The 128309-nt window shown below is 38.8% G+C and overlaps 4 protein-coding genes across 4 annotated transcripts; all 4 read left to right on the top strand.

Moving 5' to 3' along the window:
- The first annotated feature begins 10545 nt into the window (after window positions 1–10545).
- LOC148189974 (uncharacterized) lies at window positions 10546–22021 on the top strand. The gene is made up of 8 exons (XM_088075123.1): window positions 10546–10893; window positions 13549–13680; window positions 13786–16441; window positions 17672–19903; window positions 20031–20150; window positions 20281–20598; window positions 21438–21635; window positions 21785–22021. The coding sequence occupies exons 3-8, from the start codon at window positions 13838–13840 to the stop codon at window positions 22019–22021; spliced, it is 5709 nt and encodes a 1902-aa protein (XP_087931249.1). The 5' UTR covers window positions 10546–10893; window positions 13549–13680; window positions 13786–13837.
- Window positions 22022–22878: 857 nt separating this feature from the next.
- Window positions 22879–79519, top strand: LOC121941739 (unconventional myosin-XV). Its single transcript, XM_088075826.1, has 67 exons — window positions 22879–23258; window positions 23577–23659; window positions 24183–24246; window positions 24376–24485; window positions 26422–26496; window positions 26705–26795; window positions 27010–27113; window positions 28768–28831; window positions 29145–29258; window positions 30507–30668; window positions 30829–30942; window positions 31033–31091; window positions 31400–31523; window positions 31626–31721; window positions 33689–33820; window positions 34387–34512; window positions 36560–36637; window positions 37039–37190; window positions 39475–39520; window positions 39637–39761; window positions 41781–41898; window positions 42040–42215; window positions 44547–44631; window positions 44730–44762; window positions 44889–44970; window positions 45267–45397; window positions 45589–45684; window positions 48194–48322; window positions 48425–48531; window positions 48696–48874; window positions 50212–50284; window positions 50421–50612; window positions 52197–52270; window positions 52359–52432; window positions 55991–56099; window positions 56541–56609; window positions 56718–56782; window positions 56857–57249; window positions 59192–59273; window positions 59401–59496; window positions 60170–60230; window positions 60558–60651; window positions 60775–60889; window positions 61660–61775; window positions 61860–61919; window positions 63008–63083; window positions 63193–63308; window positions 63413–63531; window positions 64835–64976; window positions 65453–65564; window positions 65657–65731; window positions 67074–67279; window positions 67374–67492; window positions 68688–68757; window positions 68885–68957; window positions 69934–70007; window positions 70137–70219; window positions 70334–70464; window positions 70548–70642; window positions 72207–72284; window positions 72437–72533; window positions 73807–73967; window positions 74046–74179; window positions 76004–76137; window positions 77462–77595; window positions 77721–77861; window positions 77973–79519. Exons 1-67 carry the CDS (start codon window positions 23133–23135, stop codon window positions 78072–78074), a joined length of 7326 nt encoding a protein of 2441 aa, XP_087931952.1. The 5' UTR covers window positions 22879–23132; the 3' UTR covers window positions 78075–79519.
- Window positions 79520–79600: 81 nt separating this feature from the next.
- On the top strand, window positions 79601–86530 carry alkbh5 (alkB homolog 5, RNA demethylase). The gene is made up of 4 exons (XM_042484600.2): window positions 79601–80958; window positions 82441–82521; window positions 82619–82741; window positions 85574–86530. Exons 1-4 carry the CDS (start codon window positions 80237–80239, stop codon window positions 85731–85733), a joined length of 1086 nt encoding a protein of 361 aa, XP_042340534.1. The 5' UTR covers window positions 79601–80236; the 3' UTR covers window positions 85734–86530.
- A 5310-nt stretch (window positions 86531–91840) lies between these two features.
- mief2 (mitochondrial elongation factor 2) lies at window positions 91841–105183 on the top strand. The gene is made up of 8 exons (XM_042484598.2): window positions 91841–92066; window positions 95924–96083; window positions 98126–98291; window positions 98449–98540; window positions 99565–99741; window positions 101325–101488; window positions 102646–102798; window positions 103289–105183. The coding sequence occupies exons 2-8, from the start codon at window positions 95946–95948 to the stop codon at window positions 103794–103796; spliced, it is 1398 nt and encodes a 465-aa protein (XP_042340532.2). The 5' UTR covers window positions 91841–92066; window positions 95924–95945; the 3' UTR covers window positions 103797–105183.
- The last annotated feature ends 23126 nt before the right edge of the window (window positions 105184–128309 follow it).

Raw genomic sequence — 128309 nt, 5'->3', positions numbered from 1 at the left:
TCAATAACCAGGAGGAACTGGAGGACATGGATGGAGTGACGGATGACTGGGCTATCTTGCTTAGCCTGCTGTCATCACAACCCGGAGCCAGATAAGCAGAGACTGAGAGGATGGATGCACGAATTCTGTAAGAATCTTATTACTTCCTTTGGCCTACAGAAAAATACAGCAATCACCAATAAAATATTTTAGTCAGTTTAGTATGTTTTCTGCAGATATGTCACACGTAATAACAACGTAAAATTCCAAACCAGACGTACCATATCTCTATGTTTAAAGGTGACTACGGCTGCAACATGTTCTCATCCCAAGTCGTCACATATCGTCACATACCTCTGGACTTTTGCGTCTACGTATAACGCTCTAGGTATCCACCTGCGTCTGCTGTTGACATTCTGCAAGGCCGCAACTAATGCCAGGATGTCAACAAAACCACATGGTTAGGTTAAGTCAACAAAAGCACATGGCAACCAACAACGGGACATCAACAAAAGCACATAGCAACCGTACGAGACATCAACAACAGTACATTGTTAGGTTTAGGGAAAAAAATCATGGTTTGGCTCTACATTTATATATGAATCAAAGGCCAAGCTCCCTGGTGAAAGTGCGGGATTTGTTAGTTAAATTTCTTGTGCAAACTTGTCTAACCTCTTGATAGTGCGCCAGTTGTTTGTGGTAGGAGGGCCACATGTGACCTAGGACAGAGGAGACAGACAGTTTTCTGGACTTCAAAATGTTTAATAAGTAAGTAATAGCACACATAAAAAAACAAACTGTATTAAGTTACAATATTGAAAACAAAATAAAACATCCCTTTATGCTTTAGCTGAAGTTACAGCACACTTCTTTATAAAGCTCAATGAACAGTACCAGCTCCACTGTAAAAGAGGATTTATGCTCTGTATACTCTTCTACTTTGTATTGTACTTTCTGAATTTCACATTGCAGTTACTGTATTCTGCATTTGTGATATTTTTGCAAACTGATCAACAAAGGAGTTAACATTCAAAGCCTTAATTCTCAATCTCAATTCTCACTACACAGAGATCGCTCAATCTCTCATCAATTTTGGTGGACCTGAGGTAAGTTTTCATCAGCTTCACAGTGGAAAAACTCCTGAGATTGCAACTACTATTTTGCAGAGTTTGAGAAGCTCAAAAAAACACTTTTTTATACAGCTCAATAAACATTACTAGCTCTACTGTACTAGAGGGTCTCTGCATCTCAGTCTGTATTTTCCTTTCTAAAATCCGGAGGTACTTATGTAGTTCATGTCCCAAATCATCAATATTTGAATCCTACAATCGAGCAAATGAAAACAGAGCTGTCTCTTTCAGAAATGCATCACTGTTGGGGTTTAGAAATTGGATGCTATTCATTATGTCACAGTATGTCTTTGAAAACCATCTGTTAAGCTCGTTGAGCATCTGATCAATGACGGGATAAAGAAGGTTGTACAAAACTTGTCTTTTATCTGGTTCTGGCTCTCTCTTACCAAGTGTAGTTGATATGCAGTGTTCATCAAGCTTAACCTTTTTTTGCAGCTGGTTGTGTTTTAGTATCACATTGCTCAAAAAAACTTTCAACACTACATCCCCCAACTTATCAAAAAATTACTCCTCCCTAAAGTCGTTCAATGCCGAACTAAAGCTTTAACTAAATCAACAGCTTTTGAAAAGTCAAGTGATGATAACTGTATATCAGAGGAGGTTTTGTCTCTTCAAACATGGAGTGTAACAAGACTCACAATTAATTTAAGATCTATCTGTGCAAACAGACCTCAAGCCTCAATAGATCTTCTATCAGTGCACTCTTGGGCTATCTATTGTTGTATTTGGACAGGCAATCTATCTGTAATGTAATCTGTAATATGTGGAGAGTGCTAACAACAAGGGTTCAATACAATAAATTCATGTTTTTGTGGCGGCCCGCCACAATTTCAACATCTTCTGCCACAAATAGATTTTCTAGTGCTATTGAAACATATGTATATATGTACACCATGCAGTTACTCATTACACCACACTCTTGCAGTGCAGAGTGTACTGTTGTACATACAGTTAAAGTGAAACCATTCATTGTGCTGCAAGGGTTAGAAGTTTGCATTCACTCACTCTGCACTCTGCTTCTCCTCTCATCCATTCATCTGATCTGCCCTGACCAGATCAACTAATAAACTATCCACCCCATGACTCAAATTGCTGCTGAGGGATAAAAATAACTTGTGGTGGGTTTTGTCAGACCGGCAAAAATGTCTACATTTTGAGATGGCGCACAGAATGTTTACTAAAAAGGACCCATGCACACAAGATTTTAAAAAAGGGGGGAAATTTATTTACACCTCCACTCTGTTGAATTCAACTGACAGTGATATTTTCAGCTGTGCCAACAAAATTGCAAATGTGACTGGCGAGCAGCTAGTGAAAGCGTGGTTGTTATAACTGTGTGTGGGGCCCTTTGACCTTCTAGTGTCAGTGTCATCGGCAATAACAAAGTCTTGACACAAGTGGTCAGGTGGAGAGGCATCACAGGCACAGGTGTGAACTGCAATGTATCTCAGCTGTCCACCTTTATTCAGATCACAGAAATGCATGTTAATACCAGGTATACACAGGCTCTCTTTGTATAGTTAGCCATTTGGGATGAACATATGAGACAGACGAGAACATCATATGGATTTTCTAGGAAGAAGAACAACTCCTCTGCCTCTGCAACAGCTTTGACTGTATTTACTAAAACAAAATATAGACAGTGGGCTTTGCAAAGAATGTAAAAAGCATATTTCGCTTGCTCTTTGATTCTAGCCTGGCCCCATATGCTTACCTCTCATGACGGGAGCACCGTCATATATTCAGCCTACTCAGCCTGCAAGGTTGTTTTTGTATTCTACACCATGACTTTCCAATATGTGTATTATTTTTTCAGTAAGCCCTGCTGCATCTTGCCTCTCAGCAGATTCAAAATGAATAAAGTTATCCTGGATTGCTCCACTGAAACAGTATCTCAGTACTAGAGAAATCTAGTCATTTGTTTCCTAAACATCTTTTGTTTCATCTGCCATGATTCTGATGACTTTATTGTTTTTCACTTATGTAATTTGGGCTCAAACCATGTCTGCCAAACAATCCAGAATCTCAATCTGAATAATTTAGCTAGTGTACTTTGCATCACGAATGGAAGTTTTCCTTTTTTAATAACTTTTTTCATGGTTAGCAATTGTCCCTTGAATTGTCATGAATTTCACTTTATTATTTTAGTCTGCAGACTCATTGCTCCCTCTTGAGCAATGCTTGTTTGTCACATAGGCTGAGCGGAGTGGGTTTTATTTTACCTGCTACCCAGAATCCATCTCGGTAGCATGTGTTTGCTGCTGGCTTCACTGTGTGCATAATGAGTTTTGCCAAGTGATGATACAGTAGGTTATGGAGGGTTTGTAAGCGTATAGGCTTTATTAACTTAATTAACTGGTCCGGTTTAACATTCAAGGTTGCTCTGCTGCTTCTTATTGTCTCTGGTTTCAATGTTTCAATCTTTTGAATCCATTTTTAAACAGACTGTACTTGTTTTATAAACAGTTCTATATCATTTTTACCTGTTGGAGAGCTGTGCAGCCACATGAGGAGAAGAAAAAAATCAACCAGCTTTGAAAAGTAGAAAATAGGCAAATATTTAGTCTGTGTCCCATGCTCGATTGTAGGATTCATGTATATTCCGGCCTTAAGTAACAACACTTCTGCTGTTGTGTTTATATATTCCAGATTTTTTTTAACCTTTTTGTTATGTTCCTTGTTCAGGACATTTGCCAGTGTTGCATAATTGTTGCAGCTCTCTGATATTCCCTCCATTTAATCATGGCTTCTTTGCCACTCAGACCTGGCATGGATTGTAAAACCCCCCGTAGGTTGCTTTCTTCCAGTTTCTGAATCCGGATAGTGAGTCAAATACTGTGTCTGTGCTATTAGGAGGTCTAAATGTCTGCTGGTGTAACAATACACAGACTGATATTTCAGAATACTTGGACCAGGGGTGAATGTTGTACCACCCTCTTGAGAGTCCACCTCCTGTCCCCCAACAAGGTCCTTGGAAACAATTTTTATGTGTGATTTCATCAGTGGGTCTTTACATATATCTATGGAGAAAGAAAAACAAAATATATAGGAGCAAATTTATCACAGCAATCAATCAGGAAACAGCAATGGGTTATCTATGTTGATAAATCAATGACATGAAGGAGAATTTGATTAATCTCAAACATAAGACTGCACATGTCCACATAGACACATCATCATAACTGTAGTTACACTGCTTTACAAGCAGAGAAATATGTTCTCAGCGTCACAAACCTGATGGTCCAGTGCTTGTGGATGCACATATATTCTTTGTGGGTCTCACACTGCTTGTATGTCACCCTCGGTCTCACTCTCCAGATCTTCATCTATCTCCCCTTCCTGCTCTATGCCCTCACTTTGAAAACCAGTCTCTCCAACAAACAAGTCCTCTGGCTTTCTCTCTGTGGCACTCTCCACTTCTTCCTGTGTCCCTTCACCCCTCTCAACACCTGGATTGTCTGGACCTCTCTCAATGGCTGCCTTTTTACTGCTGTCATTATTCTTGGTGGTGAAATAGGACATTCTGCCCTTTTTTACACTTCATTTTGATGATAGCTGTAGATAAAAAAGGAATTCAAAACACTTCAGCAACCCACAATATACTATTGCTGGCTTGCTTGAAATATTTTGTGTTGTGGAAGCCTTTGCGCTTACATTTCACAACTATACAGGAAAACAGATGGAGTCGAATGTAACATGCCATCAACTGAGGCTAACCATTAGGAGAAATATTCTAACAGACACTACTGCAAAATTTACAAGTATTAATGCAAGCAAACTGTTAGCTGTTTACATTGGCTACTATGAACTTAACTATTGAACAACACTTTCAGAAGTCTCACTTTAAAACAGCTTTATAAGTAAAATAGTTTGACTCACCTTCAGTTCTTCATGGAAGTCTTGCAAACTTAGTTTTGATTCCTGCTTCATGGTCAGAGCTGGCGGGTAGTCGGTAGTCTTTCAAATCACGCTTACATGTTTGTCAGCCAGCAGTGGCAATGTAGTGTTACCACTCTCATGGTACATGTCCCCTGGGGTCGCATCACTTCCTAGCATTGGGTGACTTTCTACTCCCACATTTCAAACCAGACCAACACGGTGGCTCATTTGGAAACTTTCTTTCATATAATAAAAACATTTAGAGAAATAGTCAAGCTGGACTCTCCTGATTTGTATAAAGTAGCTTAGGACCAGGAAATCCAGTTCTCAAAAATGCAACACTGCACTACTAGAATGCATTACATGGCTGCTTACGTAGACAGTGAATAAGAACCCTTAATATGATTAATGATTAAATTATTCATTTAATTTTCTATTTTGGAGGTAGACCATTTATTTAGGCCACCGTTGGAATATTCATGCCATTTGGTTATTAATTGCACCACGCTTTGGGGACGCAGAGCGTACTCTAGGCACTGATGGAGCAGCGGAGTGCTGAGGAAAACTAAACTCTAAAAGAGTCCTGCCTGTGTTGCGTTCCTCTGAATTTAGAGCGGGAACACAGAAACATAGCAGAATGATAGAAAGGGACACACAGTCACAAAACACCTGTTATGTTTGTTTGTTTGTTGTCAGAAACTTTTGACTCTGCCTTCTTGTGTTACCTATGTTATTATGTATTTCTGCCATCAGAAAGGATGCATGGAAGTTTTTTGGGCAGTGACACTTCCATTTAACATGAACATATGTACTTTTGTTCATAAATAGACATGTTTATTTACCCCTAAAACCACAACGGGCATTACCACAAAATAGTTTAATTCAGTGTTGTTTTTTTTTTTAAAGGTCAACTTATGGTGATTATTTTTCTTTTTTCATTTAGCAATGCATATAATATAAGTAGGTTTTGTTGTCTGTTGTTCAAATTTGGATTAATGTCCTCTGTTGCTGATAACGGCACTTTGTGCAGCTTTCCCTGAAACAAATATTTTACATTTCTGTGAGGCTCTTATGATTCATTGTGCAAGTGCATGAATACAGGCTGCTGCTATACTTTCCTCTGATGTTCTAATATTCCATAAATTCAGCTTATTATCCCCTTTGAGGCTATTTTTCATTGTCAACTAACCCACACCCTCACACACCCTCACACACACAGACACACACAGACAAACAAAAATATAACACACAACCTTACTGTATACAACTTGGCGTGGGTGCGAGAGTGGATCTGGTGACTGTGGATTCTGCAGAGCTGGATCCATACTTGTACGATTGCTGAGTTGTTTGGTTGGACTGTGGATAAAAGACAAGTGCACAAAAGTAGAAATTTTGTGAGTGACAGGAAAAAAATTCACTGTAGTTTGGAGTGCAACAGCAGTCAGGTGTCTCTCTGAACAGGAAGGGGTTCAAAATGTGACTCAAGGACACTTCAGCAGCAGCAGGGATTATTTTAAACTGATGGACACACAGCAGGGCTCTCGCTACTCCAGCAGCCTTACTATCCTTCGCTATCCCGACTATCCAGGTGGAGCCTCTGTTAAGTGGATGTGGATGAATGTACCCTGCTGATTTTCTGCCTTCCCAACACTCCCTCTCTCTCTCTGTCCATATATCTATATATCTATCTCTCTATGCATTTGTATTTTCTCTCATGCTCTCTTAAACAGACAAAGACACACATGCAAACATCTCTCTGTCCCGGTGGGAGCCTCCTTCAGTCACCCTCTGACCTGCAGCAGAGAGCGGGTGTCTCGGAGCAGCTGTTGCAGCTCCAGACTCACCTGACTCCTCCAGGTGAAAAACTAATGTTGGTCCGCTTACCAATCTGTTGCCCGCTGTCCGACCAGCGGAGCCTGTAAGTGGGAAAGCTCACGACTGCATCCGTGTAAAACTCAGAAGTAGCAAGCTGGGGCCCCTTTTTTTGTTGTTGTCACCTCACCAGTATTTGCATTTCTTTCAGATTTATTTACATTTTAACTCTTTGTTCAATTCATCCCTGAGATTTATCTTCAATTCTATTCTCAAATAACAATACAGATCTAGCTTGACACCCAGCAGTGAAATGTTACTAAGTACATTTACTTAAGTATTGCACTTAAAGAGATACATTGTCAGTTTTCAACCAGCTTTGCATCATAACCAGGGTTGGAAATTAGCACCAGCCAAATGCTAGTAAAATATGCAGGTGACTGCTAGATTTGCTTTACTCAGCAGCCAAAAAAAAACAACTGTTATCTACTGAATGGCTGGTCGATTTTGGAATCAACCAGCTGCAGTGGCAGGAGGAAAAAAAAATGTAATTTCTGACCTTGTCATATCAATGTGGGTAGTACCCTTTATGTAAATGAGCTGTGGTAAACTTTCCTCCATCTTAATAGCACCCAGATCTCACTCAACTAAGACGTTCAAATGGAACTCCTGAGCTCATGTTTATGACCTGGGAACTCAGCGCTCTCAGAAAATTTCCACTTACGAGGATGTGAATATCACAATATGGGGGCGATCATATGGATGCTTCTCATGAATGAAGTAAACCAAACCCCAGTTGAACACAGAAAAAGACTATAGAAGCAGGAGGGGGAGGGGGTCTTTTTGGGGAGACCAAAAACCAGACTGAACTTAGATCAGCCCTTTGAGACGAGCAGTGCTGATCAAATAAAAACCAAGATTCTGTTACTGTATTGGCCGCTCAAGAAAACAGAGCACCGGAAAGTAGCTGGCTCAAATGGCAGAAGTCTCTAGATTTTGATTAATACAAAATATAAATCAATTAATAAATTATGATATATTACAGTAAGGTATACTGTAATTAAAATGATCGACAACTTTATCAGCTGCAACATTAACATGATGAATGCATTAATGCCCAATAATTATTAATCAGTAGTCTATATTATTCTGAAATGAACCATTTTGCATAATAAATTCTTTCACTTTTTGTGCTTTTATTCTGTATTTATAGCTGAAATAAAATTGTGAATGCAAGACTTAACACAGTATCTCCACACAGTAGTATTGTGTCAACACCTGGTCCAACATTTTTCCTGCAGAAACATCACCACCTTGCTGAAACAAGGCTTGTGCTGTATATGATTTTTGAAAAAAGAAAAAGAAAAAAAAGTAGCTTGTGCCTGAAGGAAGAAGCCATTACTTTCCTTGAATGATTCACAGAGGCCAGGGCTGGACAGGGGCCACAGAACATGCCACGCATTACAGATATTTACTGTTTCAGTCCCCTAAGCAAGCTGTTGTCAGAGACACAATTTCCAGTAGCAACTCCTGGTCGCAACACTGCCGTCAAAAAATTCAAATAATTCAAGTAAGGCTTGCTTCCAGAGAGCTTAAAATAGCTACTACCCTGTAGCTCTGTAAAATCACAACACAACCACAGAGGAGGAGAGTGATGCCCTCAGCTATCATTCATCTTATCCAGTGGTTCTCAACCTTTTTGGCTTGTCGCCTTAAAATGAAGCCGTGTCTACTTGCAACTCCTTTTTACAGGTTGCACAGGCTACAGTTGTGACCAGTTTAACCATTAAAATTTGGTGTTTTTTGATTTCATTTAAATATTTTTTAGAGTGAATACATTAAATGATCTAGTAACGTACAAAAGAAAAACACACAAGGAGAATCTAGAGGAAAAAAGGTTTCTGGGTTTCTGCTCTCCTATCCTGTTTATCCTCTCACAACGCCTTAAGGGAGTTTTGACCCCCAGACTGGGAAACACTAATTCATTCTAATTTATGGTATGACTAAAAGAGAAAGGGGTCCTACACTTTTGGATTTTTTAATTGCACATCAGTAGCTGTATTTAAAGCAGCTGTTTAAGTAGCCTAGTAATTGATTATGTTGCTGTCAGTGGACAAAAAAAAAAAAAAAAAAGCAGTGACCTGGTTTTGGTAAGAAATCAAGCTGGTAGGCTGGAGAGCTGCCTGCACTGACCACGACTCTGGCTGCCAGCTGCAGTATATCAACAGTATATGAAGTGTGTTAACACTAAAACACCGCAAATTTGCCTATTGGTTGAAGTCTATGTAAATCACTGTTTCAGGAACAGCGCTAAAAATAGCTCAAACGTAGCCAAAGGCTTGTTTTTCTTATTTTAAAAAAAACAGCGAGGTCTTGCATCGTGGCTCTCCACAGTTGGTTCCATATCAAAGCCAAAACCTGTTTTGATACCGGCAGCCAGCCGGTCATGTGGGGGAGACGGCAAGGTCGTCTGGGTTATGGAGTGAATCCAGTGGAGATGCAGCAGTTTAATCTGCTGTTTGTTTGTTGTCGGGCGGGTCCATCTGGCGGGCGGCAGAAGGATTGCTCATGTGGAGACATACGGTAACTGTATGCCTACAGTGTCTTTTCTAGCTCTCACCTTCATCCGTTATGCGCCGTTATTTATCCCTTGAGCCGTCTCATGGCACACTTTACTCATCGTGTTCACTCCGGATGAGCGGAAATGTTACATATCCAAAGCCTAAGGGACTGTTCTTTATTTATCAGAGGAGGGGGTGGCTGGAGTTTGATTTCTTTTTTCTTTTTTTTTTTAATATTAACCCCTTACCCGAAGCTACAAATACTTTCCCTTGAGCCTCCCTAAGTAGTTGGTGGGAAATGCATGACCCATCCCTCCACCGTAACTTAGTTGTTGGATTTTAAAAACATACTGTTGATGTCTCAAAGTAAAAAGTTGAAGATGAAATCCTAGAGTTGCAAAAAAACGCTTTTTCACTCTTGACGTGCATGCAATTTATTTATTTATTTATTTATTTTGGACACTTTTTTAGTGAAGGCTTTTATCTTAAAACAAAAAAGACACACATGTCATTTAGTAGTCCTAATATGCGCAAGCACTGCAACAGTGAACATACTACTAAACAACAGATAAACTACCCCCTTACCCTCCACCTACCAACAAAAAAGAGAAAAAAAACAGTATGCAACAATATGTAAAAACTTTAAGAGACGTGATTCTGATTAAATAATCACAATTATTTTAAGCTCATATGTGGTTTTTTTTTTCCTGATGGAAGCGTTTGTAAATTTGAAAATCCAACAATAATTTATGTTTTTATGGGTTGTGGCTATGATAAGTGGTGTACTGTTAGCAATTTTTCAAAAAAGAACAAAACTTTTCTAGCTTTCCTAACTCTCGAAAACATGGCAGTGAAATAAAAACCCTACAAAACACAATCATTTTAAGTTGTATGCTCCCTCCCTAAGCGTAATTTTGAAAAAAAATAACGAGTTTCTCCCCTGACCTAAAGAGATTATTTGACAGGCCTCCCCCCAACACCCCCAACATACCGAACAGTCCCTAACTAGCGCGCTGAGTTAATGCTAATGATACCGAAGTAAGCTAGGCTATATCATTCGACCGGTAGGCAAAATGGGCCGTTTTGACACAAAAAAAAGTTGTTAAAATATGTATAAAACTACTCTAAGTTTTAATTAACGTAACAATTAATACAGTTTTATTAAGTTTACCCACCTTGTTTATTTACATCCGTGTGTACCACCGTGTATAGCCGACACTGCCTCCCGCGGTGCTCCTCATTTCTCACCGGAGTGTGTGGAGCTCAAGCCCCCGGCGGTCACCGAAGAATAGCGGTCGTTAAATATTCATCCTCCGATCCCGGTGGCACACTTTTCCTCTCCACTGATCGACCCCTGCCACTCTGAGCCCCGCCAGGGCAGCAGCAGAGGCGAGGACCTCTGTGAGTGGTTAAGATGAGAAAAATGTAAACGAAATTTACGGAGGTTTTGGTGTTTTATATTATTTTGGCCTAGAAGAGGATGGGGCAACGCGACCACGGAGCTCCAGTGTGGGTGTACCGGAGGAAAGGTAGGTTTTTTGGGCGTACTCACTCCTCCTCCTTCCCCTTTGGTCCACACACAAGCCTGCACACTTTGGTTAATTTACTTCTCTCATGCAAGATAAATGTTTATCCTGGAGTTAGACTACCAAATGTATCTCCTTTCCGCTCATTACAAGACTATATTAAATCGTGAAAAACAATGCAAGATGCTAATTGCTTTGTGTTGTGAAAGCCTAACAATTGCTGCAGGCCTGTAAACTTACCTGGTCCAACTAACTCCAGACTATTAGGGGTGCTGCAGGTGTAATGCTGGTCCACTAGATAGCAGCAGATTGCTGCGTGTTTGTGTGTGTGTAAAATGTGTGTGTAAAGTGACAAAGATGGTCTACTGCCCCCCCTCAGGACATGAATGCTTTTGATGAGCCTCATCAAGTCCACTTCTGTCATAAGTCAGCTTTTCTCTCCCGGGCATGTATCCCAGTTTCTCTGTGTTGTCTCTTCTCTACAAATTCTATCAAAAGATGGAGGACCACCTGCCAGCAGCGATTGCTTTGGGAAGAGGGAGACTGGCTGCTACTCAGAGGTTTTCACGTTTGATAGGGTCTTTTCATTCTGCTTCAAAGGCAGATGTACGGTTAGAGACAAACCGTGGGAAATCCAGGAAAAAATACTCTTTCATCACACTCTCCGTCTTTTTAATGCACATGTGCTCCCACTCAAAGATAACTGCATAAACACACTGTGTGCACACATGCACACACACTACTCGTGCTCTTTGCTGGTTGGCAATGATCAGATAGACTTACACACCAAGACCAAAAGATCAGGATCTGGCAACCCAACACCTATACCCTGTAACAGGACAGATCTGGCAATCCGACCCCTTCCCTGTGGAAGAGGAATAATTTGGTTGATGGCAGTAATAATCACAGCCCTGTTACTGATCCTTCACGGGCTCTGTGTGTGTGTGTGTTTGTGTGTGTGTCTGTGTGTGTTTGAGAGAGTCATTCTGTTATTGATACCCAGAGCGAAGACGTCATATATCTACAATACAAGTGGGTGTTTCTCCTGCCTCTGCTTCTTCTCCTGCTGTTACGTATGTGGAAGTAGGTTGGTGGCTGCCTGCATTGCTCATATTGATGCTGTTTAAATATAATATTTCTCAGAGTGATGCGTCACTTATCTTCGCTCATACACACTCCTGACAGTATGTGTTACTCTGAAAAAACAGAGTAGAGTAGATTCAAGGTCAGATAACCTAAAGGTGTGTATATGACTTATTTTATGTGCAATCGTTCATACAATGATACAGAAATTGGAGGTTATTTCTTGGATATTTGCGGATTTGATGACTTCCTACTGCCATTCATTCTTATCTTATGCATCCTATCTCTCTCCCCCTCCCTCCCTCTCTCTCTCTCTCTCTCTCTCACTCTCTCTCTCTCTCTACCTTTTGTATTATTTATGCCCCGCCCCCTCAGCCACCCAGAGCTCTCGAGTTTCACCTGTAGAGCCAGATGACAAATTAAGACTCCTTCTACGACTCGCCACAAGGAACTCCTCAATTGCACTCAAACACATACACATATATACGCACATGTAAACGCACACACATACACACTAACAGGCAACCCATCTACCCTTCTCTCTTTTCCCTTGCACACACACGCACACTTACTTACACACACCACACACACTAGCTGTCACACACTCTGAGGAGGGCAGTGGGAACAGAGTGCTGTGTTGAGTGAGGGAATGTGTTGTAGTGAGCAACAGAGGACGGAGTAGGTCAAAGGAAGAAGCTGAGTGTGACCTAAAGACTTTGTTTTGGAGTTTGTTTTTTGCTTCTGTTTTTTTTAAACTGCTGAAGAAAAGACCTGCTGCAAGGATGCAACTACTTTGAAGACTGCAGAGATTCTCGTGACCACCACTTTTGCTCCTCTGTACTGTTTGTCATTGAATGTGGAGGTGACTATGATGGAAAGCTGTCTTGAAGAATGATTGTGGTGAAACTGAGAAACAAAGTTTGTCTACAGCTCTGCAAGAGAAAGGCTGGACCATAGGGTAGAGCTCAAGCGAGAGTAACAGCTGCATGTTTTGTTTGTGTGCTTTTAATGTTTGTACCCATTTTTCACAGAAAGCAAATGCTCCAGGGATCATACTGTGTGGAAATTAGTAAAACCAACACAGTAAAACTCTTTTTTCACTTTCCACTTTTGTAAGAGTTCGCAGTGAGGTTAAGCTTTATAATATAGTTAATGCTATGCAGACACTGGAATAATTAGATTTATAAAAGGTGTTTAGAGCTGTGGCCAATTGAGCCATTTGACCTTGTAGGCTACAGTAGAGCTTGACCTCTCATGATGGGGGTTGCTTTGTAGGGGTCAGAGGGGACAGATCAGACATCTTGAGGTTGTATGCACAATGAGTGAGATAGGTCTTAAAGAGCTTACAGTTGAGGGGGTTGGAGATCCAGAGAAGGCTTTAGTTAGGAGCTTGAGATCCTTGGGTAGGGCTTATGATCATTTTGGTACAAGATGAGTGGCAGTTTTGGTCAACTTAACAAAACATTTTTGGTGCAGAGACATCAGCATTGATTTCATTGTGTGTATGTGTGTTTGTGTACGTGACTGTCTATATGTGTGTGGTTTGCTGACGTTAAGCTTTGTATGTCTGGACAGGAGCCTTCATGGGGTCCAGATTTGGGCATTGTAGAACTGCTTTGGCCAGGTGGACCTGTCCTCACACAAAACCTGCATGTAGTGCTGGTTCAAAGTCAACAAGGCATATCTAAACCAAAGAATCTTTTAAAGGTCAGCCTCCTGATCAAATTTTCTTAACATATCACATCTTCATTTTAAACTTCAATTACAATATTACTTACATATAGTGTTCATGTATTGTTTGTGTGTTTGAAGGTTTACAGCATCCTGAAGAGAGGGCATGGTGTGCTCCTAGAAACTTGTGAAAATGCCCAAAAAAGACGCCAAGAAAGACGCCAAGAAGGATGCAAAGAAGGGTGGAAAGCCTGAACCAGAGAAAAAGAAAGAGGAGGAAAAGAAAGGGAAGGATGACAAAAAGGGAGGAAAAGATGACAAGAAAGCCAGCAAGGATGATAAGAAAGGTGGAAAGGATGATAAGAAAGGTGGAAAGAAGGGAAAGGAGGAGCCACCCAAGGGGAAAGACGATGGAAAGAAAGGAAAAGACAAAGGGAAAGGCAAGAAAGTGGAGTCTGAGGAGGAAGAAGAGGAGCTTCTGAGTGATGAGGAAGAGGATGAGGAGTTAAGTGATGAAGAAGAAGATGAGGAGGAAGACTCAGAGGATGACAGAAGAAGGAAGGGGCGTGGAGGCAAGGATGCTAAGGGTAGGAAGGGCGGGAAGTCTAGACGTGGGGACTCAGAAGAGGATGAAGAGGAGGATGAAGATGAAGAAGAGGAGGATGAGGATTATGATGATGATTATGGCAAATCCAAAAAGAAATCTAAAGATGGCCGCCACCATAAAGGAGGGAAATCTGATGCAGATGCAAAGAAGAAGAAAGCCAAAAAGAAAGAGGAAGATCCTGAGCTTCCCAAGAAGGAGATCCCAAGAAAAGGTCTAAAGAACATGTCCAGGATGTTCATGAAGTTCTCTGGCTTCAAGAGGCGCAGGAACAGCAGGAAGAAGCTGAAAAGTACCTCACGTTTGTTCCTGGGGTTGGGGAAGAGAAAGTTCCGCCTTGCTAAGAAGAAACGCCGCAAATCTATGCTGAAGAACACCTCTCGATTCATGATGAGATTTAAGGCCAGTAAAAAGAAGAAAAAGGAGAAAGAGGCCAGAGAAAAGGCTGCGCAAAATGGTGGGAAGAAGCCAACCTACATGCTGCTTCGTCTGGGAGGAGGGAGCCAATCGAATGAAAAGAAGGGGGGTTTCTTTAAAAACTTATTTGGAAAAAAGAATGGTGATGGGCCTCCTGACGACTTCAAGAACAGAAGTATGTTGCTGGGTAAGGTTGCAGCAGCAACTAACTGGCTGACCAAGCGCTTCCTGTCCACTAAAATGCGAGGAAATGCAGGACACCATGGCTGGGGTGGGCGTAGAGCACATAGCCGACAAGCCAGCTCCAGAGGCCATCTTCATGGTTATTATAACAATGGTTATGAGCATGGGGAGGAGGCTTATGGATACGACCAGCAACATTCAGCCCGCCACAAAGGTTATGGAGGCTATGATGATGGTGATGGGGGTTATGGAAATGAGGCAGCATATGGAAGCCAGGGTCAGTTTGGGTACTATGACAATGGAGTAGGGGCAGCAGACTATCAGGACCTGGGTTACTATGAAGAAGAAGGACTCTATGATCCAAATGCAGAGTATTATGAAGGTGGTCTTTATGATGATGGCATGGGGGACTACTATAACCCTTATCCCTCTGCCCAAGGCCACTTTAATAATCAGGAGGCTGATTACTATGGTTACCAGCAACAGCAGGCAATGGCAATGTATGGTGACGAGGGTCTGGACTACTATGCATTAATGGGTGAAGACCATATGTATGGAGGAGAGGTAGATGGGTTCCTTCACCCTCAGGCTCAGGGTTATTATGATGACAATGGTCAAGGAGTTTACTACGGTGATGGACAAGGGGGTTACTTTAACAGTCCGGCAGGATATTATGAGGACCCTTATGCAGCAACCATGGGAATGCAAGGGGGATTTCCACCAGATTATCAACTTAGTTATAGTGATGCTGGCATGCCCTACCAAGATTACAGCTCGCAGCAGGCCACTGGATTCCCACCGGGAGGTCAGCAGGTCTTTGACTTAGGAGGGCAAGGGATGAATCAGGTACAGGGCATGTATGAGGACCAGTATGCAGACCAGTATGATCAATATGGGGATGATACCATTGGTGTTCAGGGAGGGGAGATGACATTTAGAGTTCCAAGACCTCAAGTACGCCTTTTTGGGAAAGAGCGTCTAGATGTGCCCATGCCCCCTCCACCTACTTTGCCACCTGATCCAGAATTTGAAGATATGTCAGAAATCCAGTATGAGGACCAGAATCCTCTTGTACCAGGTCAGTTTGGTGACATGATGTCAGTGCAGCAGCAAATGGGAATGTTCCCACAGCAACAAATGATGATGTCCCCTCAAGAACAAATGATGATGCCCCCACAGATAATGTCACCACAGCAACAGATGATGTCACCACAGCAACAGATGATGTCACCACAGCAACAAATGATGTCGCCACAGCAACAGATGATGTCACCACAGCAACAAATGATGTCACCACAGCAGCAGATGATGTTACAACAAGAACAGAGTATGTCTGCCCAAATAACAACGCACCAACAAATGATGATGCCCCCTCAGGAACAAATGACAATGCCCCCTCAAGAGCAAATGATAATGCCCCAACAGATAATGTCACCACAGCAACAGATAATGTCACAACAGCAACAACCGATGATGACCCAGCAAATGATGTCACCACAGCAACAGATGATGTCACAACAAATGATGTCACCTCAAGAGCAAATGATGTTACCACAGCAACAGATGATGGCTCCACAAATGATGCCACCTCAGGTAATTCTAGCTCTGTTGTGTCATTGACATTGTATAGCCATTCTAACAGTAGACAGCGACACTACCACTGCCTCTCCAAGCAACCAGATTGAGTTACACAAGATGTAGTTCCTTATTTTAAGTACTGCCAACCTATACAGAGATGAAATATTCACCAAAATTTGAAGAGAGATCAAGAATTATAGTGCAAGACAATGAGTCGGAGTAATACTGGAACCAGTTAAAGAAAACACACTTCTATTGCACTTATTTATGTAGGAATATCTGTTGCCATTCATCAGTCAATCAGTGGTTACTCTTGCAATTTAGTTGTGTTGAAAGAATGGACATCTCCCTATTACCTTGATTAAATTCTCACTATCAGCTGCTAAGATTAAACTTTCTTCTTTTTCCAATTGCCTACAACAAGTTACATGTGATTACATGGCTTCTTATAGACAAAATGCCTAAAACTGCAGGGGTAGTATAACACCTGTTGACATGGGATGTTTCTTTTGATTCATTTTTGACACAGGTCACTAACATCTAGCCCACTGCAGCGACCAACTGAGCCTCAGACGGCCTGCTCGGGCCAGTGCCAGTGGGAGCATGGTTGTTTGCCAATAGGGAGCCTGACATTTTTAGTCAGTTGCTTTAAACAGCTAGTTCTTAACTAGGGTAATCAACCACTAAATAAGTCTTTCTCTAACATTGTGCTGTTTGTTTATAACCAGCAATGTAATAAGTAATGTGACATTAGGTGCCAATGGGAACTAATATATATTTTATAAGTGACCTTTGCCAATGGTTCAACTTATTCTGAGGTTTTTGTCTGCTGTACTAGTATGCGTATTTTACACAAGTACAAACACATGGTCCAATTTTCAGAGTTCCCATGCAAATGTTAAGTAAAATATAAGCCACCCATCAAATTCCTCATGTGTTCATGGAGCTTTTGAAGCTGTAAGGCACCATGTTGAGGTGAATAATATTACATCATACTTCATAATAACAACATTGAAAAGAGTACTTGATCACCACAAAATCAATTATTGTTGGGCAGATAGGCCAGTTTGTAGAACTTGTATTCCACAAAATGAACAGTTGTATTCTACTTGGAATACTATACATTTTCAATACAACCTTAACACTTTGTTCAGCACTGCTCTCCCATTTTCACCAAATGTATTGCCCCTTAGCTTTCTTTTATTCTCAATTAATTCTACGCATATTTCTGTTGTGTTTTTCCAGCAGCAGATGGTGACAGACCCGATGATGATGTCACAGCAACAGGGATATGGCTCAGTAATCCCCACTCCAACTGCCATGATTATTAAGCAAGCAAGTATGTCCCCCCTGGCTGGGCGGCGCCTACAGCCCTCTCCTACTCCATCCCGCCGTTCTGTCATCATGCCCTCCCCAATGATGCAACGCCATCCCTCTGCCATGGCATCTCCAGTACCTTCTCCAATGCTTCCACAGAGACGCAGCCCCTCCCCACAACCATCCATGAGGAGTGGGTTCATTAATCCCCAGAGACCCCCTTCTGTTATGTCAAGACGAATCTCACCTCATACCTCTCCAATGGCCTCCCCCCACGCCCGTCGTAGAATGCAGCCTCAGAGATCACCATCTCCCCTAGCTCGAGGACCCTCACCTCCTCACTCTCCTCGTGCCTCCATGATCCGGCGAAGTCCTCCTCCCTCACCAAGAGCATCAATGAGACAGCGTTCTCCACCTTCCTCACCCCGTGCTTCCATGAGGAGGCGTAGTCCCCCAGCCTCACCTACTCTAGCACGCAGCCCTTTTGGAGGGAGGAAAATACGTGGTCCGCCCTCTCCTCCCATGTCCCCTGGTCATGCCTCTCCCCCTCACTCTCCGCAGCTGAGTAGAAGACCATCTCCCTCTCCTTCCTTGTCTCGTCGGAGTTTGTCCCCTGCGGGGCCTCGACCTGCATCTCCTACCCTCTCTCGTCGCTCAACTCGGCTGCTCAGGGATCCAACGCCATTGGCCCGGCCGAGGATGGGAGGAAATGTTCCCTTAGGTACTGTCAGACCCTCGCCTATGGGTCTCCGAGGGCGCCCAGTACCCCCGCCCACCCAGAATGTGCGTCCATTCCGTGCCTCCTCTATACGAAGCAATAGATCCTCTGTTCTCACAGTAGACTCCTCCCTCCTCTCATCCCCTTTTCACTCCCCTCACATGGTCCACCGTGCACCCCTGGGGAGGAGAGAATCTGGCCGATTTCCTCCTCGCCCTGTGGCTCGAGGACGCCCCCTGATGGCCCAGCAGTCCATAAGAAGGATGCCTCCAGTCTCTCCACAGCTCTCCCTTAAACACATGTCACATCCTGCATCCCCACGCCTCTCTCCCCGACTTTCTCATCAGTCTTCACCCTTGCCCCCTCGATCTGCCCATCCACCCACTTATGCACCAGAAACATATGTGCCTGGCCCCTATGCCGATCCTTATACTGAGCAGTTTGTTGCCCCCCCTTCCCCAATGTTATCTCGTGCTTTGCAGAACCAGTCTGTTCGACACGCCTCTTTCACTTCGCCCTTTGGCCCACAGCCAGCCCAGGTGGTAGACATGGGTGGGATGGTTACTGAATATATAGAACCTCATGTGCCTTCATCCCCTACACTTTCTGGTGCAATGCAAAACCAGGTGATTCGGGATGCATCCTATGTTTCCTCCATACCGGGACCAATGTCACCTTATGAGCAGCCAATGGCCCCCTCATCTCCCATGCTGTCTGGTGCTCTGCAAAATCAAGCTATACGAGATGCATCTTACACTTCTCCATTACCAAGGCCAGTTTCCCCTTATGAGCAGCCTATGCCCCGTTCTTCTCCAATGCTGTCTGGAGCTCTGCAAAACCAGGCAGTGAGAGAAGCCTCCTATGTGTCTCCTCTTCATAGACCTCAGTCCCCATATGCCCAATCTGTACCTTCAACTCCAATGCTCTCGGGAGCCATGAGACATGGTCAGGCTCTAAGAGGAGTGGCTTCTTATCAGACCCCACAACTACGTTCACCATATGGACCAACTGTTGTTACTCCATATGATTATATCTCTGAGCCTGGCCCATCACCGCTGCTTCATGATGCCCTACAGAACCGGTCTAATTTGCAAAATGTCTCAACTTTAAGATCCCCTATGATGTCACGACATAACCCTTATGCACCAGCTGGGCCTCAGCTCCACAGTGCTCTTCAGCAGAACCCAAACCTTCGTCAAGCATCTTATCAGACACCAATGCAACTGAGACGTTCCCCATATGGACCCCCACCACCCTCTTCACCAATGTTAGGAAGTGCCCTGCAAAACCCTCAGTTAATGCAAGCATCATACCGGCTGCCAGATGGAACCCTCGTGTCACCATATGCAAGTTCACCATCTTCCCCAATGCTCGGTCGTGCCTTGCAAAACCAACAAGTCCGTGGAGCTTCATACACCTTGCCTGATGGATCAATTATAAGGGTAACGATAAAAGGAACATGCCATGATAACTGCACAACCTGACATGTATGCTTTTCTACACATGCAACAACAACCTTTTTATTGAAGTTGTACTCTCCTGTTTTACTCTTCACCCCAACTCAAACAGGATCCACGTCTCCCTCAGAAGCCTTTGTCTCCTAACCTTTCCAGAGCTCTTCAGAACCAGGATCTCAAAACTGCTTCATATACTCTCCCTGATGGCACCATTATAGACCCAAGACAGCAAGTAACTCATGATCCCTTGCTTAAACTGAATTTACCTTGTCTTATTGTATTCCTTTCTTTGCTCTCCAAAATATCGTTAACCTGGAATGCTGATGATTGTTATTCTCACTCTGCTGTCTCTGCTCATTTAGCAACCTATGTCCCCAAACCTGGCTAAGGCCCTAAACAACCCAGCTCTACGTGAAGCCTCCTATTCTCTCCCTGATGGTACCATTGTGATTGACCCCAAGAAACCGAAGTCCCCGAACCTTGCAGCAGCACTTCAGAACCCTTACCTGAAAAGTGCGTCTTACACTTTGCCCGATGGTACTATCATCATCGATCCACGGAAACCTCTCCCTCCAGACCTCGCCACTGCTCTTCAAAACCCTGCCCTGCGGAATGCCTCCTTCACACTACCGGAGGGGGTTCAGGACCCCAATATACCCATTTCACCAAACCTGGCTAAGGTTAGCTATGGGTTCAGACTCTGTGGTTTTTTATGTTTATAAGTCTGTCACACTACCTGTAAATTTGTGTCTGCGTTGATCTATTAGCATTCCTTCCCATCTCATTTATACAGTTTGACTTATGTACAGGTATAGGGTTTTGAGATAATTTCTGGAAAATGATGTAGAATTTGGTTTGCTTGTATTAATTGGCAACCAAGTATACTATGCTGCTGTTTTAACCTCTTAAAACCTGAGCAAATTGGGGTTATCTCTTTTTTAAAACATAGGAGGAAGGCAATGAGCAAATTCAAAAGAAATTACTTAAAAAGTAGCAAGGAATTAGTAAAACGTTACAAGAAAATTACCTGAAAATTTGCACACAAGAAAATAAAATGAAAAAAAGTTAAATAGATGAAAATTAAACTGAGTCAAATAAAATAAAGATAAAACAAAAACAAGGAAATTGCTTTAAAAAAGTGTTATCCTGTAAATGTAATTACATTTAGATATATAATTATAATCAAATAATTTTTTTTCTCTCCTATTTTTCTCTCTCTGTCTGTTTTTTTACTATTTTTTCAGTTCATTTCCTTGTCAGCTTTTACTAATTTTTTTTGCAATTTCGGGACACATCTTGCCAAGTTACTCATTGCCTTTTTAGCCTTGTTTTCAAAAGAAACCAAACCAGTTTGCTACAGTTTCAAAGGTTTAAACACTTGTGAAAGGCATCCGAATGTAACACAAGAAAATGATGTTGATTCAGTTTAAATGGGTTAATTCTACTGACGATTTGTTCAAATAGCTGTTTTTAACCCTTCAAGCTTACCTTTACTGAAACCACCTGTTGTAATACTTAGGCCCTCAATAACCCAGCCTTGAAAGGAGCTTCGTACACCCTCCCAGATGGAACTATTATAGTGGACCCAAGGAAACCAAAGACCCCCAGTCTGGCAGCTGCCCTGCAGAATCCCTATCTCAAGGGTGTGTCCCTAACCCTGCCTGATGGAACCATCATCATTGACCCACGGAAACCAGTTGCCCCTAACCTGTCTAAAGTGCGTACATCAATTTAACTTTACTGCAGCACATTTGTTTTATTTGCTCACTTTTCAAATATAGCTTTCTAGCCTTTTGAATTCTACAATTTGATAACAATATTTAGAATTATGATCCTTGAATAACTACCTAGTGTCTTTCTCTGTAGGCTCTAATGAATGAGAACCTCCGTAATGCAACATACCAGCTCCCTGATGGTTCCCTGGTTATCCCTGGCCAGAAGCCAAACCTTTCATCTGCTCTGAGGCGAAACCCAGCTCTTCGGTCTGCAGGTCTCTATCATCTAACAGAAGACTCTATACTGTCAGGCGCCCCCAAACCCGTCCCTCCAAACCTCACCTCTGTGCTGCAGAAGGAGGAACTCCGTGGTGTCACTTACAGGTAGAAAACTCTATAAATGGAAACTAGGACAGAGAATGACCTGATAGGCTTGTTCGGGTGTTGCTCAGGATTACCTGTTGAGAAATCAAGTTTCAAGCAAGGCATGAACTTTAACTAGTGGAGAATAAAATATTCAACCTCTTGGATAAAAAAAAAAAAATCAGGCACTCTAGAATAAGAGGAACAAAACTCAGAAACTAAACTTGGAAGTATTCTTTTGCATTCCTGTTTTTACTGTATCTGAAGAACCCAGAAGAATAGACCAATAAGAGCAATGGTGAATTTTATTTACTTTGGTCCTTCATCTCCTCTCTCTCTCTCTTACCTTACTCAACTGCAGCTCCATTTGTCTCTCATTTGCTTCATTATGCCATTCGCACTTGCTTTTTGTCACTCTTTTTTTTGGGACAACTTTGGGCCAGCTAAGTCTAATGTTGTTTTTTACAGTAATAAACATCAAGAAATGTTCACGCCTCACCCTAAAATCAGTACTAGTCTTATCAGCCCTTGTTTTATGAATGAAAAGGTACACAAGTAACTGAGGGGTTTCTCTACGACAGTTTAGCACCTTTCGGTCCTGCGAATTACATCCAGAAAGCTTCTTAATCATCACTAAATTGTAAGTCCAAAGCGGAAACTGAACTAGGAACTAAATTTAGACCCTGATTTCTGCAGTCTTCAAAACATGACTTCCTCAAAGGGTTCTTGGTCCCGTAGGAAAGTTCATGTAGTGGAAATGCCCCATATCTGGAAAAGCTGTGTGAATTTCCATTCATATCTCACTGACAAATGTCATGTTTTTGTGTTAGACATTCTTAATTGAAGAGAACCATTCCTCGCTCCACAGGCTGCCGGATGGCTCTGTTCTCACACGTCGGTTCCAGATCCCAAGACTGTCTGAAGCCGTCCAAAACCAGCAGCTTCGCTATGCCTCATACAGGGTGCCAACAGGCCTGCAGGGTGAGGATAATTGCTATGCTGTGGTTCCACCCTATGGGCCGCGCTCAGGACACTGGGCCAGGAATGCCCAAGGAGGAGGGGAGGGAGGGGAAGACGTTTGGGCGGCTGAGAGGGTTTTACCACATGGGACGGTCCAGAATCTGTCAAAGTGGTCCATGTACAGAGAAGACGGGGTGTTGGAAGGATATTCACCGACATCTCGAGTTGTGGATGGAAAGATTCAGGACGCAGACTGGACTCCTGACAGAGAAAGAGTGCCTGGTCAAAGCTGGTATGACAAGGTAACTACATTTATGAATTCATGTGTTTTCTGAAAAGTCAGCATTTGCCCACTTTTAGGAGCATTTGTTTAATGACAGTTAATGGACAATAAATTGTGATAGGAATGAGCATGGTATCAACATTTTCAAGCAATTTCTGTCAAGTGTACAACACAGAAGCTGGATGGCCCACAAAATCATTACCAAAAAAAAGGAATATTTGAATTTCTGCATATTTTATATCAGCTCTGCATCAAGTGATAACAATATCCCTCAAGCTTTGGCAATGTTTTATGGCAGTGTTGGACTAATTGCATACCATTATGTGTGTGTGTCCAGATCTACTCTATCCTAAGCATGCCCACAACAGGCCACAGGGTGAAACGCTGGGCAGAGGGAATGGAGGACATGACACAGCTGCCGTAAGCAAAATCCAGCATTAACAAACAGCCTCACAGTCATTCATGTCACACACTTGCAAGCAGTTTGTTGCTCCAGCGTAGAGCAGCACAGCTCATTTCAATGCATATCCTCTCAGTTTCTTCAAGCAACTATTTACAGTGTATGTGTGTGTATTTGCGTGTGTGTGACACAGCCTGCCTGTAGGCTTTGAAAATCCTTGAAAATTTCAGAAAGAAATCCCTAGCATTAAGTATGTTAAGTATTTTATTAAAATGCAACACCCAAATAGATCTCTTCACATCCTGAGGAATCCCCTGCATTAGATGTTTGTGTCACTCCAACAGCAGTTTAAAGAGAAAGTATTTCACAGTTATTTCCTAACATGCTGCCAAGTTAAAACTCTCTCTGATGTCTGATTTTGACATTTTGAATGTCATTGAAAGGTAATTAATGTTGGATGTCAATGTGAGTGTGGAAGTCCTGCTGCAGTGTGACAATATGTCTGCTCTGTACATGTTTAATTTCATCTGTGTTTAATTTCAGTGAGCTGAATGAGCCCACAGTCCTGATGAACCTGAAGAAGCGCTACGACCAGGAATTTGTATATGTATGCTTAATTTCTAATATGCAAATGAGTCAATTAATAACATCAACCAATGTCGTGGAGGCCACCTGTTGCATCTACTCATCCTCTGTCCGTCTTATTCTTTTGTTAATCTATTTCTTTTCCACACAGACTTACATAGGCAGCATCCTCGTGTCTGTGAATCCCTACAAGTTGCTCAACATTTATGGCACAGACATGGTGCTTCAGTATGAGGGCCGCGGCCTGAGTGACAACCCTCCGTAAGACCTGGGAGTGTGTGTGTGTTTTTGTGTGTGTTTGACCTTGGCAATTAACCCCTGAACTTGCGAACTCCAGCAATTTGTTTTTCTATCAATGTGTTGGCATGTAGGAAGTCTCAGAATTTGTTTACACATTTCTGTTATGTCCAGTGGAAAGTTAGGTAATTGGCCCATGGATAATATAGAGACCTGGATACAGCATTCAAGGCGAGGTCCTGTTTATTTCTGTAAAAGTTGCTCAGTGGCCAAAAAATTCAACTACCATGTATAAAATTACTCAGATGACAGACACTGCTTCTGCACTGTTTGGCCCTTAGAGCAGGCCCACATTTGTCGACTGAAGCGGTTACCTCCAGTTTAGCACTCTGCTAACATGCAGCTCTTGTAGACTTTCCAAATGTTATCGGACCAAATTAATCAAATACTGATAGTAAAATGAATTATACATGGGAAGTTGTGAGCAGTGATGTAGTGGGGGATTATGAGGTGGGTTTACTATTAGTTAGATGAGTAGGTTACTGAGGACAAAGTGGAGATACTTTGCTATATATTCCAGTGGCTTTTTTGCTGATAGGTATAAAGTATGATCTGAAGCCAATGACCTGAAAAATAGGTGGGTATACCCAATATTCCTGCATGTACTCTCCTCTGGTTGTGAAGTTCAAACAAATGTAACCACTATTTTACAGATGTCTCTTTCACCATGTAAGCCAATGGGAAAAATGTTTTTGTGTCATGAGGCATCACCTGACAGTGAAATTTCACTGTTTGGCCACTATGAAAATTGAGTTCAAAGCCCGGCGCACTGCATGGGGACCTCGATTGCCCCATAAACCGTAAAAATAATGGACGTAGCTACAGTGACGTCACTCTCTGGTTTGTGGACCCCTGTATTGAAGCCCTGAGTTCAGAATTTTTGCCATTGCAATCTTGACTTCTTGAAACCAGAAGTGACCATATCTGGGCAAGAGGCTGGTGCTGTTAAGAAGCCAGGGGTGGATCTGACTGAAAAGCTGGGGACACTATCAGCAGACAGCCTGTCACACAAAGCATCTTGCCCTTAATTATGTGTAACTTAAAGCCTTAGTAAAATGTAGCATATGATTTATATAAAATCCCACTCCCTCTCTGTACAGATGTTATAAATGTAAAAAATTAGCTTTAGAGACCCATACCGATTCAGTACCTGGTTGTTAACATGTTTATTTCTGCTGTAGAGATTAGCATTTTAACATGGGGGTCTATGGGGATTTACTATGTTTTAGAACAAGCCTCAAGTGGCCATTAGAGGAACTGCAGTTATTGGCACTTGCCTGTTGTCTTCATTTTTCAGCCACGGAGGTTGCCACTTTGGCCCAAGATCAAGTGGTTAGTTTTTGATTCAGAGAAAGTCTACTTTTAGAAAATTTCAACATTGCGGTATAAGCCATTTTAAAAAAATATATTTTAGGGTTTTTTTCAGTTGAATAAAAACTACCCATATCTATCTCATAAATGCCGATCACTGTGTGTTTTAAAATAAAACATCTCTAGGTCCAAATGCATCCAAATAGATAATTGTGCATCCTTTGTGGAGGTGTACACCCTATGAGTGCTTTCTTGTTTTGAACAGAATACACTAACACATTTTAAACCGTAACCTTTCAGTCTGTCTGTCTCTGTGTGTGATCGTCCTGTTGTTCTACATCTGTCTACATGTGTAGTAAGCTGTGCTCTGAGATACAGTATGGTGGTAAATAGAGGTGTAAATGCCAGCACTCTCAGGTGTTAGTAAGAGGCTCCTATTTCACTGCTGTTGGTTGGTTGCCAAGGGAGAGTTCGGTTATGGATTTCACTGCCACTTCTCTCTCTCGCACACACGCACACACACACACACACACACATAACCAATGAGAGTACAATGTGTTTTTAACTAAAATGTTTTGTTGTGTTGCAGTCATCTTTTTGCCATTGCTAATCTTGCATATACCACCATGATGGATGCCAAAAAGGACCAGTGTATTGTGATCAGGTATGAGAGGCCGTTACTGTCACAGGCATTGTGAGTTTGCTTTTCATTTCAACTGAAACTTTAAAGCTCTCTTTTAAATGATGCAATACTACATGCTGTGATTGAACTGTTTTATCACTGTGTCCACAAGGTGTGATATCCTTTGTATGGGTAATAAAGAAAAAGAAGTGCCGAAAAAGATTCAGGTTAACTGTTTGTATTCTTACAGCGGAGAAAGCGGTTCGGGAAAGACTGAAGCTACTAAACTGATCCTGCGTTACTTGACAGCCATACATCACAAATGCAACGTCACACAACAGGTAGATAAACAGCATACTCATGCAGCTAACAAATACAGTCCACGCTGTGGTCATTTAAGCTAACGCTGCTATTGCTTTCCTTTCCTCTCACTTCTACTTGACCGTCTCACATCAGATAGAGGTAAAGTATTCTTCCCTTTTGTTTTTGCTCTCATAATACGACTATCCCTGTAGATGGTGATCAAAGTAACATCTTTTTGTGATGATTGGTCAGATCCTAGAGGCCACACCCCTGCTGGAGTCTTTTGGGAATGCCAAAACAGTGCGCAATGACAACTCTTCACGCTTTGGCAAATACACGCAGATCTACATGGAGGAGTGAGTAGTTACAACTTCTACACATGTAGTCAAGTACCAACAAATGTTTTGTGTTTTAAGGGCTTCTAAGTCCAGAAAAGTCAAGAAGCTAGATGATCTAGAAACAAGTATCAGATCAGATATATTTCTATACTTGTATCTTTAAAGAATACACTTCAAAACCAAGTCATGGTCACATCAGTTACAGTGCACTTCCATCAGATTTTGTGACAGAGTGTGTCTCAATGCTTTTTATTTGTTTCAAATGGAGAGCAGGAGAAGCAGTCCTACAGTGAATGTTGGGAGTCTTGCAGCAAGTTTGGAGGAGGGGTCCTATTTGCATAAAGTAGACTAGATTGCACTCTATGCAAATGTGTACGCCTGGCTTATAAATACAGTGTGGGTCACTGTGTCAAGTACAAATATCTATCAGAATGGACTACTAACTGTATAAATGTAGTTAAAGGTTGAGTAGGTCATTTGGTTAGAGACAAATATCTATCTGAATGGTCTTTTAGCCATATAAACATAGTTAAATGTGGAGTAGGCCATTCCGTCAGGTACAAATATCTGTCAGAATGGACAATTACCTGTATAAATGCTCATCGTAGTTTATTTTTTTATAGCAACCCCATCTGTACAGGATGTTTTTTTTTGTTTGTTTGTTTGTTTGTTTGTTTGTTTTAAATGACAGGATTCGCTTCCATTGTGTCAGTACCTTCCTGCATGACTTGCGTTGCAGCTTGAAGCAGCAAGCATCCCCCTTATTGCGGCTTCAAATCTATTATTGCTATCATTAAAATGGTGGATACATTTTTATGAGCGTCACAAAACCAATGTGAAATGACTCAGTTCACTATTGGAGTTTAATCTATGTGCTTTGGAAAATCTAGAGAGTTCTCACGATTATATTGTTTTATCCACAGTTAAGTTAGCCGAGCACTAACCGCGAGCTTCAACCGCAAAGGCAGTTTTTGTACCTCAAGGGTGAAAGTAACTTCGGGGTTAACTCCCTTCACTTTAACCAGCAGCTGGATAGCAACGCATGTGAGCTCCACTTGGTCTTGAGAAGCAGAAACATTTATTAACTGAAAACTGCTGAGCTGACCACTTTTATCGCTATGCAAAGACCCGTTTCTCCACTTTACTCCTTATACTTCGATGCATTCGCTGACACTCTTATCACCTGCTCGCACACTCTCACTTGACCACTCACACCATACACTAACACATTCACACACTGTCCTGTATCTGAAGGAACCACGCCTATCTTATGGCACAGTCTAACCAACCAATGCACAGAGTACTAGCCAATCAGAGGAGTGGAGTAGGGTAAGTAATGATTTCTCAAAATACAGTGTACTTTGCTGTCCTACGCAAACCTTGCAAATGTTAAGGCCTGGTGGGGGGTCTTGTTGGCCTGTAACATTGCAGGGGAAACACTGCACACATAGTGAGCTTAGTGAAAAATACTTTGACATGCCTCAGTAACACAGTTAGATAAGTAGTTGATCTTCTCCTAGGACTGTGACAGAAGATCTGAGCACATTACACATGCATGACCTGTTACTTAACTCTGACTTTTTGTGTGTGTGTGTGTGTTTGTGTTCGTGTGTGTGTGTGTTCGTGTGTGCATGCATGTGTGTCTGTCTACCTGTCATGTGTCATTTACAAGGGGTGTAATCAGCGGTGCCATAACGTCTCAGTACCTGCTGGAGAAGTCCCGCATTGTCTTTCAGGTGAAAAACACACACATAGACTCAAACAACAGGTCAGGTGGAGTCTTATTACAAGTGAGTCATTGTAAGAAAGAGGAGATTGTAGAGGAAGAGGTGTCAAACATGTTGCACTCTATCATTACACAGCCCAGTACATCAGTCATTCATCCATCCATTTGTCTTTTCTACAGCCTTATTTTCATTTTAGTAAAGCCATTATCACAGATTAAATTGTAGAGCTGTTCTGCACTATGTATGCAAATAAGTGTGTACGTGATGATTGATTTATGTCCATCATATGGCTGTGTGTGTGTGTGTGTGTGTTCATCCACAGGCCAAATCGGAGAGGAACTATCACATCTTCTATGAGATGTTGGCAGGTCTTCCTCCTCATGAGAAGAGCTCACTGTATCTGCAGGAAGCTGAGACGTACTACTATCTGAATCAGGTGCTCAGACAAATATGAAACACCCCCCACCCCACCCCACCCCACCCCCATCCACCACCCTCTCCACACACACACACATACACATACACAGAGCGCAGATAAGGAGTGGTCACTATAATCAATTCCACAGTCACATTAACAAATGAGATGTCAATTTTCTTAAAATGTCACATTTATTCCACAAAGTGATTAATGGCACAAACATAAAACTCATTGCAGTACCCGAGTACAGAGTGAGGGGCCTTTGCCATCTGGATTTTTTGTTTCTGAGTTATATGGAGTGATGAATGTAATGATCTATTTCCAAAATGGATATGTTACCATGTGTATCTTCTGGTCAGGCTTTAATGATTGATTTCATGGTTTGTGTATTGCTCTTTAGCAGCGGTTAAAACCCCTAAAACGAAGCAACGTCTACTTGTGACACTTTATTATTTGTTGCATGTGTATTTGAGTTGTGAGTCCACACCAGTCTTACTCACCATAAAGCACAGTCCTCCTCTCAGTCTCTCGCCAGAGTCCTCTGCTCTGTAAGATCGTCATATAGTGAAGGAGCTGCCTGGTTGATCGTGCTGTGCAGGAGTTAGCCAAGTTTTAGTGAATCAAGGGATATAATCAAAAAAAAGGTATCAAATAAAGCACTCTATTGGTATCAGTATCACTGTAAAGGTACTGGTAGTGGTATTGCTGCTGGTATCGTAACTTCTGAAATGATATGCAGCCCTACTAGAGTATCCCTGTTCCTGCAGACTTTGTTACCAACATTGAGCTGGGTTGCTCTCTTGGATTTCTTTGTACCACTTCATGAGATGTGATGAAACACAAAGCAACACGTTGCACATGCCGCTGCTGATTACGGATCCTTGACTAATCACACTGTAATTGGTGGTGGTTACTACAAGCACATGCAGCTCATCTTTTAAGTAGAAATGTAACACCAGGCTGAAACGTAGCGTATCACTGCCATCTGTGTGGTCATATGTGTGCACCATTGACGACACCCAACAGTGATGTCACAGACACACCCTGTCGTATATCACTGCATCAAGGTGAGAAGTTGAACAGCCTGGAGGTCTCCAAAAACCAGACTCTGAGCTGCTGATAACTTGCTCCTTAATTAGAGCTGTGATTAAGCAGGCTGAGGGTAAGAGTGTTGTTGTTGATAACGGTGTGTGTGTGTGTGTGTGTGTGTGTGTGTGTGTGTGCGCACACGTGCACGCATGCGTGCGTGCATGTACATGTGTGCAGGGAGGGGATTGCACCATAGATGGGAAGGATGATGGGGAGGACTTCAGGCGTCTGCTGAATGCCCTGGACATCCTGTGTTTCACCCCAGAGGAGCAAAATGGCATCTACAGACTGCTGTCCTCCGTCCTTCATCTGGGGAATGTCTACTTCCAGCCACACCAGGTCTCTCTGTCACACACACACACACACACACACACACACACACACACACACACATACAGGCTACATTAAGTTTCACGGCTGAATGATAATGATGATGTTGATAGATGACTGCAATAATTAATGTGCATGCCTCCGTACGTGTGGGTGTGCGTCCCCGCAGGCTGAGGGTCAGGAGGTCGCGTCGGTGGTGAGCGCGCAGGAGATCAGGGTGGTAGCTGAGCTGCTGCAGGTCTCACCTGACGGCCTGCAGAAGGCTGTCACCTTCAAACTGACGGTAAGCAGAACACACACAAACACATATAGGTATTTTTTTTATAACAGTTAGAGAGATGTTGTCAGATAACAGATGTGTTTGATCCCGTAGGATACAGTAAGAGAGAAGATCTTCACTCCACTCACAGTGGAAAGTGCTGTGGATGCCAGGTCAGTGAGTCTGAATATAGTATCTGTTAAATTAAATACTATGCACCCACTTCTGCATGGAGTAACCTGGAATAAAAGCCTGGTCTTGTTTGAGGCTTTTTAATGTCCTCATTTTTTAAAAATTTTTTTCATACCAGGAGACTACTGAGAGGAAGCGAAGTGTCTTTGATATTCTCTCCCAATCTTTGGTAGAGGCATGTGAGGACAAAGGACGTCAGGGCTGGGGGAGAGATTTTTCAGATGTCCTCTGTTTCCATAGGAACCGGGTTTTCTGTTTCCATAGAAACCTTATTGTGTGTTTTTCATAGAGATGCCGTTGCCAAGATCCTGTACTCGCTGCTGTTTAGTTGGCTGACAGAGCGCATCAACGGACGGGTCTACCCTCGCAACGAAGCGCTCTCCATCTCCATTTTGGACATATATGGATTTGAGGTTAACTCAAAAAAATGATCTCGCTCAATAATGTTACAGTGCTGATGAGGCTGAGCAGACAAGTGTTAACTCCAACAAATGTCTCCTCTGTTTCCCCTCCAGGAGCTACAGGTGAACAGTTTTGAGCAGCTGTGCATCAACTACGCCAATGAAACTTTGCAGTTCTTCTTTAACAGGGTCATCTTCCAGGAGGAGCAGGTCAGGGAAACTAAACTTAATATTTTCATTCACATAACTGTGTTTTGTCACAAGACATGTAAGTTAAGCCTTTGAAAACTTGAGCAATTTGGCTTGATTTCTTTCACAAACATGGGAAGAAGGCAAAGAGCAAAGAAAAAAGAAAAATTAGCAAGAAATTAGTACAAAATACAACAATTTCTGAGATCTGTTAAAAAAACAACTGAAAAAGTGCTCTTAAAAATATAATAATTTTGTAACATAATTTTATAATATTGAATTGTAAATATAGTTTTTCCTTAGCTTTTTTTTTTCTTTTTCACCATGACATTTTTCCTTAGCTTAGCCTTTTTTGTATGTTTTTGAAAGAAATACCACTAATGTGCTCAGGGTTCAAAAGTTTAAATACTTGTGAAAAGGATCTAACAGCACCACAAGAAAAGTAATGTCACTCCAGGTTTCAAAGGGTTAAAACCAGAATAAATATGGTTAAAAAAGTAAAAGGAAAAAAAAGGATGGAAAACACCTCAGTATAATCATGAAACAGGTCCTAGCTGCAAATTGCAATCCAGTCATTCAGTGTGTTCACATGCAGTGAGGTAATTGGGTGACAATCAGTTTTTCTACTGTAACCTGATTTCTTAAACTCTACGTATACGAGAATGCAAGAGGTAGAGGATTATAGAAACCTGATTTCCCTAGAGAGATTTCTCCTGTGGAAAGCCAGCTTCTTGGCCATATACATGCACGTAATCATTTTTTTGACACAGGATGAAAGGAAAGACACTCATAGGGATGCATCCTCACCTTCAAAACTAATTTCATTTAAAATCTGACAAAAATTGAAACTGTTAAAGCAACTGCTACATGTAACACCAAGTAAAAACATCAAATGGATGCTTACTGGGTTAGTTATAGTGTTGTAGTGCTCAAGACCCGTCTTGGTGTCAAGACCACTTTTTGAAGGTCTTGGTCTCATCTCAGAATCAACCATATTTTTAATCGGTCTTGTCTGGGTCTCACACAAAAAGTTTTATTTCAGGACCAGTCAAGATCACAACCGCATGGAGACCCTTTTTTTAATATAATTGTTTTTTTGTTTTTTTTTATTGAGCGTCTATGGTTATGAATACATACATTTTTTGCATGTTACATAATCATCTTTTCTTCAAAAAATCAAATTTCCTGACTTAAACCTGTTTGAGTTACTCATCCGCAGATACAATGCAGACATATACAGTTGTCTTCACATGTGATAACTGCAGGGATATCACTTAAGTGTTAAGAAGTCTTGATTAAAGATGGTTAAGTTAGTTTCAGTTCCTTAATACTTGCTGAAAATTCTCATACATAAAACCCACCTCTGCAATGACTTCTGATGATTTTTTTCTCATGGTACACTTATACATACGTGATGTACAGTATAGCAGTAAAAGAGGTGAATGAAGAGGAATGTTTTTTTTGGTGGGTGTTTCATGGGAATGTGGATCTTTCAGATGAATTTGAGAAGTGCATGTATGGTCCACATTTTATTATGAGTGTATCATACAATGTGGGACTCACAGTGCTCTGGCCTTGGTCTCGACTTGGTCCCAACCGCTCAAAGTCTTGGTGTTGTCTTGGTCTCAATACATTCTGGTCTTGGCCATGACTTTGTCTCGGTTTAGTTGGTCTTGACTACAACACTGGTTAGTACATGTAAGTTTGTAGCCTTAAATCTGAGAGATCTGAACTCAGTGTCACCTTTTTTTTATTTAGGAGGCAAGAAAACATTCAGGAACATCAGAAAGTGTAAATGTGGAGTTAAAAGATGCACAGTCTTGTTTGTAATGTGACTCATTTCATAGAAGCTCTCATAAATCCAGGTTATTCAATCTCACAAACTATAGTGGACATAGCAACACTGGAGCTGCAGTGAAAACAACCAACAGTGCAGTTAGAAGAGTTTACACACATCAACCTAATAAACTTTTGTGCTGTGTGTGTAGGAGGAGTACATGCGGGAGCAGATTGAGTGGCAGCAGCAGCCCTTCAGCCACAACCAGGCCTGTCTTGACCTCATCGCTGCTAAACCTCATGGGATACTGCGCATACTGGACGACCAATGCGGTTTCCCTCAGGTACATCCACACACGTATTGACCTCTTTTTTTCAAAAGTTATGGGAAATTGCTATAGTTTAATTATAAACAGCTGGTATTGATGAAGGTAAAGTCAAAATAAAACAGCATGTGTACTTCAGTGAAGTTAGATTAGATTGCAGGACACTTTTAAATATTTATTTATTATTTATTTTTATATTTTTGCAAAAAAAAAGCTGACAATAACTCATATAGAGATTTCATACATCAGTTTTAAAAGGAAATTGAGTTAAACATCTCACTTATTGGATTTCTCATGAAGCGGGAGACTGTATTGTAGCCAGATCAATATGAAACTATCCCACATGCTCACTTAATTGCCTACCTGCTGTTATCATTATTCCCGGGGCTCCTAATGTAAGAGGCTGTTCTTGAGATAAACGTATTACGAAGTGTCTCCGATGATCAGAGTGAAATATGAACACGGTGTTACACGAGTAACTGACTGAGGCAATCTGCCGAACACACACAGGCAACATGTTTTTGTGCTATAGAGATTTAGTTTCCATGGCTCAGCGACCATTAACCGTCTCCAATCATCGCTAGGCAACAGACCACACCTTCCTTCAGAAGTGCCACTATCACCATGGAAACAACCCGCTATATGCCAGGCCAAAGATGCCACTGCCAGAGTTCACCCTGAAACACTACGCTGGGAAGGTCACATACCAGGTACATTTTACTTTTCTTTTTTTGTAGCATTTTAAGGAAAGTAAAGATAAACATCAACATGGCATTAAAACAAAGTGGGCTTTACATTTCCTACTCTATTGTCTTAAAGTCCCAGTTAACCCTTTGAAACCTGGAGTGACATCACGTGCTGCTTTCAGATGCCTTTTACAAGTATTTAAATCTTTGAACCCAAGCAAATTGGTGCAGTTTCTTTAAAAACCATGGAGAAAAGGCAAACAGCAACTTGGTTCCACAAATTGCAAGAAATTTGTAGATTTAGAAAATTATTTACAAAAAGCTAAGGAAAAATATCAAGGAAAAAAACAAAAAGAAACGCTAGGGAAAAACTGTAATAATTAACATAATTACATATTTTCTTGTACTAGTTTGCTCATTTCTTTATATATAATTTCTTTTTCCGTTGCTCAATGTCTTCTTTCCATGTTTTTGAAAGAAATAAAGCAAAGGCTCAAAGGGTTAAGCAAGAAGCCAGAGCATCCTTAGCTATACTTAGTTATTTCCCAGTAAAACATAGTAAGGAAGAATCACAGCACTCTGGGCATGCAACTCATTTAAATAAATACTTTCCGGTCACAAATATATAATGAATATATATTATTCAAATATGTATTTGTGTCATCATTTTATCCTAATTTTTATCTTTTGACCATCCTGGAAGCATCTAATTCATTCATTTCGGAGAAATCAGGATGAGTTTCCATTGTGCACCTGTGGCTTCATGAATGCTGCAGGGAGGAGGATTTTGTGAATGGAAGCTCTGGTGTGGGGAGAGCCTGTGTCATTAAGATACTATTTTCAGGGTTATTCTACATTGTGATGACGTCACTGGTTTTTAAATCGCTTTTCTTGGCTCCAGGAAAGTTTTACAAATATAAAACCACCATGGTCCAAAAATTCAGAATAGAAAGAGTCATAGTTGACCTTGTTTGCAGTTCGAGGTTTCCCGTCAACAGTTTTACAGACGTGTCTTTTACATTGGTGGTCTAATGGGAAAATGCTGTCTGGGCCGTGGGGGATTTTTTCGCTGCAATACTGCGACTAGCCACTGGGAAAAATTTGCTGCAAGGGGGAACAGCTTTTTCCTGGAGGCCTGTCCAGCATACAGTAAACATTCACTGTAATCCAGACACTGTGTCTCTTGTTAGTGTTTTCATGATTTCTCTTTAAGCATTAGTCAAAGTTGTTTTGACTTGTAAGATCCTTTTCCAGAGACAAGGCCAGCAATGAAGCTTCTATGTGCATGTATTAAGGCAACAAGCAAATTTACCCCAGCAAGTGCCTGAAATACAATGAGTCTACGGCATTTAAGTGCTGAACAGTTGCAAGAGGGATTTAAATCAAATTCTTCACATTTGATTTGATCACTGAAGAGTGGGTGGGCTTAGCGAGATACTGAGCTACAGCAGCTTGTTGGCGCCACACAAGATAATCATTAGATCTTGTTGTGAGCAGTTTCATGTAAGAAGGAAGCATGCATCAACTCATGGATGAGAGACTTGTGCTGGTGACAGTGCAAGTCTTAACATTAATGGCATCCTCCTCAACTGAGCTGTAACATTACCTAACTCAGTGGTTTTACGTGAACTAGCTGTAGATGTACGCCTCTTTCTGTGCAGTGATACTGTTGTACAGTAGTTTGTCAGAGAGAAAATAGTTCCCACGTGAAATTACTCACAGCAAGGTCTGTTGATTATCTTAAGTGACCATTCCTGATTTCTGCAAAATGGCACTGTAGCTGAGTTTTTAAAATGGATTTTTTGGGTGCTCTGAGTACCACAAGCCGAGTGCTATCTAGTTCCACTTTATTCAAGAGAAGGCAGACATCTCTCGGGGCCCATATCTCCAACACTATCTTAGTAACAGCACCGTAGGTAAAAGAAAAAAATATGCACTTTTGATTTTGAGGTGAACTGTCCCTTTAAATCTTCATACTTGTATCAATGTGCATATGGCTGTTATACTTCTGTTTGTGAACTTCTGAATTCCTGGTTTGAACCGAACACCTTTCTAATGATTTGCCGTGCAGGTGCACAAATTCCTGGATAAGAACTTCGACACGGTCCGCCAAGATGTTCTAGACCTCTTCATCCAGAGCAAGAACAAAGTGAGAAATTCAAATACACTGACTGATGACATAGTCTCTCTTATTGTTCCAACATTTACAGTATTTTCTGTTCTTTATTCCTCTCTCATTGTGATGATGTGGAGCAAAGAGTGTTTTGACTTCTTCTTTTAACTTTTCTGTTGAGACCCATGTAGTAATTATTGTTTTCAGTTTGGAATACGTTTTTAGTTGACATTAAGTTGAACTATTGCTTTACTCATTCAGCTGTTTGAAACTCATTGTGTACTTAACACAAATACCTACTGCACTAAAAAGAAATATGACTCACCAGGATTGACTGTTCATGCTTTGGCTTACCTGTTCCTCCTGTTTGTGTGTGTGTGTATGTGTGTGTGTGTGTGTGTGTGTGTGCTTGTGTGCGCATGCGTGTGTGCACATAGATGGTATCCAGCCTCTTCTTGAAGCACTCAGAGTCTGGGTCTCAGCAGAGGTCTAACGTGCGGCGCAGCAGCACGGCTCGTCGTTATCAGGCCAACACAGTCAGCGCAAAGTTCCAGAGCAGCCTGCAGGAGCTGGTGGAGAAGATGGAAAGGTTTGAGTGAAACATTTAGCATTAAGAACATTATGGAAACCTGAAAAAACATGTTTCTAACATCAGTTTTTAAATCGTTTTTCTTGGCTTCAGGAAAGTTTTACAAATATAAAACCTCCATGGTCCAAAAATTCAGAATAGCTTTCTGGGCCGTGGGGGATTTTTTCGCTGCAATACTGCGACTAGCCACTGGGAAAATTTTCTAACGTCAGTGGAAACTGGCGAAATTGTGTCCAAAACTGCTCCCTATTTGCTGCTGAATAGTATTAGAATTTGCTCTTCCCCATCTAATTTAAATATCAAATATCTATGCACGATCTAGTGCCCTCACAGCTGAAATACAAGGTGCACTGACATGACACATCACATGGTTTTTTTACCTGCGACCCAGACCCAGTCTTTGTAGTGTGTGGTTGCTGCCAGCTGCACTGTGTGCATATTGAGTTTTGCCAAATGATAATGCAGTTAGTTATGCAGGGTTTGGAAGCGTGAATAATATTAACTGGTACTGAATTAATTAACTTGATCGTTTTAATAACAAGATGCATTGATTTGATTGATTTATTTTAATGTGAAATGTAAAAACACACAAGGTTGCTCTGCTGCATCAAATTGCCTCTGTCCTCGTTTTCTTACACAGTTCTGTGTAGTTTTTACCTGTTGTGAGAGCCAGGAAAGAGAGCATCAGTGTAAAAACAAATAGAGAGCAGTAATCAGTGTAGCAGCTTCAGCTGATTATAATGGAGGCACTTTGCCACAGGCATGCTGCGGCAGACATGTTGTGCCACATCCCATATATTTCAGCCATTATACATTTCCACATTAACATTTATTCATGTATACTTGCTATGTAAAGTAAATAAGAATCCCACTCCAGTCCAGACAGTCTGCAATTTACACATAATGAACCAGACCAAATGTTCTCTCAAAGTAGAATAACATTTTTTGGGTTTATATTGCCTACCAACATATGAGTGGGATGCTGAATCAATGCATTGAAAAAAAAGATTTCATTTTTATTAATGTAAACTTATACATGAAGAGTGAGAGTGTCTCAGAGAAACTAGGGTTGGGTACTGTTCGCATTTGAAAAAATACCGATACTGGTTGTTGTACTTCAAGTTAATTACCAGTACCCAATGACACTTTTTGCAGTACTTTACTCTCTCTTTAATAATAACAATGTCATTTTTTGACAAGCTTCAATCAACAAGTGATTCTCATCCTTTTCAAATCACACATAGCACACCTGTCTGTCTTTCTGCTTGTTTGTGTGTGTGTATATGTTTTTGTGCGTGTGTGCGCGCGTGTGCGTGTGCCTATAGTCTTGCTCACTCTCTGTTAAGACACAACTGACAAATATGTGGAGTAAATACTTAATTTAAAAAACATGATCACAAACAGCAATGATACAAGGCTATTGATAAATACAACTGAAACGATAATAGACTTGTTAGAATGAAATGATCCGCACTGCAGTGAAAGTTTCAGCTCACTGGAAAGCAGATGGAGCATCTTGGCTGGCTTTCTGGGTTTGGGGCATTTTGCAGCGCCTCACCTCCTTTCTGAACCCGGCGACTCCGCAGAGCCTCGTTGTCTCTGCTACAAAGCGCCCCGAAGCCAGCCAAGGAGTTCTGCGAGCGGCTTTCTGGCTTCGGGGTGCTTTGTGATGCTTACGCCTCCTGTCTGAGCCCGGTGTTTTCACCCAGGTGTGCTCTTAGCAAGTGAAATTTGACCCAACGTGAATGAGTACCCAACTCTAGGAAAAACTGACACATATTTTGCAAAAAGTATCAAAGCTCGAGAGGTTCTGATACATTTACATGTATCAACTCCAAGAAACCGTGAAAAGAACTGGTACGACCTTCCCTAGTAGGGAGTCAGGAATAGGTAAACGAATAGTAAACAGTGTGTTGTGCCTTGGTGTACCAATAGATTAAAATTATTAGAGATTTGTTCTGAGACTCTTATAAGCTGCCAGTGTCAGTTTATAGGGGCTATTTATCTTGTGAAGATTCATTTCATTTGCTTAATTTGAGCTCAGTCACGTCTCTTACAGATAAAAACAGAGTGGAGGCCTCTGGAGGTCTTTTAGTCTTAAACTGATAATCTGTTTCTTGAACTGTAAAAGCATGTCTTGCTCTACCGATTTCTTACCAAGTTGATTTCCCTTAGTTTCCTCTCAGGTGTAAAGGTGACCTCCTTGCAAAGAATTAATGTAATAAACTTTCATCAAATCATACATTCATTCATCCATCCGTTCGTTCTCATCTATCTGTGACAGGTGTAACCCTTATTTTGTGCGATGCATCAAGCCAAATCATCATAAGGTATATTTGCAAGTTGGATGATGTGTGCAGGTTTGCAGTGTTTATTTCTTTTTTTTTTTACATTTGAATTTATCTGTAGCATGCAGCTTATGTGTATTATGTGTATGATTGTATAGGAGCCAGGAGTGTTTGACATGGAGCTGGTCAACATTCAGCTACATTACTCTGGCATCATGGAGACCATCCACATCAGGAAGGACGGTTACCCAATAAGACTGCCCTTTCACAGCTTCCTATCAAGGTCGGTTACCTAACAATCTTCACTTTTAGCCTGTTTAGGGAGAGATGTAATGTCTAATTGAGCCATGTAAGATCAAATATGGTTCAGCTTCCTTTTCTAAAAATAATTATATCTGCTCCTCTTACAACTCACGACCTTCAGATTGTAATAAAGAAGAAAGAAAAAAAAGAGATTGCTTGAATGATTGGCTTTTTCTGGCAGGAGTACAATTCACACACCAATTTCTCCATGCTGAAATAGCCATCTGGCACTTGCCAGCTCCTGCAGAAGGAAAGCAGCAGAAACCAATTGATCTCGCAGCACCCCTGACCACCGGCTGCCAAAGTAGTCTGACTTACAGTGTTACAGAAAAACAGTTTTGAGAGTCAAACATTCACAGTCAATTAGATTCACATAATAACTGCACTGCTCCCTCAGTTAGATTCACATTATAAATACAAACTAATATATAACTACCAAAACCCAGAATACCAGTAAGCCTCAACCTAGGTCTCCATGTTTTACATGCACACTGAGTTAAACGGTCAGTTCACCCTAAAATCAAAAATGCATAGTTTTCCACTTGCTTGCAGTAATATTTATCAGCCTAGATTGTTTTGGGTTTAAGCTGCCAAGTGTTGTCTGCCTTCCCTCAAATAAAATAAAGCTAGATGGCACTTGGCTCGTGGTGCTCAAACCACCAAAAACATGTGTATATATATATATATATATATATATATATATATATATATATATATATATATATATATATATATATATATATATTAGTGCTGGGCATAGATTAATTTTTTTAATCTAGATTAATCTCACTGCAATTCTGTAGTTAATCTAGATTAATCTAGATTAAAATTATAGATTTGAATTTTGCCAAAGACATTCAAAATAATATCTATCTATCTAAATGATGAAAATGCATCACAAACTGCTTGAGAAAGCTATTCTACTATAATATTTGGTAAAGAAAAATAATGTTCCATAAGATTTACTTTGGTGTTTAACTTTTTTTTATTTTGTTAAACACAGACATTTAGGAACACAGGTTCTGTCTCCATGTGGAAAAAGCTTTTTCCTGCTAACTGGAATGAACAGCAGAGGGCGCAGCCTCTGATAACATGACCCTAACTGAACTGTGGGCCTACATTAGAGGTCATGAAGAAGACCATTAACAGTCAGCAGCTTTGTGACACGGCTTGAGCCAATCACTCCAGTCACTCAGGCAGACCAGCTTCCGCCTTGTTCACGCCCCCTCCGCGTGAACAAGGCGGAAGGTAGGTATACATCCGCGCTTAAACAACAAAGTGAAATTGGTGCCTTGCTCACTGTATAGACCCAACTTAGTGAATAGTTTATCGCGCGATAAGGAAATTATCGCGCGATAAGAATCCCGCGTTAACGCAGCACGTTAACGCCGTTAGCGGCCCAGCACTAATATATATATATATTTTTTTTTTTTCTTTTTACTGAACTATACCCACCAACCACATCACTGCACAGAAGGAAGCATGCATCTACTGATAGTTCACCTAATACCACTGAGTTAAATAACGTTACAGCTCAGCCACCATTAGTGTTTAGCCTCATGTCCATGCGTAGATGCACGTTTCCTTCTGCACTATGATACAGTAGTAGTGTAGTAGAAGGAAAATAGTTCCTACATTAAACTGCTTACAACATAGTCTGTGGATTTTGTTGAGTAACCAGGTCATAATTTCTGTAAAGAGGCATTGCTGTTTTTTTTTTAGCCACTTTGAACATCACAATGCAAACTAGCCCCATTGCATTAGAGAGAAGGCGCACATCTCTACAGTAGCACCTTTAACACTCAGCATTTCACACCAAAAAAATCTGGACTTATAAATAGCACCACAGGTAAGCGGAAAAAATATGTATTTTTCGATTTTGGGGTTAACTATCTTTTTAAGACAAATGTTGCAGCTTTGGATTTCACTGATCCTCGTTTACATTTACTCCCGAATTCTTGGACTGACATTTAAAATGTTTGTGTGGGGGAATGCGCAGGTATAAGGCCCTGCTCTGCCTGAAGGATACTCCTCCAGCTGACGGAGAAAACTGTGTCGTCATGCTCCACAAGCTCGCTCCGGTCCAGAATGGCTCGTATCAGCTGGGAGTCAGCAAGGTGAGCTCTCTCAGTTACATACACGTATACAAAATACAAACTTAGGTCAAAGTAATCACACATAAGAAGTAAATATTGTAATACAGAGATGTGTGTGTGTGTGTGTGTGTGTGTGTGTGTGTGTGTGTGTGTGTGTGTTAGATTTTTCTGAAAGAGGAGCTCTATCAGCTGTTGGAGGGGAAGCGTGACCGTGTTCTAAACATCGCTGCCATGACGCTGCAGAGATACACCCGCGCGTGTATGATCCAAAAGAAATTTGCCAAGTTGAGACGGCGCGTGATCCTGCTCGAAACTTGCTGCAGAGGCTACCTGGCCAGGTAATAATCAAATTCAACTCAGATTCGAAGGTTTTGTGTCTACGATTTAGGTCCATCTATTGACAGAAATGGAATAGAATATTTATAAATACATTTTCATCAATTTATAAACACCTGAACATAAGAGTCTTTGGTAATTTTCATTTCCTTAGAAAGAGAAGTTTCTATGTACATAGGGAGCAGGTATCTTCCATGGAGTTTGCCATGTTGTTTCTACAGTAGCCCAGAGCAGTCAAACCAAACACTGGGTCTAGATAGGAACATCTGTGTTTCACTTTATTGTACCAGCCAGTGTAGTTCTCCTAAACACTTGCCATACAGAAGAAGCTTCTGTTCTGCAGCCTCACCGCTAGATGCCACTAATCCTACACAACGGACCTTTAATGGCTGATTAGTAAAATAAAGGGGTGCCCCTTCAAACTATATGTACAGACTGTACAGAGTGGTGTACAGCTTCACCAAAGAAGGATTTTTCTCATTAGGTTGTTTTATTTGATAATTTTTGCATTTTACAAACTGAATTATTCTGTTTCCCCCAATGAATACAGAAAGTAAAAGAAGAAAAGAAAAAACGGGGGAAAAAAGAAATGAATTAATTTTAAAATCAGAAGGCACTCCAAGAGCTCAGACTTCTGCCAAGACCAAATACCCTTTCTCACAATGTTAATGTAGGTAAAAAAAAATAATTCTTGTATCCACATTGTGATTCTGATCCCCTCCAAAAAAGTTAAAGTTTCTATACGTGACATTCATAGAGTTAGTATAGCAGCAAACATGCATGTGCGTATTTCATTGGCTGGCTCATTGCAGGGGATTTGCACTGCGCTCATACATCGCTTACCACTGATATTGGGAAAGGGTTGCCGTGGAAGCGTAGCATCCATCCTCCAGTTCCCCCCTTGTTAACACCATCAGTTCTGTCAGCATTGTCACTTGCGCTGTTTATGGCATTAGCACCGTTAGCTACTAACTAGGTTCATGTTTCTAGATAGCTCAAAGTCCTCTGAATTTAGATAATAGAGCCTCTTTAACCCTTTGGAACCTGAGCAAAATAGCTTGATTTCCTTCAAAAACATGGGAAGAAAGCAATGAACAACGAAACAAGAAATGACCCAAAAATTAGCAAGACATTTGTTAAAAAAAAAAAAACAAGGAACAAGAAAATGACCCAAAAATTAGTAACAGAAAACCCCCCAAACAAAAAAAATGAAAAAACGAAATCTAAATTATAAAAATACCCCACAACAAACAAGACCTGGAAAAAATGCTTAAAAATTATAATTCTACAATATGATTTAAAATATGTAATTATGATGATTATAAATGTAGCTTGGCTAATTTAAGAAAATTTCCCGTGCTTTTTAAAAAAAATAAAAATAAAATCCAATTTTGCAATATGTGGAACATTTCTTGCTCATTGCCTTTTTTCCAATGTTCTTTAAAAAGAAATTGCATCAATTTTCAAAAGTTTAAATACTTGTGAAAGTAGCACAAGAAAACTCATCTCACTCCAGGTTTCAAAGGGTTAATGGGTCCTTGCCCCATGCTACACCCTTTCACCAATTTTAATGAAAATCGAGCCAGTAGATTTTCTCTAATTCTGCTGATAAACAGACAAACACACAAACGGATAAATGCACAAACAGATGAATGCACAACGGTATGGAAATTATGACCACTTCCTTGCTGGGGGTAGTCATCCTGGTTCCCAGTGCTCAGTTTGAATACCACTTTCATCATCAGCCTCTTACTGGCAGTTGACTCTTCAGAGCTTTAGCTTTCGTTAATGGGCAGCACCCTGACCTGCGTGAGTCTGGAGTTTCAGTCTTGAGCTGGGCAATTTAGGCTTTAGTGTTTGGTTTCCAAAAGCCAAATAGGTCAAAGCTTATCACAGTCGGCCTGCTTCTTTTGTCCTTTATGTGAGAAGACAGGGTCAGAGGAATCAGGTGGTGCTCATCCATCACTCACTGCCGGTCTGACCAATCCTGGAGACGTGATGCAAATTTGAATTTTATTTGAATGTGTAATCATTCACTTTCTTGCTTAATGATGACACTAAAATGGCAATAAACGCAAGGTCAAACCTTTTAGATCTGTAATGATACTTCAGAGATCGTCGGTCACAACTTAATGAATATAGGTAAATTACATATCATATCAACTCTACGAGAGTGATTAACACAAATCTCAGGACACCAATTGTGCTGTCTGTTCCAATTACAGTGATTGATGTCATAGTAAAACGTCAAAATGTTTCAATTCATTTGACATCTTGCTCTTTCCCTCTACTCTGTCTGTATCTGCATAAATTACCCATCTTTTCCTGCACAGAAAAAAGTTCGCTCTGAGGAGGAAGTACCTCATCCGGCTTCGCTCCACTGTGCTGCTCATTGTCAACCGCCAGCGTTACATGAGGGTATGCACACTGTGTCATTTACAGTATTTGTGTTTGAAAGATGAATAAAAAAAAATAAACAAATGTGTGAAGTGAGATGCTGTTTTCTTTTCTGTCAGACAGTGGTGGAGCCTGCAAGGAAGGCAGAGGAGGTGAGTGAGGGTGTGAAATAAAGTGCGTGAGAGGGAGAGGAGACACATTTTGAAGAAAAAGATGGAGATGCAGCATCGGTGTGTAATGTAAGTGTTTGCATATGTGTGTGTTTGCGATGTGTGTAGGATCGCATCAACAGAGAAGTGGTGAATGTAACGACGCTGCCTATCCCTGCTGAGCTGGCAGTTCTGCTGCAGGCGGCCTCAGGTGCACACACATACACACACACACACACACACACACACACACACACACACAGAGTATATATACAGCACACTGATCTGCAGTCCGTCCGTGCTATAAATAAACTTCCATCAACAGATGTGTTCCACCTTGTTTGCAGGTGGGTTTAACAATATTTACCGTAGTATTTCTGTGATGACACCTGGCCTGCTGTCTGTGTGTGTGTGTGTGTGTGTGTGTGTGTGTGTGTGTGTGTGTGTGTGTGTGTGTGTGTGTGTGTGTGTGTGTGTGTGTGTGTGTGTGTGTGTGTGTATTTGCAGGTGGTGAGGAGCTGCACTCTGACTGCTTGGCGGTGGTCCAGGCTCCAAAGGTTCAGGTTGACCCTCAGCTGACCCTGCCCCTGGATATCAACAACTACCTCATGACACACTACATCCGGGCCATATTTAGGGTAAACACACACACGCACACACATGCAGAAAATCGACATGTAAAAACCCACGGATAAAACATAATTTGACCTTGTTGACCTTGACTGGACCCAGGACAGGGTTGTTGCACTGCTCCATCCATGTAACTGCGTTAACAATCACTGTGTAAAATCAACTGTAAACACTGCATGATTGTGTGTGTGTGTTTTAGGAGCCGTTGTTTGGGATGCTGACAGCCCCACTGGAGAGTTCACTGATTCGAATGGATGAGGAGCTAAAACACGGAGCCCTGAACGTTTTCATTCTGGTATGTGTTGCATTCACATGTTGCGGGGAAACTCCAGCATCCATGACCTTTAACCCTCTATGACACGCATTATGATGCCAGTTGGTAAAAAAAAAATTGTAATATTTTTAGCCATAAAATACACTACACAAACATAATTTAAAGAAATTTTCAAAATGTATATTTTTCTTTCGGGTTACACTTTTGGGTATGGTACCTTAAAGCAACAGTGTACCATAACTGTTGGAGCTGAACCATGCCAGAAAGGCCCCCAAAAAAGTACTTATATGGCCTCCAGAAAGTCTTAATACAATATAAACAGTGCTATTGGTTTTCTTAGTGTCCTGGCTCTTTTTAAAAGTATTACAATATAACTGAGAATTATTGCGTGAGTGTAAACAGCCATAAATAGGTATGTTGCCCATAGGCAACACTGTGCCATAGTGGTTTAAGTCCATTGCTAAACAGCATCAGGAAATAAAATAAACAAGTCCTGTAGTTTAAGCTGATTAAAAGACTTCATTAAAAAATGAAAGACATAGCCATTTGGGATAGTATGTCTATCTACAAATGTAATAAAACAACATGTTTTTACCTTTTGAACTTGATTTCACTGTTGTTTTGTTACTCTGATATTAGAAGTTCAGAACAAAACATTAAAGCCGCTGAAGTCTTGTCACAATGCAATGCTCTGCTGGGAAACCTTGAGTCCTGGCATTCATGTGGATGCCACTTGACACGCACCTCCCACTGCACACTGTCACAGACAAACTGCACCCCATCATGGCATCGTCACTCCCTGATGACAATGGCCTCCCAGCAGGCCAGTGCAGCATGCTGCACTACAGAAATTGTTCAGGAAATGACCCCTGGAATGTGACAAAGAGCTCAAGGCATCGATGTAGCCTCAAGATAAACCAGATCCGAATCTGGTCTAGCAGCCATGGGACTTTTGTATACTCCATCTCAACAAACAGGAGCCAAAGATCTGCTGTCAGTACCTTGATGTCAGACACCACAGGACACCTCCAGAGGCCCTGTGTCCATGTCGCAACAGACCAGATGACCCACCATTGATCGGACTTGGCTCTCTAGTACTGGTACATCCTACACATGCTCGATCAGATTGGGGTCTGGGAAATTTGGATGCCATGTTGAGACCTTGAGATCGTTGTTCTAAGGGGGATTTCCTGAGCAGTTATTGGCACATTGTCCTGATTGGGGTCCATTGCCATCAGGGAGGGCCGTTGCCATGAAGGGGTGTATTTGGGTGAGTGGTGCATGGCAAGTGGCATCCACATGAATACCAGGATCAGAAGTTTCCCAGCAGAACATTGAATTGTCACAAAATGATTGTTGTGGCTTATCGATGTACATCATATACATGCACACAAAAAGTCAGTGATTTATAGTGTTTTCACAGTAGGATATTTCAACATATTTTCAAGCAGGCCTTATGTCATGGCTGTAGTGTGACTTTAAAATTTAAAATTTGATAAAATCTGGTAAAATCTATTGGAGAGTTAGGCTGACTCAAAACAGCATGTAGACAGTGGGTATGTTTTACAACAAATTGATTTATTACTGATAAAAAGAGAAAAGTAAAAGCAAGTTAAAACTAATTAAAATGAGTCCACATAAAATATTCCAGTATTAAAAGTCTAGTGTTCCCCAAGCACAGAGCAGTCCTTTCAGCCTTGTAGTTGTAGCGCACAGATGGTCCTAAGTCCCCCAAGCAAGTGACGTCTTCAGATAAAAAAAAGGCCAGTTTCTTATTTAGTAAATTGTTTTGTTTTTGTCACTCTCTGATGTAGTCGGTATCACTGTCGTGACTCTGGGCCAACTCCTAACGCTTAAACATTTCTGACCATCAAAACATAAAAGAGGGATTTATATGGTGGAGGGATGAATGGTGCATTCACCCCTCCGCTTTCCCAGGAGGCATGTCCCTCTCTTTGCAGCGGTCTGCTGTGGTGGCGTGCACGTGCGTCGAGCCTGCGTTCCTGTCTGCCTCCGTCATGGCTCCTGCGAGCTGTCCACCGTCCTCCCGGTTCTGCAGTCCTGTAACCTCGACCGGGCTGTAGGCTGGCGATTTTCTCTTTCTCCTCTCACTGCCGTCTGTACAGACCAAGTCTGTGCTACTCTGCTCTACTATGGCGTCTCTACTCTCTTCTCAGCGCGCATACACGCCACACACCTGTGCTGCAACTCCCAATTAGCTGTGAGGAGGGAGGTAGAAAAACATTGCTGTGAAGCCCAGTGCACCAATCAGCACCACCTGCACCCAGGTGTCCTTTCAGTTTAAATCACAAACCCCACGAAAACACACAGGATCCCCACAACCAGACAGCGCCGCCACCAGGACCAGGCACACACACCCCCACATCCCCAACACACACACATACCCCATTACCATGTGACACGTGAAAAGCTAAGACAAATGATTCCTAGGAGAACTTTACAATCTTCAGTGTTGTAATTGGTTTTGTAAGGTTACAGTATGTGTTATAAATGCCTTTGCGTTTGACAGATACTAAGATTTATGGGTGATCCGAACTTGAATGGGGCTCAGGAGAACCTGTTTGGGAACTACATCATCCAGAGAGGACTTGCCAATCCCAGCCTGCGAGATGAGATCCTGGCTCAGGTAGCCAATCAGGTGAGGCACAGCTTGTTTTTTTGGCCGGTGGGATGGAAATGAAAGACCAACAGGACAGAATCTGTCACTAATATTGCACATTATCTCTTTATTTTCTCCTAGGTGTGGAGGAATCCTAATATTTTGAATTCAGAGCGTGGCTGGCTCCTCCTGTCCTCCTGTCTCTCTGCCTTCCTGCCCTCTCAGAGGCTGGCCAAGTACTTGCTGAAGTAAGAAACTTGTCAAAAAGTCAAATAAATTCATATTAATGTAAATCACCATGGCCAGGTAATAATTATACAGTATAGTTATCACCCGCTTTTCCCGGCTTACAGGTTTTAATAATTTTCGGTGCCTTTGTTTGTGTCTCTCTTTGTGCACGTTGTTGTTGTAGGTTTGTATCTGATTACGGGCCAGAGGGCTACGATTGTGTGTGTCAGCACCGGCTCCTTCAAGCTCTGCAGAGGTTGAATGTCGGGCCAGAGTATGTTCGCACGTACCCACCCTGTCTGCTTGAGTGGACTGCCAATCGCAAGAGAGCTCACACTGTTCTGCACATACACTGCTTCGATGGTGAGAGCACACAGACACAGCACGTGTAGCAAAGTGGTGAAACTGGGGATTTTAACATTTTGTACTTGGTTGCAAAATTTTGGATGGACTTAAATGAGAGTGCAAGGGCATCTCTATGCAATTAATGACCCTTGAGCCATCTGCATATTGTCTTTTTTAGAGGGATATTTATGGGGTGACAGACAGTTAATGGTATATAGAAGTGGTATACATCATCTGAAAACTGAGAACCTGAAGATTAATTAGAGATGCAGTTCAGCACAAGTTTTCCAGTCACAAAAGTCACAAAATCAAAAAAAGTACAAATCGGACTTGTAAATATATTGATTTTAAGTCATGAAATCCTTGCTGTTTTTTAATTTGTTTTCTTAATATTGTCATGTTTTGTGGTATTATGGTCACTTCAGAAAATGTTATTGATACACTCTGAAAAACAGAAAAAAAGAAAAATGGTGATGATAATTACTCATGTGATTCGTGTATTTATCACACCTGTGGATAATCATGAAATTTCACTGAGCAAACCTGAAGAAATTGCAGGCAAAACATGCTGCTCGCTTTGAATAAAGTCACAGGAAAGTTCTTCATTGTGTGGTAGTCGACTTTGTTTTTTACTTTAAATGCTGCAAATGTGCTGATAACGGTGAAACTAAAAACTTGCGTGTCACTTTTTGCCCTCCTGCAACAGAAGGAGAACTAGTTTTTTCTGTCTAAAAAGAATAGTGTTTTTTCCATGAGTAAATTTGTGATAGTGATTTGTCTTAATCACAGGCTGCAACACTGCACAAGGCTCAGATATGCAGATAACATTACAAACACAGACCAGCAGTACCTTTCAGTGTCAACATAATGTGCATCGTGAATTTGAGGCCCATTTATTTTGACTCCCTTCGGCTTTGACTCCCTCTTGTTGACCCAACTTCACCTTTCTGTTTTTGTGTTGGTTTTTTCAACCTGAGCTCAGTCAGTGTGTGCTTTATCCAGCACGCAAGAGTTATCTGTCTCTCATTTCCTCCTCTCATCCAGCTAATCTGTCCTCTGGCCTTTTGGCAAGTCTACTGAGGATTAGACAACACCTGATAGTCTCTCTACTTCACTGGCTTTGTTGTCTGTTTGTTGATGCTGGTGTCTGTGTAAATCTTCATAGACAGACAGGGGAGAGTGCTACAGACTGTGTCTTAGTGATACAGAAGAGAAACTATTTCATAAGCTGATTGAAATGGCTCTTAGTGCATTATGAGATGAAAAACATCATTTAAAAGTGGTATGTTTTATTGAGTAACTACTGTATGTCAGAGGCCATTTGTCTTTCTAAAGTGTTGTCTTTTCTCCGGCAGGCGTGTCCTTCCTTTGTCCTCTACACTCCTGGACAACAGGAGAAGAAATGGCCAAAGACATCTTACAACACAGGTATCATCTTACTGTAAAACATGAGCACTAAGTACATGGATGAGATTACAGAAAAAAAGATGAACGTAGGAAACCAGAGAGATGTCTTGCTGGAGAAGAGCTTATTCATGTGCATTGTTGTATTTTGTGTGTGTAGAGGTGTGTTGGAGGGCCGTCGAGGCTGGTCGGTGCTTCTGAAGGAGACGGCTCAGTGGGTGGAGCTGGAGGGCTCCGACTACGTTCTGGACTTGATGTCGGATCTGGAGCTTCCTGCCGACTTCCCCAAACACAGCAGCTACTTCATCATCTCTGCACAGGAACCAACCAGAGTGCGGCCCAATGCCAGCATGTGAGACACACATTTACGCAGTCCATATAATTAACCCTATGAGCAAATTGGCTTGGTTTCTTTCAAAAAGGTGGGAAGAAGGCAATGAGCAGCTTAACAAGAAATTACTCTAACATTTGCGAGAACATGGTATAAAGTACAGGAAAATTACCTGAAAATTCACCAAAAAAAAGAATGTTTAGAAAATTACCTTATAAAATGTGCTTCAAAATTGTAATCATTCTGTAACTTTTTAAAAAATATGTAATTATGATGATTATGATAATTTTTTCCCTACACATTTTTTGCTAGCATTATTAAAAAAAAACATTATTTTCTAAATCTTTTAAATTCTTGCAATTTATGAAATATTTATTACCAGAGCGCTCATTGCCTTTTCCCATGTGTGTTTTTTTTTAAGAAATTGAACCACTTTGCACAGGGTTCAAAAGGTTTAAATACGTGCAAAAAGGTGTCTGAACGCAGCACAAGAAAAGTGATGTCAATCCAGGTTTCAAAGGGTTAATATTTAATGTGTTATACTTAGGTACAATTTTTGATACTTCTTCTTTACTCGAGTATTTCCATTTTATGCTCCTTTATAATGTTGTACTTTTCACTGCACTACATTCCTCAGACAGCTGTTGTTACTAATTAATTAAAAAGTTACATTAAAAAATGTTTAATAGGCTTATAAATTACAAGACTCAACTTCTTACAAAAACGGCAGTTAGCAGTTCCTCAAGGAGACGTTTCCCATTAAGACGTCTCAGATGGTTTCATTTCAACAAGGCCCAAGGAAAAACAATTATCAAGTCAAGTTGTTCAAAGTTTGATTTTCTTCTTCCTCTCCCTTTAATCATCTCACAAACCCACAGATTCATCTTGTGGCCTTTGAAAAAAAAAGACAAAAGTCCTACTTAGGTAGGACTTAGGTGTAGAAGGTTTAGGTTTAGGAGCATATTTTGACAGAAATTATATAAAAAATTAAAAACTATGTTTTTTTTGTTTATAATTACCCGAAAATAAGAATTGCCGTGTTTTCATTACCACAGAAAAAGCCATTTATATCTACATACGGAGCAGGTCCTCTTCCATTGAGTCCTACATGTTGTTCTACAGTAGTCCAACATGGAGGAACCAAACATTGGCTCTCGAGAGGGTCATTTGCATTTTTGTGTTTTTACATCGGCTGCCGCAGTTCTCCTGCATGCAAGTTGCAACCTCACACCTTTCACATACATTTAAACCTTTGTAACCTGAGAAATTAGTGTGACTTCTTTTGAAAGCATGGATAAAAAGGCAAAGAGCAACTTGGCAAGAGATGTCACACAAATTGAAATTCAGAAAGGTTAAAGAAAATGCCCTGAAAATTAGTATTAAAAGAGAGAGATATATGGAAAATGTTGAGAAAACTAAATTCAAAATAATTCTTATTAATTTTTTAACTATAACTATATATTTAGCATTATTTGTGTGTTAGTTTTTTTTTTAATTATTTTTCATTTTTAGCTATTTAGCAGTTTCATAACTTGTAACTTCTTCCCATGTTTTTGACGTGAATCAAGCCAATTTGTAAATATTTTTTCTCTTACTATCTTACAGAAGCCTGTTGGGTGGTGGGTTTGACGTGAAGGATGATGTCATGTCCTCAGTCTTACCCGGGTCTGATGGACGAGGTACACATTTCACCATGAACATATAGCCGCTCACACACATTGATTTTAATGACAGTAGACGATGAAGCGCTCTCCTCTGCCCTCACAGACTTGGAGCCTCAGAGAGGGATGGATCGTTATCTCGACAGCCTGTTTGACCCTGTACTGTCTGAGGGAACCGGAGTAAGTTACATAACTCACTCAGTGACACACTTGACCGCCTGAGAGGAGATTCCTCTGTCAACCATTTACTGTTGCTCACTGTACAGGTCATGTAGAGCTCTGTCTTGTGTGTTTTATTTTTGCAAAACATGAAGAGGAAAATTAGTAAACAGATACAGATATTACAAAAAAACAATATTTATGACAAAGTTGTCTCTAAACATATGAACAGCACAGATAGAGTGATTTCCACAGATCTGAGTTTTTGCTCATCCCTTAACCTGGAAATCAGCCTAAGTTATAAATGCCGGCATCGTTTAACTATTGGTCCCAGATCTTATGAAATAAGAAATGTGTCCTTCAGAGCTGAGAGGAAAGCCTCAAATTGAATCATAGTTGTTATAGTTATTTCAAACCCGGTGTTTTAACTGTAATCCAGAGACTTAATGCAGACCTCCTGCCACAGTTCAATAAAATATGCATTAAGAGTGCGTGCGGTCACTTGTTTTTGCGTTAGTACAGTGGAAAATGCTTATATGTTTCAATTAGCTTGAGACAGAATCATTCTGTGCAAACGCTGTTCATATAATTTGTTTATAGCAATCAAGTTGTATGTTTACAGTGTTCATTTTGGGCCTTTTTATTTAAAACTATGTTTTTTCTTTTTTTCTTTTCCTAAACTCCCATAATACTTTGCCTTGACAAAAAAGCCATTTTCTCTCAATGAAAAACGTAGGCTCCTCAAAGCTCATGACAAACTGCCAAGAACGAGCCAATTAGATGCAGCAGCGACACTTGGTGTTCCTCAGGCTAAGTTGTTTAGTCGTCTCAAAAAACAAGAGCCAGTCTTCCCTGCTTGTGACGGAGACAGAAAATGAATACACACAAGGATGGCATCCTTGGATGAAACTGTCCTCGGCTGGAGAATTGATAATGCCTTGTCACATAATGCCCCCTTGTGACGTCCCCGTTACTTTATACTCACGGAATAAATATACTGATGTAAATATGTTATAGTGATCAGGTTGAGCTGGACAGATGTGAGCTTCCAGACCACAAGCAGTATAAACACAGCGTTCCCACACAGTTTTACCAATGGATTTTCAGAGCCTTTCCATAATTTTCATAACATTTTACCCCATTTCCATAACTTTATTTAAGAAGTTTAAAATGGGCAGACCAATAAACATGCGCCTCCAGACATTTGCTAATACAAAAACTGCAAGCTCTTGCTATCTGTAATTGCAAGTTAGACATTCCTTCCAGCGACTCGCTGCATATACCAGGAGACCACACTGGGACATACGAATCCTTTGCAAAACATCAGTGCTGCACCTCTTTTTGGAGGATGGAAAACCAAAGATCCAATCAGCAGTTGTGCAACTATGAAATAGATTTTAAATACAATGTATTTAGTGTAATGTTAAATATGTTTAGGGAATTTTATAATAATTTTATAAACATAATTAAACAATAGGCATAACGATTTGAAACTTATCCAAATCATTCACTTCATTCCAAAGCGTTTCCAGGCCTGGAAAATAGTTTTTGTAATTTCATAACTTTTTCCAGGAATTTCATGACCATGGGAACCCTGTAAATAATGTGACATGAAATGTCATGTTAGATCACTGCTCGCTGCTCGGTTGAGGCAGCAATAAAACACCTGTGTCAGCTCATTTTTTTAAAGCATCGCCTCCAGCAGAAATGTCGTATTTGACACCTGATGTCAAAACTACATTTGTAGATTATACTATGATTGTTGATTGAGTTAAATCCGTACGTGTCTTGTCAGGGCAATGATGCAGTGAATGCTCACCATGTTGGATCTATCAGTCCTCAGCTGGGACAGCGATGTGGTGAATGTTAGCCGTGCTATCGGATGTGGCTGACAGGAATTAGCATGTATCAGATGTGTTGTACAGACCTCTCCCGCCCAGCAACCTATTACGTTACCCAGTTACCGTAACTGTCACAGCGACTAGATCGCCACGGTGATTTCCCACCCAGGCAACGCAGGGATCTACTTACGAGGAACTGACACTCTGGCAAATGAAGGGCTTACTATTTAATGAGACATGGCCCACAAACACACACACTCCTTTGGATTTATGGGTCAGTGGCTGATTTCTGATGGAACGGCTGTACACATAAGAGGATGATTCCTCTGATCCGACAGTCAAAAAGTGCTCTGATTACACAAGTAGTTCTGTTTTTGTATCTCTCTGTATGTCTCTCCAGCACCCCTGCTGATATTCACACTCACAAATGATTATTGAAATTTGTTATATTAGGATAAATCCTTTGTTTTTAAAACGGGACAGCACAGGACACAGTGCTACAAGACAGTACAGCTAAAAAAAACAAACTGCAATCAAATAAACAACAAACTAACGAAAGTGCAAAATTATTATTATTATCTACTTCGTTAAACACCGAGGGCACTATATAAAAAGGATCTGATTCTTAGTGAATAATTTATTAAATGCTGCGATTAAAGGAATACTCCACCAAAAATATATCTTAGTATCAAATACTTCACCTGTTGGCTTAAAAGGCATCTCTGAGAGGTTTGTACTTTGCTCCTTCACAGAGGACAGCGGTTACAGTCAGCTTGGTTTCCCACCAGTTACAGTGGAGTTTCACGGGGAGTCAGAGTATTTCTCAGTACACCACCTCCATGTTATGTTATCAGCTCCTCATAGTGCCGAGACTCCACTGAATGAAGTAATTTCTGTGACTGGTTAGTGAAGTGACAGCTCTTTAAACCTCACTCAACTCACTGATCAGCTGTGGAGGAAGAATCCTGCTGCTGGAGTCGTTTGGTTTTGACACTTTTTTGTCAATCTTCTGGGTTTCCATTAGAATCTGTAATAAGTGCAGTAGATCCAGGCTGAAAAGAGCAGCCGTCCCCTGTGATAAAGCAACTATACACCCATCAGAGGTACAGTAGAGCTGGGTGTCATATGAAAAGTTTCAGCACTGATATTAAATTAATACTTTTTACTTTTTATTAATACTTTCTAGTGCCTTACTTAAAGCTATAGTTGGTAACTTTAATTAAAAAAAATGCCAGAATTGCTGAAACTGTCATTATATTCACACAGTTTTACATTAGGGAGGTATTCTGTGAAAAAAAAAAATCTTCTGCCTACTCTATTGCTTCCCGATGCATTTAATGGCCTTAACACATGTGAATGAAAACATCCAGTCACAGCAGAGAAGTCTCTAACGCAGCTGTTAATCATGTCAATCACTGCTGGTAAACTGCGGTCAAACTGCAGCGCTGATTAAATATGAATCAAGACTCTGTAACTGCATTGCGTATTTCTAACCTCAAATGTTTGCAGAAAGATATTTTAGTGTACTGTTTAGCTGTTAAAGGAAAACTTTTGCTCTGTGTCAATTGGACTGTCTTGGTAAAAACTATATATATATATACTTTTCCAGGTAATTTCTTTTACTTATTTATTTATTTAGTCATTTTTCAGGCAATTTTTTTACTATTTTCTTGACAGTTTTCTCAGGTTTCAAAGGGTTAATCTGATGTTCAGTTTCAAAGTCTGTCTGTCCTCACAGGAAGTGGAATCAGCTGCAGGACTGTCCAGCAGGATGAAAGGGGCTGGAGGAGTTGGAGGGGGGTGGCAACACCAAGGACAGTCAACTGGCCCCCAGCCTCCACCTGGAGGTCAGTCAAAAACGCAGACTCTGTCCGAAATCACTCCCTTATTCACTCATTCAGTAGTTCCTGTTTGCATCAGCACTGACAGGTGTACTATCACACAACTTTAATTTTATTTTTCTATCTGTAAAGTCCAACACACCGTACTGTGGGCCTGTTGGCAGGTTGAAGTTCACATGCTGTGGACTTTTTTCATTCCATTTGATTTTTTCGGGCTTTCTGCGTAGCATAAATTTACACACTATTCAGGCACTCAGCTGAAATAGCGGACAGAAGACAAAGTGTACTTTCTAGTAAATATGCAGCTATTTAGGACAGAGTCTCACACACTGGAAGGGACCTCAATATCTCCAGAAATCATTAGCAAGTGCAATAAAACAAAGACACTCAAAATCTGCAATTAGATATGTGTGTGTGTGTGTGTGTGTGTGTGTTTTGTGTTCACAGCTGTGAGAGTGCTTCCTGTGGGAGGCGTGATGTCGCCTCCTGTTGCTGCGGTGGCACCTGTAACACCTGGTTCGTATCAAGTGTGAAGAGAAATATGAGGGAGAAAAAAAATCTCATCAAATATATTTTTTTATCCCTTCTTCCTGTTTACTGTGTTTCTCCTCCTCTCCTCTCCAGATGCCCAGCAGGCTGTTTTGGACCAGCAGCAGCAGGCGATCGTGAACCAACAGGCCATCATCATGGTAAACCCTCCGTCTGCATCTGCGTCTGTTTATTTGTTCCTCTGGAGTTAATGCGTCATCGTCTTGTTTCTCAGGCTCAGCAGATGACCATGCAGGCCATGGCCATGGTCGGCAGCCCGGTGACCAGCCCCCCCACCTCCCCGATCACAAGCCCTCCTATGAGCCCTCTGCTGCCTCATCCTCCCAGCCCGTACGCCCCCGCCAGCCCCTATGCTGTCATACCCCCGAGTCCATATGCTAACATCCCGCCCAGCCCCTATGCCAACTTCACTCCCACTCCCTACGCTGCAGCAGACATCCCGCCCAGGCATCCCTATCCTCCCCCTGCTCGACCGGAACAAACTTCATCGCACCTTCAAGATCAGCCTCCTGCGGACCCTCAGACTCGGCCCGGAGCTCAGCCGAAGCCTCAGGCCCAAACTAACAGAGCTGAGCCAGCACAGCCGAAAGCTAACGCTGCTACCCGGGTCAGTAACTCAGAGACATGTGAGGTAACAGCCCAAACTGACATATTACATAATGATTCAGCACTATTTAATTTTATAATTTAATTAGTGTTGTAGTTAACAACAACATCAAGCAACACTTCCTCAGGAAATATCATATGACCCAAAACTAGATGCAGTTCCTTCTTTTGGAAAGAGTAAGTGGTTTGTTTGAAATAAGAATAAGAGCTGTGCAGTCAGCATGATGAGCCAAAGCTGGTTGAAAAGCGGAAAGCAAATGTATATTAAAGTGAAATTAATATGTGTAACCTTTATGTAATCTTTTGCCGGAGAGACCTAAAAAAACAAGGCCATACAAAACAAAGAACAAACATAACCAGACAAACAAAAGCCGATCAGTGACAATCAATAAACAGAAGTTTCAGAATCCAGCTTCATGCCAAGAAGTTTTTCATATACAAGGATTTTGCTTTCATTAATAATTAAAAAACATAGTAAGCAATTATTCGAAAAAATTAAGAAACATGAATATAGAATAGAGATAACTACAATCAAAATATTAAACAATACTAAAAAACATGTGCAATATATTTGAACTAAAATGTAAGAGCTGTATTCATTTTAGAAGCGGTAGATTTGTGCAAAGGTTCACAGTATGAAGTACAAACAGAATATGTAGCAGAGTACAGAGGAGAGCTGTAGTCTCATAATTTCCAAAACTGTCCTGTGAGATGGAAGAAATTCTCCCAAAATCTCGAGACAAAAGTGGAAGAGGACTGGGGCTGATGCAGCTGCTGCTGAGTCTGGTCATTATTTTCTTTTGCTCTGATATAGTTTATGTTGAGAAGTTTGGTCAGTATCTGTGGTAATAAAGATCTGAAGGATGAGAGCCATTAATTCATTATCCAGAATCGCTTATCCTGGTTGCGGTTTCAGGGGGCTTGAGTCTATCCCAGCTGACTGAGCGAGAGGCAATGTGGAGCTCCCTCTGCCTGACACACATAGAGCAACCATTAATATTCACATTCACACCTACGAGCAATTTAGAGACACCAGTTAAGCTGCATGTCTTTGGACTGTGGGAAGAAGCCAGAGAACCCGTAGAAACCCCACACTGGCGTGCAAACGCTACACAGGACTTTCTGCAGGTTTGAAACCCAGAACTGTGTAGGTGTGAGGCAGCCGTGCTAACCACTGCACCACTGGTGAGAGCCAGCGCGGCGTGAGTCACATCACATTTGACCAACTTTACAGGACAGTCAAAACAAAGAAACGACTGTACTTTGTCCCAACTTTAATATTTAATATTAAAACTATGTAAAAATGTGTATGGTAATATACTTAAAACATTTTTGTTAAACAAATGTCAAAATTACTCTGGGTTGGTTTAGAGTTCATCCTTTTTATAGTAGAAGGAGCTCAGTGAAACCTTTATTTTCACATATATATATATATATATATATATATATATATAAAAACTCATTTTTGCCCAAAATGTCACTTATGCTCCTCTGGTTCTCACAGTGCTTTTATTCAAAGAATCATTATATGATGTTTTGATTGGCAATCCAGATTTTGACAAAGTTACTTATTAAATAGTTATTTTTTAGTTTAACCATTTTAATGATTTCAGTGTTGACCATAACTGAACAAAAGGGTCTAGTTCAATGTAAGTTAATGTGTCCACTGAATCACAGATATGCACCACAACAACCCTTACGCCAAGTTTGCTAACAAAAAAAAGGTTGTTTTTTTTAAAAGTAAAAAAGTAAAAATAACCAAAAAAAATCTGCTTAATCACAGATTCTTACTTCTGCAGGTTTCTACTTCTCTCTGTAATGACTAAATTTGCATTCACACCATCACGTATAATGTCCCTTTTCTTCTCTTTTCTGTCAAAAGACAGTATGTTCATGTCCTGCAGAGCCTTGAGTGCAAACTCTCTGTCCTCTCTGTGTTTCAGGTGCAGTCAGGTAAGGACAGCGTGTCTCGGAGGAAGGCTCCAGGCATACCCATAAACAAGGACACTCCAGCCAGGAAGTTTGGTAAGAGAGAGAAAACAAGAGTGAGCAAACAAGAAACGCAGAGAGTCCCTTTAACTAAACCAGAGAAACTCTTATTAAGAAGGCTTTACACACGAGAGCATCACTCCATTTTTTGTGTGTGTTTTAGCTCCAGTGGTGACGTCTCCTCCGCCCCCTGCTGGAGAGGTGGTGAAGTACTCAGCTAAGACCATTGATCATGTCGTCCCCAGCCAAGATGTCCAAGGTATCTGGCCTTAAAAGCTGAACCATGTTGATGTCACAGGTTAAAGTTATGAACCCTTTAAAACCTGGAAAGAAATCAGTTTTCTGTGTTCAGATGCCTGCTACATGCATTTAAACCTCTGAAACCTGAGCAAATTGGGTTTTGTTTTGTTTTTTGATTTGAAAACATGAGTAAAAGGGCAATGGAGCAACTTTCCAAGAAATGTCACACAAGTCCAAGACATTAGGAAAAGAAAATGACCTGAAAATCAATCTTTAAAGAAGAGAGAAAGAGAGATAAATTATTAGAAGATAATAATTTAATAGGGGAAAATGTCCAGAAAACTGAAAAACTGAAAAATGTATCGTTATATTAGATTAAAATAATTATTACATACTTTCTGTTTTTTTAATGTCTTTTTTTTTACATTTTGTCTCCTCTTTTTTTCCTCTTTTCTTTCTTTCTTTCTTTTTTTTTTTTTTACTAATTTCTGGTAATTTTCTTGTTACTCGTAACTTGAAATGTCGGCCCATGTTTTTGAAAGAAATCAAGCCAATTTTCTCAGGTTTCAAAGGGTTACATTATTTCTTGAATTCAAACAGACACATTGGTTGGTAATAAGGATTTGAAACAATGCATTAAAATACATAGTTTAATTGACAACATTTTTAATCGGTTTATATTGTTTTTAAAGAAATCATCAAAAGGTACAACTCCCCACCTCCACCGCCTGAGCTGCTACCACCTGAAAAGAGGTGAGGTCTCACAAACACATAGACTGATAGCAGTTGAAGTGAGCACAATAATCATAGTTTTAAATAGACGGATGTTTGCTTGTAAATACGGCACAGCAGTTGATGCTATCTTCAGCCACAGAATTAAGCGTGCATACTGTAAAGCCCAACAAACCACTAACAGATACGGACTGTGCTGTTATTGCTCACAGTGAGCACACGACAACAGAATGATTGTATTTGCACACAATGAGCACAAACACACAGATTATGCAGTGCGCTACATTTGTAGTTGAAAAACCCTGCAAACTGTAATGTGGGACACTGACACTGTGTGGACGTATTTAGGAGACCAGAAGGGAAGTTTAGGAAGAAGCAAACCCCTCGAGATGAAGCTTTACAGATCCTCAAACCACAGATGGACAACCCTCCTGCTCCACAGGTACACACACACACACACACACACACACACACACACACACACACACAGAAGAATATACAGTAAAAGCGGTACATACAAGGATGTTAGACAAATCAGCCATGGAGCATTTTTGTGTCCATCCAGCCCAAACGTCCCATTGCTCCCTCACCATCTGCATCTGCACTGAAGGAGGCGGGATTACCACCCAAGAGTACAAAGACAAGAGCACCTGATCGCCCTCCCCCTCTCCCTCCTCCAGGTACTCACCCTAACTCTACCTTTACACCCATCCACATATTCCAGTGCAGAAAAGGCGTCGTCACTGTGCAGAGTTTAAAAAAAATCCCCTGGAGCTTTCTGCTTTTGTCTAGATTTCATGTCTCTCACTAAGGAAGAACTGATTTGTTAGCTCACCTGCACATGATCAGCCAGAGAACAAAAACCCAAACAAACCAGAACGGAGACTCGCCACCCACATGGCTGTGAGAGCGTCAGCAGTGTCCTCCTCTGAAATGTGCCAGTTGTTCTTACATTCGCCCACCAGACTTCATTGTGTCAGAGGGTATTTGACAATTTTCAGTGTAAATTTCTGCTTGATATTGAGTGGAGTGACTATTTATCTCAGTCACTTGCACAAAATCACCACTGGAGAGCCTGTTTGCTTACAATTAGTTCCATTATGTTCCAGACAAGGTCGGGAGTACAGGAGGGCAGTTCAACGGGAACACGTTTACTCTCAGCAGGCAGGTGACAGGGCACCATGTGATCCTACTGATATGCAGATTCATTTTTTCATTTTTCCTGTTGTCTTGTGGACACTTGACCTTAAGCATTTGAATATCTGTAAACAAGATTACAATAATGTTAGGACAATACTATGCGTTTCCATTCTCTGGAGTAACAGTGGAGCAAAGGCAATCAGACTGTCCCAAAGCAACACATCATTTCCACGCTCGCTTAATACAGTTTTTTCAAAATGAGGACGTTGAAAAGGAGAAACTAAAATGTAACATGACTGATCTGATGCAGTTTCTCGGGAGCTTCCTGTAGAGACTGAGACCATCCAGACACAGCTTCATCAGAGAACCAACGAGGAGCACTACACCTACACCAACGTTCCCTGGAGACTGTACCTCAGGAAGGAGGTGTGCACTCACACAGACATCATGATCCACTGTCAAAATGTTTGTTTTCTGTTTTGTTGTGAGTTATTTTTCTTTCTTTTACAGGTCTTTTATCCCAAAGACAGCTTCAACAACCCCCTGGTGCTAGATCTGATTTTCAAACAGGTAACATAACAGATGAATGCAGGATGAATGGATGCAGCATCAGTAGATAAATGCATTTATTTTTATTTAAGACATGGTCAATTCAAGGAATACTTCACCCACTAAATGATCACGTGTATATCAGTTACTCACCCCGTGTGGATTTTATGGAGATATTGGTTTTCTTGCATGCCTCCATGGTGAGACATTGATATATGGTTGAATGAAGGTTGTGATGTCAGGTGACCAAAATCCAGCGACTTCCAAACATCTCATGCCAACGTTATCGAAACCTAGCATCTGCAAAAAGTCACAACCTGAACGTCCACACAACATGAAATTCAAACATCACTGGGCTTTTAAAATATCGTCAACTCAATATTTATTCCATCCGAAATTTAATGTGTCTGTCTGGTGTGAGAGTCCCAACGTCTTTCTGACTTCATAATAACGTCCGGTGCCAGCAGAGAACAACAGCAGAACTATTTACAAAAAAAAATTTACAAACTCTCACACAACTGGTGCGATATGATCAAAGTTTCATTTAACCAGACGAATGCTCAGTGGTTTCCAGACACCATAACCTTACTATTTAGAACATTTTTTTGTAAAAAGTCTCACCCACAGACGAATAACATGCCTCAGTGTAAATGTACAAGCCTGCCCATGCTCGTTATTTGTATGCAGAAGAGTTTTAGATAGTAATCTGTTATTAAAAGTACGTGAGTTTCGGAAGTAGTGAGCATACGACTGCATAAATGAGGCTTGGATTATACTGCATGAGCTTTGTGAGAGTTTGTAAACGGGTGTTTTAATAAATAGGTTTGCTGTTGCTGGATGTGGAGAATTTTTTAATTCTTCATTCACCCTGAAGGCATGCGACAAAAACAAACCTTTTTTTCATGAATTCAGGGTAACACAAGGAGGACTATTGATATACAAATGGTCTTTTTGTGGGAGAGGCACTCCTTTCAATGCTTCTGTTAATTCATTCACCTTTTCTCTCACCAATTATTCTCCAGATTTTTATTTGACGACATAAAATCAGGGAAAGATCAAACTAAATTATTTCTAACATCACCTTTCCTGTCCTCTGTTGTCTCCTGCAGATAGTGAACGACACTCTGTCAGAGGCGTGTGTTCGCATCACCCGCGATGAAAGGCAGAAAATGAAGGCCCTTTTCGGTAGTCTGTCTGTTCCTCCTGCAGACATTTCTTTAGGTCTTATGCTCTAATCCAAATGCATCTCTTTGACATTCACGAGTCTTCATGTGTCTGTTTGTGTGAATGACAGCCAAACACGGGGTTGAACAGAATATGGATCCGGTGGAGGAACATGTGAAGAAAACTATCGTGACGGCTGCCAGAGAGACCTGGGAAATATACTTCTCCCGTCTGTTCCCTGCATCGGTTAGGGCGTTAAACTCCTAGAAGATAATAATTACTCAGTGTGTTATTTTATTTTTTATTAAACCTCTGTGTGTGTGTGTGTGTGTGTGTGTGTGTGTGTGCAGGGTAGCGTAGGAACAGGTGTGCAGGTGTTATCAGTGTCCCACAGCGGTATAAAGCTGTTAAAGACCGTAAAAAGCAGCGCTGCAGCTCCAGACTACTTCAGAGTCCTGCGGCCCTACACGTATGTTCTGTTTTTATATCTTTGTTTGCTAATTCTGATCAGCTTTTCTTTCAGTTTTGTTTGGAGATCCAGATATGTGTGTTTTAAAATTCAGAGTCAGGGGAGTTGTACACCACAGACAAATACAACAAATTTTCTATTCAGGAAACGACTCCTTCGTGTGTTTAGCCTGACTTGTACTGGATTTTTGAGGCGATATAAAAGCCATAAAAGCAATATCTTGTTACTTATTGGCTGACGCTTACATTAACAACACTATATCTCCAAATTTATTGGTCAAAGAGCAGATTTTGTTCAAACCATAACACAAAAGAACTGCAACTTCATAAAGCATTCCTACAGGACCATTATATTGAAATACTGCTTTTAAGGTGAAATTAAGACAAACCTATCAGTATCAGTGGATTGTGAGTTACAGAATCAGGGTTATCACAATCTTTAAAAAGTCTTAAAAAGCACTGAAATTATTTATTTAAACATAAGGCCCTAATTGTTAATATAAATGTCTTATATATGTCTCTTAAAAATGATAATTTCTAATTATCTTTTTTCTCCTGATATTAAATTGTAAATCTAAAATGCAAATTATGATTGTGTGACCAAGAACATTCATATTTTATTTCTGTTTGATAGCGAGCTGTTGCTGTTCCCCGGACAGTGTGGGGAGGAGCAAATTAAACAAAAATGACCAATTTAACCAATAATTTTCTCCATGGCTGAAGCCTGTACAAGGTAATGTGTACAGGCACAATGTATTTTATGCAAAAAGTTTTTAGAAGTCAGCATTAGGGGAACTGAAGCAGGGGAATCTCATATGTGAGTGAGAGACATAAAAATAGCAACAAAAAAAATAAAAATGTAACAATACTTACCACGCATCTCCCAGTTCTGCTCTCTACCACAAGACAATGAAGTCATGTTTTATGTTACAATAAAAACATTTTTGTAAAATTGACCCTAACCTGAAGGTTGTTCATGTTTTTCTCCCCTAAGCTTTGGTTATTGTAAAATTGGTCTTTAATTTCATTCCTAGTGGCATTAAAAAGTTTTAAAAAGTCTTACATCTAATTCTCCTTAAGCTGCAGGAGAAAGCCAGAGAAAGCACTGGTTTTGTTTCATGACAGTTTGCTCTATCAGAAACTGAATACATTTAACAAGCAGATAGTATTGTATTTGTATTCTCCAATATTACATTTATTTACTAGTTTATTTCATCATTAGTAATCTTTTATAACTACCTTAATCTACTGTTTCTGTGTATTTAATTCATATACTACAAATTGCACTGTTTATGTTGTTTCAGTTATGCAGACATCCTGTTTGTAACCATCCCCTCTGAGAACATGCTGGAGTTCAATCTGACCAACGAGAAACTGATCCTGTTCTCAGCCAAGGCACCACAAGTCAAACATCTCATAGACACCTTCATTAATGAGATTAAAAAGGTACATTGCCTGCACACACACACACACACACACACACACACACACACACACACACACACACACTTGTTCTGCTCAGCATTGGACAAATTCAGTATTTTAATGGCGCCCAATGGTTACATGCAGAACTTTTTGACAGCTCTGCAGAAACAGCAGTTTATATCACATCAGGGCTTCAGTGTTGTTAAATACATTTAAAAATCATTTCATTTAATTTCTTAGAATTTTTTGTTTTCAGCCCCTAAAAAACTGTTGGAGGTAGGGACAGCAGTAATCCTAGTGCTGTTGAAGTGGTGATTTCTACTCAGTGACGATTTCTCTTATTCATCTTCACACACTGAATGTAACAAACTCACCTCTTTTGGGAGGTTTATGAGAGAAAACAGCAACTGAAGCAAAAGTAGTCGAGATTAAACATCAGTCCAAATGCTGAAAATCCAAATAACAATGTGAGTATCCATCATCTTTCCTCCTTGCAGGACTCAGATTATGTGATTGCAGAACGAAACTTTGTGACAGACGACCGTTCGATGCTCAATTTTCACAAAGGTGACATCATCAGGCTGCAGGTCATGGACAGCCTGGAGAAAGGTGAGACACTTTGTACATGTAGTCCTGTTAACTTCTGATTAAATCTATAATCAAGCATGTATGTGTGTGTTGTGTGTGTTTGTCTCCTCCAGGTCACAGTTACGGCTGTGTGGTGAGGAAGAAGGTGGTGTTTTTGGAGGAGCTAAAAAGAGAAACTCAAGACTTTGGTGAGTTTTCAAGAAATCTCTTAATTTACATCCAAAACAAAATCGGCTCCATGAACTTCACATTTTTGCACGTGGCAAACAGATGATAGCGTCACGGCCGAGGCTAAAAAATAAACAAAGCAACAATTCAAACTGACAGCTTTGAGAGATTTACTAACCTGCAGTGTGTCCGTGTCCCCTGGAGGTATGATGGTATCTGGAACCAAGGACAAATAGGTGCAGTGATGTCGATGGCGCCGACAGCACTCTTTAAATACAATATTGTATCAGAAAATTATTTTTCAGATGGAAAATGGTGATGCAATTTGAAAAATATTGATTCATTGATTCATTTCTTGAGGACACAAAAGATGGAATAAGATCACAGATGAGGAGACGTCACTTCATTCCTTTGCTCAACAGATCCTGGATACGACAAACTCAGAGTGTGCCTCCACTCACATTTTTGTAATTTACTGTGACTGCTCATTTATTTTTTCTTTGTACCATGACATGGACTCTGAAATTGTCCTCGAATGAACTTCACATTGTCCAAATCAACAGTGGTGCATTGTTTCGGCTTGACGGTTTTAAACATGACAGCCGAGTCACAAACTTTCTCGTTTTACAGCTAAAAAGTTTGCTTAAATAAGTTTCTGAAAACATGTGAGGTGAGAAAGAGGCAATGCAGTAACAGAATCTTGATTCATGTTCGATCAGCGTTGCCTAGTTTGACAGTTTGACTGCAGTTCACGAGCAGAGACTGACATGATTGACAGCAGCGTGGGAGACTCCTGTGCTCTGATTGGTTGTTTTCATTCACCTGCGGTAAAGCCATTAGAGGCACTACAAGGAGGAGGATGAACATGTTTTTTTTTTTTTTGTTTGTTTTTTACAGACTATCTGTCCTATGTAGTACTATGTAGATATAGTGACGGTTTCAGGTCAGAGCAAGGGTTGGGATCAGGCATGCAGTGGTCATGACTAAGGTCAGGGTAACTCTGCAGAGAATTAATGTCAGTCAGTACGATGTTCTCACATGTGACAGAAAAACCCATGTGTATAGTATCTATAATGAGACCAAAGGCTGTGTAAATGTACCAGGTTATCAGCGTAGCCTCGGGGGAGAGTTAAGTCTTGTAAATGAGAGAGAAAAGCATGCAGATAAAGATCTGACTTGTGTAAATGAAAAGCTGACCCGCTGTTAGAGGAAAGGCAGATAGTGATCAGGACTTACAGCAGAGAGGCAGTTTGTTGCAGGTGTGTGGGTGCTGCCGAATACTGGGCTGTAATCCCTCTGCTCTCTCTCTCTCTCTCTCTCTCTCTGTGTGTGTGTGTGTGTGTGTGTGTGTGTGTGTTTTAGGTTGGAAGTTTGGTGCTGTGTTCGGCCGCTCCGGTGCGTTCCCGGCTGAATGCGTACACCCCGTCGCTCCTCCTGATTTCCTGTCGCTGCCACTGGACCGCAAGGCCGAGCCTCGAGGGGGAGCGGGACAGTTCGCTGTGTCATCAGCCGTCGCTGTTGCCGTGGCGTCCACCATGGCTGCACATGAGATAGATCAAACAATTGAGGTACACACACACACACTCATATGTTGTTTTTCTGCCTGTCAAAATGATCTGAGTGTCAGGTTGTTTTTTTACTGTCAATCTTTCTTTTTTTCAGAAGGTTTCCCTTGACGGCTTTGCTGAAGGAGATCTGGATGAGAGGGCCCTGCAGGACAGTAAATATGACATGTTGGAGTTCGCCAAGAAGTACTTCAGACAGGGAAACAACATGAAGGGGTGAGACACAGAGAAAAAGAAGTGCAGTCACACAGAAATTTTCACACACACACAAAAACACAAACCTCAAACAACCTTGACCCTTACAAATCCACTGGTAGGAAGTACATTAACTCAAGTACTGCACTTAAGTACAATTTTAACTTGTATTTTATTGCATGATACGTTCTACTTCTATACCACTACAATTTTAAATTAGATATTGTACTCTTTGTTCCACTACATTTATTACTCACTTAAAAGCTACAGTAGGTAAATTTTATAAATCAACTTTTTTTTTCCTGCTGTTGAAGGGTTTTTTTTGTAACATGAGGGTCCAAGGACAGAGGGAGGTCGTTTGCTGTAGAGCCCTCTGAAGCAAATTGTGATTTGTGATAATGGGCTTTATAAATAAAACTGACTTGACTTGAGGACATCCTGATGAAAGTACATGAGATATCTAATCTGTGAAAAAGATCAGGTACCCTCGAACACCTTCTAGTGCTCCTAATGGTATTTGAAACAACTGACTGTGGCTGACTTCTCCTGGCTCTGATCGGTGATTCTCGTTCAGGCACGGTGGATTTTTGCAAATGCCATAAGGAGCACAGGGAGGAGCCAGAAGAACATGTTTTTTTTGTTTTTTTTTTTACAGATTATCTGTCTGTTTTTCTCCTGTCAGGATATAGTGACAGTTTCACCAATTATAACAAAATGTTGTAATTGATTTAATCTAATATTTTATTGAATTATCTACTGTAGCTTTAACTGCAACAGCTGCGTGTCATAACAACGTTGACTCATTGCTGATCGATGTTCTTTTGTGTATTCTGTTTTTCAGTGTTGATTTCATTGGTGTTTTTTTGTTGGTGCCTTGTTGCTTATTGTGCATTGTATTTCTGATTTTATGTGTTGCAAAGTGACCTTGACCTTGACCTTGACCTTATGATTGTTATTATTATCATTTCTACAAGCTGCAACATGAAAGTGTTGTTTGTATTAATAATAATGATTTAATAACAAAATTATAAAAGACTGACAGACACTAATTCACATAATGAGCATTTTCAATTCTATTTTGTACCTTTTATAATTTTGTCAAATTGAATTTTGAAAGCAGGACTTTTTTTTATAATAGAGTTTTGTAAATGATCAGAGTACTTCTTCCAGCACTGTTTGAATTTAAAGGCTGCACTTGAACTGATTTCATTCCCAGAGATTCCTTGAAGAGCAAAAGCAAGAACAGAGACTCCAGAGAGCCGACTGAAATGATCAAATTCTCCAAGGTACTTTTCTTCTCACTCTAACTTAAAGGATCTTAGCACGCTGTCTCTTCATAACTCTAATGTGGTTTTTGGTTTAATTGAGTTGTTTTTCATTAACGCTTTTGTTGTATGATTGTCTCCTTTGCAGACTCCTCTGACGGAGTCCCTGATAGAGTTCACGGACCCGGCCATGAGCAGAGTGGCAGCTGATCTCTTCCTGTGTAAGTACTCACCTTGTCTCATCTCTCCTCTAATGACATCCTCTTATTACATTGCTCTTGTTACACCCGGGCTCCCATTCATCCGCTGTCCAAATGAGATCAGATTTGAAAGTACTTAAGTTTGGATTTCTCCACGAAATCTCCTATTCAATACTAATAGAAAAAAAACTATCAGAAGCAGAACAGCCAGGTTTTCTAACATTACTTACCCAGGGGCCACTTGTGCCTTTTACTCTCTATCAATAATATGCTGCTATTATTCCTGTCTGTAAGACTATGTATGTATTGCACTGTTTAATCTGCATCATAGCTGTTGTTGCACTGAGAGGAACTGCTTGTTTTATTGATTTATTATTATAACCTTAAAATATTTCTGTGACCTAAGGTTGTCACTGTTTCAAGCTAAAACTAAAGACATATTCTGTATATATTTCAGTTAGTTTTGTGAATACACAGTATCAATTAGTTTAGTTTTTAGTTTTTTCAGACCTAGTTTGAAGTTTTAGTTTACTTTTAATGAACTATAAAAACCTTTGTGTGACCACCAAACCAAGTGTTGAAAAGGCAGTAAAATACTGAATCTTGAGTCTTAAATATTGTCGACCTGCGTGTGTTACTGTGTGGGTTCAAGCTCTTTAATTATCAAATGCATGACTATTACAGAGAAGCAGTTGTTGGCCATGAAAATCCTATGCTCCCTAATTTAATATGCATATTTAAGAAAAAGAAGGTCACAAGTAAAAAAAAAAAAAACAGAGAATCTAAACATAAGTTTAGATAAGCAAGTTACAACAAAGATTCAACATAAATAAAATATGAAATATATTAATATAAATTAGACAGTAGTTGAAATGGCTGTGCTGAACAGAGGTAATAACAGTTATGAAGAATTTTAAAGTATATATATGTATAAGTTTAAGTGACAATATAATGGTACTGTGTGTGTGTTTGTGTCCTGGTTATATAATTTGTGTAGCGGTGATGCGTTTCATGGGTGACGCTCCGTCAAGGGGATCAACAGAACAGGAAGTGGTCAGCAATTTCCTCAAGGTAAATACACTGGGATTTTTTTTTTTTAATCTTAGGCTACTATTTTGTCTTTGACAGTTTACTAATCTGTGTGTGTGTGTGTGTGTGTGTGTGCGTGCGTGCGTATGTGTGTGTGCGTCCTCCCCTCAGCTCATCGGAGAGTTCACCTTGATGAGGGATGAGGCTTACTGCCAACTCCTCAAACAGCTTACAGCTAACACCAGCTCCAAACCGTGAGTCTGCTTTCCCACATAAACAACATAAGGCAGCACGAACCAACCCACACTCCTCTTTTCTTCCCCGAGACTGTAATCCTGAGTGTGTCTGTGCACTCTTGTGTCGTACAGGGATAGTTGCCAACGAGGCTGGAGGCTGCTGTACATCCTGACCGCCTTCCATCGCTGCTCTGAAGTCCTCAAGCCCTTCCTGCTCAAGAGCCTGCAGCAGGCGTCTCGCAGCGCCGGGGCTCAGTATCAGGGTAAAAAACACACACTATCACCAAAATGTGCTGTACACATTACCAGCGCCACCAGCACATGATATTTTCTTTGAATGTGTTAGGCATCGCTAAAGCATGTGAGCAGAACCTGAAGAAGACGTTCCAGTATGGCGGCCGCACTGTTCCACCTAACAGCATGGAGCTGAAGGCTATGATGGTCAGTGCCTCTTTTTATTTATCTACAGTGGTGGAGGAAGTGCTCATTTATGATACTAAAATAAAATATACCTGATAGAGTGGGCGCCTCATGTACAGAGGCTGTGTTCTTGCCACTGCCACCATAGGTTTGAATTCAGCCTGCGACCCTTTGTTGCATGTTATCTCCTCTCTCTCATCCTTCCACATTTAAGCTGTCCTTTTATAATCCCCCCAAAAAATCTTTAAAAAAATGTACATTAAAAAAAAGTCCTGCCTTGAACGAAATAAAACAGCACCAACAGCAGTGGCAGCAAAAAGTAAAGGTACTCATCTATGATATTGTATAGGTTATTTTATAGAATTATTAGCGATATTTGCGGCAAATCAATGTGGTAGCTCGTAAGGATGAAACAGCAGTAAACGTTAAACGGTAAACATTACCATTTTAAAGATAAATTGTTCTTAAAACTGTGTTTGACTTTGGAAAACTTATGGTAAATTCAGGGTTCCTACAGTCATGGAAAACTTGGAAAAGTCATGGAATTTCATAATCACATTTTCCAGGCCTGGAAAAGTAATGAAATTGGTAAAAATTGCTGAAAGTTTAGTTACGGCATTGTTACTTTTTACTTTGTTACTTTACTACCTTAATTTTCCATGGATAAAATGTAAAGAAACTCATCAGCTACATTTATTTTTTTTGTAGCTGTTGACATAATGTAGCTCTCTCAGAGCAAATCTGGTTTGTTTAAAAAGACGGCAGGCAAATTTGAAAAGAAAAATTATGTAAAATAATATAATAATATGTTTATATTCCTAGAAAAGTTCTGAAAACTTGTCTATGAAAATGTGTGGGAACCCTATAAATACTGTCCAGCATCGACCAACCACTGGGCGTCTTTTTCCCTCCTAAAAATGAACATGATAGCCTAAAAATAGCCCCCAGCAATTGTAGTATTTAGGTTGTTCTTAAAGATTTATTAAGGACCCGTGGGCTTTGGGCCTGAGTATCACAGAGAGGATTGGGAAGAAGTCAACATGTAATAAGCGACAAACACATTTTTTGTTATTTTTGTAGGATTTGTTGACAAGGAAACTATAGGACTTGTCACTATCCTTTATCTACTAACTACTACGTTCATTGTTTAATCCATTTTTATTTACTTTGGCGTCATGCATTTGGCTCATCCCACATGGGATTAAAAAACATCATCTTTTTCCTTCCTTCCTTCCTCCAGTCATAAGCAAAACCATGTGGAAAAATAAAATAAAATAAATGCAAACAAACTAAAAATAAAAACAGCAAAACCAAACAAAAACAATACTCTGAATGAACTGCTCACACAAGAAACTACCTGACCTTTGTGTTGTTTAATCTATACAATAAATAATAGTTTGTACACAATTCTGTGCTGTCACATTTTAAGATAACACAAAAAAAATCTCAAAGTAAGTTACCCTTCTTCACTTGAGACCATATTGAGATTTATGTGTGTTGTGGTGCTCATAGAATCTGCCATAGTCCGACATATTCAGTGTATGTACAGTAAATAGTATATGAGTGTGTGTTTGTACTTCCACAGGCGGGTCGTAGTTCAAAACGTCAGCTATTTCTCTTTCCTGGAGGCATCGAACGTCACGTGAAAATCAAAACATGTTCTGTAAGTGTTCGGAAACTTCTGGCAGTTCAGCAAAACTGGTGTCTATGAGGAGACGGCTGTGATATACTCGTGTGTGTGTGTGTGTGTGTGTGTGTGTGTGTGTGTGTGTGTGTGTGTGTGTGTGTGTGTTGTTGATGTGTTGTGTTTTTCAGGTTGCCCTGGAGGTGATCGAGGAGCTGTGTTATGAGATGGGTTTACACAAACTTGAGGCCATGGAAGAATATGCCATATTTTTAGTCACCAACAGAGGTGTGCTCACAGACGTCTGCTTCTCTCTCTCTCACACACACACACACACACACACACAAAATTGTACTAGTGCATCTTGTCCCTGTCAGTGAAGCAGATCCACTCACAGATCATGTATCAGACTGTTCTCTGGTTTCTATCAGTGAAAGAAAGTCACTCATGTTCACGAGTCCTGATCGGGCCTTCATGGCAAAATAACGAGTGATGGCTCCATATCACCTTTTCATTTCCGATACTGATATCACAACACAGAGTGTCTGCCAATAACAGTCCAATAAGCATTTGTCCTCTTTATTATCTATGAAGATGTTGATACACCACTCACTCGCTTGCTGTGTATCTGTCTATTTAGAAACACAATGTCCAAATTGTCCCATTGAAAAATAAAAATACTTACCTTCTATATACTTTTCCTTCAAGTTCTTACCTTGACATAATTTATGAAAACTCCAGCGCTTCGTCCCTTGAAGCCCTCACACAGGACTCTTTGCATTCTCTGTCTTTCCTCTTTTAGCATTTAATATCTCCAGATGATATCTGCTGGCAGCTGCTGTAGCTCATTCAAAAGCACAGCAGCTTATTTAACATGTCGCTACATAACAATGACATGACTGTTCAAGGTATTTATGTGAGTAGTTTGTTTTGGATTTTAACTAGTGTTTGCCAGTATTGAATAAACCAATCAGGATTGTTGTTTCCTGTATATTAACACACTCACCACTAAGGTGACAGCTGACCCCCGATTCACTCTGGTTTGGCATTTCACCTCAATATGTTCAGGTTTTTTTTGTGCTATGTCCACGGTTTTCAATTCTTTCTCATTGATGTGTGATTCTTAGTATCTGGTTTTTGGTCCCTTCCTTTTTCTAAAGTCCCTATATAGTACCTCACCTCAGCATTGTGCCTGTAAACACCCTAACTACAGAAAAAATACAAGAAAAGAAGAAATCCAGGCAGAGGGCAGAGTTTTTGCAGAAAAACACACCATCACACACTTCTATTAGGGCATAAATGATGCCTGAGAGGGATTACTTCTGTAGGAGCCTGTACATCTTTTTGTTTTGTTTTGTTTTTTAGGAAGAACCTGCATATATTATATATTTTATATCTATTATATCTTTAACAAATGTGAATTGAGTGGTTTAAGTTAATCTTCAGGTAAATATGCATATCTCTTTTTAATAAATGTTTACATTTGTGTGTGTGTGTGTGTGTGTGTGTGTGTGTGTGTGTGTGTGTGTGTGTGTGTGTGTGTGTGTGTGTGTGTGTTCAGGTCAGAGTGTGCGTCCTCTGAATAAGCACGAGTACATCCTAGATATTGCTACAGAGGCCGAGTTAGTCGACACCAACTACAGCTTCTGGTTCAGACGAGTTGTCTGGACACAATCGCTCAAATTTGACAATGAGCTCTGCGTCGCCATGCACTATAACCAGGTACGACAGGTGATTCACAAGCATGCAGCATATGTTCCCGACATGTTTGTATGTAACTGTGTTTGTGTGTTTATTCAGATCCTGCCAGACTACCGTAAAGGCCTGCTGAATGTTCTTCCTCATGGAAAAGTGAGCGATCAACAGTTTCACCAGATCTCCAAACTGGCGGCTTTGCAGCACAGAGCCAAAGACATCGTCTTCATCCCCAGCATGTGAGAGCAAACAGCCTCTGGTTTCAGTGATCACATGATCAAACAGTCTGTAACTGAGTACATTTACTCTTTACTTGAGTATTTCCTTTTTTTGCATCTTGATACTTCTACTCTTTTACATCTCAGAGGGAAATATTGTACTTTTTACTGCACTACAGTTGTCTGACAGCTATAGATACTTTTCAGATTACTGATAGTTGGACCGAACCACCATCTCAAAGTACAGGTATTTGATGATCTGGGAATGAGAGTCAATAATCAACTATCTTTCGCCAGATTTAGATACAGCATTTAAATAAAAATCCTCTTCAATCAGATGGAAAATGCATCAAGCTGAAAACAGGGCTGTTTTTAATGACACCATGAAAAGTTTTACAGATACATCACGTGGTTCTCACAGGACAGCGAAAACTTAAAATGATCTTTTAGAATATGATGCATCATTGTAAATTAACACTTTATAAATAAGTTAAAATTAGCATAACCTTAAACATCTAAAATAAAACAGTAAAATACAACATACACATTAATGCAGCAGTATATTAACACAGAAACATCATATTGTTATTGTACAATTAAAACTTTAAATAAATGTTTGTGAAAATACTTACATACTTTTACTGAAGTACAGTTTTGAATGCAGTGGAGTATTTTCACAGCGTGGTTTGACTACTTTTAAATTAAGGATATGAATACTTCTTCCACCACTACTTAAGGAGAATCTAAAAACTATTTTTATTCTTTATTATTATCCATTTTAATTCATCAGTCATATCATTGCTGCGTTCATAACCCATACTTCATAGTATTTTTACAGTTAAGGATAAAGCAGAATATACACTAATCATAAAAAGAGGAATAAAGCTTAGAGGAATTAATAAAGAGAACAGATACATTTGCATAAATATATCAAGAAAAATAAAATACACTAACTTAACGACTTTTCATACACTGCAGTATATGAAACCCACCTACATGTAAAAGTACATCTATACAAACACCAAATTTCATTTGTTCCCCCCAAGGTTTTGATTCTCACCACACAGCCATTTAACCCGTCTTGTTTTAATACAGACAACATTATTGCTCCAGTAGTTCAGCTGTCTTTACCCTTCAGATTCTTTTAATGACAACAAAAGCAATTATTCTCACTTTTCTCAGTTAATACTCTTAGTTTTTACCCATCATTTTTACCCATTATTCCAGGATGCATTTGACCTTCATAATTAACACCAATTTAATCAGTCTTTAACATTTAACATGACCAAAATATAAAAGTGAAATTAGCATAAAATTCTCCACAAGAATCCCTTTTACCTGCAGGTTAATGATTTTAGGAAAGTCAACCTCTAACAGTTCCTCTGTTTTAGCACATTTACAGGAGATGCTCATTAGATTTATGGGCATGTTGTTGTTTAATGTTTTATATTGTTATTTATTTGTCATTTATATGTGTAATGCAGGCAGCCTGACAACGCTTATATAGTTACAGTGCAGCAGAAGTGTTTCTACATTTTCAATTAAGTGCTCATGTTGAATAGCCATGCAGGAGAAAACTCGTTGTTGGAGAGAGACTGCAGCGTGCAGTGAATAGTTTTTGTGTTTGAAGTGTGTTTTACTTTTTTTCAACTGTAAAAACTTGTGTCCTTTCGTGCTCTTACTGTTTTTATCACTGTCTCTCTCTCCACCCACACACACACACACACACACACACAGAGCCAACAGCAGAACAGAAACAGCTCACTGAGCAAAATCATCATCCTGAAAAATGTTGAGAAATCACTGAGCGAAGCAAACCCCTGTTTATCTTCTCCTCTCCTCCAGACATGAGTTATCGGAGTACATCGCCACACCTCTGTTCAAAAAGCAGCCACCCCAGCAGTGGGTTACCATGGTGACGCAGCACATGCAGCAAGTGCAGACCCTGAACCCGCACCAAGCCAGAGCACAGTTTCTGGGTAAGATCCCTGTTCACACATTCAAATTTAACGCACAGTATGTAATTTCTGCCACTAGGGGTGTCTTGATCAAAATTAGGAAGTGTGCTGGTCTGTGTGGGCAATTTTTATAGTGGCCAGGCAGTGAAATTATGTTAATCACGTGTTGCCATGTGGCCCGAAAAAAATTTTCCAATAGACTTAATGTCAAAAGAGACGTCTCTAAATCAGTAAAAACTCCCACAAAATGACTCGTTTCACTATCAGAATTTGATCCATTCGGTCCCATAACTGATTAGCTTAAAAGTGCCGCACAGTTTAGTAATTTCATCCCCATTCAGGTTAACAGAGTGCTAAACCTGAAGTAGCCTGCTCAGCCTGCATAAATCTGTAGTGCATCCGAGTCATTTTATGCACAAAAGCCACAACTTCTTCAAGACTCTCAGTTATAAGGCAACAACACAACAGGTTTATCTTAACGCTGCAGGAACATTAATCTATATTTAGAGGTGTTTTATTCACTAGAATAAATTATGAAGCTTATGTGTAAATCTGAACTTCTTAAGGATATTTTCCAGATACTTGTACACAGTATTTGTGTCTCAATGAGGTACTCCAGTCATTTAGTGTTGTTCTACCATAATATTGACAGACAGATTTAACAAACAGCAGAGGAGTTTTAGTCTACAGCATTATTTTAACCTCAAAAACTACATCCTACATTTCCCATAATGCAACTCAGATAGATAGATAGACAGAAGGATAGATACTTTATTAATCTTTCACAGGAAATTACATTTGTTATGGCAGTTCATTCTCAGCGAACCACACACAAAATAAAAAATCTTAAAAAATAAATATTAAATAATAAATACTAAATAATACTCACAAATAAAAAATGTCCAATACTAATAAAGACTATGTAGTGTATAAAATTTCAGTTTGCAAAAGTGTGGTTATTAAAAACAATGGTTGTTTAAGAGCATTCATGTCTAATGGCAGCTGGCAGAAAAGTCTTTCTGCAGCGTTCATTCCTGCATTTTAATGTTAAAATTTGTGGTTTCCAAGCCCAAGCCGAGATATCCCTGACAACATCACCGGGGTAATTCTGTTCAGATTTTAAAAAAGCTCCTCCAGAGCCACAGAAGAAGTGATATAACTTTTTTTCTCAGGCTGAGTCAGACTTCTCGTGATTAATAAAGTGAATTTTATTGTTTAAAATCTTTAAAGTGCCCCTTTCAATTTTTTTTTTTCTTGTCCAGTTCATCGGGTATGTCCTTAGAGGATAATAACGTGACAATCCCCTTTCTCTCTCCTCTTAAATTCTGTGTCTCTGTGTGTGCAGGGCTGATCAGTGCGTTCCCAATGTTCGGCTCCTCGTTCTTCTACATCCACAGCAGCAGCTCCACCACCTTCTACGCCCCCTGTATTGTTGCTGTCAATCAACATGGCCTCCACTTCCTGCACAAAAATACACATGTAAGGAACCATACATTCACCATCGTCGAGCACTCGTGTGACTCAGCTCATCGTGACTGAGACACGAGCCCAGCAGTGGACTCACATAGTTTCAGTAGACATAATGTCTGGTGTCTGTGGTGCAGGAGCTGATGTCAGTGGTCCCCCTGGTGGAGGTGCAGTCCAGCCGCACCCAGAGGCCCACTGCTGGAACGAGTTACCCATATGTGGACCTGACCCTGGGGGACATGAACACCCAGCGGGTCATTCAGCTGCAGCTGGAGCAGGTATTACGCAAACACAGCCAAGGACACTCTTCAGAGGACACACACGATCATTTTCAGTGACGTCGCTATGTCTCCGTCTCTGTGCTCATGTGTGGCGGTGTTTGTCCACAGGGCTTGGAGTTGTGTCGAGTCATCGCCATGCAGGTGGAAAACATGATGTCTGTTCGGGAGAGGAGACTCACCCTGCCACCCAGCGAAATCACCATGTTATAACACATACTCACGCTACATTATACGCACACACACGTAGACAAAACCCTTATAAATAGCCTACCTCCTCTCGCCTTCAGGTGTTCTCATACTATATGTGAATGTGTAAATAACCTGGAGGTCAGTCTCACTTTTACTTGATAATTATTCTGCATTAACTGAAGAAAGTGCATCTTGAAGACAGTGAAAAGTCAACATTAGTTAATGTTTCTTACAGGCTGACACTTTTATAATTGCACTGACCACTGTAGTTTTAATTAATCAAATATTAAAGATGTTTTAAAATGTACAGAAACGTATAATGAACAGTGAGGGAGATTCACAGGCTTGTGCCTTGTCATTACAGAATTTTATAACTGATATGTAACATGTTTTCTTATTTTTTTATTGATACTGTTGACTGTAAAACTTGACATAATGTAAACAACATTATTGCATCAACTTTCTTGTTTTGTAAAGAATATTTTATCAGAAATAAAACACGCTATTTTAAAGAGAGGTAACTTTTTTCACTATTTTTTTTTCACTTAAAAACTAATTTAAAAAAAATAATCTTCAAGTTTTGCTTTTTTCCTAATCAGTTAATTGTTTTGTTTTGTTTTGAGCAAAAGTGGAAAACATTCTCATTTCAGCTTGTCAGACCTTCATATTACCTGATTTTGTTTGTCTTTAATTATCTTTAAGGGAAAATATTTGGGTGTTAGACTGTTGGTTGGACCAAACAAGAAATTTTACTATGTTGGTTCTGGTTTTGGTAAATTTTGATGAACATTTTTTATTGCTATTGAGTAATGTGTTAATTATTTGTCTTGATTTAGGGATTCATTAGTTTGAAAATATTAATAGGCCTAAAATAGCTTTAAGAAGTCCAGATAGCTCAAGGCAGCATCCCCATAATGTTTATTTGTTTTAATAACAGTCAAAATTAAAATGGTATTTAATTTAATATCATAAAAAAGGATTAATTTTGATTAAAACATAATAAATTATTAAAATTGTTGCTGATTAATTTTTGGTCATTTGACTTGTTGATTCATTTTAGTTCAAAATTTAAAAGTAGATATATATACAAAACAAAAGATATGTACTTAAAATAAGAGTTTTGTACTTAATATATCCAGAAGTGAATCTGAACACACAAATGTGTTTTTGTTTGAGTTGTGCACATATTCAGATATTTGAAAGTTAGTTTATTTAAAATAAACGATGGTTCTTGATATTAGTTACTTACTTGCTTAATAATAATAACAATAATCTTTAGTATTAGCATTAGTATTGGTATTGTTGTTGTTGTTGTTGTTGTTGTTGTTGTTGTTGTTGTGGTTAGATAGGCATCAATCAATAACATTTTCATAAAAACCAAGATGACCCCTGACCCCATAATTAACATGGTGAACTTTATGGACGTAAATAAAAGGTTAGAGGGACAAATTTAGCAGCAGTCTGGCGCGTGCTCTCCCAAAATGGATTTATGTGTCTTCCGTTCGAGTCACGTGACAGTCTCTCCCCAAACTGTCATCACTGAGCATGCGCAGATCTTGAGCAGGTTACACGAGTTTATTTTCAGCCTTTCTCTTGGAGACGGGATACGATGGTGTAAACTGGCCGTGGCCGAGCCGTGTGCGACTACAACAATGTTTACCCTGGACTCATAGGAGCTAAAACCTGCGAAGAAACTCCGGAGCACCGAGGTTTGGAATTTAGCGGCGACATGTGAAATGTTGCTGCGCGGTTTGTCGGTATTTCCAGGCGGCAACGGACAGACCAAGCCTGGCTAGTTGAAGCTAGCTAGCTTGTAGCCGAGCAGCTCGGATAGCTATCGTTAACCTGCGCGCGTTGTTGTGCCAACGCGGCGTTTGTCGTAGTTTGCACGTTAATCGTCCGGTAATATAATCTAGAGTTTGCACAGTTTTTCACCAGACTGTTGTTTCAATGTACAGAGAGGACGGCGCAGCGACGTAGCTAATGTTAGCTACCTCTGCGTGCTAGTAAGTGATAGTGAGTGCTTTCAGCTCGCGACATTCATCACTAAAGACTCCCTTTGACATCCGGTCAGTACACATTAACCAGCGAGTCAAAACTGTGCTGAAATGCGCCGCTAATACATGCTAACTGTTAGCTAGGAGCTCACGTCGCACTACAGCAGTCATATTGTTTTGGCTGACATGGCAGCCAGCGGATACTCTGACCTGAGGGAGAAGCTCAAGTCCATGACTCCTCACAGAGACGACTACAAGAACAAGTACGCGGACGGGACGAGCAACGGGAGCGGCGGAAAAGGACGGAAGCGCAAGTTCCGGGAGTCCGACGATGATGAGTTTGAGCACAGCGACGACAGCGCGGATCACCGGGAGCAGGAGGCCAGCCGGGTGAGGAGCAGCATCCAGCAGAAGAACATCTTCACCCCGGAGGAGTGCGCCCTCATCGAGGAGAAGATCGACGACGTGGTGGCCAAAGGAGAGGCTGGACGTTACCGTGAGCACACCGTGGACAGAGCACCCCTCCGCAACAAGTACTTCTTCGGGGAGGGCTACACGTATGGATCCCAGCTGGAGAAGCGTGGACCGGGCCAGGAGAGGCTGTACCGCAAGGGAGAGGTGGATGAGATCCCCAGCTGGGTGCACGAGCTGGTGATCAAGCGCTTGGTGTCCAGCGGAGTGGTCCCGGAAGGGTTTGTCAACAGTGCAGTCATCAATGATTATCAACCAGGAGGCTGCATTGTGTCACATGTAGACCCCCTGCACATCTTTGCACGTCCCATCGTCTCAGTGTCCTTCTTCAGTGACAGCGCGCTCTGCTTCGGCTGCCGCTTCCAGTTCAAGCCGATCCGGGTGTCTGAGCCGGTGTTTGTGCTGCCTGTGAGGAGGGGGAGTGTCACAGTGCTCAGGTGACTATGGCTATATTTGCTGTCATGCACTGATTGCATTCAAGGGATGCACGATATTGTTTTTTGTCGATATCCAACATGGCAACTCATTTGGCTGATAACCCATACTGATATATCCACTTTTTCCCCTCCTAATATTGTGAATTAACATCACAATATACAACAGATGGAGACTTAAAATACAATGCATTTCAATGTATGTAATACTCGTTCATTATGCAAAATAAGAAAAAAAATCAACTTAGGGTTGATGCGTTCACTTAGTAAATAGAAAAAAAAATTGTGAGATCTGCAAAAATCAGCACGTCAGCTGATTCTGACATTTCATTTTTAAGCCAACATCTGCCTATACCAATGATATGCCAATATCATCGTGCATCCCTGGGTTTTTGAGGGGGTTTTTGCAGCTGTCATGGGTGTAGAGCATTTTTTCAGGGTTCCCACGGTCATGGAAAACCTGGAAAAGTCATGCCATTTCACAATCACTACTCCTAGGCCCAGTGGTTGAAAAAGTACACAACTCTGGAGTCAAAGTATAGATACTCCTGGTAAAATATTACTTAAATATAAGTGAAGTTGCAGAGTCAAATTACTTGAGTTAAAGTACATGGATACTTGCTGTTAATACACGTAAGTATCTCAGCATGTTGTTGTATATTGTCACAATACATGTACAGATCCTAAGGACTCTGAAACAACCCGCTGAATGCACTGAGCTGCCTGTAGAGCAGGTAGAATGACAAGGTTGATTAAAATGCTGCAAAGCCTAAGAAACACAAAATAACAAATGGACCACCGTTTACATTTTCATACTTTGACATTTCCTGTCACAGTTTCTGGGAACAAAGATAATGTCTTATATTTACTGTGAATCTAATCCTATGGATTATATTTCCACATGTATTGTACTGTGACCTAATTCTGAAAACCAGGCAGTCAGGTCTGTCCTGGGACAAAAAATGCTTTCTAATAAGTGATTAGAGAAAACGTCGAAGAAAGTATTGCATTGTTTTGGAAAATTCATGTAAATATGTTGTGTGTAATTAATTAAGTTACATTAGTGTAACATAATGTTGCATTTATATTCTATAGTTGTTGATTTAGCTTCCATATGTGTTGTCATGTGACAATATTTTGGTTATATCATAGGACATCACTTTTTTTTTGTTGTTTTTTTTTTAGCATGTTTGGTTTTAGGAAGTTTTAGGCAGACAACTTCAGATGACTGTATTTTGTATTTATTTTACTGCTTATTTTTAAAGAAAATATGTCCTCCAAACCCGCAGCATGTTGATCTCTTTTTTAAATTTTTTTCAGCATTTTTTATAGAAAACTTTTTTTAAAAATTGGGGCAAATTGTTTTTCTTTATATCTTAATGTTTTGCATTTTTGAAAGGCATGTTTTCTTTAAAAGTCACCAACAATGATTTTTCACATCTGTAAACTGTAAAAACCAAATGGAACCCTGTTTTTCTCTTTCAGTGGCTACGCTGCTGATGACATTACACACTGCATCCGGCCCCAAGACATCAAGGAGCGGCGTGCAGTCATCATCCTCAGAAAGTGAGTCAACTTGCTGTCATCTTAAAAGCAATTATATTGTATAAAATCTTGCTCTAATCCTTGTGTTTCTTCTTGCTCTCCCTGCTCTGTTTGCCAGGACCAGACCTGATGCTCCTCGACTGGACTCTAACAGCCCTTTAAGCTCTTCTCCTGTAGAGAGACCCACTCCTCTGAAAGCCAAACGCTCTCATCGGAAAGCAGACCCAGATGCTGCTCACAGGTATACAGACACACTGAGAGGTCCTCATGAAAAAGAGCTATGAAAAAAAACCTTCCAAGCCTAAATAAAGTCAAGAAATAGACCCAGTCTGAAAGGTGCTGCAGTAAAACAGGCCTAAGGGAAGTCCCACCTGATATTAAGAGCCACTTTGCTAACATCAGAAGGTATTGTTACTTTTGTTTTTGATACTATATTAGCCGTATTACGCCACAGAGGAACCTGGAAATAAAATACATAACACTAACAATGACAACAACATGATGCACAACTGCTTTACAGGCAGCCACGGTTGAAAAGATTGTCAATACATTGATTTTTCCCCTGCAAACCACAGTTCAGCCGCTCCATTTCACCTCGAAAAACACATTTGTCTTTTGTAATGATTATGACAGATTACATGATTAGGTCCACTTGGATGTTCGCCTGCATTAAAAAATGGAGCCCTCTTACTCATTTGATCGTGATCATTAAGTTGACGTAGCAGAGCTGATGACTCAGCGGTCTACAGCAAAAATGACCATGTTTGTCCAGCGAACAGGTTGTATCAGGGATTTGCAGGAATGCAATGCAACCTCACCCAAAAAGGCGCTGTATTTGCCAGTCAAATATGTTCAGGCACATATTCCTTGTAGATTACTTCAAAATATGTATTTCTGCTGTTTATCTCGAGATTCTTGAAACAAAAGTTAAGCAGATAAATGTAAATCATAGTCTTTGTGCAGTGTTTTGGCATCTGATAAGCCTTCAAACTCATGGATCTGTTACTCGAGTCGTATTTCCTTGATTATATTTCATCCTTTCAACAGGACCTGAAATTTTCACGCCCACACCATCGCAGCCCTGTGCATTTATTTAATGTAGGGCTTTTTAAAGTCTGAACACTCAGATATGTTGACATAATGTCTCAGACCCCCAATACACTGAGACCTCGACACAAACTAAATATAATGTTGACAATCGGATCGCAGATTTGGTCGTGCTAAATAGAAACCAAGTGGAGCAGTTATGATCTTTAGGTCACTTTTCAGGCCAGCGTACATTTATGTTAATATGACAGCAATTTAACATGTTGATCTTTTGTCTGAATAAGCACCCTGCTCACTTTTTATGTAGAAGTAACAACAGCAGTCTTACTTGCTTGGACAAAGCAACATCCTGCATCACCCTCAACACGGCACTGAAAGCAATGCAGTCAGATTAATGTAAAGGCTGCAGTGCAGCAGCACGAGGTAAAACACGCACACAGAGAAAAATGCATCTTTTACCGCCCTCCGAGATCACTGTAACAGATATATCTCAATAGTCATATATTATGCACACTCAGTTTAATATATAATGAAACACTAAAAGAACCCGTTTTAAGTTGTTGAGGAGATCGATTTTCTCAGATCGATCTGTCCAACTACAGTAATAGCCAGACCAGAATTCTCTTATATTTTCAATGTCCATTCATACTGTGTGTATGAATATCCAGCAAAATGTTTTACAGACAGCAAAACTCCCAAAAAGACTTTAAAAAAGAGTCCCACCTTATAGATATACGATACAGGATTTTCCCGTTAAACAGTCATCGCTTGTGACCCACTAGAAGTGTGTGTCTGTGTGTTGCTCTGCAGAGGCTCTGCCCTCTGCCTGTATTTTCTTAATTTCCGTGTTTGGGACATTTGTGGATGTGTACCCCCACAGCACTCAGGTGAGGTTAGGGCTTTAGAAAAAGGTAACAGCCAAACGTCGGGTCGTTAGCAGCACCCAAAAAATATGCAAATACAACAAGATGAAAGGCCAAACGAGAGTGAATCTGGGGTCGGCTTTTACTTTCACTGACGAGTAACTGATGATTCTGCCTCGTATACTTTTAACGTCCTTCCATCAATGCTTGTGCACTGCCGCAATTTAGAAAACAGACAGCAGAATATGCTCTAATAACGCTCAATTATGAGATTGATGCAGGAATGTAACAGTGGATTCACTGTGAGAAGTGGGGGCACGCGTCCCTCACGCCCACAATGCTCATTAATTAAGGCTTCAAAGGCAAAATAAAATAAAGTCCATCAGTGATGCAGCCTGTGAAAGAACAGACAACTTTCGTCTTTCTCGCTATCATAACGTTTTTAACTCACTGCTCTCTGTGCTCCCTCTCAAGCACCAGTAAAAGTGCATGAGGAACTTTAAAGTTACCTGTCTCTGAATGACAAAAAGCCACTGTAATGCCCGCGATGTCCCATTGTTTGAATCCTGTTGTGTCGGTCACTCTTGGGCTGACTGAGAGTTTGTGGTTACTTGACAAAAAAATGAGACGTCCAGAAACGATTCAGAAGGAGAAATGATTGCATATTTCCCACTTGTTTTGTGTTGATTCCTAAATAAAACCAAAAGAACTGGCTTATTTTGGCTGGCACAAACAATTACATGAAAATAACAGGAAAACGAGGAGAAGACGTCAGGCTGCACAAGGTCTAAAGACCGTGTGCTTTCCCAGCCAGCCACGTCACCAGCCAGCCACACCTTCCATATATCTCCCTTTTCCTGCCGGGTCAACACAGATTCAGAAGCTATGAATGCACACCACACAGAATAAATCAAACGGAGGAATTGGCTCCTGCAGCCACCACTTTAACAAACGATGAAGCCAGTGATGCTGCGTTAGGCATGTCTGAAAATGGCTTTAGACACATTTGTGCAACGGAAATACTGTAGCTGGGACATTGTTCCTTTGATTCCCTGTTTGAGCAGGTTTCATGTAAAATAGAATTCAGAAACGGTGTACGGTCAACTGGTATGTGATAAACGAGGATCCAAATCTGACTTGGCATCTTAATCTTCCTCCACCAGGCCGAGGGTACTGGAGATGGATAAAGAGGAGAACAGACATCCGTCACACTCCCGTCACCGGCGTCACAGCATCAGCTCAGAGAACTACTGGAGACGCGGCCAAGACTCCGACAAACACCGGGAGAGTTCGGGACGCAAAGTCAAAATGAGACGCCACTGAAGCATTTCTCTGTCACACAAGTACACATATAAATATACCCATTCTTTTATGTACTTCAATATTGTAACATTCTTTGATCAGTCGTCATTTTCTGGCTCCAGTTTTAGTCTGGCACAAGGAGCACAGCCGTCATGTCGTCTGCCTTTTGATTTGAGTCTGGATCAGTTTGAGTGCATTATTTGTTTCTGGCAGACGAAGCTGGCGTCTCTGCTGCACAGTGCTGAACCTCAAGTTACTTAACTACAGTTAGGCTCTGTCGTCTAATTACCTTTAACTGAACATTTCTTGTTTCTATGTCCATAGATACTTCAAGATGGCATGTATTTTTTTGTAACCAAGATGTACAGACGGCAAAAGCTAAAAGAAAGACGTATGTATGGACTTGTACAGAAGAAAACCCGAGCTGTAATCTAACTTGTTATAATGTACAATAAGTTTGTATAGTCTTTGATTGGGGCAACTTTTATGCAGAAAGAAATCTTTGTTTATTTCGCACCTACATTTCTGATCCTGTGCCATCCCACGTCTTTGTTCCCTTCGGCCTCCCTGTCGCAGCTTAAGTTGAAACAACTGGCAGATGTGCAGCCATGCTTTCTGTGTTATGATTTGATTCAGCTGTATTGCTCATGTTGGTGGAGATCACAAGATGGTGCATCAACTAAACTGATGATTTATGGAGTGATGAAAAACTCAGGCCTTGTTTTATACTCCTGTTTCAGTTTGAAGTTGCTTTACCTTATATAGCGACACAGGCCATGTTATTGCTGTTCTCTATTAAATCTAATTTTTTCCCCTCATTTAATTCGGGTGATATTTGGGTCAAACAAAACAAAACCAACACTGTTATGTCTAGGTTAACTTGTGTCTAAACACGTGACTGAGAAGAAACTCAATTTCCAGATGTATTTTTCCTTGTGATTTGCTCTGTAAACAAAGATAAATTTGTTTCTTGCTTCCCGTCAGACATTTGGCCGAGGTGCTTATTAGCTGACTGCTAAGTTAGTCTGGAGTTACACATGAACAAAAATAACCTCCGTTCAGAGGAGAAATGGCTTTCTAAAAACCGGGTGAGTTGTGCTCATGATTTTCTGAAGCTCTGCTCCAGCTGTGAACATGATCGTGTTAGCAAAAACATTAAAAGTAAAGGTTTGTCGAAGCAAAGAATGGGACACTAACTTTGTGGACGCAGCGGTGTCACACACAGTGACTATGGGTTTCAGTGGTCACATTTTTGGGAGATAAAAAGTTGCTGACTGACTGAAATAAAGCTGAGATTGTCTCCACAGAGCTGGTCTGCCATTCACTGCAGCAGAGTCCCTCAATCAAGCGGGCTGTCTAACCCTTTGAATCCTGTATTGACAACAGTTTTCTTGGGCTGCATTCAGACACCTTTCAAAAGCATTTAAACCTCTGAAAGGTGAGCAAATTGGTTTAACCTCGTTAAAAAAAACACATTGAGGAAAAGGTAATCAGCATTTTGGCAAGAAATGTCCCGCAAAATGCAAGAAATTAGTAAAAGGTGAAAAATGAGAAAGAGGAAGAGAGAATTATTAGTTTTTTTTTAAATAGGTGGAAATGTATCATTATTATACATGTAACATTTTGTTAGAGGAAAAAAATGTGGAAAACATTATTTTATATTATTTTAGATTTTTTCACTTCTTTCCTCGGCCATTTCCTTTCCTTTTTGTGTTTTTTTTTTCTAGGTTATTTTCTTGTAACTTCTTACCAATGTCTTACTCGTTTTGGGGTCATTTCTTGTTAAGTTGCACATTGCCAGTTTTCTCAGGTTTTAGAGGGTTAAGCATCAGGTGTGTGTGTCTTTGTTCTTGTTATTAGCTGGGTCCCCACGGTCATGGAAAACCTGGAGAAGTCATGTCATTTTTACAATCATGTTTTTCAGGCCTGGAAAAAGTCATGGGATTAGTAAAAATCATTGAAAATTTTGGAAAAGTCAGAATTTGCCGAGTGTAATGAAATTGTTACAGCAGTTTTTCGTGAATAATATTCCACGTAATGTAACATAGAGGCATATTTAGTTCTTTATTTTTTTAAAAGATTTTTTTAGAGCTTTTTTGCCTTTAAGTGATAGGAGAGCACAACTGTGAAAAGGTGAGAGGGGTGCCATGCAACAAAGGGCCCAGGCCGGAATCGAACCCGAATCCGCTGCGCCGAGGACGTAGCCTACGTACATTGGGCGCCCGCTCTAACCACTGAGCCCCCAGGCGCCCCAGAGGCATAGTTATTTTCTGACAGTTGACATAACGTAGTGAAAATATATGCCCATGTGTAATGTTTCGTTTCTCATGAATTTTTCTCAGTTTTTTTTCCACGTTCCATCTCTCCCTTCATGTATGCCAGCTCGCTGAAATCTTGTTTGAATAGAGTTTGAGATTGACATTTCTGAAAAATGCCAGACAAGTAAGACAAGGTTGAGTGACATTTTCAGCACAAAAAAGAACAGGCTGGGGTATTCTGCTGAGTAGCAGGGGAGTAGTACTGCTTTAATCCTTTGAAACCTGAGATAATTGGCTTGATTTCTTTCAAAATTATGGGAAGGCAATGGTCGACTTAACAAGAAATGGCCCCAAAAAAAAAAGCAAGCAAATTCTCTTAAGATGAGCAACAAAAAAGTAATTAAAAAAAACAACAACAAAACAAACAAGAAAATGAAGTGCTAAAAATATAGTATGTATTTTTTTCTGTAACATAATGTTAAATATATAATCAGAAGAATTAAAAATATAGGTCTCTGGACATTTTTGGCTGGACCGCAACATGCTAACACATGAGCCTACATTTATTTAAACGTTATTAACTGATACGTGTCGCTTTGTCTGAACGGGTGGCGCTGCCGTTATGAAGAGGAGAACAGACACTGGTTGAAAATGAGTTGAATATTACGTGTAACAGTGTTGGACTGAGTGCCGCCACAAAGACAGAATTCTCTGTTTGTTAATCGGTGGCAAGAGGACGATTCATAAACTATCAGCGGGGCTTGGCTCAGATAGCGGCTGCAGGCAGCACAGCCTCCGCTGGTCACACGGGACGTTAATCCCCTGGTCCGACCGGAGCTGCAGAGGGAGGATGTGTTTATTTTCCACCTGTAGCTCCAGAGAAAGCAGCACCCCTCCGCTGTGTGACTGTGTTTAACATTGAGTGTATTGTTCTGCATTTTAACATATATTTCAGGGTTGCCAACTCGTTTCTAGCGTGACACGCTTTCACCATCAGTCTCACACTCTCATGACACCAAAGCAAATCTCACGACAAAACACTGCAACAGCAGAAGTGTTGACCAGTTATGTGATGCAGTGAATGTGAATGAACCAACAGCCAAATATTCAGCGGCGGAAAGTGATAGACTTCTACAGACTACTTTGTTTAAGTCTCAGATTTAGTCAAACTTTGGATGGAGCTAGTTAGAAACACCAGGACACATTGCTCTGTGTGTCATCCTGCAGCTAGTGCTCAGCCCTCATTACTACCAGGCCCAGATTTGGGCTTGTGATTTGGCCTGGGGCCACAGGCACATTGCCTTATCTTAAACCTTTCCCTTAATTTGTTACTAAAATATCCCTAAAATATGTCTTCAGTTTGCTCCATGATAGAAAAGAAGTCCCTGAAGGAAAAAGGTTTGGAACCACTGTAAATGGTCTTGTTTTTATAATATCTAATAATCCTCTAGTACATTTTCAGATTTTCATCATCTTGTCACCATTTGCTAATTTTTTTGCAATTGCGGGACGTTTCTTATGAAATTGCTCATTTTCTCAGTTTTCAGAAGTTTAAATACTTGTGAAAAGTGCCTGAAAGCAGCACAAGAAAACTGATGCTGATCCAGGTGATTAAGGGTTAAAATAAACTATGTTTGTTTTAGTTCTGGATTGGGAAATAATTCTCTTAAAGTGGAAACAGACAACCTTTTGGTTCAAATTTGAAATTTGTGACCCAGTGACATGGCTTAACAGTCTGTATCCGGTGAGTGAAATTTAGCATAGTATACTGTGCGTTATTCTGGGCATGTTCCTGGTTTTTTGTCCACTTTGGGTCTCCGTCTCTAAATCTTTCAGTCTTCACTCGCTGTAACCAGACAGGAACACCCAGGTTACTGCAGATCCTTAAAAAGTCATAAAAGGCATTAAATTAATTTATCTAAAAAATAAGGCGTCCATTGGTATTAAATATCTTGAATTATTCTTTTGAAAGTTTTAAAAATGCTAAGACATTAGGAGAAAGATTTTATAAATCTTTTTTTTTCTGACAATGTATTGTGACATATCAAAATAATTTGTAATATCTATTTTAAAAACACATTTCCAAATTTAATGTCAGGCAGATCAGAAAGAGGAACAAGCAACACTCATATTTACCACATCCAATTGAATAAAAAATAAACAAACTTTTTTCAGGGCAAACCAAACGGATAGTTAAATAATAATATATGTTCACTGTTTTCCACGTGTCTAGAAAGTTTTCAAGTTTTTCAGTATTTGACATTGATCATTAACTTTTTAACTTGATGACTTTTTGACTTAATGTTTTTTGTTGAACTTAACATTTGGGCAAAATCCTCCCTAATGTGTAATTGATGTTGTTTATGGTTATTTCTCTTAGTTTTGGTTATTGTAAAATTGGTGTTAAATTTTACTTTGAGTGGCAAGGACCCTGAACACATCGTGAGTGGATTTTACAAACCACCGTCCTCAGCTTTGACCCCTTCACTGTTAGCAGAGCAGTCAGTCTGTCATCTCGCAGAAAACTAACATTTTACATCTCTGGAATAGTTGTTTTAATGCTTATTTAATTTCCTAGGATCGTATCAATAAAGTGATTTTCACTCAGCCAAAAGACAAAGAAAAAAACAATTTGGACCCTTGGAATTATGTTTCTGTATTCCCCTAATATTCCCTAAGATGATAAATAAAATTTCATATTTTGCATCCTTGATATTTCCATAAAGTTATTTATAATTGAAAAAAGAGTAAAAAAAAGTATCTTCTTTTCAAAACATCAGTTATATGGTTAAAAAAACAAAACAATTACAAATTATGACAATTGACAGAGGAGACAGTTTCACATTAATTCACAAATGCAGAGATAGATTTGGTTTCAGCTATGGGGCTTTCATAATTTGGGTTTTGACTAAAAAGGAAGAAAGACGAGATTGGACAGACTGTCAGCATGATTGATCTGCGGTATGATAAGAGAAGAGTTCCTAAGATAAGAGGTTCAAAGTTCATTGTTGACCATGGAAAAGCTGGTGGAGTTTGCCCAAAAGTTTGCAAATAAATATATCATGTAACTAAGTATAAAAATCAGAATAAGGTTAATTACCAGGTAAGTTTTCACTTGCAAAGACTTTGCCTCTGTGTTTGGTGCAAACAATAAACATATTAAGAGGGGAAAAATGCAAAGTACTACAAAAGTCATAAAGAAATACATAGAATCAAAAGATTAGGCTGCAAAAAAAAAAAAAAAACACGATAAAGATACTATAACATTATTCTAGCAAATATGTACACTATAACTGTTTCAGGATATGAGAGCTGAACAGTTTTGTGCAGGATGTAATGGGTTAACCCTTTAAAACCTGAGCAAACTGGCTTAATTTCTTTTCCAAAACATGGGAGGAAGGTGACAAGCCACTTAACAAAACATGGCCCAAAAAATAACAAGAAATTATGAAAAAGTTATGAGAAAATCACCTGCCTATGAGTGTTTTTCAAAAGTAAAAAACAAACAAATGAGAAAATGACCTCAAGAAAGTGCTAAAAGTAATCTAATATCTAATTATAAGAATTCTGAATATAGTGTTCTGGACATTTTTCCCGTGTATTTTTTATAATATATAATAAAACTTTCAGGTTTTGGTCACCCTTTGCTCATTTTTAGTGTTTTGTGAGACATTTTTTGAGAAGTTGCTCATTACGTTTTCCCCGCGTTTTCAAAATAAATTAAACCAATTTTCCCAGGTTTCAGGGGTTTAATGCTCGTGCACACAGCACATAGAAACTGATGTCGATTCAGGTGTCAAAGGGTTAAGTAAGGTTTACCTGCTGTCCATCAGTGCTGAATGAACCTCCCCGCAGGTGTTTCGGAGCTCCTCGTGGAGGCGCTGCTGCACCTGAACGTTCAACGCTACCGGAATTAAAGTAACGAAGAAGAAGACAGCAGCTGTTAGCCTGTTCGTGCTATATTTACCCTCCTACCATGTCCGTCAAACATACGACGTAACTTCACGTTTTGTCGTTAAAGACCATCGAAATACGGATTTCATCAAAACACTAATGGTGTGTAAGCGGATTAATATATTTCTCTCCGCACTGAGTGGTAAGTATATTTAACAGTAGCTGTCACTGACTGCTAATGAAGCTAACTAACTAGCTGGCTAGCTTTACTAGCTGACGTTAGCTGCTAGCAGGAGTTGGCAGCTGTTTATTATTTGCTGCTAAAATAGCTGAAATTAGTTCGTCGTTTGGTCATGTTGGTTAACAAGAAGGACATTTATCGTTTTACGTTACTAAGTATCATGTAACTAGTCTCTGGAGTACATTTGTAGACTGTATCGAAACACTGGACTATCACAAGGGGAAATCAGGGTTAACATATCATGAATCTGCTTCAGTGTTTTGATGCTGAGGCGAGAAACAGAAAGACAGAGGAGAAAAATAGTGCAATGACAGTCTTAAAGAAATAAGTTTTTAATATATGTACCAAGATTTAGGGACTATTCTTTATCAGAGGAGTGGCTCGGGTGTGACTGTTACTTTTGTTATTATTTTCAATCAAGACCCTCCCTGAACCTACAAATATTTTTACTTGAATCTCCCTGAGTGACATGGTGAAAATGCACGACTCTGTCTCTAATAACCAATGTACTTTATTACTTTATTATTATTTTTTACGCTAAATGTAGGTATTGGAGTGAAAAACTGTTCACCACTGTGGTAAAATCAGCAACTTGGCACTTGGACGCAACTAGAATAAAAAAACAATCAACAAAACAAAACATACCTTTAATGTTTGAAAGTTAAAAGTAAATACTCGAGCTGACATAAGCCTTGTTTTTCACCACAGTCATGCAGAGTGCAGACTATTTTGTTTATTTATTTAACTATATCTGGTTAGTGCATATGGTTTATTTTTGACAAAATTTAATTTAGACAAGTAGATCTAGCTGACTGAAGTCTGCCTCACACATGATATGTTCAAGGGCCATCAGAATTTGAAAATCTGACAATTATTTCTGTTTCTGCAGTTTCTGACTATGATATATGTACATGGTGTAATGTTGGTGATTCTGAAATAAAACACCTTTTAAACCACCACTGGGATTTGGGTTGAGAGGGTATTTAAAATAAATACAAAATACAACCATTTAAAATTTCATGGTCGTCCTATAAGCCAGGATAAAAACCTCAAGTCCTTCCACATTTGCCTCCAGTGTTTTGCAACTCCCCCTTTATAAATAGTGAACAGTCCCTTTGGCAGGAATGCGCAACAATACATTTGAGGGATATGTAAAGGTTTACAGTATTAAGAACAACATGCAGTGCACAGGATTAGAAGTCATAAAGATGTGGTGTGGACGAGGAGGTAAGGATGGACTCAATGATAGCAGTGTAGAAGTGCACCAAGTACAATGATAAAATAAGTGTGTCAGCAGTTCAGCCAGGACAATGATTTTTTTTAAACATCCTTTGTTTAAGGTCCTTTAAGAAGTTGTTGTATCGCAGTGCAGCCACCCTTCGTCAATAAGAAATACCACAGACACAGAAGAAAACAGTATAAAAAAACATTTTTATCATAAGATTACTTAGTTATTGTCCCAGTTAGATTGGCTGCCTGTCCCGTCACTTACAGGAACAACTTTGTGAATGATGCTTTAACCCCTTAACAGGCAATGCAACTGCATGGAAGACATTTTTTTCGCAATCAAATTGCTTCACTAAAAACTTGGCAAAATCCAATTTTATTTTATATAAATGATTATATACAATGCATTTTGTTATTTTGATGACACTGTATTTTTATTCAGTTCTGTTTTTTGATATTGAACTTAGTATTTGTTTTTTTTAATACAATATATTCTTATTGTTTTTGATACTCAGTACTTGTATGTATTTATTTTAATAGTTTTTTGTTTGTTTATTTTATTGAGTGAATTGTATTTTCTGATTTTTATTATATAATATTGCCATTTTTTTGTAACCATAAATACTTTACAGATTCTTTTCCACTGGATTTATTTTTATTTGCATCTATTTATTTTTTCTTATTTATTATTAGATGTTTATTATATAATGTTACTTTCCCCCCCAGACTCCTATTATATTACACTCACTTTTGCACTTTTTGCAACATATTATACAAGGAAAATGTTTGTTTTTACTTAATAAATGGATGCATTTTGTTAACATATTATATGGTCTATAATGTCGTATAAAGGGTTAAAGGGTAGTTAAAGGGTTAGGTACTATAAATTTGTCAATGCTAATATATAAAGTATATTTAAGCAGAAATTACAGAATAAATTGTTTTTTGGAAGTGCTGGCTGTAACAACACACAGCATATTGGGTCATAGCTTACTGACTGACTGATCTACCTTTTATCAGTTGCTCCATTTGTGTGCATCTGTTATCAGTGTTGGGTCAGGAGTCCTTTCTTTGACCTGGCGGTAAAGTAATTGACATTAAACAGAAAAGTGAGCTACGCGTCATCTCTGTACTCAGCACGCTGCAGAAATTTGTTGTACTGTAATCTGAAGAGGAAGGTTGTTTTATATTTGACCCAGCCGGTGTGACTGAGGCATGTATTTGGTCTATAAATAGAGCATGTCTCCATTCTTGGGATCCTGTACCTTTGGCAAGGAAAGGGGACGTGCACTCAGTATGAAATGGTTTAAGCATGATTTGCAGTTGCTGTTTTCGGATCTCGGGTGCCTGGAGCTAAATATGACAAGCACGGTGCAAATGTCCAAGTTCTCCTCAAAATAAGCATATATTTATATCCTGATCACATACAGATTGGTTAGGAAAGACCAATTTGAAGTGTGTAGGTGTTGAATCAGAATAGAGGTATGCGAGCTCCTCTGTGTGCAGACCTCTATTTTTTCCCATTTTGGTTTATCTTGGATCCAGCACCCACTACGGGATGTGCGTGTATTTTTTAAAATCTCTTGGTATTGATTCAGGCCATCACAAATCTCCAGAAGAGCTTTAGTTTACCTTGCTAAGTCTGTGGAACTCTATTGAAGGGATAAAAAACATTCGTCCACAAGATATTCCTGCATTTACATATGCAACCTTCATCTAATCAGTTAATTGAGATCAAAATCTGTTTTGCAAGCGAGACCTGAATGCAGCAGATGATCAGAAAAGCAGACATAGCCATGCATGACAACAGGACTTCAGAGACATTACTATATGGTTTGAGGATTGAAGTTTATATTAGATAATTTGGTTTTATGGAGATGATGGTGGAGAGCATTGTCTTACACACTGGTCCAAAATCTTCCATAGGTGTTCATCTGGGTTGAGATCCGGTGACTGTGAAAGTTGTAGCATTTTATTCACATAATTCGCCATCCATTGAGTAAGCCCTGGTGCATGGAAGCGTCTGCATTTAATGTGTTTTACTACTCTTATATTCAGATTTTTGCTTTATTTTGTCTCCCGTCTAGACAAGCGGCAAATTAAGCCTCCAGGGCAGCTTTACTTTTGCTTGGTACAGAATCTCTAAGTGGATTAACATAATAAATTCAAATAATACTCTCTTATTTGGTGTTTTAATGATGATAGGTGTTCACTTGGGTTGAGATCATTTTGAAGTTCATGATTTACAATATTTTCACACCCATCAAACAATTCAGTGACCCCTTGTGTCATGTTTAAAGGCATTTGCATTTGTGAAGTCTCTACATGCCGTTCTTCATTTCATTTATTACCTGTCTGCACATATTTTAATATTACTCTGCTGGATATTTAGGCTGTTTTTACTTGGAATAATAATACAGCATTGCATATCCTGTCAGTTCATATGATGGTTTTTTCTGTTTTTATGACATTGTTGTAGAAGTGCAGCTGCGTCACCTGATTTCCAGAGATAAATAATGCCGCAGGTAAAGTTCATTTTGCTTGACAGTTACTTTTAACCCACTTCAATTTATGCATTTTTCTTCTCCAAGGCTAACCACAAAAAAGGAAGCAATGAACTTCCAGGGCAGTCGGAGGCGAGGAGAGGATGGCATCGCCGTGGTGATTGACTTCCTACTGTCTAACGCCCGGCTGGTTCTGGGTGTTGGAGGGGCAGCCATGCTGGGAATTGCTACACTGGCAGTGAAACGGGTAAGTGTTTCTGAGATTGTTAGTACCACATCAGTGCCTCGTTCATGCACTCTTCACTTTTCTGTATTTGGAGACATTCATTACTGCAAAAACTCTGACCTGGTGGGAAAGAGCTGTAAAGCCCTGGATTTTTCATGAACCTTAACTGCACGAGCGGTTCGCTGGTGCTCAAAAATTAGCATGTCCATAAGTTGAGATGCCCACTTATAGATTGTCAGCTCATCCTACGGCTGTTTCATTACCTGTAGCATGTTTAAGTGGTAAGTAGATACAGAAAGTTGCAATATCTCATACAAAAATGACTTATTGTTAAGACAGCGTGTCTATAGGTCCTTTAAAAAGTTTTAACATTTCTTAAGTTGATAATAAAATGTATCTATCTTTTAATTTATTTTTGTCAGAGAGAGTCAAGCTCTTCTGTGTGAAAGTCCACATTTCTGATAATACGAATCTATAAACCTGCCGATGAGTGCAACTTTCTGATCCAAGGGCAAGTTGGTCAGAAATCTACCTTCCCAAAGTCAATTTTTGCTTGCCCTTCAACAAATTATTTTATTTATTGTTTTACTTGTTAGCAGTTAACAAAGCCTAAAAGTTAAATTATCATAAAAAACAACCCTGTTTTATCCACCTTGCTCTCAAACTTGTAGCAAACTGTGCGATACATGGCACATGGTGGCGGCACAGTGGTGTAGTGGTTAGCACTGTCGCCTCACAGCAAGGTTCGGACATGGGTCGGGGTGAATTTCAGGCCTTCTGTGCGGCGTTTGCATGTTCTCCCCGTGTCAGCATTTTCTCCAAGTTCTCCGACTTACTCTCACTTTCCAAAGACATGCAGGGGACTCTAAATTGCCTGTAGGTGTGAATGGTTGTCTGTCTCAATGTGTTAGCGATATTCTGGCAGCCTGTCCAGGGTGAACCTTTCCTCTCGCCCGATGACAGCAGAGATAGGCTTTAGCCCCCCCCGCGACCCTGAGGAGGTTTTAATAAGCGGTTGCAGCCAATGAAAGAATAAATGACTCAAGGTTCTCCCACATCTTCAACCGAACTAAACCTTTGTTTCAAGGATAATTAAAATGCTTGCTTTGCAATTCAGCCCATTAACTTTGTCTTCACCCGCCATTATTTTCTCACGAGTGCCTCGTCAGTACTTTTTAATGGGAAACTGTCAACAGAGATGAGAGGGAAGCGAGCTGGCTCACTCCTTAACAAGTTCAATCATCGGCTCTAGAAAAAGCAATGTGGTTGCTATTTTAACTAAATCTGATGTATCACTTTACTCTCTTATTATAATTATTAAGCCCCTGAACCTAATACTGTCTTTTTACTTAATACTTGCACGTAGCTGTTTGCATAATGTAGATTAACCTAACTCACTCTAATAACAGTGTTCCTGCATAAAACCTGCCTCTGCATGGGACCTCATAAGTTTTGACAAAGAAAAAGATTGTTTGTTGAAAAATCATTCTTAAATTTAATTAAAAATGATCTTGAACGAGTCCTAAAAAGCATTACATTTCAGTTTCTGATACTTGTTGACACCCTGTCAGACTACAAATAGGCTGATTGCATTCCCAAGCTTTTTGATCAGTTGTTAAATCCAGTATGGTTGGAAACGTAAATTTGCAGGTCGACTCTGAGTCTTGACAGCATTTATATGATTGCTTTTTGGCAGCTGACGCTGGAATTAGCCTAAGTTGACAAAAAAATAAATAAAACCAGCAAATGCTCACGGTAATACATTGTAAATGTTTAATTTTTATATATTTTTTGTTAGAGTAATGAATGAAAATGTACGGCTGCCTGGACGACAGTAAATTAGTCAAAAATGCAGAAATGTAAAATATGTAATTTCCAGTTAATAGACTACAAAATGCAAAAACTCCCCAGGATGGACCTGTTCCTTGAAGCTGATGATATCTATTAGCTTGTTAAATTTAAATGTGTCTGCCTGCGGGTTATAGCCGTGTAAGCACTCTGTATTTGGACCGTGTTTTATCAGTCACGCGGTGCAGTCTGTGACTACCAGTGCTTCTGTTTAGCTGATAGAGCGCGCGGGCCGTGCAGCCGATGATGAGAAGGTGGAGCAGAAGATGGCCGAGAGCTGGGAAGAGTTGAGTTTGGTCTCTGCTTCCCCAACACTGATCAAGAAGGGCATAGAGGGCGTGGTGATGAAACATGTTGCCAAGGCAGCCAGGCAGCAGAAAGGTATGTGCTACAGCTCAGCAACTGAAAGTGTTTGCAAAATGAGACACACACAACATCAGAAATACATAGAGTTGTTTATAATAAGGTGCAAATGTTAACCATCATTCTGGCCCTCGGACATCACTTGATCACCCAGTTAACCTCTTTTCTCAACCAGCTGACCTGTGCCAACAACCTCAGATGCCCTCTGTGGAGTCTAAACCTGAGTCAAAGTCCAAGAGGCTCCAGCTGTGCGTCCTCAGTTTGCAGGTACGCTCTGCCGTTTTGCCCCAGAGCTCCTCAAGTCATAGATTATACATTCAGTCATAGCAGCTGCTGTAAGAGCTCTGCTCAGCGTTGGCTCATTCATTTATGCGTGTGTAACATGTTTTGTAAAGCGCAGTGCTTAGGGGATACGCATTGTTATGCACTGGTTAGGCTGCACAGAGCCCCGAGAGCCCTGCATAATCAAAATACTGTGTGCTTGTGCAATGGCTGTATAGAAGAAGTCAAACAAGCATGAAAACAGCTTTGAGTCTGTGTGCAGAATATCCACATAAGCAGAAATGTCGTGGATTGTTCTGTGTGAGCTACATGAAATAATTTGTTCAGTAAATGTTAGTAGAGCAGCCACAAACGCATGACTGGACATAGGAGGGGATTTAAGACAATAGGATTTGACTTTAAAGAAAGCTTAATCAAACTGTATCTTTTATGAGAAGTTGCACATCTTAATTTTCTGTTCTGCATATCTGGTACGCTACTTTCACAAATAATACTGTGAAGTATACACCCGAGGAAAAAACATTAAATTAGACTTTTCTTGGCCCAAACTTGTAATTTAAGACTTGTGTCTGTATCACAGTAGAGTCAGTGGTGCATTTCTCTATGGCAATATCCATTGTTTCAGAGGCTTCTTTGTAATGCGGTAACCACACTTTATTAGTGATTCTCCGCCTATTTAATGCTTCTTTAACAGAATACGCACAGCACTGCTCCTCTGCTAGTTTTCCTCCTTGCAGCAACTTAACTGGCAGAGCGTCATCTTGTCAGCTTTCCCAAGTCTGCTTAGAGGCAAAACATGACTTTGAATATTATATTACTCAAGAGACAGCTGTATGTTTTCCCAGTGGAAGTGTCAAAACTCAAACTGTTTTGTTAACTGCATGTTAAGTGCTGTTATCTCAGCAGCACAGTATTTGTGCCTCTCTGAAGGATGCTCATACATGGATGTAGTGTGGAAGCAGTCTGCCTGAGCTCTGTAACATTGGAGAACTGTGTTAAATGTGTTTAGGAGCGATTGCAGCAGTACTATCACACGAGGGCAGCACTCGCTCCACAGGAGGTCCAGAGGGCTCAGTCTTTGGCTCTGGACATCTGTACGGAGATCCAGGGCTTTCTGCACAGCCGTCTTCCTGACATGCCCCTGGGTGAAATGAGCCTCGGAGGCTCACTGCTGGATGACCTGCAGGTACGCTGATATTATTTATTATTTTTAGGGGTCAAAAGATGTTGGTTTTTCAGGGTAGATATCGATGCAGATTATTAGTTAATAGGGATTTAAGGATGCATCGCGAGACAGTTAAAAATCGATAAAAAGTATGGGAGATTCAAATCGGTGAAATACACCATTTGAACAGCAGAGGGCATAATCTACTCATGCCTTCTCTCGCTCAACTGCCACGTCACTACGTGTTCAACGTCCTACATCATGTCTGAGACCTCGCCAAGGTAACATGCACCATCCACTTTCAGAATCGGGAAATACATCCATGATCGGGAGAATGATGGCATTTAAGCTTCCTCAAGTCAGAAAGAAATTAAGGTGGAAAGAAAACAAAAGACAAAAACAGTCTGCAAATATTGCAAGAGGGTGTTGTACTACACAAATAGTACATTTCATGATGCAGCATCAGGACCTCTTTTCCGCTCCGCCTACGCACGTTACTCCAACTACACAGCCAAACCACACTGACAAGTACATTTGCCCCGTCCGCCCACCCAAACGAGTAAGAGAGCCAAAGAGAGAGCCCATCTTATCACCCACGAGTGGGAAAAGGCCAACTTAGTTTTTCAAACTTGCCCTTTCTGCTTCCCCCTCTAGCAAAAGCAAACCTTTCCACACCAGCAGGGTCTGTCCCAAGTGAAAGGTTTTTTGTTGTTGTTTTTAACAGCAGAGAACATTTTGAATGTCCAGAAATGCATTCATTGCATAGTTTGTGTTATGCATTTATACCCTACCTCAGGAAAAAAAGAGGATTTTTTAATTTGATATAGAAAAGAGGAGAAAATGCAGTATTTTGTATAATTTTTGTTTGAAATGATTAACAGAATAGTTTTTAGTCATAATTTTTCTGTAAGTTCGTTTAATATTTTTCAAAAATCGTAAAAAAATCGTACTGTGAACCCAGTATCGTGAATCGCCTCGGATTGTGAGTTGAGTGAGTCGTTACATCCCTAGTAGCTAATGAGACCGATGACTGATATTCGAAAGTGATCTGCATTTACAATAAAAATGAAAACATTTCTGTTGCAATTTAGAATTTGGAAAATAACAAATTCCAACACAAAACTTTGTTTAAATGCCTCTAACAAATGTTTAATCAAAACAGAAACTTGTACATAAATCACAAATCATAAATCATATACAGAAAGGTTCCCAGCAACTTTTTTTTTCATTTAAAGCTCAGAGAAAATTTAAACAAGCAAAGAATTAATAAAAATAACTCCTTAAGCTTTCACACAGTAAGAGTTCCTGCCATTCTGACACTTTCTTTGCATGTATCCCAGACTGCCTTCCCTGATGTTGATTGAGTGTAATACCTACACTTTTTCATTAATTAATTTTAGCGGCGATCATTAGAATAAAACGCTGATACAGATAATCAGCAAAATACCAGTTATCACCCTCGATAGTAGGGAAGGGCGATAATCTGTCAAACCCTAATTGTTTTACTTTCTGATGATACATTTTAACAATTTTCTTTTACCCTTCAGCGATGTCGTATAGTAAGGTGTTTGATGACTGCCATGTGGGTTTGTTTCTGTGTGTAGGTTGTCAGTGCGGACCATGCGTGCCTGCTGGTGCCTCTGCAGCTGGAAGCTTCTCTGTGGCGTCTCATCCCGGGAGAGGAGACACTGCTCACTCACCCGCTGCACTGGATGGTTCGACGGGTAAATCTGGAATATTTTCCCAGAGGACGCAGCTACTGGGACAGGTGATCACACATATTTAAGATTATTTACTCATCAGGCAAACTGCAGTTGGTAATTTTTACATAAAAATAACTTTTTCTCATAATTGCTGACAGATAATTGGTGAAAAGAAGCCATACTCCTCTGCTTACTCTTTTGCCTTGTAGTGCTTCTGATGGCCTTACTGTTTGTGAATGAAAACAACCAATCAGATGAGGAGTTTCTAACACAGCTGCCAATCATGTCAATCACGGCTTGTGAACTTTTTTATAAGTTACCAACTGTATTTTTAATGTGTTTTGTCTTTATAAATAAATCAGGTTCATTAGGGTTACTAGCAGATTATTACTGATATTTTGCAATAATTGTGTTTTTACAGCAATTAATGCTGCAGTGATTGTCAGGAAAATTAATGTGCCGACAATTTTTCATGTGAATCAGTAAATAACCAAAACTAGATCTACATTACATTAATACATTAATTTTCATTTTAAATAAAGTCTTAGGATTTTTAAAAATTATTATTAATTAATTAGTCTATGAAATGGCAACAAATAGTCAAAATATGCACATCACAACTTTGCAGAACCAAAGGTTACATCCTCAGATGTCTTGTTTGGTTTGAACAGAAGTCCTTAAACCCCAAATATTTACTTTACAATGACAAATGGGAAAGAAAAGCAGCCACTCGTCTCATTTGAGAGGCTGAATTCAGATTATTTTGGGCATGTTAGCTTGAAAAATGACTGGAATGATGAATTCCTTATAGTTGATGATTTTTTCTGTCAATCAACTTATTGTTTTTGCTCTAACTTACTAAAGTTGTAATCTACATTTCAGACATGCACTGACAGGATCCTTAAAAAGCCTCAATCAATACATCTCTATTAATACTGAATCCGATTGATATGTGTTATGAAACCACAGACTTCATCCAGTTTGGTTGATCTGATCGGCCTTTATGAGCTCACATTTAATATTAAATCACTGAGAAACAGAATTCAGCAGCATAAGCATAAAGCATGATGCAAAATGTATGCACCTTTTACATCAGCCTTCGTAACTTACATTGAAGCAGCTGCAAGATATTTAATCACAGCATGAAACAAGGTATGCATTAAAACATTCTACTGGAAAAATGGCTCATTCACTAAAAGCAGTCTCCTGTTGTGTCCTGCAGGTACCTGGTGGGTGGTTACCTGTCTGCAGAGGCTGTTGTGAACATGTTTAGTAAAGCTGTCATGGAAACTATAAACTGGCCGTCCATCAGCAGCACTCTGGACTGTCTTGTCAGACCCGTACTGGGAGGACCGGACCTGAGACTGGAGATTCGGTGTGTGTCTGTTCTTTATTTTGTGTTTTTTAATGAGTTATGTGAACTATCAGAAGTTCGAATTTGAGGTTTATAAGGCAGTGATGGCACATTATTTAATAGTTGTTGATGCAGAAGTTAACTAATGTGACGTGTTGACTTTGTCAATGTTTCATTGGTAAGCTGCTGTTAATTTCGTAAAGAACTATGTTGTTGATTTACTTGTTATCCATTTATCTGTCGCTAAGTTGTGTTTCTGATGCGTAACAGCTTTTTGCAAAAAGGCAATTATAGACAAACCCGTCCAAATCCCCTCAGGAAACAGGATGCTAAAAGAAAATCTTTGTTCTCCCAAAAGCTGAATTAGTTGATGCTTTTATATATATGGACAGAGGCTCAAACGACTATGTGTAAAACAAATATAATTTAAAAAAGGTTTAAATATTCTGTATGATGTTTGTGTGGATTAATCTTGATGTGCGTTACTTGACTTTCTCCGGTTGTAATTCAGGCCTGGAAATGAAGAAGCAGCAAAGAGCAGTGATCAGTCCTTGTTCATCACCATGCTGCCTCTGCTGAGGGAGGAGGACGTGGTTCTGACGGCTCAGCCAGAGCTCACCTCTCCCTGGGTCAACGCCTGGCACCTGTCTCTCTACCCATGGGAGACCCAGCGACTGGCTCAGCTCGACACCGCTGATGACGGATACCGCAGACACATGCTTAAAATCCTTAAGGCGGTGTGCAGACTGAACCCCGCTCTGAGGCCGCTCGAGGCCGCCCCGCTGGCCAATCTCATCCTGCACCTCAGTGACAGTGACAGCGACTGGTCCGAGGGCAGCCTGGATGCGAGATTCCAGCAGTGTATCACAGAGCTGATTGGCTACCTCGAACAAGGGGCGTTACACAGTTACTTTAAGCCAGCTGTCAATCTGCTGAGCGGCTTGTCAGAGGACCAGGTGGACCAGATGGGCTTCATGCTTTACTGCGCTGTGTCAGAGCCCGAAATACTGTTCATATAACTCGCTGCACACGCATCTATCAAGCTCTGACACACAGATCAAATGAGTAATCTTTTATCCTCCAGGGCGTTTGGTTCAAGGCCAAGATGTTGTACTTTTCCTGCTGCCCACTCTCGTTTAGTTCCTCCGTCCCGCTTTGATTCAAGGGAAAAGGGTACAGTTGAAATGACATAATGGCAGGCACCATGCACTGATGTCTACACTGGAGGAAGAGAAACTTTAGGGAGACTGCAGATATGAAAGTGATAATCGAGCTAAACATATCACTCGGACAAGTAAAGAAGCTAAGGAAGTATTTATCAAGATATTTGAAACAATGCTTCAGGATGTGCCTGATCCTCATGCTGCGTTCACTCTATGAGCGACACAGCTACATCATCACAGAGAGTGTTTTTCATACACTCGTTATTGTAGGTACGTCGTCACAGCCTTGTGTGTGCCTGCTTCTTGCCGCATAGCACCTTGACTTAACGTCAGCTAAAGTTTGTATTTAGTCGTAAAAAATCTATGCTTATGGTCAGTATCTGAGCCCCACTTTAACGTCACATTTTGCCGGCCCACATCATCCCTGTGTGTGCCAAGAGGCACAGACAGCTAGCATAGTGCCAGCTAACTAAGCTACATAACACAGTACCACAGCAAAAAACAAACCATATGATTGGTCGACACTTCACTGCATCATTGGAGTGCTGACAAAAGTGCAAACACAACTTTTATCAGAAGAGTGTCACCGGTGCACGTCAGCAGCGACAAATGTCAGGCGTCGGTTTGATGCTTCATGTCACCGGTTTCCATGGAAAATGCATTGTAACTGTTGCTGTGTTGCTCATAGTGTGAACACAGCATTACACCGCAGCCAAGTCTGCATTTAAGTTTGTATGATTATTATTTTTTCAGAGGGAGGCAGTGATGGTCAGCACATACAGTTCACTCTATCTGATAACAGCAGAGGACACTTAATTGCTGAAGTGTATTTATTCTTTTTAGCCTCTAGGTGATAGTGTGTGCTCTGCATAATTTTCCTAAATCTCCTTTATATTCTAACTATGCAGAATAATTATGTACTGAAACCCAACAGGCTTTGATGCACTTCTAAAACTATTCAGTCTGTCTGAGTTGGATTTATTTAATGCAAAGTGTATATTTTATCATACAGGAGGTTGAGGTGTGCTTTATTTTGTTTGTCTTGTTAGTGTTCAGTCTGTTGCCAATCTTATTTGGGTGAATTAACCCTTAACATTATGATTTAAGTTGCCTAATAATTTTATGCAGTTACTTTTAGATACCGTATGAATGTTGTGGCCATTTCTTCAGCTGTGGTTTCTTGCTGATTGGAAGAGATTTTCTGTGATTGAGCAGTGACACTGCAAATAAAAATTAAAGCATTTGTTTAGATTCTTGCTTAGTTGCCAAAAAAAACTTGTCTAACTTGAAAAGCAAAGTTTCTAAAAAATAAGTTTCAACCCTGTGCTGCATGTAAAACTTTTTCATACACCTTTGTTCATCAGTGTCAGTGTTTACCGCCCCCTGCCATTAACTGAAGAGCATTATATAATTTTTTGTCATCTTATTCTGCTAGTGTCATGCAAATGCAGGGTTCCCACAGTCATGGAAAACCTGGAAAAGGCATTGAATTTCACAGTGACTTTTTCCAGGCCTGGAATAGTCATGGAACTAGCAAAAATCAGTGAAAGTTTTGGAAAGGTGGTTGCATTTGGTTGTGTTTTGAAATTACAATAATCATCAATTGATAAAGTTCTACAATAGGCATCATGATGGCAAATGTGTTTTCTGTAGTTGTCGACAGAGCTCTAATGTTTGTCAGTGTGTGACACTGTCTTTACCATCACGTCTGTCTTCATATTCTCCCTGCGTTACATCTGTCCCTTCATTAACCTGCAAGCTAAAATTTTGTTTGTACAAAATCTGATGTTGATATGTTGAAAAAAAAATCAGGAAAATTTTGCAAGAAAAAAAAAATTATTTGTCTTTGAAAAGTCATGGCTTTTAGTTTTGAAATTTGTCACTGAAAATGTATGGGAACCCTGCAAATGTTTCAAAATGCTGACATCATGCTTTCAGTTAGTTCTTTAAGTTATCATCTGAGAGTCTGAAGAGCTGAGCTCGATGGCTGCCAGCATGTGACGTGGACTCAAATTAAAGGTGCAGTGTTTAGGAATTAGTGGCATCTAGCAGTGAAGTTGGAAATTGCAACCAACTGAATACCCCTCTGCCCACACCTCCCTTTCCAAGTGAGAAGTACAACCTACAGTGGCCTTTAGGTATAGTTAAAACACGAGAGGCCCTGTCTAGAGCAAGCGTACGTTTTGGGCCACTGATACATGGTGTAATCTGAGGACCCACTCCACATGTACATACAAACGGCTCATTTTAAGCTAACAAAATCACAATTCTAAGTTTCAGATGATTATACACTAATGAAAAGATAATTATGAAGATTATATTCCATTTATACCAACAGATTCCTCTAAATCCTTTAGACTGCACCCTTAAGTTTGTCTTAAAACAATACATTTACGCTGCATGTACATCCAAAGAGTGACTCAGTGCTATAATCATTTCCCTGTCCACACTGGCAAAGAGGAGTAGTGTTTATAAATTGATTTCAATTTAAGTGATGAGGGGCAAAAGCAATCTTCAGTCCTCAATCTGTGAGAAAATAAATCCTAAAATATAACTGCCTTAAAAATAAATGGGACCTCAGCAGGCTGAATAAGTCAAACCAAGTCTTTCAGCGTTAGAGTGCTTATAGTGCAGAATTCCCTCTTTGTATTAACTCAAATTGTTTGTTTTCTTGCTGAGCTGTAATGGAGCCTCATATTAGCTTCAGCTAAACTTTGAATATTTACACAGAATAAGGACTGATTTTGTCCCCCATCTCTTCAGGACCAGTACAGACAAGATGAATGATAACAGCAATTGTTTTTTTTTTTAAATGTGAACTTTAACCTATGTGCTCAAGCTTATCCAACAATATCAGCGTAATTTTATGTATTTTTATCAAGCTTTTTATTTATTGATTCATTCTTGATTTTTACAGTTAGCTGCAGCTGTGGTTAAAACCATAGATTGTATATAACAATGGACAACATGCCCCCATTTACCCCCGCTATGCTTAAGTGAGGCTAAAACATCTGGAATACAGGCATTGCCGTCTTGCTTAGGTGACTTTATTGAGATCCGGACTCTGCGCAGTAGTGATATCTGTGGTGGGGGAGGCCCCACCAAAACACTTGTCTGACCACTGCTGTCAATCATAGTGGGAAAGCTCCTTTTTGTAGAACTGAATAACTCATGAAAACTGAACTTATCATAAAAATTATCACTTGAACACTTGAACACTTATCAGGGTGATAAGAACTACCTTCAGTGACAGAAGTACTCTTTGGGAAAACATTTATTTGGCATTTACTAACATGGAGGGACGGGCTTTACAACCTATACTGCAGCCAGACACCAGGGGGCAACTGAGACCAAAATGTTACACTTTTGGTGAATTGTCATGTCGTCCATCTTTATATAGAGTCTATGGTTGAGTCTCAAATTGATTGACATAGAGGACATTATGATATTGTCTTGGTAGTTGCTATGGAAATGTAATCATTGAGCAGGTGATCTTACTGGATAGATGATGTCACTCTGACCTCGAAATCGGAATCCTGCTCTGTTCTATCTGTGACTCATAAAGGCAATAGAATGCTGCCTCGGAACAGGAGAGAGGGCTGTGACATCAGAAGAACTACTAGGCAGACAGACATGTTAGTGGTTGGCAGATGACAGACTGGTTTACTACAGTAGAGGTTTCACCTGTGTATGAAGTTTCACTGGTTTATTACAGGTTTTACTCAGGCTTTTTACTGGTTTGTAACACATTTCACAAAGAGGTTTTACCCTTTACATTTATAGTGAAGGAAATGTAAGGTAAGGTGATTTGTTTTTCAAATTGTCATGCATCAGGTTTATACGATGTTTTATTGTTTAATTTTACTATTTACTGATTTTTCAAGCATTCTTTTGGTTTATCAGAGGTTTCACTCGTTTAACAGATGTTTTACTGGATAATAACCTATAATCATAGGTTTTGCCATTGTTAAAGATATTTTACTGGTATTCTACGATGTTTAGGCTTTGCATGTTTTTAAGATGTGAAACGGCTCTACTCTTTTCTACTCGACTTGCCTTTGGTATTGGCTATGTCTGGGGGTGGTTTTCCATTGGAAGATAGTACCGCCTCGGTGTAGCCGGTCATCATTGCGACGCTGCCGTGACGTCAGTTTCAATGCGACTCACACATACGCACACGGTTTGAATTACAAGGTGGCTTTCGGCGGAGCCCCATTTTCCGGTGTGCGCCACGACTAAAACATGTCACATGCATAAATTGTACGACAATGCGTGGTCAATAACTGTGAAAAATATTCTACTAATATCCACCAGTAACATTTCCTGTCTCTCTCTGTCCCTTCTGTTGGATGAGGAGTTCAGGTGACTACGTAAATGTAGGACTCTGACCGCAGCACCGCTTCACGCACATACGGTCGCAGCAGGGACAGACACAAAAGTAAAACAGTGGAGACAGATGTTCAGAAATTGAATGTAATGAGCAAATAAACACACAACACTGACATATTACCTCTATGTCTTAAATTTTTTAAATTTCCGGAACTTTATGTGCAGAAAACAAATAATCAATTACACAAAAGTGAACAATGTTTTAGAGCTCCCCTTCGTTCCCCTGAAATTCGAACTATACATACTTGCTCTTGCTGTATACGCTCGTCGGCCAGCGAGGAGAGGAACGTTTGCACCTCCGTGAGCGACCACGGTTTGATCTTTCTGGTTGCCATTTTGTGAAAGAAAAAAAAATGACACAAAACTGCAGCTGCTACAACAGCTTTGCTTTTTGCGCTGTTCAGGGTATTCCGTGTGTGCCGCGCATTGAAGTCGCACTGACGATTCTGTCTGACCACTCAGTGGTCTGCAGTGTTTCACGTGACCTTTTAGTACGTCAGAGTACAAGGTCTGCCTTTTGTAGAACCCCAGGAGAGCAGGTACCAAAAATGGTGGTAACAGGTACCAGGAAGTTTTTCCTAATGGAAAACCAAACAAGGCGAGTAGAGTAGAGTAGAGTAGAGCTGGTACCATGTAGTGGAAGTGCGCCACAAGATGGTTTACTGGTTGAAAGGTAAGGTAAGGTTATTGATGGTAAGTTTTGGTGAATCATGACTCAAACTGTCAAGCAGCAGGCGAATGAGATGTTTTATTGGTTATTGTAGTTTACGTTTTATTCAAGTTCTACTGGTTAAACAAATGTTTCACTGGTTAAAAATGTGGCTTTCTGGTTTATAGGTAAGAAAAGGTAAGTCAAAGTAAATTTATGTGATTCATGTTTTTAACTGTCATGCGCCATGTTAGTTTTTTTTATTCAGTTTATTGTGTGGTTTACTGGTTTATCTAATGTTTTATTTGCATATAAGATCTTTTAGTAGTTTATAACATGGTTTACTAGTTAATGTGCTATTCACCTTGAAATAATTTAATGGTCTATCAAACATTTTTATGGTTTATCAGAGGTTTTACTGGTTCAACAGATGTTTCACTAGTTAATGATATGGTTTTCTGGTTTGTAGGTGAGATAAGGTAAGTCAAAATAAGTTCATACGATTCCTTTTTCAAACTGTCATGCACAGTTGGAGTTGACTGTTTTATGAAATGTTTTGAGATGTTTCATTAGTTAATTTTCTTTAAAAATCTTACCGTTTACTGATTTATGAAAGGTTCTATTGGTTTATCTCAGGTTTTACTGATTTAACAGATATTTCACAGAATAATTACAAAGTTTTCTGGTTATTAGATAACATAAGGTAAGTCAAAATAAGTCAAGACAATTTATTTTTCAAACTGTCATGCACCAGGTGTAGGAGATGTTTTTACAGTTTCTATGAGGGTTCACTAAGTGATCATAGGTTTTACTATTGTCAAAGAAGTTTTACTGGTTTTCTAAGATGTTTAGGTTTTACGTGTTAATAAGATGGTTTATTGGTTTAAAGGTAAGGTAAGGTTATTGAATCACTTTTCAAACCATCGCACAACAGGTCTATAATATGCTTTATTGGTTTATTGTAGTGTTTACTTGTTTATCAAACATTTTATTGAAGTTTTACTGTTTTTTTTTACTTTTATGTGCCACATTAATAAGTTTTTTTTTATTGGTTTATTGTATGATTTACTGGTTTATCAAACGTTTTACTGGTTTAACAGATGTTTCGCTAGTTCATGACATTGGTTTCTAGTTTACAGGTGAGATAAGGTAAGTCAAAATAAGTTAAGGCTATTCATTTTTCAAACTGTCATGCACCAGGTGAGATGTTTTAACAATTTTAATGAGGGTTCACTGAGTGATCATAGGTTTTACTATTGTCAAAGAAGTTTTACTGGTTTTCTAAGATGTTTAGGTTTTACGTGTTAATAAGATGGTTTATTGGTTTAAAGGTAAGGTAAGGTTATTGAATCACTTTTCAAACCATCGCACAACAGGTCTATAATATGCTTTATTGGTTTATTGTAGTGTTTACTTGTTTATCAAACATTTTATTGAAGTTTTACTGTTTTTTTTTACTTTTATGTGCCACATTAATAAGTTTTTTTTTATTGGTTTATTGTATGATTTGCTGGTTTATCAAACGTTTTACTGGTTTAACAGATGTTTCGCTAGTTCATGACATTGGTTTCTAGTTTACAGGTGAGATAAGGTAAGTCAAAATAAGTTAAGGCTATTCATTTTTCAAACTGTCATGCACCAGGTGAGATGTTTTAACAATTTTAATGAGGGTTCACTGAGTGATCATAGGTTTTACTATTGTCAAAGAAGTTTTACTGGTTTTCTAAGATGTTTAGGTTTTACGTGTTAATAAGATGGTTTATTGGTTTAAAGGTAAGGTAAGGTTATTGAATCACTTTTCAAACCATCGCACAACAGGTCTATAATATGCTTTATTGGTTTATTGTAGTGTTCAGTCGTTTACAGCGTCAGCCCTGAGCATAGACCATAGGAATAGGCGAATGCTAAGGGCGCCGTCATCCACAGGGGGGCGCCACAAAAAAAATCAAAATGTTTAACTTTTACTGTTTTGCAAATACTATTGCTACTATGATTTCGAAAACTTACATAAGCCCACAACAACATAACTGCATAGAAAAGCAGTCTATTAAATGGTGGAGAGGCATTTTTTCCAGGTTTCCTGTGGCCCGCCCCCCCTCCACTGGCTCGTTCCACTTTACCTGCCCCCTGGGGGGAGAGGGGCGCGAGACCAGTCTGAAGTGGGGTGAGATGAAGATGCTGATAACTGGTTATCAATGTCTAAAAGAATAAAGCTCTCTGGCGCCCAGGGGAGGTAAAGAAGGAAGGAAAAGGAAGAAAAACGGGGAAAAGAAGGTACAGTAACGTTCATGTAATGATGAATGGATGAAGTTAATAGTTTATTGTTTTGTAGTTACCATTGATGGAGCAGAGCGCTAAATTGCTAGCTTACTTTTGGACAATAGTAGCGTGGTTTGCTAATCAGTAAATAGAGTTGAAATTAAGTTACACAAATACATCAGGGACATTTGGAAAGTAAATGTTTGGACGATTCAGGTGTTATTTTCACATGTTGGCTTTGTCATACATTTTATTGACATCTAGTTAGCCAACTTCTGCCCTGCTTGTAATAGTCAATTAATATGCTATAATATCGTTTTTCATCCACTTTTCAAGTAATACTTGTAAGCCTTTGATTTATTGTGTTACAGTTTTAAAGTTTGTTAAAGTTTACATCAGTGTTAAAGTGCCCATCCTCACTGTTAATACTACACACCTTAGTTTTTCCCTATCTTTCACAGGCATTTATATTTCACTGCACTTTACTGCTTATTTGAACTCTGGTTAAAAGTTGGAGCTCACTCATTTCCATTATTAGTCTTATGTATAGCAAAACACCATGGATCTTTTAATTTTCGTATTGTACTTTTTTCATTTTGTAACACTCAGTGGTCACATATACTATATAAATGCCTGTATAACGATATGACGATTGGTTGTGAACCAACCAAGGAGGGTGCCAGCTGAAATCTTGCTTAGGGCTCCAAATTGTTCAGGGCCTGCAACATTTTACTGGTTTAAAAAATGTTTCACGTCCTGAAAATGTGGCTTTCTGATTTATAGGTGAGAAAAGGTAAGTCCAAGTAAAACTGTGATTCTTTTACTTGTTTTTTTTTTTAACTGTAAGGTGCCAGGTTTATAAGGTTAATGTTTTTTTTTTACTGATTTATTGTATGTTATACTGGTTTATTATGTTTTATTAGGATATGAGATGGGTTTCAATAGGTTATAGCATGATTTACTGGTGTATTATACTATTTACTTTAAAAGAATGTAATGGTCTATCAAACATATGAATGGTTAATCAGAGAGGTTTTACTGGTTTAACATTTTTCACTAGTTAATGACATGGGTTTCTGGTTTACAGGTGAGATAAGGTGAGTCAAAATAAGTTAAGATAATTTTTTTTTCAAACTGTCATGCACCAGGTGTAGGAGATGTTTTAACCGTTTCTATGAGGGTTCACTGAGTGATCATAGGTTTTACTATTGTCAAAGAAGTTTTACTGGTTTTCACAGATGTTTCGGTTTTATGTGTTTATAAGAAGGTTGATTAGTTTAAAGGTTAGTTAAGGTTATTGAATCATTTTTCAAACTGTCACACAGCAGGTTTATAATGTGTTTCATTGGTTTATTGTAGTGTTTACTTGTTTATCAAAAATTTTAGAAGTTTTACTGGTTTAACAAATGTTTCACTCCTTAAAAATGTGGCTTTCTGATTCATAGGTGAGAAAAGGTAAGTCAAAGTAAAACTTTGTGATTCTTTTTCTTCTTTTATTTTAACTTTCATGTGCCAGGTTTACAGTGGTTTTTATTGGTTTATTATATGGTTTACTGGTTTATCAAACGTTCTATTGGTGTAAAAGATGTTTTAGTAGTTTATAACATTGTTTACTGGTTTGTTTTACTGTTCACTTTTAAAGAATTGAATGATCTATCAAACATGTTAATGGTTTATCAGAGGTTTTACTGGTTTAACAGATGTTTCATTAGTTCATCACATGGGTTTCTGGTTTTCAGGTGAGATAAGGTAAGTCAAAATAAGTTAATTTGATTAATTTTTCAATCTTTCATGCACCAGGTGAGATGTTTTAACAGTTTCTATGAGGGTTCACTGAACAATCATAAATTTTACTATTGTCACAGAAGTTTTACCAGTTTTCTAAGATTTTTAGGTTTTAACTTGTTCATAAGAGGTAAGGTTATTGAAACATTTTTTAAAAACTGTCACACAGCAGGTTTATAATGTGTTATTTATTGTAGTGTTTACGCATTCATCAAAGATTTTATTGTAGTTTTACTGGTTTATCAAATGTTTCACTTCTTAAAAATGTGGCTTTCTGATTAATAGGTAAGAAAAGGTAAGTCAAAGTAAATGTATGTGATTCTTTTTCTTCTACTTTTTTTTAACTTTCATGTGCCACGTTTACAAGGGTTTTTTTATGGGTTATTATGGTTTACTGGTTTATTGGTATATAAGATGTTTCAATAGGTCATAACATGATTTACTGCTCTTTTATACTTTAAAACTACTTTTAAACATTTTTATGTTTTATCAGAGGTTTTTCTGGTTTAACAGATGTTTCACTAGTTAATGACATGGGTTTCTGGTTTACAGGTGAGATAAGGTAAGTCAAAGTAAGTTAAGACGATTCATTTTTCAAACTGTCATGCACAGTTGGAGTTGACTGTTTTATGAAATGTTTTGAGATGTTTCAATAGTTAATTTTCTTTAAAAATCTTACCGTTTACTGATTTATGAAAGGTTCTATTGGTTTATCTGAGGTTTTACTGATTTAACAGATATTTCACAGAATAATAACAAAGTTTTCTGGTTACTAGATAACATAAGGTAAGTCAAAGTAACATAAAAATGACTCATTTTTCAGACTGTCATGCACCAGGTGAGTTGTTTTAACAGTTTCTATGAGAGTTCACTGCATGATCACAAGTTTTACTATTGTCAAAGAAGTTTTACTTGTTTTCACAGATGTTTCGGTTTATGTGTTTATAAGATGGTTGACTGGTTTAAAGGTAAGGTAAGGTTATTGAATCATCTTTTCAAACTGTCACACAGCAGGTTTATTATGTGTTTTATTGGTTCATTGTAGTGTTTACGATCAAGCATTTTCAAGTTTTACTGGTTTAACAAATATTTCACTCTTTAAATATTCAACTTTCTGGTTTATAGGTAAGAAAAGGTAAGTCAAAGTAAATGTATGTGATTCTTTTTATTCTTTTTCTTTACTTTTGTGTTCCAGGTTTGCAAGGTTTTATTTATTGTTTTATTGTATGGTTTACTGGTTTATGAAATGTTTTATTGGTATATAAGATGTTTCAATAGTTTATAGCATGGTTTACTGGTCTATTATACTATTCACTTTAAAAGAATGTAATGGTCTGTGAAACATGGTTTATCAGAGGTTTTACTGGTTTAACAAATGTTTCACTAGTTAATGCCATGGGTTACTGGTTTACAGGTGAGATAAGGTAAGTCAAAATAAGTCAAGACATTTTATTTTTCCAACTGTCATGTGCCAAGTTCATAAGATTTTCATTAGTTTATTGTAGCGTTTACTCATTTATCAAACATTTACTGCATTAGTATTACATTAGTTTTACTGGTTTAACAAATGTTTCACTTCTCAAAAATGTGGTTTTCTGGTTTATAGGTTAGAATAGGTAAGTCAAAGTAAATGTATGTGATTCTTTTTCTTTCTTTTGTTATTAACTTTCATGTTCAAGGTTTACAAGTTTTTTATAGTGGTTTATTGTATGGTTTCACTGGTTTATCAAATGGTTTGTTGCTATATAAGATGTTTCAATGGGTCATAACATGGTTTACTGGTGTTTTTTATACTATTCTTCAGTTTTCAAACTGTCATGCTCCAGGTTTATATGTTTTATTGTTTAATTTTACCTTTTTCTGATTTTTGAAATGTTGTATCGGTTTATCTGAGGTTTTACTGGCTTAACAGATGTTTCACTGCATAATAACATAGTTTTGTGGTTTCCAGATAACTTAAGGTAAGTCAAACTAAGACTCATTTTTCAAACTATCATGCACCAGGTGTAGGAATGATCATAGGTGTTATTTTTGTCATGTTTTACTGATTTTCTAAGATGTTTAGGTTTTACATGTCTATAAGATGGTTTACTAGTTTAAAGGTAAGATAAGGTCATTGAATCATTTTTTCAAACTGTCACACAGCAGGTTTATAATGTGTTTTATTGGTTAATTGTATGGTTCACTCATTTATCAAACATTTTATTGAACTTTCACTGTTTTAACAAATGTTTTACTCCTTAAAAATGTGGCTTTCTGTTTCATAGGTAACAATAGGTAAGTAAAAGTAAATGTATGTCATTCTTTTTCTTTCTTTTGTTAAGAATTCATGAGCCACGTTTTCAAAGTTTTTTGTTGATTACTGTATGGTTTACTGGTTTATCAAATGGGTTATTGGTGTATATGATGTTTCAATAGTTTATAACATGGCTTACTGCTTTACTTTATTATTAATGAATTTATTTTTACTATTCACAAATAACATATAATCATAGATAAGAACTACCTTCAGTGACAGAAGTGCTCTTTGGGAAAACATTTATTTGGCATGTATTTTGAGTTTTTAGTTTGGCCTATGTCCTGTTTAATAACATGGAGGGACGGGCTTTACAACCTATACTGCAGCCAGACACCAGGGGGCAACTGAGACCAAAATGTTACACTTTAGGTGAATTGTCATGTCGTCCATCTTTATATAGAGTCTATGGTTGAGTCTCAAATTGATTGACATGGAGGACATTATGATATTGTCTTGGTAGTTGCTATGGAAATGTAATCATTGAGCAGGTGATCTTCCTGGATAGATGATGTCACTCTGACCTCGAAATCGGAATCCTGCTCTGTTCTATCTGTGACTCATAAAGGCAATAGAATGCTGCCTCGGAACAGGAGAGAGGGCTGTGACATCAGAAGAACTACCAGGCAGACAGACATGTTAGTGGTTGGCAGATGACAGACTGGTTTACTACAGTAGAGGTTTCACCTGTGTATGAAGTTTCACTGGTTTATTACAGGTTTTACTCAGGCTTTTTACTGGTTTGTAACACATTTCACAAAGAGGTTTTACCCTTTACATTTATAGTGAAGGAAATGTAAGGTAAGGTGATTTGTTTCCCAAATTGTCAGGCACCAGGTTTATACGATGTTTTGTTGGTTTATAATGGGGCTTACTGGTTTATTAGAAGTTGTAATGGTTCATACGATGTTTTACTGATTTAAATATAGGTTTGACTGTTTATTTAAGGTAATCACTGGTTCCTGTAAGGTTTTGTTGGTTTATACCAGTGAAATCATGACATTTATCTGCTTTCTAGCTAACATAAGGTAAGTCAAAGTAACTTAAGGTGATTCATTTTCCAAAACTGTAATGCACCACGTTTATAAGATGTTTTACTGGATAATGACCTATAATCATAGGTTTTGCCATTGTTAAAGATATTTTACTGGTATTCTACGATGTTTAGGCTTTGCATGTTTTTAAGATGTGTCGCTAGTTACTAATGGCGCATTTCCTCTACATGGTAACGGCTCTACTTATTGCTACTCTACTTGCCTTTGGTATTGGCTATGTCTGGGGGTTGTTTTCCATTGGAAGATAGTACCGCCTCGGTGTAGCCGGTCATCTAGCGACCCTACCGTGACGTCAGTTTCAATGCGACTCACACATACGCACACGGTTTGAATTACAAGGTGGCTTTCGGCGGAGCCCCATTTTCCGGTGTGCGCCACGACTAAAACATGTCACATGCATAAATTGTACGACAATGCGTGGTCAATAACTGGGCTACTGCGAAAATATTCTACTAATATCCGCCAGTAACATTTCCTGTCTCTCTCTGTCCCTTCTGTTGGATGAGGAGTTCAGGTGACTACGTAAATGTAGGACTCTGACCGCAGCACCGCTTCACGCACATGCGGTCGCAGCAGGGACAGACACAAAAGTAAAACAGTGGAGACAGATGTTCAGAAATTGAATGTAATGAGCAAATAAACACACAACACTGACATATTACCTCTATGTCTTAAATTTTTTAAATTTCCGGAACTTTATGTGCAGAAAACAAATAATCAATTACACAAAAGTGAACAATGTTTTAGAGCTCCCCTTCGCTCCCCTGAAATTCGAACTATACATACACACAGACTCTTGCTCTTGCTGTATACGCTCGTCGGCCAGCGAGGAGAGGAACGTTTGCACCTCCGTGAGCGACCACGGTTTGATCTTTCTGGTTGCCATTTTGTGAATGAAAAAAAAAAATGACACAAAACTGCAGCTGCTACAACAGCTTTGTTATTTGCGCTGTTCAGGGTATTCCGTGTGTGCCGCGCATTGAAGTCGCACTGACGACTCTGTCTGACCACTCAGTGGTCTGCAGTGTTTCACGTGACCTTTTAGTACGTCAGAGTACAAGGTCTGCCTTTTGTAGAACCCCAGGAGAGCAGGTACCAAAAATGGTGGTACCAGGTACCAGGAAGTTTTTCCTAATGGAAAACCAAAAGGCAAGTAGAGTAGAGTAGAGTAGAGTAGAGTAGAGTAGAGTAGAGTAGAGTAGAGTAGAGTAGAGTAGAGTAGAGTAGAGTAGAGTAGAGTAGAGTAGAGTAGAGTAGAGTAGAGTAGAGTAGAGTAGAGTAGAGTAGAGTAGAGTAGAGTAGGTACCATGTAGTGGAAGTGCGCCACAAGATGGTTTACTGGTTGAAAGGTAAGGTAAGGTTATTGATGGTACGTTTTGGTGAATCATGAGTCAAACTGTCAAGCAGCAGGCGAATGAGATGTTTTATTGGTTATTTTTAGTTATGGTATAGGTAGTTTTACTGGTTAAACAAATGTTTCACTCGTTAAAAATGTGTCTTTCTGGGTTTTAGGTAAGAAAAGGTAAGTCAAAGTAAATTTATGCGATTCACGTTTTTAACTGTCATGCTCCAGATTTACAAGTTTTCTTTTTACCGGTTTATTGTGTGGTTTACTGGTTTATCAAACGTTTTATTGGCATATAAGATCTTCCAGTAATTTATAGCATGGTTTACTGGTTTATTGTACTATTTACTTTAAAATTATTCAATGGTCTATCAAAAGTTTTTATGGTTTATCAGAGGTTTTACTGGTTTAACGGATGTTTCACTGGTTAATGATATGAGTTTCTGGTTTATAGGTGAGATAAGGTAAGTCAAAATAAGTTCATACGATTCATTTCATCAAATTGTCATGTACCAAGTTTATAAGATTTTTTTATTGCTTTATTGTGGAGTTTACTGGCATTTGAAATGTTTTATAATATGTTTCAATAGTTGACAGCATGGTGTTCTGGTTTGTAGGTAAGGTAAGTCAATGTGATTCATTTTTCAAACTGTCATGCACCAGGTGAGATGTTTTAACAGTTTCTATGAGGGCTCACTGAGGGACTATAGGTTTTACTATTTTCAACAAAGATGTTTAGGTTTATGTGTTTATAAGATGGTTGACTGGTTTAAAGGTAAGGTAAGGTTATTTAATCATTTTTCAAAGTGTCACACAGCAGGTTTATACTGTGTTTTATTGGTTTCTTGTACTGTTTACTTGTTTATCAAACATTTTATTGAAGTTTTACTGGTTGAACAAATGTTTAACTCCTCAAATATGTGGCTTTCTGCTTTATAGGTCAGAAAAGGTAAGTCAAAGTAAATGTATGTGATTCTTTTTCTTCTACTTTTTTTTTTAACTTTCATGTGTTAAGTTTTTTTCATTGGTTTATTGTATGGTTTACTGGTTTATCTAATGATTTATTGGTTGATAAGATGTTTCAATGGTTCATAACATAGTTTACCTGTTCTTTTTTACTATTCAGTTTTAAAAAATGTAATTATCTATCTATTTTGGTTTATCTGAGGTTTTGCTGGTTTAACAGATGTTTCACTAGTTAATGACATGGGTTTCTGGTTTACAGGTGAGATAAGGTGAGTCAAAATATGTTAGGATAATTTTTTTTTCAAACTGTCATGCACCAGGTTTATAAGATTTTTCATTAGTTTGTTTTGGAATTCACTGGTTTCTGAAATGTTTTAGAATATGCTTCAATAGTTAATAACATGGTTTTCCGAGTTGTAGGTAAGGTAAGTCAAAGTGATTCATTTTTCAAACTGTCATGCACCAGTTTTATAAGATGTTTTATTGTTTAATTTTACCATTTACTGATTTATGAAATGTTCTATTGGTTTATCTGAGGTTTTACTGGTTTAACAGATATTTCACTGAATAATAACAAAGTTTTCTGGTTAGTAGATAACATAAGGTACGTAAAAGTCAATTAAGATGACCCATTTTTCAGACTGTCATGCACCAGGTGGGTTGTTTTAACAGTTTCTATGAGGGTTCACTGAGTGATCACAGGTTTTACTATTGTCAAAGAAGTTTTACTGGTTTTCACAGATGTTTAGGTTTTATGTGTTTATAAGATGGTTGACTGGTTTAAAGGTAAGGTAAGGTTATTGAATCATTTTATAAAGTGTTAAGGTTTATAATGGGTTTTATTGGTCAGTTGAGGTGTTTACTCATTTATCAAAGATTTTATTGTAGTTTTACTGGTTTAACAAATGTTTCACTCCTTAAATATGTGGCTTTCTGGTTTATAGGTGGGAAAAGGTAAGTCAAAGTAAATGTGTGTAATTCTTTTTCCTTTTTTTTACTTTCATGTGCCACGTTAATAAGGTTTTTGTTTATTGTTTTCTTGTATGGTTTACTGGTTTAACAAATGTTTAATTGGTTGATAAGACGTTTTAATGGTTCATAACATAGTTTACCTGTTCTTTTTTACTTTTCAGTTTGAAAAAATGTAATTATCTATCAAACATTTTTTTGGTTTATCAGAGGTTTTACTGGTTTAACAGATGTTCCACTAGTACATGACATTGGTTTCTGGTTTACAGGTGAGATAGGTAAGTCAAAATAAGTTAAGGCTATTTATTTTTCATGTTCATTTATTTTTCATTTTTATTTATCAAATAGTTTATTGGGGTATAAGATGTTTCATTAGGTTATAACAGGGTTTACTGGTGTATTATATTATTCACTTATTACATTCAAACATTTAAATAGTTTTTCAGAGGTTTTACTGGTTTAACAGATGTTTCACTAGTTCATGACATGGGTTTCTGGTTTACAGGTGAGATAAGGTAAGTCAAAATAAGTTAAGACGATTAATTTTTCAAACTGTAATTCACCAAGTTTATAAGATGTTTCAGTTTAAAGTCGGTAGGGTTGACTAAATAATCATAGGTTTTACTGTTTTTTAAGATATTGTACTGGTTTTCTAAGATGATTAGAATATATGTGTTTATAACACGTTTTGCTAGTTAATAAGATGGTTTTGTGGTTTAAAGGTAAGGTTATTCAAGGTAAGTTTTCAGACTGTCATGTACTAAGTTCATAAGATGTTTTACTGGTTTATTGCAGAGTTTACTGGTTTATCAAATGTTTTATTGGTGTATTAGATCTTTCAATATTCAACAAGGGTTTCTGGTTTGTAGGCATAGTACGGAAAGTCAAGGTGATTCTTTTTCAAATTGACATTTAACAGGTTTATCAGATGATCATTGTTTATTATGCTGTTTACTTGTTTACTTGTTTATTTGTTTTCCAAGATGTTTAGGTTTTTCATGTTCATAAGATGGTTTACTGGTTTAAAGGTAAGGTAAGGTTATTGAATTATTTTTCAAAGTGTCACACAGCAGGTTCATAATATGTTTTATTGGTAACGTACTGTTTACTCGATTATCAAACATTTTATTGAAGTTTTCGTGGTTCAACAAACGTTTAACTCCTGAACATTGTTGCTTTCTGGTTTATAGGTAAGAAAAGGTAAGTCAAAGTTGATTTATGTGATTCCTTGTCTTTACATTTCTTTAATAATTTCCCTGCGCCATTTTTACAAGGTTTTTTTTTTATTGGTTTATTATGTGGTTAACTGGTTGACCAGATGTTTTATTGGTTTATAAGATGTTTCAATAGGTTATAACATGGTTTACTGGTCTAGAAGTTTTACTTGTTTTCTAAGATGTTTAGGTTTTAGGTGTCTATAAGATGGTTTACTCATTTAAAGGTAAGGTAAGGTTATTGAATCATTTTTATTAAACATTTTTATAGTTTATCAGAGGTTTTACTGGTTTAACAGATGTTTCAGTGGTTTATGACATGGGTTTCTGGTCTACAGGTGAGATAAGGTAAGACAAAATAAGTGAAGATGATTTATTTTTCCAACTGTCATGTGCCAAGTTCATAAGATTTTCATTAGTTTATTTTGGAGTTAAATGGTTCATGAAATGTTTCATAAGATGGTTCAATAGTTAATGACATGGTTTTCTGGTTTTTAGGTAAGGGAAGTTAAGTCAAAGTGATTATTTTTTCTAACTGTCATGCTCCAGGTTTATATGATGTTTTATTGTTTAATTTGACTTTTTACTGATTTTTGAAATGTTCTGTTGGTTTATCTGAGGTTTTACTGGTTTAACCGATGTTTCACTGCATAATAACATAGTTTTGTGGTTTCCAGATAACAAAAGGTAAGTCAAACTAAACTAAGACTCATTATTCAAACTGTCATGCACCAGGTTTAGGAATGATCATAAGTGTTATTTTTGTCATGTTTTACTGATTTTCTAAGATGTTTAGGTTTCACGTGTTTAAAAGAAGTTTGATTAGTTTAAAGGTAAGGTAAGGTTATTGAATCATCTTTTCAAACTGTTACACAGCAGGTTCATAATGTGTTTTATTGGTTCATTGTAGTGTTTACTGGTCTATCAAGCATTTATTGAAGTGTTACTGGTTTAACAAATGTTTCACTCCCTAAAAATGTAGCTTTCTTGTTCATAGGTTAGAAAAGGTAAGTGAAAGAAAAATTATGTAACTTTCTTTGTTTTTTTTACTTTTGTGTGCCACAATTACAAGACTTTTTTTTATCGGTTTATTGTATGATTTAGTGGTTTATCAAATGGTTAATTGGTTTATAAGATCTTTCAATAGGTTACAACATGGTTTACTTTGCTATCATAATATTCACTTTAAAATAATGTAATGGTCTATCAAACATTCAGCGTTTATTAGAGGTTTTACTGGTTAACAGATGTTTCAGTCGTTCAGGACATGGGTTTCTGGTTTATAGGTGAGATAAAGTAAGTCAAAATATATGTTTTACGTCTTTATAAGATGGTTGACTGGTTTAAAGGTTAGATAAGGTTATTTAATCATTTTTGAAACTGTCACGCAGCAGGTCTGTAATGTGTTTTATTGTACTGTTTACTTGTTTATCAAACATTTTATTGAAGTTTTACTGGTTTAACAAATGTTTCACTTTTTAAAAATGTAGCTTTCTGATTTATAGGTAAGAAAAGGTAAGTCAAAGTAAATGTATGTGATTCTCTTTTTTTCTTCTTTATCAACTTTTATGTGCCAGGTTTACAAGTTTTGTATTTTTTTTTTGTATAGTTGAGTGGTTAATCAGATGTTTAATTGGTATGTAACATGTTTCAGTAGGTTATAACATGGTTTACTGGTCTTTTTTATACTATTCACTTTAAAAAAATGTAATGGTCTATCAAACATTTTTATGGTTTATCAGAGGTTTTACTGGTTTAACAGATGTTTCACTAGTTCATGACATGGGTTTCTGGTTTTCAGGTGACATAAGGTGAGTCAAAATAACTTAAGAGGATTAAATTTTCAAACTGTCATGCTCCAGGTTTAGGTTTTAGGATGTTTAGGTTTTATGTGTTTATAAGAAGGTTGACTGGTTTAAAGGTAAGGTTATTGCATCATTTTTCAAAGTGTCACACGGCAGGTTTTTAATGTGTTTTATTGGTGTATTGTAGTTTTACTGGTTTAAGAAATGTTTCTCTCCTTAATTATGTGGTTTTCTGATTTATAGGTAAGAAAAGGTAAGTCAGTAAAACTATGTGATTCTTTTTCTCCTTTTTCTTGACTTTTATGTTCCAAGTTTACAAATTGTTTTTTTTTTATTGTTTTATTGTATGGTGTACTGGTTTATCAAATGTTTTATTGGTATATGAGATGTTTTAATTGGTTCTAACATGGTTTACTGGTTTATTTTACTATTCACTTTAAAAGAATGTAATGCTCTATCAAATATGTCTTTGGTTTATCAGAGGTTTTACTGGAGATGTACTTTATTATGTATGTATGTATTTATGTTTCTGGTTTACAGGTGAGATAAGGTGATTCAAAATAAGTTAAGATAATTTTTTTTGTATTGTAACAGAAGTCTTACTGGTTTTCTAAGATTTTTATGTTAGTTAAGGTTATTGAATCCTTTTTTCAAACTGTCACACAGCAGGTTTATAATGTGTTTTATTGGTTTATTGTATTTTTATTGAAGTCTTTCAGGTTTAACAAATGTTTCACTCCTTAAATATGTGGTTTTCTTAATTTATAGGTAAGAAAAGGTAAGTCAAAGTAAAACTATGTGATTCTTTTTCTCCTTTTTCTTGACTTTTGTGTTCCAGGTTTACAAGTTTTTTTTAAATTATTGTTTTATTGTATAGTTTATTGGTTTATCAAACGTTTTATTGGAATATGAGATGTTTTAATTGGTTATAACATGGTTTACTGGTTTATTTTACTATTCACTTTAAAAGAATGTAATGCTCTATCAAATATGTCTTTGGTTTATCAGAGGTTTTACTGGAGATGTACTTTAGTATGTATGTATGTATTTATGTTTCTGGTTTACAGGTGAGATAAGGTGAGTCAAAATAAGTTAAGATCATTTCTTTTAAACCGTCATGCACCAGGTGTAGGAGATGTTTTAACCGTTTCTATGAGGGTTCACTGAGTGATCATAGGTGTTATTTTTGTCATGTTTTATTGATTTTCTAAGTTGTTTATGTTTTACTTGTTTAAAAGAAGGTTGATTAGTTTAAAGGTAAAGTACGGTTATTGAATCATTTTATCTATAAGATCTTTCAATAGGTTATACCACGGTTTACTGTGCTATAGTATTCCCTTTAAAATGATTTAATGGTCTACCAAACATTTTAATGGTTTATCAGAGGTTTTACTGGTTTAACAGATGTTTCACTAGTTAATGACATCGGTTTCTGGTTTACAGGTGAGATAAGGTAAGTCAAAATAAGTTAAGGCTATTTATTTTTCATTTTTATTTATTTTTCATTTTTATTTATCAAATAGTTTATTTGGGGTATAAGAAGTTTATTTGGGGCATAAGATGTTTCATTAGGTTATAACAGGGTTTACTGGTGTATTATACTATTCACTTTAAAAAAATGTAATGGTTTATCAAACATTTTAATGGTTTATCAGAGGTTTTACTGGTTTAACACATGTTTCACTAGTTAATGACATGGGTTTCTGGTTAACAGGTGAGATAAGGTAAGTCAAAGTAACTTAAGACAATTCAATTTTCAAACTGTCATGCTCCAGGTTTATAAGTTGTTTTATTGGTTAATTGTACAGTTCACAGTTTCACTGAATAATAACAAAGTTTTCTGGTTACTTGATAGCATAAGGTAAGTCAAAGTAACATAAAAATGACTCATTTTTCAGACTTTCATGCACCAGGTGAGTTGTTTTAACAGTTTCTATGAGGGTTCAATGAGTGATCACAGGTTTTACTATTGTCAAAGAAGTTTTACTGTTTTTCACAGATGTTTAGGGTCTCTGTGTTTATAAGATGGTCGACTGGTTAAAAGGTAAGGTAAGTTTACTGAATCATTTTTCAAACTGTCACACAGCAGGTTTTTAATGTGTTTTATTGGTGTATTGTAGTCTTACTGGTTTAACAAATGTTTCTCTCCTTAAATATGTGGTTTTCTGGTTTATAGGTAAGAAAAGGTAAGTCAAAGTAAAACTATGTGATTCTTTTTCTCCTTTTTCTTGACTTTTGTGTTCCAGGTTTACAAGGTTTTTTTTTTTTAATTGTTTTATTGTATGGTTTACTGGTTTATCAAATGTTTTATTGGTATATGAGGTGTTTTAATTGGTTATAACATGGTTTACTGGTTTATTTTATTATACACTTTAAAAGAATGTAATGCTTTATCAAATATGTCTTTGGTTTATCAGAGGTTTTACTGGAGATGTACTTTATTATGTATGTATGTATTTATGTTTCTGGTTTACAGGTGAGATAAGGTGATTCAAAATAAGTTAGGATAATTTTTTTTCAAACTGTCATGCACCAGGTTTATAAGATGTTTTATTGTTTCATTTTACCATTTACTGATTTATGAAATGTTCTGTTGGTTTATCTGATGTTTTACTGGTTTAACAGATGTTTCACTTAGGTTTTCTAGGTACCTGATAACATAAGGTAAGTAAAAGTCAATTAAGATGAATCATTTTTCAAACATCATGCACCAGGTGTAGGAGATGTTTTAACAGTTTCTATGAGGGTTCACTGAGTAATCAAAGGTTTTACTATTGTAACAGAAGTCTTTCTGGTTTTCTAAGATTTTTAGGTTAGTTAAGGTTATTGAATCATCTTTTCAAACTGTCACACAGCAGGTTTATAATGTGTTTTATGGGTTTATTGTAGCGTTTACTCATTTATCAAACATTTTATTGAAGTTTTTATTGAAGTGTTTCAGGTGAGATAAGGTGATTCAAAATAAGTTAGGATAATGTTTTTTCAAACAAAATGTTCTGTTGGTTTATCTGAGGTTTTACTGGTTTAACAGATGTTTCACTGCATAATAACATAGTTTTTTGTTTTCCAGATAACATAAGGTAAGTCAAACTAAACTAAGACTAATTTTTCAAACTGTCATGCACCAGGTGTAGGAATGATCATAGGTGTTATTTTTGTCATGTTTTACTGATTTTCTAAGATGTTTAGGTTTCACATGTTTAAAAGAAGTTTGATTAGTTTAAAGGTAAGGTAAGGTTATTTAATCATTTTTCAAACTGTCACGCAGCAGGTCTATAATGTGTTTTATTGTACTGTTTACTCGTTTATGTTATTGAAGTTTTACTGGTTTAACAAATGTTGCACTATTTAAAAATGGAGCTTTCTGATTTATAGGTAAGAAAAGGTAAGTCAAAGTAAATGTATGTGATTCTCTTTCTTTCTTCTTTATTAACTTTTATGTGCCAGGTTTAAAAGGGGTTTTTTTGGTATGGTTTAGTGGTTTATCAAATGTTTAATTGGTATATAGCATGTTTCAGTAGGTTATAACATGGTTTACTGGTCTTTTTTATACTATTCACTTTAAAAAAATGTAATGGTCTATCAAACATTTTTATGGTTTATCAGAGGTTTTACTGGTTTAACAGATGTTTCACTTGTTCATGACATGGGTTTCTGGTTTTCAGGTGACATAAGGTGAGTCAAAATAACTTAAGAGGATTAAATTTTCAAACTGTCATGCTCCAGGTTTAGGTTTTAGGATGTTTAGGTTTTATGTGTTTATAAGAAGGTTGACTGGTTTAAAGGTAAGGTTATTGCATCATTTTTCAAAGTGTCACACGGCAGGTTTTTAATGTGTTTTATTGGTGTATTGTAGTTTCACTGGTTTAACAAATGTTTCACTTCTTAAATATTCAGCTTTCTTGTTTATAGGTTAGAATAGGTAAGTCAAAGTAAATGTATGTGATTCTTTTTCTTTCTTTTGTTATTAACTTTCATGTTCCAGGTTTACAAGTTTTTTCATAGTGGTTTATTGTATGGTTTCACTGGTTTATCAAATGGTTTGTTGCTATATAAGATGTTTCAATAGGTTATAACATGGTTTACTGGTCATTTTTATACTAGTCACTTTAAAAAAATGTAATGATTCAGTTTTCAAACTGTCATGCTCCAGGTTTATATGTTTTATTGTTTAATTTGACCTTTTTCTGATTTTTGAAATGTTCTGTTGGTTTATCTGAGGTTTTACTGGTTTAACAGATGTTTTACTGCATAATAACATAGTTTTGTGGTTTCCAGATAACATAAGGTAAGTCAAACTAAGACTCATTTTTCAAACTGTCATGCACCAGGTGTAGGAATGATCATAGGTGTTATTTTTGTCATGTTTTACTGATTTTCTAAGATGTTTAGGTTTATGTGTTTATAAGATTGTTGACTAATTTAAAGGTAAGGTAAGGTTATTGAATCATTTTTCAAAGTGTCACACAGCAGGTTTATACTGTGTTTTATTGGTTTCTTGTACTGTTTACTTGTTTATCAAACATTTTATTGAAGTTTTAAGGGTTGAACAAATGTTTAACTTCTCAAATATGTGGCTTTCTGCTTTTTAGGTCAGAAAGGTAAGTCAAAGTAAATGTATGTGATTCTTTTTTTTCCTACTTTTTTAATTTTCATGTGCCATGTTAAGTTTTTTTCATTGGTTTATTGTATGGTTTACTGGTTTAACAAATGTTTAATTGGTTTATAAGATGTTTCAATAGGTTATAATATGGTTTACTGGCCTAGAAGTTTTACTTGTTTTCTAAGATGTTTAGGTTTTACGTGTTTATAAGATGGTTTACTCATTTAAAGGTAAGGTAAGGTTATTGAATCATTTTTCGAAGTGTCCCACAGCAGGTTTATAATGTGTATAAAACATTTTTATGGTTTATCAGAGGTTTTACTGGTTTAACAGATGTTTCAGTTATTAATGACATGGGTTTCTGGTCTACAGGTGAGATAAGGTAAGTCAAAATAATATAAGATAATGTTTTTTTCCAACTGTCATTCATCAAGTTCATTAGATTTTTCATTAGTTTATTTTGGAGTTAAATGGTTCATGAAATGTTTTGTAAGATGGTTCAATAGTTAATGACATGGTTTTCTGGTTTTTAGGTCAGGTAAGGTAAGTCAAAGTGATTCATTTTTCAAACTGTCATGCAGCAGGTTTATATGATGTTTTATTGTTTAATTTATCTTTTTTCTGATTTTTGAAATGTCGTATTGGTTTATCTGAGGTTTTACTGGTTTAACAGATGTTTCACTGCATAATAACATAGTTTTCTGGTTACCAGGTAACATAAGGTAAGTCAAACTAAACTAAGACTCATTTTTCAAAGGAATGATTCAGCTTTCTGGTTTATAGGTAAGAAAAGGTAAGTCAAAGTAAAACTGTGATTCTTTTTCTCCTTTTTCTTGACTTTTGTGTTCCAGGTTTACAAGGTTTTCTTTATTGTTTTATTTTATTGTTTTATTGTATGGTTTACTGGTTTATCAAATGTTTTATTGGTATATAAGATGTTTCAGTAGGTTATAACATGGTTTACTGGTCTATTATACCATTCACTTTAAAAGAATGTAATGCTCTATCAAATATGTTTTTGGTTTATCAGAGGT

This window comes from Plectropomus leopardus, chromosome 3 (assembly GCF_026936395.1).
Source record: "Plectropomus leopardus strain MGB_pleo_1.0 chromosome 3, ASM2693639v1, whole genome shotgun sequence".
In the NCBI taxonomy this organism is placed as follows: domain Eukaryota; kingdom Metazoa; phylum Chordata; class Actinopteri; order Perciformes; family Serranidae; genus Plectropomus; species Plectropomus leopardus.
This window is presented reverse-complemented; position numbering and strand designations above follow the sequence as displayed.

Excerpts from the sequence above, each read along its gene's own strand:
- LOC148189974 (XM_088075123.1), top strand. The coding sequence starts at position 13,838 with ATGCCCAAAAAAGACGCCAAGAAAGACGCCAAGAAGGATGCAAAGAAG. Across the intron at positions 20,151-20,280 it reads TTATAGACCCAAGACAGCAA|CAACCTATGTCCCCAAACCT; the intron begins GTAACTCATGAT and ends CTGCTCATTTAG. Across the intron at positions 21,636-21,784 it reads TTGCCCCTAACCTGTCTAAA|GCTCTAATGAATGAGAACCT; the intron begins GTGCGTACATCA and ends CTTTCTCTGTAG.
- LOC121941739 (XM_088075826.1), top strand. The coding sequence starts at position 23,133 with ATGTACAGAGAAGACGGGGTGTTGGAAGGATATTCACCGACATCTCGA. Across the intron at positions 39,521-39,636 it reads TCAAGCCAAATCATCATAAG|GAGCCAGGAGTGTTTGACAT; the intron begins GTATATTTGCAA and ends ATGATTGTATAG. Across the intron at positions 70,008-70,136 it reads TGGTCAGCAATTTCCTCAAG|CTCATCGGAGAGTTCACCTT; the intron begins GTAAATACACTG and ends TCCTCCCCTCAG.
- alkbh5 (XM_042484600.2), top strand. The coding sequence starts at position 80,237 with ATGGCAGCCAGCGGATACTCTGACCTGAGGGAGAAGCTCAAGTCCATG. Across the intron at positions 80,959-82,440 it reads GGGAGTGTCACAGTGCTCAG|TGGCTACGCTGCTGATGACA; the intron begins GTGACTATGGCT and ends TTTCTCTTTCAG. Across the intron at positions 82,522-82,618 it reads GCAGTCATCATCCTCAGAAA|GACCAGACCTGATGCTCCTC; the intron begins GTGAGTCAACTT and ends TCTGTTTGCCAG.
- mief2 (XM_042484598.2), top strand. The coding sequence starts at position 95,946 with ATGAACTTCCAGGGCAGTCGGAGGCGAGGAGAGGATGGCATCGCCGTG. Across the intron at positions 99,742-101,324 it reads CACTGCTGGATGACCTGCAG|GTTGTCAGTGCGGACCATGC; the intron begins GTACGCTGATAT and ends TTCTGTGTGTAG. Across the intron at positions 101,489-102,645 it reads GGACGCAGCTACTGGGACAG|GTACCTGGTGGGTGGTTACC; the intron begins GTGATCACACAT and ends TGTGTCCTGCAG.